The 144,179-nt window shown below is 34.4% G+C and overlaps 1 long non-coding RNA gene and 1 pseudogene across 1 annotated transcript; both read left to right on the forward strand.

Annotated features, from left to right (window-relative positions):
• The first annotated feature begins 13,721 nt into the window (after positions 1-13,721).
• Positions 13,722-87,447, forward strand: LOC134472694 (uncharacterized). The gene is made up of 5 exons (XR_010042622.1): positions 13,722-13,800; positions 44,353-44,441; positions 44,684-44,797; positions 70,522-70,643; positions 85,495-87,447. It is a non-coding gene; the product is annotated as an uncharacterized LOC134472694 (long non-coding RNA).
• A 24,098-nt stretch (positions 87,448-111,545) lies between these two features.
• Positions 111,546-125,568, forward strand: LOC100728831 (large ribosomal subunit protein uL14-like; annotated as a pseudogene).
• The last annotated feature ends 18,611 nt before the right edge of the window (positions 125,569-144,179 follow it).

Here is a 144,179-nt window from a genome sequence, read left to right on the forward strand (position 1 = left end):
GGGAGCCAGGATTCTTCTTTGTAGATATCCTCATCCTGTGCAAGAGAAGGGCACAGAGATTTTGAGTGCTACATTAGGGGTGGGAGGCGTTGATCTGCATACAATATTAAGGGAGAAAAAGAGGTTTGCTTTTCCCGCTTTTTGTGCTGACTGCTTTTGCTGGCTGCTCTCTTAAAGTGTTGCCTCAGTGCCACACCACCCTGCCTTAGAGTCAGCTGATTATGGACTGAAACCTCCAAAAACTGTAAGCTAAATAAACCTATCCTTCCTTAATTTTGGGTGTTGGGTATTTTGCCCCAGGAATGAGAGAAAAGTAACCAAGACAATATATATAGTGGAAATGAACAAATGAGCAATACTGCAAAAATTAAGGCTAGAGAAATTTTTAGGTAAAGCTAGTAAAAATATTGAATAATAACATTAGCATTATTATAACTGTGCTTCTGGAATTTTAGGGTAGAAAAACTCTAAGAGGTTAACATAGCAAAATACATATAACTGAAAAGTAGAGATTTTCCTGTATGATTTTATAAAAAAGCAAAACTTGGTTACTCAGGTTGGGTTTTTTTTTCTTCTCATGATGAAGTTTCTGAAGGTTTTGTAGTAAAATTTATCTCTTCTTTAAAGGTAATAACAAAAAGGAATAAAATTTTCTATACCTAAGGCTAATATAAAATTGCAACTCAGATGGAATTTTTCTCTTGAACCCTTTAACATAAATCTAGATTCATACATTTCATCTTCTTACTTAGTTTTTCTATAAAGTGATAATCTGAGTGGGATGTAGTAGATATCTATTTACATTTAAAAACTCTGTATAACATGTATATACCCTAATGATGATTGAACTTTTATTAACACTTTTCTTTCAATATAACGTGCTTAATTGCAAATTTATATTTAATATTAAATTGAATTCATATAACTGTGATAAAATATACATGACAAAACTTGTCATCTTATCTATTTTGACCTCATAATGCAGTGGTACTAAATATACTCAAAATATTATGTAGTCATCACGACTCTCTATTTCTGGAACTTTCTCATCACCCCAAAGAGAACTTTATACCCAATTCATCCCAAACTATCTACTATTTTTTCATAAAAAAAACTTATTGAACTACAATTTACACATTATGCAATATATAAAAATTTAGCTTATTGACAGAGTTGTAAACCCATGAGTGCAGTCACATTTAGATCATTTTTGTTGTCCCAAAACACCCTGCCTAAATCATCCCAGTTTCTTGCACTTAAATCTAGGCAACCATTAAGCTACTCTCTATCTTCATAGATTTCCTTTTCTGAAATATTTTTAAAATTCAAAATAGCTTCTTAGCAAAAACAAAGACCTTAACATACGCAAAGCAGAAATCCTGTAATATGAGTCCCCATTACACTATTGGAGTGAAATGAGAAACTGACAGTAGAAATAGAATGCAATAACTTTTTTGTGTCTTCTTTTTTTGATTAACTGTTTTATTTTACACTTTAATTATATGTTAGCTTTTTTATATAAGAGAAACCATGTAATTTTCAGGCTTGTGTATCTGAATTACTTCACTTAACATTATGATTTCAAGGTGCATCCATAACCCTATAAATGCCTCAAGTCTATCTTTCTTTATTGCAGAATAGTATTCATTATATGCAAATACCACCTTTATTCTAACCATTTGTCAGTTGATGGGTATTAAGTCTGTTTCCAAGATTTAGCTATTTATGAACTGACCTGATCAAACATGTATATGTAGTATGATGTTTTAACTCTTTTTGAAAGATACTTAAAAGGTAAATAGCTGAGTCAAATGGAATTTATATTTTTAAATATTTTTTTTTCATCTCTTCCATAGTGGTTGTATCTATTCACATTATCATCCTTTTCCCTACAGCCCCACAAGCATTTGCTATTGGTTGATTTCTTGATGAAGCCATTCTTTCTGGGGTGAGATGGAATCTTAAAGATGTTTTCATTCGCATTTCTTGAATGGCTAGCAATGCTGAACTTTTTTCCCACACACTTACTGGTCAATTATATTTCATCATCTGAGAAGTGCCTATTCATTTCAGATGCTCATTGTTTGATTAGATCTTTAACTTTTGGGGTCTAATTTTTTTAGATAGTCTTTATATATTCTAGATTATAGTCTATTGTCTGAGGAGTACCTAAAATATTTTTCTCATTCTGTAAGTTGTCCCCTGATTTGTTGATGATTTTCTTTGTGGTGCAAAACCTTTTTGATATAATGTTATTCCATTTATTGATCGTTGGTATTGTTTCTTGAGCAACAGAGATTTGTTGACACGTATGTCTTCAGGAGTTTTACCTATTTTTTCCCAATAGATTAAGTGTTTCTATTTTAATGTTTAGCTCTTTGATTCATTTTCATTTTAGTGCATGGTAAGAGATATTTGTCTAAGTTCAGTTTTCAGGATATGAGTTGTCAACTTTCCCAGCACCATCTGTTAAAGAAGTTATGTTTTCTCTGGCAAAGGGATTTGGCCCCTTTATCAATGATTGCATAACTGAGTGTGCCTGGAGTGGTTTCTGTATTTTCTATTCTGTTCCATTTATCCATAGTCTATGTTTTTCCTAATACAACTCTGATGCTATCTCTGTAGTTTCTAATCCAAGTTGAGGTCCAGGAATGTGATGCCCCTGTCTTGAACTTGTTGCCATTTTAAGCAATTTTAGGATTCAGTTCTCCAATTCTGTCACAAATGTTATTGGTATTTTCATTGGGATTGTGTTACATAGCAGGTTGGAAAGTACAGCCATTTTAACTATATTGATTCTGCCTATCCAGGAACAGAGAATATCTCTGGTCATTCTTGCCTTTCCTTTTTTTAAAATAACTTCTTTGGTATCCTTTTCCAGAATATAATAGTTTTTGTTGTAGAGTTCTTTCATATCTTTGGCTAGATTAATTTCTAAGTATTTCACTTTTTGATGTTATTGTGAAAGATATTATTTCCCTAATTTCCCTTTCTGTGAATTTGTTATTGTTGTGCAGGAATGCTATTGATTTTTGAATGTTGACTTTATATCCTGCTAAACTATTGAGTTTGGATGTTAGTTCTAGATGTATGTTGGTGGAGGCTGTAGGGTCTTCTATGTAGAAGATCGTATCATCAGCAAGGAATAATAATTTAACTTGCTCTTTCCCTATACATTTCCTTTTATTTCTTTCTCTTTGCTAGTTTCCTTAACTAGTTCTTCAAGAAACATGCTGGACAGACGTCTTGATAGTGGCCATTCTTGCCTTGTTTCTGATTTTTTAGAGTAGGAAGTCAGCTTCACTCCATTATTATTTTGATCATCTGTATATCATAGTTGGCTTTTGTCAGATTAAGCTAAAGACTTTCTATTCCTATTTTTTGAGATTTTTTTAAAAATTATGAACAGATACTGAAGTTTGTTGAATGTTTTTTTCTGCATCTATTGAGATGCTCACATAGTTTTTGTCCTTGCTTTTATTTATGTAATAAATTACATTTATTAATTCTCATGTGTTCAAACTTTCCTGCATCCCTGGAATAAATCCTGTTAGGTTATCTTTTTGATGATTTGCGGCATTCTGTTTGCCAGTATCTTACAGAGGATTTTTGCTCTTATACTGTTTAAGAAGGTTGGTCTGTGATCTTCTTTTTCATTTGGGTCCATTTCTGATTTTGGAATCAGGGTTGTGCTTGCCTCCAGAAATGACTTTGGAAGTACTGCTTTCCTTTCAATTTTATTCAGAGTTTGAGGAATATTTGTGTTAGATCTTCTCTGCAGTTCTTGTGGAATTTGGCAGTGAATTAGTTGAGATCTGAGCTATCCTTAGCATATTTTTAAAATTTTATTTAAGGAGAAAAAGAAAAAAAATAGAAAAAGAGTACAAGTAATACAAAATTTCAAAAAAAAAAAAACAGAAAATCACTAGTTAATAGATTACATATTGTCATCTTAGAAATAGTTGTTCAAGTTACAAAATTAAAGCATACAAAGTGGACGTTCAAACAGTGAGACTACAAACAGTTCTGTTCAATGATCCAACAAAAATCCAGTAATATGGTTATCTATCTTATACACTTAAATATATATGCAGTTATATCCTTTACAGCACTTTCTTTTCCTCTCTTTTTTACAATGACAATTACTCATTTAGGGTTTTATTACCCCCACAATTCCTATTACTTTTTTTTGGAAGATAATAAAACCAAACATGACATGACAAAACAGAATCAGTCAAATCAAAAGGATGGACATAGTACATAATGTAAAAACAGAATACAAGATGATCAACAATGGTTACCATAATGCCTCTTGCTATCTTAAAAAGAATTGCCTATCTCATCAGTTATAATAAAATTGAACAAAATAGTACAGAACAAAACCAATAAAACCAAAACATTGGAGACATTACAGGACTTCAAAAGAAGATAATAGTCAAACCAGAATGGGCATCATAGTGAATCTTTTTGTCTTCAAAGTAGTTGCCTAGACTTCTGGGGGAACATGACAGATAGATAACAGATAGATAACAGCAACTACGGAGACTCTCTGAGATAGCCAGCTTAGATTCCAGGAATGGTGCAGTGGGGGGAGTCCTAAGCAGGGGGAGATATACCTTGCTGACCCAGGAATGACGTAAGCTGAGAGAAACCAACTGGAAATGCAATCCCGGTGCTATGACTGGAACAGCTAAAGTCTCAGGGCTGAAGCTGGAACCTGCATCTCTGGAAACCATGGCTTGAATTTCAGGCCACTGCTGCTGCATCTGAATCGGCACAGCAGGGATAGAGACAGAAAGCTCTGAGAGTGGGAATCTGTGAACTGAATTGAGAGCAGAGATAGCGGGGAGCCCTGCATCGATCTGCAGTGAGTGAGAGGAACCGGGACCTTTTCATAGACTAGGAGGCTCCAACAAAGGACATTCTGGGACTGGGCAGACTGGCCAAAACAGGGCCAGTGCAGTGACTTTAGTCACATATTCCCATCTCAAGCAGAATTGGTGGGGAATGCTTGACCTGGGTGACACTACAGACTAAGACCCAGTAGGCTCACCCAAACCAGGTCCCTGTGCCTGGCGGTGCACCCTAATGCAGTGAAGCCTTCAGCAGGTTGACTGACCTGGAGAGGCAGGCCTAGCATGGGCTGCCCAGGTCTGTATCTCCCTAGTACACTGCAATGGGTGGGAACACCTAGCTGGTGTGATTCAAACAAACTGTAACCGACAAAGAAAGAAACTGGGCCTCCTATATACGCTTGTATGGAAGGATCACAAAGTATGAGAAGAGGAAGCAACAAGAAAGGGTCCTCAGTCCCCAATCCTGAGAACACTGATCCAGGAAAGGTAAATGCAAAAGAGAATGAGGACAGAAAACATGCAATATCAAGCATGACACCAATAGACATAAAGCGATATCTCCGGGACCTCATAGACGAGTTCAAAAGTGAAGTATTTTACCAAGTAAAGCAAGATATAAGTAGAATAGTTAAAGAAATGCTAAGTACTTCCCAAGTAAAAACAAATGGTGGAATGGAAGAACAGACAAAAAGGGGAGAATTGTTTGATGGAGAAAATAGAGAAAACATAGAATACATGAAGCAGGTTCAAAGAGATTACCAGGAAACTAAAAACTCTATTGAAAGCTGGCATAACAGCTTGAAAGAAACTAAGAATAGATTATCTGTCATGGAGGACAGATTTGCAATGTGGGAGTATGAAAGGAAAAACTTCTTAAAAATAACAAGGAAACACGGAGTAATAATACAAAGGCTAGAAGATGATAAGAGGATCTATAATTTAAGAATTAAGAATGTAAAGGAAGAAGCAGGGATACAAACAAATGAACTGCAAAGGCTATTCACAGAAATAATCAAGGAGAACTTCCCTAATATGGGAAAAGGTAAAGATACTCAAATCTATGAGGCATACAGGACCCCAGCCACCTACATCCCAAACAGAACTACACCCAGGGATATAAAAATTAAAATTCCAGAAATCCAATATAAGAACAGAATATTAAAAGCTTTCAGAGACAAGAAACAGATCACTTACCAGGGAGCACCCATCAGAATTACAGCAGACTTCTTGGCACAAACCATCAAATCAGGAAGAACGTGGGGCAAAATAATTCAAGCTTTGAAAGACAATAACCTCCAGCCAAAGATTGATATATCCTGCACAACTGTCCCTAGAAATTAATGGAGAAGCAAGGTGCTTCCAGGATAAAGAGGGACTAGGGGATTTGTAACCATCAATTAAAATCTACTGCAGGACATTCTAAAAGAGAAAAATACTAAGATTCCAGAAATGGTGGCAGAGAGGCCACAATGAATGGAGCAGAAGGCAAAATGAAGAAGACAAACTGACAACTAATGACAGAAAAAGAGCTCAACAGAAATGAGGCAGAGAGGGTTGGATGGTATGAACAGCTATTTTGGAGAAAAGAAGACATCATAATAGCTAGTGCTGATTTAATATCATCTTGTTTTGAAGTCCCATAAAGCTTTTGTTCTTCTGTTTCCATTAGTCTTAACATGTTGCATCTTATTGGATTTTATTATATGTGATAATATAAACAAAAACTTTTATAGACAAGGAGGTAATACAGAAACAATTGTTCATTTTCAGTTAGTTGGTTCTAAATACCCTGTAATACTGTCATTATCTTGAATGGTTTTACTTTGTCTTGATATGTTTGATGCTACAGTATATGAACTTATTTGCTTTATTTGCTTTAATTTTGTAACTTGAACAACTATTTCTAAGATAATATGTAATCTATTAACTAGCGATTTCCTGTTTATTTTTTGAAATTCTGTATAACTTCTACCCTCTTTCTGCTTTTTTTCTTTTTCTCCCTAAATAAAATTAAAAAAAAAAAAAAAAAACAAAGTAGTTGCTTATACTCTCAAACTTGATACTATCAAGGAAAACAGAATAGAGTAACATCAGTCAAAACAAGATGATGAGAGCAATACAGGGTTTCAAATCAAGTTAATAGGAAATCAACGTGGGTCACTATGATATATCCTGCTACTTTTTAATTTATTTTTTTCCTTAATTAAAAAGATAAAATAAAAAATAAATAATGTTGTATTCAGGGGTTGTACACAGAAAACAATTAGGATTGGGACATGGAGTTTATACTATTTTTATAATGGTCACCGGGAATTAACACAGGAAAATGCAGCAAATCTATCCGCAACATCAAAGACACAGGTTATTTAGTCAAGAGCCTAAACCCCACGGCAATGTCCCACATGAGTCCAGATAAAAATCCAGAGCTCAGGACAGTGCCTCCCAAGAGTCCAACTGGAGGTCCAGAGCCCACAAGAAGGACTCACACCAGTCTCTTTTACGGATCCGTGCTGGGAAGACCCAAGGGTCAGTGGTGGAATCCAGAAAGTCTATGCCAGCAGGATGAAGGAGCTGTGCTAGTGGGATGAGGGTTCTATGCTGGAGCCGAGAAGTCACATTCACAACAAAGACTGGGGCTGTCCTGAAAGGCACCACAGCTGTCCTCAGCAACATGGAGGCCCCGAGCTCCTCCGACGACAAGCACAGTCAGGGGTACATGCCAGGAAGCAGCAAGACGAGTTCATCCTGGAGACCAAGCAGCACATGTCTTTCCCTCTGAGCCAGGAGGCAATGCTCAATGTGAGGACCAAAGCTTCTCCAGGAGAACCAACAGCTCAGACAGCAACTCATAGGAGAACCCACAATACCTCCTTAATGCCTCAACCCTCTCCACCTCCCTTCTTCTCCACCTATTTATCCTGGCAACTTTCCTCAGGTGGGGCATCTTCACTCAATGCATGCTGATGTAATCCAGCTGGCATTAAGTTGACCACCAGTTCTCAATCCATAACAAATAATAAAAAAAGGAGATTAAGATAAAAGAGGACATAACAACACAACAGCACAGGTCAGAACATAACAATTTAAACAACATAGTGTTTCACCACAAGATATCCCGACATAACAGTAGTTTCCATAGTGTCTCCTTCCTTCTTAGTATATTTTTTATACCAACTATTTTTTTAATTACTTCAGTTTCACTGAGTTTTATATCTTCTTGTTTCAGCTTTGGTAGTTCATATATGTAATAGTCACTTTGCTCATTGCTAATACAAAATACTTGACATCCAAAGTTAAGGGAGAAATTTTATTTGGGTCACAGTTTGTAAAGGTCCATAGTCAGCTGATTGCAAAGCAGAGTGACATGGCAGACAAGTACCTTAGTGGAGAAATAGTTCATGGTGGGCAAGAAGTAGGAAAGCAAGATTAGTGGAGTACCAAACCAACCAGCAGACTGATTTGGTAATCACACACCTTTAATCCCAGGGTCATACACTTTTGATTCAGCCACCTCTGGAAAAGCCCCACCTTATGACCACATGAGGCCTTGGAAGGACACCTAGAAACAAACCATAACTGTGCATCTAGCAATTTATCCATCTCTTCTGAGTTTTTCATTTTGTCGGATTACAGTTTTTCAAAGTAGTTACCAATACTCATTTGGATTTCTTTAGCATAGGTTGTGATTTCATCTTTTTCATTTCTAATTATGGAGACTTGGGTCTTTTCTTTCTATTTTAAAAACAATGTTGGTGAAGTGTTTGTCTATTTTTCTAAGGCTTTGAGTTACCAACTCTTTGGTTCATTGACAAAATGTATAATATTTGCCATGTTAAACAACTATGAACTCTGAACACACACAAGATACTGGCAGAAATAGTTTCTACCCTTAATGCATATATTTTATGGTTGAAAAACTCTTAAAGGTTGACTTAGCAAAATGCAGAGGTATTTCATGTTTATTAACATAAATCAATAGGATCACATAATGAATATTCAGAAAAACAAATACTGCTGCCATCAAATGATAAACTCAAAAAACAGTAAAGCAAGGTTTGGGTGTGTTTTTGAAGAGACCAGCAAAAGAGTTATAGATTCATATACAAATAAATTTGGAATAACAATTATCTATTCCCATGTTCCTGGGAAAAACTTTATGGAAAATATGAAATTTCAGTAATTGTTGGAAGGGAGGAAATCAAAGAGACTTGAGAGGTAGATGTTGTTGATATCAAATAGATTTCCCATAGTACAGTAATGATTTTCATCCACAGAGAATAATCAAATATTTAAATTGTGTCCAGCAATTGAGGGTTTCATAACTGCATTTGGTACTCAGAAGGAAGCAAGATGAACAAACTCTGTTTTAGTTTAAAACACATTGATGTCAGTATGACTGGGCTACTTGCTGTAGCTTAGTATCTTATCCTACACTTTCTTATTTGCAAAACAGAGATATGAATAGTTCTTGGAAGCCTGCTTTGTTACTCTAGTGACAGCGCTTTAAGATTTGGTTTTAGCATTAAATGCAGGAAATATATTTTAACTAGTATTAAGTCTTTAGGTTTATGAAGTAATAGGAAGGAAATAAGAAAGCATGCATAACAACAACATAGCAGAAGCTCTGTGTTCTGTATAAGTAACATGCATTTGCTTTGATATTCCAATCATTCTGTGCTTGGGAATCAGTTCATGAGTAATGATGATGGATAACTTTGACTTAGAGAACCAATTAGCACTGCAATACCTTCAAATTTTCTAGTGTTTATAATTGTTCCCATCTTTAGAGAAATTGCTTTTTTTCCATATAGATTTTTTATTACATTCTTTGGACAAGAAAGGAGTTTTAACCCCCAGTACCACAAAATAGAGGAAGAAAGAGAAGGAAAAAGAGGAGGAGAAAGACAAAGGGAAAAGAAGGAGAAGAAGAAAGAGAATTGCAAGAAGAAAAGGAAAAAGAAAGAGGACGAGGAGGAGAAGCAGAGGTAGAATAAGAAGAGAGGAGGAGTGGGAGAGAGAGATGGAGATGAAAGAAGGAGAAAGAAAGAATAAGAGGAAGAGGGAGAAGAAGAAGATGAAAAGGAGGAAAAGAAAACAAGGATAAGGAGGAGGAGAGGAGGAGCAGAAGAAGAGGGGACATAGGAGGGAAAAGGGAGAAGGAGAAAGAATGAGAAGAAGAAAGAAAGGGAAAGAGGAGGGAAAGGAAAGGGAACAAGAGGAAGAGAAGGACAGAGAAGGAAGAGGAAGGGGAGGAGGAAGATGCTTGTCCAATACACAATTCTCAGATAGACTGTCATTTATCTTCTGATATCCTATTTTCCCATAAGTTTTGTTGAATATATGCTGTGAAATTTTTCCGAGAGTCAAATACTGAAGCATTCCTACCAAACACTAGAGGAAAACCCACAGATTAAGCTATTAATGCTTTCCTTCCAGAAGCAATTTAAGCTTTTGTGATGAATTAATGACATCAAAACATTAGAATGATTAGTACAATGAACAGTCCACGCTGTTTAATAAATATCAGTTAGCAATTACTCTTATTGATATGGTTCAGCATATAGAATTAGTACTTGGTTTTAAGGTTTTATCCAACTTTATTGCTCTTAGGAAATGATATCTATAATTGTAGCTGTTGTTGGCTTACTACTATTACTGAATTTACATAGCAATACATTTTTTCCTTAGTAGCACATTTAAAAAGCTTTTTACATTGCTTTGTAATCAAGAGCTGAAAACACATATTTTTCCTTTGTTTATACTTCATCAGTAAAGAACATTTATGTATATATTTATGTGTATTTTTTGGTGGTGCTGGGAATTAAAATCAAGCCTGTGACTGCTAGGCAAATGCTCTACCACTGAGCTATCACAGCCCCTGGCTGTAGACCTAAGTAATTATTATGGAGATAGAGTTTTTGTATGATATCAAAACTGTATTTATTTTGCAGAATTCGATTTAATTCCAAGTTAATTCAGGCAAAGTTTCTAAAGATGTTTTTTCCTAGCATCAGCTAATTGCTAGGGTAATTGTCAAAATTTCATAAAATTTATAAACAAAAATGGATATTCCATAGCATTAATTTATGTACATGTTTATTCTTTAGTATTATGACTTTATAAAGATGCAAAGTAGATGAGAATGTTATAACATTTTGCATTAGTAGTCTTTGGAGGAATATGGCAACAAACAAAGTAAGTAAGGAAAGAAAATTTACTCTGCCCTTTTGGGGATGACTCTTCTCTCTAAAAATAGTACATAAATCCATAAAATAGAGAAATTACATATTTTTGGGAATCTTGAGATTTTCTTATTCACAAGCTCTATTAACCACCAGATTTGAAAATATTTTGTAGAAATTTGACATTTCGGAAAGAGATTTATATTCGTTTTGATATTGTTTATTGTCTCTTCCTTTTCTGTATTTCTTCTCTCTGTTATTTTAGTTTCCATTCAGTCTAACGATGTTACAGCTTAAAACAGCTTCACTAAAAGAAAAGTATAAGTAAAAGCTAAAAAATACAAAATGGCAAAAGCCAAAGTCTAAACTACTGTCCTTTATGTTCTACAAGTTCAAGTTGGGTTTTCACTTGGAAATGATGCTTGTGTCATCACATGGACAATCTTTTGTCTATCCTGTGTTTGGGAAAATAATCTATGACTTTCCAAGGGAAAGGAAAAGGATTGTTTTTAATACACAAGTAAAGAGTGCCTTTATCAGTATATGTGCCAAGAGATCAACAAGGGCAGTTCTGGTGTCTTCAGTGGTTCTTTGCTTGAATGATGTGGCAGCTTATTCCCAGCTACAGTTAGAACTTTTAGACTCAGAAAGAGATATTGCTTTAGTTTCCAATTAAGCTCATGACTTAATCAGAACTTAATTACATCCCAGCAAAAACAAACCTAATCACAATATGTGCTGAACCTTTAGCATCTCAAAGTGAGTGAAAAGGAGCTAGCGAAGAGCACCTTGATGGGGACAAGAAAATGAATGCAGCTGCAAAGCCAGATCTTGCAGTGAATACCTATCAGTACATCACGTGAAAGACTTAGAGGAAAACATCATGGTTCAGGCAGCTGAACCCAAAGCATAGAGCACCATGTTTCTCCTGGGTTTAGTAACTTAAAAAAAATCTAGTTGGCACAATGTGAAAGCCAATACTGTTCAGACCCAGGCAAACTGCCCACTAGCAAAGATTTCTGCACAGTGGGCAGCATTTGGGGTTGAGATGGTGATGCATAAGTATCACTGTTCAGTATTTCAAGGGTTAAAGCAAGACAGGACATTAGGGTCAAGCAAAGAAGGTGGAACTCAGTGATGTGTTTTTTCCCTGTTTGAAAAACTGGTAGTAATATCTAAGATGAAATTGGAATCACATATTTGTACACATCAGTGAATTCCAACAGAGATATTTGTGTAGATTATGAGTATATGCGTACTGACACCATACCCACATGCTTATGAGTACTTGATCTGTTACTATTATTCTCTCCATAAGATTGTAGATGGAGGCTGAGGATTTAGTTCAGTGGCATAAGCACATGCTTGTCAAGCATAGGACATGAATTCAACCCCTGGTCTCCCCCACCCCTGCCAAAAAAGAAGATTGTAGATGGAGAAAAACTAGAGATAAACCTACTCAACGTCTTCTGCACTCCATTGCTACTCTTTCATGGAAACTCACCTTAGGAACCCTTGGAAGAAGATTAATTTTAGGAAAAGATCAGCTAAAACACATTAGCACCAGTTGTCTAACTCTTCATTACCCTAAATTGTGTCAATTTGTTGGTGTCCAGTGTATATTTCCTAGCAGCAGTAATCTCTTTCTTTTGAAAGAACAATGACACAGTTTTCTGTACTTGACGCTTCTTTGTGGACTCTTCTCTTTGACTTCTCTTAAACACAGATAATACCAAAATCCTCACCACAGGAACTCTAGAGTTTCTTGGTCTGGCATAGTTGGAGGCTGTAAAGATCACATTAAAGGTGTTCTTCCCTTGTTGAAATGATAAAAGTGTCCTGTTGAAAAGAGATTATAAGTTTATGACCTTGAAAATTGCTCCTCCAGTGGTAAGGACATCACTATAAAAAATAGCATTGCATGCAAATTATACTCGATGAGAATCATAATTCATATGCTTTATTTTCTTAAAATGAAGTAGATTAGACATTTAGTGAAAAATATTTCCAATTTTAGGCATTGCCTCTACTTATTTTGTTTCATTAGGAAATATTTGTCATGCATTTAAATTCTCTTTGTTAGTATTTGTTTGTTCCTTGTTTTGTTTTGTTCCTGAACTCTGGTGTCAACATCACTTGAAATGCTCTTTTAATGGTGCCAGGCACGGTGGTGCATACTTGAAATCTCAACACTTTGAGAGACTAAAGCAGAGAAATAGAAAGTTCAGGTCCTGCCTGGGCAACTTAATGTGACCCTGCCACAATATAAATAAAGAATTTAAATGGATGTGATTGATGTGGCTCATTGCTGATTCAATCCCTAGTACTTTAAAAAATAAAAGAGCACATTCATCTGTCCCACTCTAGAATTGATTCTGAATCAGTAGGTTATTTTGATCTGATTACAAAGATTAGGAATCAACTAAATTTAAAGCTTGGACTCTACAGCTAAGCTACCTGGATTGCCTGCCCCTCAAACCCTTCCTCATCCCTGGGTCTTCTGTGGTCTATTATTGAAGTAATTCATCTGAACAAATTTAAACATTTGTGGATTGCCCTCTAAGTGCTGGGAATACGCCGGTGACCCAAATAAATAAAACATGACTGTTTTCAAGAGGCATATCATACATGAGAGACAGAGCTCAAAAGCACATCATCATGTGATCATACTGTATTAGATAAATGCAAAGGGCCACAGGAACAGAGGAAAAAAAACCACGATCCCTATGGAGAGAGCAGGAGGGGATACTACTTTATTAAAGGTATGACATATGATTTGGGTTGAATTAAGTTTTCAGAGAAGAAGAAGAATACCCCCAAATAGAAAAATAACCCTATCTGTTCAGAAAGGGAGAGCTGTAGTGGATGAAGCTTACTGTGTCTTGACAGAAATCTAAGGAGGGGTCCTGTGCATCACAGTAAGGAGACTTTGTCTGCAGGAGATAAGAAAGATTGCAATATTTTAACAAAAGCAGTGATATAAACAGATGGATGACAGTAGCCACTTAATTCTTAAGAGAAAATAATCCCTTAAAAGGAAGATTATACCCTAAAATCTCTCTCTATGGCACCAAAGTAGCAAAATAACATTACTTACTTTGAATTCATGTACAGTGTAAGATGATCATCTTTGAGCATTCAAATTGAGTTAATTTTAACATTGTGAATGTCTTGCTACAATAAAGATTGTACTTTTCTATTATTTGACATGAACTTTATATTTTTAATGTAAGATTGGAAGCAATATTGTTTGAAAACATTTGAAATGAAAATTTATAAAATTCCTGCATTTTTCTGATGGAACTTTGTGCTGAAGAGACTATTAAAGTATAATTTAGCTGCTGTGACCACCACATGTGCTACAAAATTTCCCATACACACATACCAAAGTGGCCTCTTCCTATGCTTGTCCTTCATTAGCTCTGAGAGTTCTTTTTAATCTTTAGGGACATAGGATAAAGAAAAAAAAGCCTAAGGACAAACCAAGGAAATTCACTGGCTATTTATAGAATAACCTTGTGTTGGCGAAAATCAGCTGTGTGGAGAGAAAGGCTGAAAGATAATAGTGCATGTTTAATATAAACAGCAATGTGAAATATAAGACAAGCCCTAAATCAAAAAACTACCTAGTAATTCTAAAACAGATGTTGGGAATAAATGGAAAATTAACCATGTGCTAAAGCAAAATGATTCTTTAGTGTCACCTATTCTTTCCTTCCATTGTTCTTTGTGATCTATTATCTTGAGACTATTTCTTAGGCAAATTCCATGCCTCCCAAGACCTGCCAAAATAGTAAAATATTATCAAGTTAGTGTAGCTTGCTCATCATGAGTCTAAATTGTGCATCACTGTTGAATCTTTTGTTAGTATAAAGTAGATAAATATTATAGTGGCCTTACAGAAATTATAACTCTAAATAACATTTAAAATATATATTATTTTAAAATTTGACTCTTAGGGATACATAAATCCTCCCTGATTTAAATAGTGGAAATATGAGAGACACTTTATTCCTACTTGGTTTGTAAGCAATTATATGGAGCTGCAGGAATTTTTTTGTAACACTTTGATTATATAACCTTGCTCAGAAGACTCCCCATCCCCCATCTGCTCATTGTTAATATTTTCTTTCCATTTTATTTCAGAAGATGCCAAGACAGCCTCCTGGTGGGTTACCTTGGTAACCCCTTGTGTCATGGCTTTAGAACATCCCATGGCTGCAGTTTTATTTCAATTTGCATGTGCTTCAGTCAGCTAACTGTAGATTAAGAACACCTATTGTATAATCAACCTTTATTTTTTGCAGAATAACAACCAAATATTTAAAATCATTGTTTAATGCCACTCACATTTAACACTGCATATAGGAAGATTTTGTTCAGTTATTTAAAAGTGTCATATAATTTAATACACAGTATAGGATACAGATCATACATAGTGTGACTTCTTGGCTTCATCTTTGAAAAACATGTCACTTTATAATTTCTCAATGACAGGCATGCAAAAATTTTTAATAGAACTTTTGACATGTCAATTTATGTAACATGGCAGCAATTCAAGATTATTTGATTAATTAAATTGCAAATTTTGAACACTATCCAATCAATTATTGAAAAATATTTTAATATTTTACATCTTAAAAGTCATACTTTTAGTAGCTTTTAAAAAGTTAGTGGTTTAATTCTTCTTGCATATTAAGATATTTTAATGTGCATATTTGTGGAAGATAGTGTGCAATATATATTCATCTTCAACACAGACATTTGCAGTGTTCCTAAAAGAAAGAAATAGAGAAAGCAGTGGAGGCAGGAAAACAGAGCAAAGTTGTACATAAAGTTAGCAGAAAAGCTGAAATGAAAAGTAAACTCTCCAGGACACTAATATTTCTTAGGTATCAGAATATGGGTGATGTATCACTTTTCTCAAGAAGGAAATTATCATCATGCATGTTTCAGGCTGCAAAATATTGTTTTTCTCTCTTTAGAGTTTTGGTATCCTTTGATCATTTATAACATTCTGAGGAGAATATTCTGGTATAGATTTGTGACTTTCTTCTGTTTGAGCCAGATTTATTATTGCCTTGAAATTAATTATCTTTTTTTTCTAACAAGACGTCTCTGAAGAGCTGTTACTGAAATCCACCATAAATTGAGCTCCGTTTCCCTCTTCTGTTCCTGAAGGGCACTGGGAGAGTCTATTTCAATATGTGCAGGATAATTCAGCTGCTCTTTTATAGTGTTTTTTTTTTCTAGGTTTAACTATCCTTACTATGACATAGTACAGCTCTGAGTTTGAGAAAAATGATCATTATTTTTATATTTCAAAAATTCTCATCCTGAGAGTATAAAATCTTATAGTATGGTACATTCAGTAATGGTTTCCATATCTGAATATCATCCCTTGATGAATCTTCACAAAGCAATGAGGTTCCTTTAGATGTCTTTGTAATGAACAATTTAATATGAAATAAAGGCCTCTATTATGAGCTGATGTTGTTTAAACTCCAAAGAGTAGTAAAACTAGTTTGATATTTAGTTGCTGATGTAAAAAGCTTGTGGAGTAGATAATAAGAAGTTAAAAGGGCTGGTACCTAGACTAATTTGGTTTGATAGTCTCATTCTGGTGGTTCATGGTTGATAAAGTATTAAAACACAAATTTATCTAATAAAAGTCTTGATCTTAAAACACTAGTAAAGTCTTCTCTGAACTTGAGTTTTTAATGATATCTGCAATTACATCTCATGTATGTTTTACTTTAGCTCTTTCCCATGCTTGCATGTCAAAGATAGATGGCTTCTTTTATTACTACAGTAGGGTTAACTTTCTGCAAATGGTACAATAGAATATGTCTGGTTCTGAAGAACTTTAATTGAGAGTATTTAGCATATTTAATCAAGTATGAGTTTTCGATTGAAATATGCAGATGGATGGATTACTTAAAAACATTTTCTCCAGGTTAGGCTGTATCATTAGCCAATATTATTCCATGCAGATGTCCTCTCACTTTTACTGTTTCATAACTTTATTGTGCCATAATTTACCTACTACAAATTGCATATATTTAAAGTATATGATTTGATAAGTTTGACATATGACTACACTGGTGAGACTTTCAATCAAGTTAAGGAGCATATTTACTCAGCCCAAGTTTCCTCATGTCTCTCTAATTTCACATCTACCTCGCACCTTTATCGATCAGACAGATCTGCTATCTGTCACTAAAGGTTAGTTTGCAACTCCTAGTTTCTAGAAAAGGATTCATACAGTGTATGTTTTGGTTTGTTTCACTTAAGATTATGATTTTGAGATGCATTCATGTACTTAAAATGTTTTAAATTTATTCTTCTTTATGGTGAAGTAACACTCCATTGTATACAAATATCACATTTTTAAATTCATCTGTCGATGGGCATATGGGCTGGTTCCAAGATTTAGCTATTAAAGTTATGCTGCTATTATCATGGATATGTATGTATAATTGTGATATGATGACTTTAATTCTTTTGGGAAAATACCTAAGAGAGAGAAATAGCTGAGTCAAATGGAGCCAGTAGTTTTAATTTTTTGAGGAGAGTTTATGTTGACTTCCATCATGATTGTAGTGCCACTTTACACTCCCATCAACAATGGAGAGGGGGTTCCTTTTTATCCACAGCCTCACTAGCATTTGTTATTGGTGATAGCCATTTTTTCTAGATATGGACTATGTATGTATGTGTGTGTGTGTGTGTGTGTGTGTGTGTGTATATATATATATATATGATATGAGTGTAAGTAAATTCCTAGACATTCTTCTCTCTTCCACTGATGTATTATTCGTATTTAATTGTTTTTTGAGCTAGGAACCCTTTACAAAGGACATATTTTCCCCTTTATTCAATTTTCTTTCCTATTCTCTTTCACCAATATATGTTTGCTATTATGTGTGCATATAGTGAATACAAATGTGGAAATGTACATACATTTTTGTCCATATTTTCCATTATATTATGGAGCACTATAAATATTTTGTTTATAGGCTTTGTTCTGCTTTAAACAGTTGAATATAAATATATACATCAACTAAGTATATTTCCGTGTGTGAATTTACCTATTGAATATGTATAGTTGCTCCATAGTGTTGGACAGTGAGAATCCATCACATTTTGCTTATTTATTCCCATAGGAATGAATAGAAAGTGTGTTCATGCCTTCAACTTTCTAGACCTACATAATACTTTGCAGTATATAGTGTTATATCCATAAGTGTGTTTGTGGAAGTCTGAGAGATCATTTTGAGGGTGGGTTCCCTGGAAGACAAATTATACCTATAATCCATTTGAATGTATACTGATCAACTTCTTCCTAGTAAAACAACAAGAATTTATATTTTAACAGTTATAAAGTAGCATGATTACTTCTTGCCATTTATTGACGGCACTTGGTATTATTGTACGTCAATTTCTTAGTTTTTGGATTTTTTTTTTTTTTTTTTTGTCTTTTTCCTTTTTATTGGTACCGGGGATCGATCTCACGACTGCCTGCTTGCAAAGCAGGCACTTATTGCCGCTGAGCTAAATCCCCAGCCCCAATTTCTTAGTTTTATGAAGAATCTCCATACTGATTTCCACAGTGGTTGTACTACTCTACATTCCCACCAACAATGTAGGAAGGCTCCTTTTTCCTTATAGCCCCACCAGCATTCGTTATTGATTAATTTCTTGATGTTAGTTATTTTTTTCTGGAGTGAGATATCTCAATGTTGTTTCAATTTGAATTTTCTAATGACCAATAATGTTGAACATTTTTATATACTTATTTGCCATTTATATTTTTATCTGAGAATTATGTGTTCATTTTAGATGTCCATTTTGGATTGGATCTTTGAATTTGGGAGGCCTGATTTTTTTCTATTTTTTATATGTTATAGATAAAAGCCCTTTGTCTGAGGGACAGTTGGCAGAAATCTTTTTCCAATATGTGGGTTTTCTTTTCCCTCCATTGATGATTTCTTTTGATGTGCAAAAACATTTTAGTAACATGAGATCCCAATTGTTGAAGCATTTCCTATGCAGTTTAGTTTTTGTTCATGAACTGTTGGACTATTCCTACATCCTCGAGATTTCTACCTACTTTGTCTTTGTAGGTTTAGTGTTTCTGTGTTGACATTTAGATCTTTGATCCATTTTGACTTAAGTGCATGGTGATAAACTACAAAATCAATGAGAAAGAAATTAGGGAAAACATACCCTTCACAATAACATAAAAATGAAATACTTAGGAATCAACCTAACAAAAGAAATAAATGGTTTACACATCGAAAATTACAGTACTATGAAAACAGAAATTGAACACTTATTCAGAAAATGGAAAGATATCTTTTGCTCATGGATAGGAAGAGCTAACATTATGAAAATTGTCATACTCCAAAAACTGTTTTACAGATTTAATGTAATCCCAATCAAAATACCATTAGCATACCTCATAGGTCTAGAGAAAACATCCCTGAAATTCATATGGAACCATAAGATATCTAGAATAGAGAAGGAAATCCTGGGCATCAAAGACAAGGCAGGAGGCATCACAATCCCAGACTTGAAACTATATTTCAAAGCTGCTACAATGAAATCAACATGCTACTCGCAAAACAAAGCAAAAAACCAGACATGAAGATCAACTGATCAAAACCGAAGATACAGACACAACTACTAACATCTTATCTTTGACACAGGGGCCAAAGAAAGTCTTTTTTATTAGTGATGTTGGAAAAACTGGCTTTCTAAACTAGACCAGTGTTTTTAATAAAATTTTCTGAATTGATAGAAATGTTCCATAACTATGCTGCCTAATATAATAGCCACATGTAACTATTAAGCATTTGAACTATGGAAATAATTATAGAGGTCATAAAACATTCACTTTTCTAATTTTAACTAATTTTTATTTAAATATTCACATGTAGTTATTGGCTACCACACTGAAGATTGCAGTCATAAACTTCAGTGGTTTGGCATTGTGACATACTTTGATTTTTTTCTGGATACCTGTCTGCTAATTTTTGTGACTTTGTTTATTGAACAGGAATTTTCTCTGTTGATCTATTGATTTTTTGACTTTGGTTTCACAATTTTCTCCAAACTCTTTCCTGTGTGAAACTCACAGACATTTTCTTGCATTTTTTTATGGTGTCAGTTAAACATTTTTCTTATTTTCTTCTTTGTAGTCAAACAGTTTTTTCTCCACATTTTATTAACATTGTAGTAATTGAAATTTTATCATGTGATTATTTCTGAGCTCTGTATTCTTTCCCTTGGTTCCTCCATTATGTTTATCCTGTAATTTTTCACCGTTCTAGTTATATTTCTTAGATTAACAGCTGACAGAACAAGTACTTGATATTTTAATCTATTTTGGAAATTACCTTTGGTTTCTGTTGATCTTGATATTTTATGTGGACTTTAAAAATCATCTTTATTTATTAAGATGTGATTTATAGACAGCATACACTGAAATTAATATTTATATACATATATAACCATGTAGCCACCACTTATATCAAAACCTAAAATATTTCCATTCCAGCATATCACAAATCTTTCTATGCCTTTTATACTCCACACTTTTTATCCATAGAGGTAGTAAGCCTTAGGAATTCTGTCATTAAACATTGGTTACATAACTGTTTGGTCTCACCTATTCAATTAACATACTATTTCTGAGACTCATATTCATACATTAGAGATTTGCCCTTTTTATTGATGTATCCATTTTGTTAGTATAATGCTTTTTGTTTATACAATTTCCTGTTGCTGGATATTTGTGTGGTTTCTGCCTTGGTGTTATCTAATGGTCAGCTGGTAAACTGGCTCTCTGGGATGTTGGGGGATGCACCAAGAGGTGCATTTATCACCCTGCTGGTGTGTGTACTTACACTCTGCTTGACTTCAAGTTACATAACTTGCAAAACAAGCTCACAAAGTTCCATGTGAGTTTGTACTGGTAACTCCAACACACATCAAGAACTATTATAAATAAAGTTGCTCTGAATATTTACGTATGTTTCTAATAAAAATGTTTTTATACATTATGGAGTGATTTGACATGTATATTTTGTAAAATTTCTGAGTCACTAGGTAGTTATATGTTTAATTAGTACAAAATGAAAAATTTACTAATTTACTGGAAAGTTTACAGTAAGATCAGACATTATCAAATTCCATTCCTTTATATATTGACATAATTTTATGACTTTTTCCACAGTCCAATCATGGGAGAAATTATATAGAAATATGATTTTTGATGTTAAAATTTACATTGATATAACTCATTTGATTAGATTATATTCATTTTTGAACCCGCTGCTGAATTTGGGTGCATACTATTTTGTCTAGATACTTTATATGTATGTTTGCTTTCACTGCTTAAATGAAAGCAACAATATATTCATTTTCAAACCAAGATTAAAATTTAAAGTACATAAATTAGCATTATAAATAAAATATAAAATACATAAATGTAATATAAATTAAAGTGCACAAATATAAAGTACATAAATATAAAAATATAAAATACATAAATTAACATTATAAATGTATGAATGTTTCTCATAAAGTTCCTCTATTATTTATTTTTAACCTATATTCATAAACATTACAAGTCCTTATCCATGCAAATCAGAATCTCTGTGACTGGAACCCAGATACCCTTAATTTTAAATTTGTTTCTATATGCACCTATATTTGAAAGATGCTGAGGTAAGAAATGAGCTCTGTAAATGCTAAAGGGCTGTGGAAAAATCACTTTGATGACACACAACCATCTGTGCTAAAGACTGGCGATTATGAAATTCACACACAGCACACATAAATACCTTGAGACTTTTTTAAAAGGTGAAACTTCAATTTCTAATCATTGCCACATCAGATGTTCAGCACTGAAATACATTAAGTCTCATGTGGCCTGAATTTCCTTGTGGCTCTCTGCATTAATGTATTCTAGTTGTTTGAGCACTGATATCAGTGATCTTCACCTGCTGATTGCAATTTGTCACAATATAGTCCAAGAGCGAATTAGGCGAGACTGCCCTGAATTCTGCTTCTAGCTCCAAGGTTCTAATGATTCTGAGATGTTAATTTTATTACTTAATTCTTCATCAGATCTGCAACTTACCAATCAGCTACCCAATTATTGTGAAATGATTTTTTTCTATCTCCATTTTCTTTTTCTATCCCTTTTTTCTTGTCTGAATATAAATGCAAATTTCCAAATGAGAGACATCAGCATGTCCATAAGTGTCTTCCCACCATAAGCTAAGGTTTTAAATTCTCTCTCCCCCTTTCTTGCAACAAATAGGTTTTCTTGATATTAATTCATCTTGGTCTACTCTTAATTACCTATTTCTGAAAAAAATATTTAAAAATAATTATTTTTGCAATTGAATGGAGCCTTATTCAAAAGAGTAAATTTTTGTATTTCTAAGATAATTTTGGGTGTGCAATTGATGAGATAGTTTATAAAAGCATCAATACATGGGTTTCTCCCTATGTGCATCTTCTCTTTTGACCCTCATAGTTTGGGTTATTGTTATTACCAGATCCAAATCCTGGCATTCCTCATGTGACAGCCTAATGAAACTGAGACACATGGTATTAAGGCAAGGAAGGTGACTTTATTGAAAAAAATCAACTGAAAGAGTTGGGACCTTTTATGTAGGAGATGGATAATCACACACTAGTAGGTGCTTTTTCATAGATGGAGGTTTATGACCAAACAATGCACAACTCCTTAACCACTTACTACTAAATGAAATAAAATCACTTGAGCCATTTCCCACCTTGAAAGTTTGTTTTATCTTGGTTAGGTACTGAAATATATTAAGGGCCAAATGCTAATTTCAGTGTAGTTTATCTGAAATCTCTAATATCCTGAGATGAATCTTTAGTTTGTTGAGTACCTCAGATTTTTATCAATTTTCAACCATGATAAGAAATTATTCTTTACTTATACAGATTGCTTTAGCATGTACTTCTAAATATATGTGAAACTGTCTAGAATACTAAATTCATTCTGCTTGACTATATACCATGAAACTACATCTGTATCATGGTTTTTTGAAGAAAAAGTATGGCTACCCCTTTTTATAGTTGGTATTAGTAATTCGATACAATTTAAATCAAGAGTGTTTAACCCTTTAAGGGGTATTATTTGGTATCATCTATACAGTTTCCAATATTCTTCAACTATTTTCAAGTTTACAGTTAATAAATCTCTCTTTTCTTCTCAAGTCTTTTTCTAAGGTGTCACAACAGGATATTCAAATGAAAGAGTTCCAGCTAAGGAAAACAAGAAAACACTTTGTATCAAGCACATTCTAAAGATGATAGCAAAAATCTAGTTTTCAATTTTCAGCTTATGCATTACTAGGATACCTTAGGGGTCGCCTAAGCTTGATGAGAATATTTAAGAGGATAAAGGATGGTACGAATGGTCCAGATTATCATGCTTACATGGTGGAGGTAGGAAAGAAGCTAGTTGATGAAGAAGGCGAGTGTTTCCCTTCAACTAAAATTAATTTGGACAAGTTTCAAAGTTTCTATTCCTAAGATCTGATAGTGTTACAGATCAGATTTGTAGGATCTGATTAATGCTTGAGCATGCCTGAAAAGAGGAGATATCGAGATCCTCTACTTGATCACAAATGGAATGCCACCTGGGAGTGACCTGTTATGACATATGTGGCACACATGTGAGAGGGAGTGTGCATAAATTTCGATTGTTGATGTTTGGAAAGGCCTAAGAGAGCTGAAGGTAGACCTCTGGATACTCACGGGCAGAGGAAAGCAAGTGGGAGCCAACAGCAGACAGAGGAATGCTCTGTATCATGGGAACTTGTTCACAAAAAGTTTTGAGGCATGCATTTCCTCTCTTCTAAATCAGTAGATGTTTTTCGGTCGCTGAAAACTCCCTGACTTGATATTACAAGGACATCTGTTCCTTCTTTTGACTTCCTACTGAGCCATAAATCGAGGGAAGGAATTAAGGAGAGCACTTAGTCCCGTCACTACCAGGGACAACCATTTCAGCATGCAGTAGACTCAAGGTAGAAAAGGTTACAAATGGTAGAAGGTTGTTTCTTTGAATGAAGTTTGAAGTTTTGATTACTGTATTAAATGAATATTATACTTAGTGAAATGAGATTATTCTTGCAACTCAAGAGAACCACAGAGCTGTGGATACTCTTTCAGATTCTTATCCACGAACAGAAGGAGAAATAGAGAGTAATTGTATAAATATATAATTACTATGGAATAATTATGTCAAAGAAGTTAGAAAGTCCTTCTATCCTTCCATCATAATTCTGTTGATTAACTCAGCGGCATAAGCGCCTGCTTTGCAAGCAGGCAGTCGTGAGTTCGATCCCTGATACCGATAAAAACGAAAAAGACAAAAAAAAAAAAAAAAAAGACCTCAGCAATGACTTTATAAACCTTTAATTTCTATGTCAGTAAGTTATTGTGACGTCACTATATATCTTAAATCTCATTCTAATAGATTATTAACAAAATGCTAGACATGTTGGAAACAAATATTAGTTGTTAATTTTAAACATTGCCTTCTTGCACAAATATCATTTTTCCTTGATGGGGCTCACCATTTAGTTAGATTTTCAAAATGATGAATAATGGAATAAAAACTGAGGTTTCTGAATTTTGGCTAAAAGAACCAAAACATAGTGACCAAAACATAATTTTGAATTCTTGGTTCTGTTTAGTGTTCTCATATAAAGAAGAAAAAGTCTGTAGCTTCCCTGAATGATCTTCAAATGTTTTCAATAGTAAGCACAATAAAACTGTGTCTTCAGATTTCACCTAAATATATAGCTACTAAATGCAAAGCAAACATCGGATTCTATTGACACTTACATAAAATAGTTTCAGGGGAAAAAAAAAAAAAAAGACTCTGAAGGAGTTAAAAGTGAAGTTTAATTCTTGACCTGAGAACAAAACTAACATATCTAGGCAAGATTATGTAACAACCCAAGTCTAAATGTCAGGGAGTGGTTTTCGGTTTCCTCAGCTATCCAAAAACAAATGCCTGTGAACAATATGTAAACATTTGTTAAAGTCTGAGAAACATTACTTTGGCTTTAAATGCCAGGAAAGCTGCTTTTCAAACACTGACTATCTAAGAAGTGCTTAGCTTTTGCTTTTGCTTTCTTTGTCTTTCTCACTTTCCCTTGTATAACTAGGAAGATAAACCCATTATGAAACAAACACTAAGTACTAAATTCCAGAGGATTGATGTGTATCAGGAAGGTACTTAAAATGTCTAATTTGGCTTTTATAGCCCCATAATCACAGAAGCTTAGCTCTAGTCTTTTTATTAACTTGTAGTAAAATCATGCAAGTAATCATCTGCATTTTAGAGAGAATGTACTCGGTTTGTAAAACATTCAAAGGAGAAGACTCAGTAAAAAGTAGTTTACCACGACTTGCTCGATCATACAAACTGAGCTTCAGTTTTGGGAAAGTGTTGGATAGCTACGGTTCATTTTCTGTTAAGAGAGAACTTTTTTTTTTTTTTTTTTTTTTTTTTGTCTTTTTCCTTTTTATCGGTACCGGGTATTGAACTCACAACTGCCTGCTTGCAAGGCAGGCGCTTATGCCGCTGAGCTAAATCCCAATACTTTCAAGACAAGGAGGAACTGTGGGAGTTCATGGCCACCAATCCAACCCTACAGAGAGCGCTGAAGGACATTACAGAGAAAGAGGAAGAAATATCAGGATTACAGCTACAGTGGCAGAGAGGCCTCAGTGTACGGGGCAGACCATGGAATGAGGGAATAAGGTGGACAAATTATAGCAGAAAAGTGGAGTAGCAGACATGAGGCAGAGACGGTAAGCTAGTCTTTGGTAGAGACAGCTCTGAAACTATATTTAAAAAAAAAAAAAAAAAAAAGCAGAGGTCATTGCTAATGGTGTATAACGATTTAAAAGACACAGTAGTCCTAGTGCCATATTTAGATTGAATTAAATTTGTTCTGGTCTGTCCACTCATATCAGATTTGAAGACACAGACCTCTAGAACCAAAAATAGCAGGTTATACCATGGTAACCATCCTTACTTTCCTATTGACTTAAGCTGAAACCCTGTATTACTTACATTGTCTTACTATGACTGATCTTAATTGTATCTGAATCATAAGACTATTGGTTGGCCTTGACTGATCCTATTTGAAATCCGTATGCGTGTTAGAATCAACCCTAAAAGTAGAGGAAACTACTCTGAGCATGACAGGATGTAAAGGATATCCATACTGGTATGAATCAGTAACAGCTCTCAAATACTACAATGCAGTCAAAGATAAGTTTTTATAAAAATAGGTGATAGTATATTTAACTATAATAAGCCAGTGTTGTCGACAAATCTATTGAAAATAACAAGAGAAAACATAGTAGCTACGGAAGATCATTTATATTATAGTTTTGTAAGTCTTATCCATTGCATGTTTATCTAGGAAATTGTTTCGCTGTCTTGTTATGAATTGGTTTTCCTTATAATACAGAGAGGATAGGAACAAATACTCTGAGGAAGAGACCTGAAAAACCCGAGGCTTATTTTGTAGCATTATAATATAAATTCTAGCAATCTATTGCTTGCTGATTAAAATGACTCTGGACTGGTTTCTTCAGCTCAACTTCAGCATATGCAGAGATGGGGACGGCTATCACAAAGGAATGAGAGATGCGATGGTAGTTGGAAATGTCTTCCCTAATTTGGAACTTGAGGACCTAAAAAGACTCCATCATCCTGTAATGATTTGATTAGTTCTATAATATGCAATAAGTATAGAAAGTGGGTGAAGTTAGGGACAACTATCTGTAAGAAGCTAGAGACAGTTAGATAAGGTAGATCTCCAGTGGACTTGCTTTGAAATCTGTATTTCTTTAAATAGTTTTTTATTTTTTTTTAAATGTTCTGTTCTGTTTTGATATGGTTAACCTTATCCTCTTAGAGATGTAAAACAAATAGGTGGGACTGATAATCATATTACGGAGCTTTTGTTCGTCCATAGAGCAGAATGGTTTGTAGGGTCACTTTTTTGAATGTCATTCTAAATACTTTAATTCTATAACCTAAACAGCCATTTCGAAGAAGACAATTTGTAACTTATCAACTGGCAATTTATTACCTTTTGTTTGTCTGTAATTTAGTATTATTTTTCTACCCTTTTATTCTTTAATCTCCATGTATTTTTTTTTCGTTTCCTTTTCTTTAAATAAAAAAAAAAAAAAAAAAAAAAAAAAAGAGAGAACTCACCCAGCCCCTTTGTTTTCTTGTCTCTGGTCTCTCATTTCCTCAGTATGGTCCCAAGGTCACTTATTTCTCTGTAAAGATATAACCACTAGAATCTGACACAGTTACTGTGTATCTTCTTGTTCACCTTCCCTCCACATTTCTTGGCTTCTAAATTGCAGAGATAAACTTTTCCAAATTTGGGAGGTAGAGGATCAGCACAAGTCTGTTTTTATTTTAATTTTCTTGTTTAGATGTACACTATTGTTATTCTTTCATAGTAGAAACTGGTAGTTTGTAAGACAATAAGTTAACATTTTTTTCAAATGCAGAAAGTTTTATATTTAAATTTTTTAATCAGTAGAAAGACATAGAATTTTTATACTTAATTTTTGCATCCATTTTTCGAAAATATGTTAAAATAAAGCTTAAATATAAATCTGAATTTAAAGTATATTTACAGGTTACTATATCCTACGATTTCATTTTATAATTGAATTTTAGGGAGAGCAATATTCTAAATCAACTAGCAAGGGCTGTAGCTGGAAGCTGAAACCTAAGTGTGAGTCTTTTGTTATTCTTTATGCTAAAAAGTTGCTCAGCAAATTTAAGAATCTGTGAAGATATCTTACTTTTGACCTTTATATTTTTGCTTAAAAGTTAGTTTAGACTACTTTAACATAGTAACATAGGTGACTCAGTGGAACAGATCAGTGATTTCATGCATTATTTATTTAATGAGAGATTAGAAATATGGAAAATAATTTGTATAAAATTTTAATTTATTTGGAGTTATAAAACTGGTTCCACATTATGTGAGGGAGCACTTAGAAATTATCTGTAACAGTCTTATAGATGGAGAAGAAAATATTTAATAAATAGTAATGGCAAAATTAGCTATCCATTGGAAAGGAATCAAATGGATTACTGATAAATTAAAATGTTTTAAAAATTAGCTAATATTTTAACTATAATTAGGCTATGTGTAAGCTATAATATTCTTTGAAAGGATACTGATTAAAAATCTTGAGAACCCACAAAATGAGCCTTGTAATTTTTAAGTCGATTTAATTTTGTTAACACTTGCATAACTAAAGTCAATACACTTTGATATAAAATGGTGCATGAAATAAATGTTTTCCTTGAAAGCTTTTGAAAGTTTCAATAAGGTTTGGTATTTCATAAGTTCATCTACTCTGTCAAACTTCTTTAATTATTTATCTCATTTTTCTCAGCTACTGTAGTCACATAAAATATCTTTTTCACTGAGTAAAAAACTTTGTCTTCTAATTTAACAAATCATATCACTGAGTTGACTTGAAAAGATAAATAATGATGAAGCTGCTATAGAGGCAAATATATACTATATTTAATAGCCTCACGGGAATTTTCTTCTGTAAAATGTACAGTGATATTGCAGTCCTTGGGAGTACAGTGTTATTAAGATGTGGCCCATTAAATAAAAGGGGGTAGCGGTTAATAGATGGCAATACTTGAAACTGATTGTAAAATGCACCATGAAATAAAGTTCTCCTATTATCTATTGTATCTTTAGATATTTTGGCATCATTCAACTACCCAACTAAAACTGTGGAAGATAAGCACTTATCTGAGTGACTTAGCATCAGATGCATTGTGAAGTATAAGGAAGAGTCTGAGACATCCATAAACAAACATTTTAAATATTCTAGTACATGTATCATAATAGGTATATATAAGGCAAGATTGAAACTGATTTATATCCCAGTATAGCGCAAGAATCTAAAGTTACTTTTGGTTCTCATCTACCAAATTTATCGTTAGCCCCTACTCAGAAAAAAAAAAAAAAAAGTGTTTCTACTAGCATAAATCAATTAAATTATCAACATATTCTACTTTTAAGTATACACAAACATTTAATATTGTCACACATTGGGAAGATTTTTTAAGTAGTTGCTATTTAGTGCTGTGTAACTTTTCACAAATTACTGAACCAGAGTACTTTAAAATGACCTGAAAAGTGCACACTAAAATTTATGGAAGTATAATTTATATAACATTTGTCATAGTTAAATTTCTAATAAAAGCTATTCATGGATAAGAAGTTATTATAGTTTTAGATGGTGCTATTTATTTTTCAATTTTGTAACAAGTAATCTTATTTATAATTAGTTCAACAGTCATAAAAATCCATCTTTGTCATTAGTTTTACTTTGGTTATGGCAGTAGCCTTCTAAGTACCACCTCCACAGGTATCTAACTGCAACTTGTCTTGCTAAGATCTAACAAACAACAACAGCAAAACAACAGCTAATTTTTATTATAGGATAAACTAAAATGCATGTTCTCCAGTGACAATTTTAACAAATGTTCAGATTTTGAAGGATCTCAATGTGAGAAAGAAAAGAGGAGAATGGTTGATTCAAAGACCTTTATCCTTAAAGTCAATCTCAGCAAACCAAAACCCTATACCAAACTCTAACCCAGAAAGTTTTGTGCCTTTTAATAAAGATTGAGAAAATACAAAATAGTTTTATTCTCCAAATATGCAAGTCCACATTTTATTAGAGTTCTTCAGAACATTAGATAATAGTTCCATATAAAATGAAAGGGAATGTGTTTGTGAGCTAAAAATGAATTCTGAATGTGCAATTACTAAGGCTTTCATTCTTATGACCGAGGACAGCTGCAGGGTTAGAGGCTCTTGCTAAGTCATTCGACATTTATGGAATCGCTAGTATATATGAGGTGAATTCTGAATAATGCATCAACAGTTACTAAATATATTAAATAATCATATTTTTTAAAGCATGCATTGATTTAAATGCTTAAGTCCATTTAAATTTTTTTTATCTTAAAGAGATTAAAAGAAAAACTTAAGTTAATTAAGCATGTGTTAGAAATACTGTATAAAAAGGAAATGTATGTATGGATTCCACTTATAGATGTGACATACATTAATGAGTATCATGACACTCTCTTAAATATGTTACATCCTGTAAAAAGTTATTTTAAGGGATGTAGAGAATATTATACTTTCTTATGGATCCTAATTCCTTTAGAAGTATTTTATAAGGCATCATCTTTTTAGAGCAATGATATTTAAAGATCTTTGCTACAACTGCTGATATTCAGAGAGTTGTAAAGACAGTTACTGTATATGCATTTTAAACCACCTTCTCTTAAGAAAACCTAAGTGAGGAGTGGTATTATTTATTTTCTGAGAGCATAAGAAATAAAGAAAAACAAAGCAAAGCTTTTTTTACTGTCATCATAGATATATCAAAAGTCGGTTTTTCCTCAGTTTTTTTCCTGCATTTTCAGTAAACTGTGGAAAGACAGGACAAGAGCCCGAGAGAAACAAGGTCTTTCTGAAAGATCCATGTCTCCACCTGGGAGCTGCATGAACTATGAAAGATTGCTATCATTCAGGACAAGAATGGAAAATACAGATTAAAATTCTGAGATTAAATATAGATGAGAAGAATGTGTACAGCATCTATTGCTTAGCAAAAGAAAATATAAAATTATGTATATTAAAACAAGAGTGTCCAGCTCCTAGGACTGTGAACCAGTACTGGTCCATCACTTGTTAGAAATCAGCCTACACAGCAGCAGGATATAACCATAGGCTCCTTGTGAGACTCTAATGTCCAGTGATCTAAGGTAGAGCTGAGGCGCTGATGTTAGCGCTGCAGCGTTGGTGCAAATGCAAATTAACATTAGAGAGAAGTTTGCATGGAGACTACGATGGAACATTTGCTTGAAGATGTGTTTCAAAACCCTACAGGGAATGGCAAATGACAAAGTACATCTGGTGACAGGCTTTATAGTGGCAAATGAGTAGATGCACTTTGATTGTATGGCTTCACCTGAAAAGGGTGTTTAAATCAGAATCCAAAACATAGCCTTAGACAAGACCCACTCGTTATATTATTTACCACTTTTGGTCATGCCTCTTTTTGACACTATATATTTGTCTTAATCACAGTTTTTTTAAGCCCACAATTTAACCATAGCCAAAATGATAATAAACAAAACAAATCACTGGGGTAACTTCTTTGAAAAAGGCAAAAGAACCAATGATGAGACAGCAAAATAGTCCAACAGAAAGTTGCATTTAAAAAATACTGAGTCTTACTTAAAGTATGAGGGTTTCTTTTTTGCAAAATGTAAGTCATATTCTGAAGGCTTACTTTGAATAATATGTTGCTATCATCTATCCGACAAAACCATGAAAGTTTCAAATGCTTTGCCATATAAGGATCAAGCATCTTGGATTAAATGATAGGCCATAAAAGTTGCCCTTGAAAGTAAGTCTGTGCACTGTGGCATCCACAGAGAGATACTGGCTAGCAAAAATTGTTACCTGAAGTTACCACTTTACAAGATGTGATTAAAATTACCAATCAAATTAAAGTACACAACCCTAGTTTATACCTACTTGCACAGCTCTTTGAGGAGATGGGCAACAGAGCATGTATCTCCTTTCTTAAACACAGAAGTTACTTGGCTTTCTAAAGGTAAATCAGGAGTCAGAGCTGTTAAATTTTGCAAATCACACCAGAGATTTTCTTTAAAACAAAAATCAATAGTGGCATCCCATTTCAGTGATACAGAGTGTGTTGCGAAACTTGCTTATTCAAATGGTGCAGTCAACTTGCTAAGTGAACTTAATCTGCCCCTCTGGGGAGAACAACTGTGTTCAAGTTAGCAGATAAAGTGGTTGCATCAAAAGCCAAGATGGAATCATGTGGGCAACTACTGGATGTTGGGATTTTGACATGTTTCAAACATCAGGAGAGGTTTTGGAGACTGTGAAAAGCCTTTCTCCCATCTGGGTCATATTCCCTCAGGAGGTTAACCATTGCTTTTCAACTACAAAAACCACAAACTGGGAAAGGATGGATCCTCATCCTAATTTTGAATAAGCCAAGTGAATTAATAACTTTGTTCATGTGAGAAGGGGATCAGCTTCTTGAGATTACAAATGATGACCTTAAAATAGAAACAGAATAAGATATGCCCTATATAAGAACCTAATATCCTCAATGAATGTAAATATTATATGCTATAAATGAGATAGAATTAACAATATCAGCAAGAACAAAAATGGGGAAAATGAGTTTAGAGGAAAGAAGATGTGGGAGGTGGGTGGAAGGGAAGAGGATTTTTAAAAAGCACAAACCTGTATTAAGTATATGTACCCATTCCACAAGATGATTGTAAACTGTATGTGCTGCCACGTAGTAATAAAATATATTAAGTGACAACTTCAAATCTCTATACCTTCCAGATTAAGGTCAAAATGAAATATCCAGAGATTGCTACAAAAACACTAAAAGGCTGCTTCCATTTTCAGCATCCCATCTTGGTGAAGCAGGATTTTCTACAGTGATAGCAAATAAAATAAGAGTATGGAGCAGATCGGACATAAGCAACATACTTCAAGGGTCACTGTCTCCATCACATGCAGATGTGACCATCTAGTTGCAAGAAAATGAGCTCATGGCTACCACTGATTCTGCATCATGGTGTGTTCTATGATTATTTATTGTATACTGAAATGTAATAAACAAAACATCTTTGAATCATCCTGAAACCACCCTCTCCCCAATCTATGGAAAATTGTCTTCTATGAAACTGGTCCATAGTGTCAAAATGTTGGGGAGCTACTCTTTTTTATATTATTATTAATATTATTGGTACTGGGGATTGGACTCACAACCTCATTAGGCACTTGTCCCACTGATCTATATCCTTGGCCCTTCTTTTTTATTTTAAAAATAAAAAGCAACAATAAAAAACATGAAACTGAATTTCAAAATAGCATATTAGGAAATTAACAATATTTAATATACTGTGACTTATCTTCAAATAGTTGTTCAGATTACAGGACATAGGTGTGTAAACGTGATCAAACAATATAACCACAAAACATTTTTTCTAGGAACTAAGAGAAATCAGTAGTAAAACTATTTTAGTAATTTTTGTATATATATTTCTTTTTCTTTTCCCCTTTCACCTATCCCAGTTGATCTTCCCTTTGAGTAGTTTCTTTCCCTTTCACAATATCTATTGCACATTTTGGATCTTATTTTTTCAGTTTCTTATACTAGGGAGACAATACAATGTTTATGCATGTGAGATTGATTTATTTCACTTATGAGTATGGTCTCTAGTTGATTCTATTTACCAACAAATTCTCAAGTTTATCCTTCTTTAGAGTTGAGTTGTACTCCATTGTATAAAAAGCCACATCTTTTTATCGTTCCCTCAATCCAGGGCACTTATGTTGTTTTCAAGATTTAGCTATAGCAAATTGTGCTGCTAGGAATGTGGGTACACATATATTGCTGTAGTATGATGTTTTTATTTTTTTTGGGGGGGGGATACCCAGAAGAGGAATAGCTGAGTCGAATCAGACATCTAATCCTACTTTTTTGAGGCATCTCCACACTGATTTCCACAGTGATTGTACTAGTCTACATTCCCACTGACAGTGGAGAAGGGTTCTTTTTTCCCTTATAGTCCCTCTAGTATTTGTTATTGGTTGATTTCTTGATAGTAGTCATTGTTTCTACAGTGGGGTGACATCTCAGTGTTGTTTTAAGTTGCATTTCTCTAATGACCAATGATGTTGAACATTTTTTCATATATTTATTTTGCATGTGTATTTTCTCATTTGAGAAATGTGTATTCATCTCAGATGCCCATTTTTGGATTGGATCTTTGAATTTGGAGCGTCTGATTTTTTTCAATTCTTATATGTTCTGGATAGAAGTCCTTTGCCTGAGGGATAGTCGCTACATTTTTTCCCACTCTGGGAGTTTTCCTTTCATTCTGTTGTGATTTCTTTCCATGTGTAAAAATTTTTCATAACACGAGATGCCAGTTGTTGATTCTTTGAAGTACTTGTCATGCAGTTTGGATTTTGTTCATGAAATCTATGCCTACCCCTTTGTCTTCAAGATTTTTAACTAATTTCTGTTCAGGTAGATATAGCTTTTCTGTTTTAATATTTAGATCTTTGACCCAATTTTGACTTTAGTTTAATGCATGGTGATAGACATAGGTCTAGTTTTAATTATTGGCTATGGAAAGCCAGTTTTTCCAGTACCACTAATTCAAGAAGTTATCTTTCTTCCAGTGAACATGTTTGGCCCTTTATCGAAGATAAGATAACTGAGTGCTGAGTTTGTTTGTAGTTGTGGCTCATCGCTGCTTCATTGATTCTCAAGTCTGTCTTTTTTTTTTTTTTTTTTTTTTTGCCAGTACCACTCTGATTTTATCACAGTAGCATTGTAATATAATACAAGTCAGGGATTATGAAGCCTCCTACCTTGCCTTTGTTGCCCAGGATTGCCTTTTCTATTCTAGGTATATTCTATTTCCAAATGAATTTTAGGAATGGTTTCACTAGATCTGTGTGGTATGCTAATGGTATTTTGATTGGCATTGTATTAAATATGTATATCAGTTTTGGGAATATGGCCATTTTCACAATGTTGGTTCTTCCGTCCAAGAGTAAAGTACATCTTTCCATTTTCTGATATATTCTTTGATCTTTTTTTTCAGAGTGCTATAATTTTCAATATATAGATCTTTACTTCCTTTGTTAGATTGAACCCTAAGTATTTCATTTTTTTTTGGATGTTATTGTGAAGGGTGTTTTCCCTAATCTCTCTTTCAATGAAAGTTTAGGGAATGCTATTGATTTTTGAGTGTTGACTTTGTATTTGGCTACACTACTGAATTTGATATTAAGTCTAGAAGTCTTTGGTAGAATTTTTGGGTCTTCTATGTAGAGTATCATGTCATCGTGAATAACGGTAGTTTAAATTTTCCCTTTCCTATCCTTTTTCCTTTTATTTCTCTCCCTCTCATCTAATTGCTCTGGCTAATGTTTCCAGAACTATATTGATTAGGAGTAGTGTTAGTGGATATCTTTGTCTTGTTTCTGATTTTAGAGTGAAAGCTTTCAGTTTTCATCCAGTTAGTATGGTGTTGACTGTTGGTTTGTCATAGATGGCCTTCATTGGATTGAGATAAAGACCATGTATTATAATTTTCTGCAGGACTTTGTATCATGAATGAGTGTTGAATTTCACTAAAAGCTTTTTCTGTGTTTATTGTGATGATCATGTGATTTTTGTCTTTGGTTCTGATGATATGTTGTATTACATTTATTGATTTCCTTATGGTGAACTGTTCCTGCATTCCTGGGATGAATCCCACTTGGTTTTGGTGTATAATCTTGATGTTGCATTCTGTTTTTTTAGTACTTTATTGAGGACTACTCTGTCTATGTTCACTAGGAGTCTGGCTTGTAGTTCTCCTTTCTGGTTGGGTTTATCTCTGTCTTTGGTATCAGAGCAATATTTGCCTCCAAAAATGAATTAGGAAGAATTCCTTCCCTTCCAATTTCATTAAAGACTTTGAAGACTATTGGCATTAAACTTTCCTTAAATTTGCAGTAGAATTCAGCCATGAATTCATCAGAATCTATGCTTTTCTTTGTTCATAAGTTTTTAACTACATTTCCAACATTATTAACTCATACTCAGCTATTCAATTTTTAAATCTTTTTGATTCAGCTTTGGTAGTTCATACATTTTCAGGCATCTGACAAATTCTTCTGTGTTTCCTACTATATGCAAGTAAAGATTTTTGAAGTATTGAGAGTCTTCTGAATTTGCACAAGATCTGGAGGGATTCCATCCTTTTTGTGAGTTTGAGTTTTTTCTTTCCTTTTTTGATAAGATTAGCTAGAGATTTATTGATTTTATTTATGCTTTCAAAGAATCAACTCTTTGCTTCATTAATTCTTTGTATTTTTTCTTAGTCTCACTTCTATTAATTTCTGCTCTGATCTTTATAATTTTCTTCCTTGTAGGATTTTAGGCTTGATTTATTTTCTCTCTCTCTCTCTCTCTTTTTTTTTTTTGAGACACTTGAGGTGTGGCATTAGATCATTTATTTGTGCTTATTCTGTTTTCCTGATGTGAATTCACCAATATAAATCGCCCTCGTGGAACTGCTTTCATTTCGTTCCTCAGGTTTAGTAAGTTCTATTCACATTTTCACTGGATTATAGATATTGTTTCATTTCTTCTTTAATTTTGCCTGTGACCTTTGGTTGTTCAAGAGGGTAAGTATTTAATTTCCATGTTTTTAAGGAGTTTTCATGGTTTCTTTTGCCATTAATTTCCCATTTCATTGCAGATAATATGCATAGAATATGGTCAGATAATATGCATAGAATAATTTCAGTTCCTTCGTGTTAAGCAGTTCTATGGACTAGTGTCTGGTCTATTTTAGAGAATGTCTCATGTGCAACTGTGAAGAATGTGTATTCTGATGTTGGGTAGAACATATCTAAATGTCTATTAAGTCCATTACTTCAGAGATTTTGTTCAATTTTGTTATTTCCTTGCTGATTTTTTGTCTAGTTGATGCATCTGTGACAATGGAATATTAAGTTCTGTTACAACCATGTTATTGCTTAATTTTCATGTCTATTAGTATTTCTCTTATATAATTGGGTGCTCTCATATTTGGTGCATACATATTTAAGATTGTTATCTCTTTCTCTTGAATTTTCCCCTAAACAAGTACATAGTGACCTTCTTGTTTCTTTTGCACATTCTTGTCTGCAAACAGAATAACTACCTCCACTTTTTTCTGTCTTCCTGCAGTGGTGGAGATGCAATGGGAGGAGCCTATTTCTCCTCCAATATGGATCACCTGGGTTCTTATGGTGAGAAGAGGTGATGGGGGGCAGTTTCTCTCTTCTAGTATCTTTCAGTTGAATGGGAAACTACAGTTGCAATTCAGTAAGATTCTATGCTTAAAAGATCATTTGTATGCTCAGAAATAATTTAATAATTCAAGGCAAGATATGTTTTAGTTGATCGAACATATCATTACAAATTGCTAATTGGAGATATACTTTTTAATAAAACGTGGATTTACACTAAATATTTAGCACAGAAACAATAAAATGAAAACTCTCAGTCACTTAACATTCTCACTCTTTGTATTCCTTGATTTTAGTAGAACACCACCCCAGACAGAACTTTACTCTGTTGTTCTTAGAAATTATCAACAATAATTTTTGCCTGTTTGTTTCCTTATATTGTTAACTCTGTTTAGAATACTCTCAACTCTTTTCCCTGGCTCTTTTAAATATCTCTACAGAGCCAAAACAAATTTTGTCTCTTTAATAATGTTTTAAAATCTGTGCTGAAGTTCTCACCTTTTTCTACTAACACAATGATGCATTAATCAAAATGACATAATTAAACTATAATTATGGTTTATTATGAAAGTTTTTTTAATCTTTGTAAACCACAAAATTATATCTCCAATGAGAATGCAAAGTCTCTCAACTTTAGAAGTTATAATCTACTCCTTTCTGTTTTTCTCAGTGCCAATAATGGTGACAGATATAGCCTTAGAAATAGAGATTAATGTCTCCAAATGGGAGAATTTTCTTATGGTGAAGTTCTATGCTGTATTTACAGGAACATTAAATAATTACTTCTTTTATTAATTACATATAAAGGTACTCCAGTGTCAACATGGAGTTGACTGTGTTGTCAATATCTTAATAGATGTGCCCCAAGATTTGATCATTGTACAAAATAATTAATTTTTAGTATTTCAGAAATTATGCTGGGCATCAATTAAATACTGAACTTAGTTGACTATACATGGCCTTAATAACCACTCAGGACTGAAGATGTTTAGCGATGACTAACAAAAAAGTGAGACAGTTTATTATGGGGCAGAATTAGTGCAAGGTACATATTATATTATCTTTTCTGTCCTACTTTCTGTAAATTTGTAAACAGAATAGTGTGTTCACAATTATGGGGGTACTGGCAGTGAAAGTCTTACAACTGAAACATGCTAGTGTGATAAAATCCTAGTATAATTAATCTTTAAGGATCATAATATCATAGTAGATAATGGGAAAAATTAGTATTATTTCAGTGTAAAAATGATAAAATTATAACATTATAGAAAATTATTCTTATTCACAACGATTTAGGTTTGTCTCTAAATGTGATTTCACCAAACAAAATAACTGCGGAGTTAGTCCTCATCCTTTTACTTTACATTGGAGTCCAATAACACAATCACCAAGTTGAATCCCTTTAAAAACTTCCTGACAATAGTCAGTGACACTTTGCGAAAGATCCTTCTTAATGTTTTGATATTTTGATTTTCAAGTGTTTTTTGAATCTCAGGCAGGTCATTCTTTTCTTTAATTTTTAACATTTAATTCAGATAGAACCTCATTTGTCTGATGTCATCTAATTCTATCTTGCTCATCACTTTGAGTAACTTGTTGCATTTTTTATTTTACACTGAACTGGAATTCTACCCTTGCGACATTTCAGTGGCCTTCTTGACAGGAAAGTACTAAACAATAAGCAGTATAGCAGTGGACTCCTGCAGCCCCAGATACAAAGGCTGCTGACAGAGGACGGCAAGTTTTAAACTGGCAAAGGCAACTCAGCAAGATTATCTCAAAATAATGCTGTACTTCAAAAGGAAGGTGACCCATGAATACTAACTAACACTAATGAGACTATTCAGTAGTAACAGTTTTTATAGGTGATCAGTTCACTTATGAATATTTTTGAGTGATGATAAGTTTTGCTTTTATATCCTGCCTTATAACTTCTAGATCAAAATGAATGTTTAAATTACTGGGGAAGGTACTTATAAGTTCTTTTAGCTACAAAAAACAATCTCAAACACATGTGTGACTTGGCTACAGTACAAAACTCACTCACAAAGGTTTGTCCCCACTGGTCTTGAAACTTTCTATCAATGCCAAAATGAATCTTTTTTGGTTTTATTTTTTATTGCACTCAATTGTTTATTTTTATTAAGTTTATTGGTACAATTTAGATATTAAGATGGTTAATACATTGTATGAATCTGAGTTTACAAATGTAACTAAGCAACTTGGAAGGGGACCAGGCTCTTCACTCTGTAAACATTCTCATCCTGTGCAAAAGAAGGGCACAAAAATGGTGTGAGTGCTACACCTATAGCACAGCCTGATTACAATATAAGGATTAAAAAGAGGCTTATTCCTCCCTTTTTGCTCATGCTGCTCTGTTGTCTTCTGATACCTTGAAGTGTTGCCCCTGTGCCATGCTAGCCTATCTTGGAGCCAGCTGATTACAGACTGAAACCTCCACAAACTGTGAGCTAAATAAACCTGTCCTTCCTTAATTTAGGGTGTGAAATATTTTGTCCCAACAAAGAGGAAAAAGTAACCAACATAGATATGCATATAATGATCAAATCCATCATAGACAATTTGTACCTGCATATGATATACCTTGATTCCTCTTTTTGTTTTCCTAACCCCTTCCCTCTCTTCAACTCCTCTTCACTTCCTTATTTACAAAGCTTATTTCCATTTTATACTCTCTTACCATTTTTATTTTCCTTTCCTTCCTTTGACCCTGCCCTCTCCCTAGTTCCTCTTTCTTTTGAATAATTTCTTACTATTTCACAATACCTATTATATACTTTTGACCTTATTTACACTTTAGGTTTCTTGCACCAGTGAAGCAATGCAATATTTACAAGTGTGACTGATTTATTTCACTTAAGGGTATGGTCTCAAGGTGCATCCATTTATCTAGAAATACTACAAGTTTGTCCTTCTTTATGGCTGAGTAGTACTCCACTGTATTTAAAAATTACATCTTTTTCATTCATTTTTTGGTTGATGGGCATTTGGGTTGTTTCTAAGATTTAGCTATTACAAACTATGCTGCTATGAACATGGGTATGCATATATCACTATGGTATATGCTTTAATACTTTCATGAAGATCACCAAAAGTGGAATATCTGGGTCAAATGGGACCTTTAATTCTAGGTTTCTGCCACACTGATTTCCTCAGTGGATATATGTGTCTTCTGACCATTTTCTCTGAGTGCAAATGGTCATATTTAAAGTATTTTTATACACTCTTATTCCATCAGAAATACCATACATGCCTATCCTCTTTCCTCTCCCTCTTCCCTTCTTGACTGGTACTAATTTTCTAAATAAATTCTAGGTGCTTTCTTTCCTAGAAATTTCTAAAAAGGAAGTCTGTAGGTTTTTCCTTGTTTAGTTTTACAGAAAAATTTAATAGAACGTACAGAGAGATTCCAGTGCATACCCTCTCCCCACAAACATCTCCTAATATTGACATCTTATATTTCTGTGATATATTTGTGGCAATAAATATGTTTGCATTATTATTGAATAAATGCAATAAAGTTCACTCCACTTTACATTCAATGGATCTGAACAAACACAGTGTCAGATATCGAAGACTGCAGCATCACACGGCGTAGTCTCACTTCCTTGACAGTGTGACCTATTCTGCCTGCTCACCACCCCTTTCTCCTGAATCCATTGAAACCTTTGTTATTTTCAGTCTCTTTGTAGTTTTTCACAATATCACATTATTGGAATCATAAGTTTTGTGTTTTTAAATCTGCTTTTTTGACCTAGCAATGTGCTTTAAAATTCCCTTTATGCTTTCAGGGATTTGGGGTTCATTTTTTATTTTGGGTTGTTGTTGTTTCTCAATAACATTCCATCGTCTGGATACATCTACTGGAGGATATCTTGCTTCTTTTCAAGGTTTGGCAGTTCCAAGTAGAGCTGCTATAAATATTTACATGCTGGTTTTTGTGCTGACAAGTCTTCAGCTCCTCTGAGTAAATGTCAAGATTTGGGAGTATTGAATCATATTGTTGGGGTATTTCTAGTTCTGAAAGAAATGTTAAACTTTTACCCAAAGTGGTTGTTAAAATTTGCATTTGTACCAGCAATGGGTGAGTCCAATCATTCTTCATTCCCTCCAGGATTTGACGGTGTTGAGATTTTGTTGTAATAAGTGTGTAGTAATGTCTTGTTGTTTTGTCTGTATTTCCTTCATGACAAAATATGTTGGGCAAATTTCCATATGTTTATTTACCATATGAACAATCTTCTTTCGATGAGGTCTCTGTTCACATCTTCTGCCTTTTACGTAGGTAGTTTTCTTGTGGAGTTTTGAGAGTTCTTTGTGTATTTTGGCTACCCATCTTTTTCAGATATATGTTTTTAATTTTTCCCTAGTTGATAACTTTTCATTCTCTTAATTTTAAAGACTTTTAATTGACAATCTTTCTTTTTTATGCTAAAGGATTTCACAATGTTTTTGAATCTAGTTCCAAATACCTTTAGTCTAGTCATTCTAATCTTCAGTCCAAATTAGGACATTTATTATTAAACTGGCTTAATTTGCTTTATTAAAAATAAATATAAATCAAATGCATGTATCATGTAAGTCAATCTTTTAATTTATACCTTATTTATATTTCTAGACATTTTTCTTTATGGAGGTAATTGTAAATTATTTACTACAAGTGAGCCATAGTTTATGTTTTGAAACTTTTCATATGGTACTTCTTAAGTTAAAAAATATTTTAACTCTATAATCCTGTAATTTTCCTAGCACAGCTTTATAGAAACTTCAAAGCATGCTGCCAAAAGACAGAAGCCAGTCTGGAAAGGCTGCATATTGTATATAGCCATACATAGCCAGCAGTATGGAATTTTAAACAAGGCAAAACTTATAGAAACTATAAAACAATCAGTATTTGCCAAGAATTTGATAGGGAAGGATGAACTGAAAAGCTCAAGTGAGTTCTAGAGCAGATATTTCATCCTGCTATTTTAATGGTGAATACATGACATTATGCATTTCTCAAATCCTATAGAAATATAGAGCAAAAAAAAAAGAGAGTGAATATTGTTTTAAAAAAATTAAGCAAAAGGGGCTTAGAGGGGTAGCTCAATGCTGAGTGTGTGCTTTTTTGGCATGCATGAGGTCTTGGATTCTATTCAATATAAAAGTGTGCCCTATTTTTCCCCAACTTGTGCTTCAAAGTCCATAACTGTGCTATTCTCTCCATTGTTATTTTTGGCCTGAGTACTCTTGTACAGAAAGTGCCTCCAAAACTGACTGATTAAAAACAGTCATTCTGGGAATCTTAATCAGAGATTCATAGTTTGTATTCATCTTGCTCAAAATTCTGAATTGCCAATTTTTGATGAATTATTTATATATAAAAATAAATATATTTTAACCTTTCTTTAATTGGTAGCATCTATTAATATCTCCTACTTGCTACTTGCTTAGTGGGCTGTGGACTAAGAGAATGGCTCTGAAAATTTATTTGGCATTTTAGAAATCTGGCCTCCATAATCCTTTTTCTGGAAAATTACTACTTTAAGTTGAGCACAATTTTGAACTCTCTTCTGAAATTATATTACTCTTCCCCATCATCTTCAATTCAATCTTTGGGCTCTCTCTACTCTACTTCTGCTTTATAATTGAAAACTGGAAATTTTAAGCAAATGCCAGCCAGGGGAAAGATAACTCAGCAAAAGAAGCTTTATCCAAAAGCTAAGGGCATTGAGCCAAGTGGACCCAAATCTTTTTGTTATTTGTTGGTTGGGTTATGTTAAATAGATTCCTTAAACTGTGGGGCTTAGTTTTTTTAATTCATAAAAACAAATATGGCATACTTTCTAGAATAGAAAAGAAGTTTATGAGTTAATGTACATAAAAAGGTATTCATAGTGCATTGGAACATGGTATGTAGCCAGCAAAATATATGTGCTTTGATATTTATTAAATAATACAAAAGAAAACAAATGCCAAATCTTAGTCTGTGTTTGCAGTAACACAGTGCAGGAATTACGTTAGTCTCAATACTTTTGCATAGAAAAGAAATTTAGTAATTGAACTTTTCTCTTATGTTTATTCATTGAACAACATAGCATACTTTCTTGAGAAACTAAAACATCAAACACAGGACATTAGAATTTAAACTAACAGAATGTTTTATTTTGAGAAGTATTACAAGCACTTGAAGTCATGTGGAGAGAGTTTCAGGAATACTTTTTGCCAATCAAGATGTTCACCACAGGCGATAATTCTGATGTCTTGCTGTGGGACAGCTCCAATTTGAATCCAGTCATTCTGGTTGGCTTGAACCACTATGGAACATGCGTGATTGTCTTATTGGGTGACTTGTACCACTTCTGGGGCGAGGGGTGTCTTTGATCACAATAACTCAGAGAAAGGCATTGATTTAGCAGAGCAGCTGACATCATATTACAGCTCTTTAAGGAAAATAAAAATGGCAAAATAATTTGCAATAAACTAATTTGTATACAGCCATTGTAAATGCCTATCATGTACACCAGCAATGGAGTATCTGTAAAACTTCCATGTTAAAATCTAAAGAATTAATTATTGATAATTTATTCTCAATTATAAATAAATTTCTTATTATTTAGTGACAGAAATGCATTTTTGATCACTGTAATCAATTTGAAATTAATATGACTAGTATTAATATTTATATTTGGGAAGCCATTATTCAAATTCAAGCAACTAACTAAATTCAGTCACTGTGTAGACTTTTGGTAAATTTTATTAGTAAAAAGATTGATAAAAGTGATTCAGCTCATTTGCAACACTAAACAGTTATGGATGTAGCACTGGTCATTCAAGTCAGTGGATATATGTTAGCTCTTTGCCATATAAGAAAAAACCCTTCAGTAAGCACACCCACCATTCCCAAAGAACTTATCCCCTCCTGTAAAAGCATCAGCAGGTTGTACTTCCTGGTGGGGCCCATCTCACAAAGGGGACCTCAATTTTAATCCCTGATAATTAGGAAGTTTTATCTACTTCCCAAATGTATGCTGGCAGTTGCATCTTGTTGTGGCTTGTGTCTAGAGGTCTCCCCAAAGTCTCAGCCACTTATAGCTGGGTGTTTGGGGAGTTGGCTGGATCTAGGGTGTGTAGGTTGGGATTAAGGATGCTGATTCGTTTACCATAGTCCTGGGTGTGGATAATGGAAGGCCCGTCTGGGGTGTGTGTGGCACTACCCAAAAGGCAGGCAGCCCGGAAGGGATGAGAGGGAAAGGCAGGTGCTGCTGTGGCTAACCACTGCTACACTGTGTCCAGCCAGCCTTTCCATGCAGGGGAATGCTTCTCCTTCGCCACGCCACCCTGTCTTGGAGCCAGCCGACTATGGACTGAAACTCCTACCCACTGTAAGTTTAAAGAAGTATTTCCTCTTTTACCTTTTCGTATTGGGTATTAGCACTGAGAAAAGTTACATACAGAGTTCTCAATGCTTTGCTAGTTTAAACTATCTTTTTTGATTTCACAACAAATTATTCAGGAGAATTATTCACATCCTAGTATCCCCTATACCTCTCTGTTTCCTTCTTGCCTTGTTTACTCTTTTCTCATAATTCTACAGATGCAGATCATAGTGTTATTGTGTTCACAGTGCATGCTACAAGGGCAGAGAGACAGAACGCAGTTTCTTAATCTTCTCCGCAGACGTCCTGGAAGACCTGACAATGCCCACACTGCAGAACTTGGAGGAAAAGTTTCCCAGCAGGTAGAGGTTCTCTCTAAAAACCTCTCTGATTTAACTAAGTTGATAGCTTTTTCTTCTTCATCAATGACATAGCTTTTAGATGATAAATGGTTTTTATCCAAATGTATCATTTTCTAGAATTGTGGATTTTTATGTGTAAACCTCCATATTAATAATGTCACACATTTTAAAATAATTGTCTCTCAAGTTCCCATATTCATCACAGTTCTACATCAATCAATATGAATCTTTCATACAGTCTTGACATTGCTAAAACAAAGCTGCTACATGCATTTTACTGAAGAACTACAATATATTTTTATTATTATGATACAATATTTTTTATTATTATTAATTTTAAAAGTGAACAGAAATGTACAACTTTTTATATTACACAATACCTGAAGCTTTCAGACTTAATTCTGGACTGTGGTTTTACTGTTAACAAATTATTTTCATGACTAAGTCACCAGTCTTCTGTCATTAAGCAAATAAAGCATGTAAAATGTCAAGAACTAAGTTGTCACATAAAAGAATTCATTAAATTTATATTCTTACCTTTCAAGTTTGTCTTTCAAAATATAGGTATTAAGAATTTCATCAACAACTACATCATGAAATGAATACTAGACAATTTGACATTAACATCAAAGACTAAATGCTGCTTTGTAGGTTCATTGATTTGGTCTTGAAGTATGGACTGAGGATGGAAATTACAAATAATGAAACATTTTACAAGAGTATTTGAGCAACACGACCAAAAAAAAAATACCCCAAAAACAAAATGGTCATATCCACCTGTGATTCTCCACTCAGGACACTGACAATAAAATCCCTGGGGGAGAATTTTTCTGTTCGAGACTAGAATGTTGAGTTTTCTGTTCAAGACTAGGATGTTTAATTTTCTTATTGGTCTCTGATCCTGCCACCTCTGTCACTCTCCTACATGACACATGCATGTGCACACACAAACACTCACATACACATACATGAAATAATACACTGAGGTCCATTCAGTAATTAAAATCATCTTTATTAAAGCATGAGTAAATCCTGAGATATCAACTGGACATGTTAAATCTTAAGATTATGTTATATTAATCCATGTTTAAGTTAGTAGACAGGGTTGTATGAAGTTGTTGATATTAAATCTGTAGTAGACCTTCAGAAAAATAAATCTAGGATCTTGGTTTCATTCACCTTTCCTGCCAGTTAGCTTCCTCCACCTGTGAGTAGACTGGATAAGCAGTGAGATGCCACTCTTCGTTCTCACGGTTGATCCTGCTCCCCACCTTGCATTGTTTAATGGGGCTCATTCTATGCCATTGAAGGCATTTCTTTCTCTTTTTTGTGATGAAAGACTCACTGCATCTATTTAATTCTATGCTTTTAATGATGGGTCAGAATAAGGACAAATTTACAGATCATGTTGAAGAACAGTTTTACAAGTTTGTGAATAAATGACTTTCTTCTTACAACACTTTCTCTTCATAGTTATACAAATTAAAATTTTATCATTCATAGTTATTGAGAATATTATAAGGACTTATGTCACACTTTTAAAAATGTGCTACTCAAAATTAGTTGTTTTATGTTTTAGATGATCTTAAGCTAATCAAAAATAATTTTCACATTCTTCTATTCTTTATCCCAATAATAATGTTTTTCAAAGAGGACAAACTTCAAAGAGCCTGCCCACTTCTAAACAAAGCCTAATAAAAGGGGAAAGGTAGAAGTTATGAAGTCACATGTGATTGCTCAAAATTTTTGTTTTCTAGTAAGCTCATTGAAACAGGATGAGAAGAATGGTGTGTCTTATTATTTCCAAGCATTTGAGCTTACTATTTTCTTCAAAAATAGTTACTGTTTTTCCAGTTCTCAGTGTTGAGCCTTTCTTTCCTATAGTCTGTCATTGTAGTAAATTTTTCTTTAAGAACTTGGAATAATTCCATCTCAGTTACCTGGACTTCAAGATTGGCATCCAGTGCTTTAAGTTTTTTAAGTAGTCTTGAGATGGACTGGAAACCTGTAGTTCGGTGAATCTTTTTTGTTTTAAAAACAGCCTTTGGGGAAAGTGTGCATCCCCTCCCTTTGCCTCTTCCTCTCCTCCCCAATATGGGCTCAGGACACAGCTTAAGGTTTGGGGTTGATCTTGTGCTCGGCCACCAGCACAGACCTGACCTTTATAATTGCTTCTAAAACATGGATTTTTGGCCTGATTTCAGGATTTTTTTTTTGCTTATTTTGTGGAGAGTCCTTAAATTTCCAAAAACCAAGCAAAAATATCAAAAGCATGTTTATGTTAGATTTGGTTAATTTTACTTTCCTTTGTAATGTTTACACTGAAGATTTGCGACATGCTGTGTGATATAATATTCATAGGTAAAGTAATTATCATAGTCAAGCTAACTAACATAGTCAGTTTTCTCCCATAGTTACTGCTATTGGGTGTGTGGGCACAGCAGTGTGTGGTGGAAAAGTACCTGAGCTCTACGCTTAGGAAATTTCCAAAATGCAATAAAATGTTACTAACAATAATCATATGCTGTAGACTAGCTTGTCAGATTTATTCACTTACACTACAATCTTGTACCCTTTAACTAATGTCTCTCCATTTTCCTACTCTGCTAACCACAATTCTATCTCCTGTTTCTGTGTTCTTTGATATATTTAGATTTTTAGTGCCTACCACAGTATTTATTCTGATGTAAGTAACCCGGGAAATGTTTATTAGATGTAAGTGTAACTGAGTACCTGGCCTTGTACTTGAATTGTAGGTTACATGAGATTTTGAGAACTGAGTGTTTTCTTACTGTTAACATTGTTTCCTTAGTTCATTTAACCCAGTTATGTGAATTGTTTTGAGTACATTTTAAGTGTTAGATTCTTATGCACAAAAGAAAGTTTTTGTTGCAAGTTTGGCCTTGACCTGGTTTCTGTGAAACCAGTCAGCTACAGTACATTTTCTAGCACAGTAGCTAAAAATTCCTTACAGTGATATAAAACTTTATATAAACAAAAGAGAAAGGTTCAAACAGGATTTTGTGCAAACAAACTGATCATATTCTTTGGAGTCTGGAATTTTGCTACAGGTTAGGCAGAGAACCTATATGATCAATGGCCAGTATAAACCTTAACCAATGAATATTTAAGGAGCTACCCTGGTAGGCAACCCTTTCCTTGTGCCAGAATTCCATGCCAGAATTATAAAGTTTATCATGAGTGATTGGCTTAGGAATAGAACTCTTGGAATCTTGGCTCCAACCACATTTGCCTTTGCTGATTCATCTTTGATTCTTGACAGATATGTGCATCAAACAGACAGGACAAATTGAACCAATTGAAAAAGAGTTATTTACTTTTGAGCTAATGGGCTTGTAGGGGAGAAGAAGGAGAAAGTAAAGAAATAGTAGATATTCAAATAGAATTTGATTAGTCATGACAGAATTGTGTGGAGTGATATGAAAATAATTAAAAGGGAAGTTTCTAAGAGTCCAGCATAGGCTTTAAAAATGAGAAAATGTTTTTATGGGTAAAGACAGGTAGGCAATACTTAGCGAGCAAAGGGATCTGAATATGTAACTAAAATAATAATGACAGTAATAGAGGGCAACAAACACTTGGTAAATACCTTATTAAATACCAATATTTTCTTAAACTCTTCCTATATATAAGCTCATACAACCCATCATGGAAATTCTGTCAAAAAGTGAACTATAATTATGCTTTTAAAATGGTGAATCTTGGGTATAGAAATTAAATATATTGCATGGACTCATATAACAAAATGTACAAAACCAGGCAATCTGGTACTTACTCTGTGCTAGCTTTTTAAAGAAGGGAAATGGAATACATTTGTTTAATATTTTATTTTTATTTTTAAATTTCAAATTTCTGATAGAGAAAAGGCTTTTAAAATTATACTACATATAAAATGAAATTTCTAAAATAAACATACTTTTATTAGCTAAATGGGAAAATAAGACTTACCAACATAAATATGTAACACAGCCTAAAAGAGCAACATAAACATTAAGCATCATTTCCTTTGTGCATGTAAAGGCTCAGTCATATCCTCATATTAGCTAGATCAGCGATAAAACCACAGTAGCATATTACTAAATCATTGCTTCATTTATCGAATAAGATCTCATAGGACAACTTTTGGTTCTTAGTTTCTCTACCATTACATTTGACTTAATATTTTCAGTAGGGAGTGACTTTTTAATTCCTTTGCATGTATATGCTTTCGGAATTATTATATAAAAGTGAATATAATTTTTTTTTTTTTGGTACTGAGGACAGAACTCATGACCTTGAGCTTGCCAGGCAGGCGCTTGTGCTGCTGAGCTAATCCCCGGCCCCCATATAATTTGTTTTTAAGAAATATTTTTACTTGAGATTTATATATATATAATTTTAGATAAAGTTAGGAAAAATAAAATGGCTACCTTTAGGTTTTTCTCCCTGAATGATGTAAAAAAGCTTAGCGATACAAGTGAAAAAGGAAAACTTTACTTTTGTCAATAGTTGGAATAATGTTTTTTGGTCCATTTAGGATTTCACTATACTCTGACTAATCTTCATAATACAATGTAATAATGGCATGACTCATTTCTAATGTACTTTGAAAAGTAAGATTTTCAAGTGATCTGACAGATATTCATAAAAGTGATACTTCCATAGAGAATGAAAGTCACATGTGTGAGTTACATATTTGTTCCCTTCCCTTCCCTTCCCTTCCCTCCCCTTCCCTTCCCTTCCCTTCCCTCCCCTCCCCTCCCCTCCCCTCCCCTTCCCTCCCCTCCCCTCCCCTCCCCTCCCTTTTCTTCCCTTCCCTTCCCTTTTTTTTTGTACCAGGAATTGAGCTCACAGCCTCATGCTTGCCAGACAGGCACTGTGCTTCTGAGCTCTATATCCAGCCCCAAGGATTATGATTTGTGATGGAGTATGAAAGTTCCCAGATTTCTCATAACGTTTTGTGAATTATTATTTTTGTTATTTACCTATTTATTTGAATATTCATTCTGACAACCCCAATGTCTATTTCTGGCATAAGTTTGTTTTGTTGTCTTTTGCTTGGTTTTGATGCAGTTGGTCTTTTTCTTAGTATCCTAATAATTGTTTAATGGGACATTGCCCATTGTAGATAAAATATTATAGGACTAGTTGGAGCCTCTAGTACTGTTTCAAGGGAAGATACACTTTTGCCTCCAGCAGAGGAGGAAAATATTATCTTAATTTATTGTATGAGTGAAATGTACAATAAATGTTTAAATTTTTAAAAAACTATAGCTAAAAAACACATCACACCATTAATCTCCTTCAGAGTACCTACCAAGAATACACTTATCCCATTGTTAGTGCTGCATTCTGAAACAGTTGTGGAAGTCCTCTTCTGTGTCATTAAGAGGTGCGATAAAGAAGATGAATACCACTGCAGCACGCCATCTACAGAAAAGCATGCTTGTAAAAACATTACCGTATTATTCACCATGTCTGGCAACATGCCATTCAGGATCTTCCCTGTAATAAAAATCAGATAAATGTTTTCAGTCAGTTCATAACACTGGGGCAGCTATTATAGTGCAACTATGGTACTGGGGAAGCAGGTCTTTCAGAACTCCTTTAGAAAATAGCAAGAATGGTGGGGTAAACGTACTCAAAGAAAAGGGCAGAAATTTGAGGGGACGAATGACAATGTGTCTTTTATGGCAATAATCTTTTAAAAATTAAACATTCACTGTATTTTTAGGTTACACATTATAATTCAACCAGGGATGGACATTTGTTAATTGTTATTCAGTCTTAGTGAAACTTGGTTTGTTTTTTATTTCTCTCCTGAAATAAGTATTTTCATGTGTGTATATACATACATACATGTAAGTACAATGTGAATATACTTGGCAAATGATTTTGTCGGCTAAGTGGATTTGATTGCAGCATTTAGTCCTCAACCAGGATGCTTTTCAGAATTTATTCTTACCGATGTTCCTGTATCATAGTTTCAGGTGCCTCAGTGTCATGAGAAGCTCTGTTGCATTTCTTAGCCTAATATATATTGCTTCTAAATTTGCAAATGCTTTAAGAAAAAAAGAGTAATAAATACTGAGTTTAGTCATGTGAACTTCCTTTCACTCTGTCTTCATGACTTCCCAGTCCAGAACCTTTAAAATCATTTCGTGCCTTCCAAACCAAAAATTTGGATTTTTATAGTTCTCCCATTTTTCTTCGCCGTAGATATTGATCTGTAACAGGTTGTTCTGAGGAAACCTAAGTTTATCAATAAAGATGAACCATTTAATGACCATTAAGTATTTTATTATTGCTTGTTATTTTAGTGTTTGATAACTAGTTTCAAAATATGTGAATATTATAGTTAAATATTCTCATTACATAATGAATAACAGTATTATAAACTAGGAATAAATAACGTAATGTGCTTGAAAGACATTTAAAATACAATGAATAATTAGTTTAGATTTTCCAGTCCGGTGCATAGCCCACATATGCAACTTACTAATATTATGTCACTCAAAAAGTTAACTAACTGTATAACTTGTGCTTCAAGGTCTACACTTTAACTAGAACCAAGTTGGAAATTAATATCTATTATGACTCATGTCTGAACTTAACTGATTTCATGTTTTTAAACATGCAATCATTTTGTTTTAGTCTTATAATGAATAAATTGGTAACAGCTTCAGTATGAGTAAAACTAAAGGTGACAAGTATTCTCAGAAAAGAGTGTCCTCTTAATTTACAAAATCCTTATGACAATTTGAACACTTTCTTTCATTGTGCATTGTATGTTTTTTTTTTTACAACAAACACTTTCCTTTGCTATAATTAAAGAACATAAAGATGTGAAAATATCCTCTGGGGTCTTGTGTAAATTCACTTCTTATAAAAATGTCGTTTCTTTCAGTTCCTAATGAGAACCTTGTTCTTCAGTAGACGCAAGGCAATGCCACTTAATTACTTCACATAACTCAGCATTATGAGTTACTACTGATACACAATAGTATAGTATTTCCCCCAGTAGCCTTGTCTACATAAATTTGTAAGCAAATGAAAGGTACATGAGAGGAATTAGATATTTAGTCACTTATTAGCCATTCTTAGAGTTTGGGCACAACACTTTAGTAGAACAGTGAAATGATTGTTTTGAAAAAAAACAGACTCCAAGCTGTACACGGAAATAGTTCTAAAGCTTCAAATGTGAGTTACTGTTATTATAGTCCATGGCCAGTCATTTGGGTATTGATAACTTTTATAGGTATTGTGTGCAAGTCTCTTTTACAATAATTTTCCTTCTCATTCCCATTTCCAAATTAAAAGTTTCCCTGCATGTTCAGGAAGAGGAATTGTAGAGAAAGTTGACTCTAAATCAACTAGTTATGTACATAACAAAGTTTTCCTTTTAACTTTGCAGTTTTCATATTATTTCAAGAGTCAGTCAAGTTAGTTTTTCACTCGTAATACATGCAATAACTAAAATATTATATATGAGGCAACCTCTTGTCTCTAACATGTAATTCTCATTTTAATGGATTCATGTTTTACTGCAATTTCAAGAATGAAAGCATGAGACTGAGTCTTCACGTGATATAATTTGCTTTTACATTTGTTCATAAATAGTAAATGCTAAAGAATATATTTCTGTCAAAAAGCAATTTTGTTTCTTATAGTGTTGTGTATAAGTTTTAAAGTATGAATTAGTTATAGCCTCGTAGTAATTCTTTGTTACATTTGAACATTGATTACTTAATCAGGCTTCAAACTTGTTCTTCACCCATTCCTACTTACAGAGATACAACGATAATGTATGGATTGCTGAATGAAGAAATATAGAATTGGATACTAGCCACCAAGAGTCTCTACATATAGAAACAAAATGTAGGCCAAATAATAATTAATATTTATTTTGGAAATACAGTTAAGTAATTAAGATATGCAGAATCCTTGTGAAGTGCTGGTATGTTTTCTAAGTGTTTAGAGTTCTTGACATCTTAGCTTCACACAGTTACACATAAGGCAGGAGAAGTAGGGGAAGGGTATCTTCAGGAGGAGAGAGCACATACTAAAGATCAAGTCTGAAAAACAGATGCAGTCTTGCTCCAAATGTGATGCAAGATGTGTGATTCCAAATAATGGTCCTTTGTCATTGAACTCATTTCTCTTCAAACTTTACTTTTTCTTTTCTTTTTGAAATTTTATGGAAAGTAAACATTATGTTACTTAAGTGATACGTTACTCATTCAAATAAACTATTTAACCATATACAGGTTAAAAATGATTTCGTTTTCCATATGAAACATGGCTCTTATTTGTGTATGCCATCTTAGCTTCAGTCATTTTCTTCAACTGACATGGCTTGAGTGTGTTTAAGTGATTTTTTTTACACTGCTCTGATAATAACACACAGCAAATATATTGAGGATTAGGAACTATAAGAAATACAAGCTCAGTAATACGTAATTTCTGTATTCTGGAGCTTCACGACATTAAGGGATTAAATATTAACAACAGGTAAATTAAAATGGACTTGTCTAAATTGCGAGTCAAGAGAACAGAAAAGGTAGAGATTTGCAAAAGGAAGACACTTTTTTTATTGATCTGAGGCTTCGGAATATGAAAAAATATGCTGAATATCAAGAATTTGTGAGATTCGATCTCTGTCCTCAGGCAGTTTTATAAGAGCACGAATGCTGGGTTTCATGTTTCAAGGAGCCCTCCCATGGCTTCTGTGTTTCTTTTACCCTGAACTGCACATTGAGGGTCCCCATCTTTACTGTGGCATGGTTTCCATGCTGCCCAATGAGCAGCTGCCCGATTCTTTATCTCTCGTTTGACAGAATTGTCCTTCTTAAACTACATTTAATACAGGGAACCTCGCACAATAAACCTTTACTGTTTCCAGACTGTTAAAAATAAATGCAGCAAAAACATCCTTTTTTTAGTTCTAGGTGTCCCAGCTCCGTGTGGCACAAAGGAGTTGGTATAGATCTGCATAAATTTACTAAAATTAGATGAAAAAATTAGGTTTTTACACCAAAATTGATTTTTGTGCTAACATATGCTAGTCAGCACAGAATTCATTAATAACCTGATAATTATTATGCTGAGTCAGGATAAAGTATTAGCTTACGAAGCATGCTTATCTTGTCCCATAGCACCAGTGGTGAAAAAGGATTGATTTTCCTGTAACTCTAGTGAATGTGATGAATTTTTTTAAAAGCACGCTATTGTTTTGGTAGAAACACAAATATATTTTAACATGAAAAATAATTGGTAGCAAATAGCTTTGGGGTTTATTTCCATAAGGATAACATAAATAAGGTGAATGAAACAGTAATTAAAGTATGAGGAGGAGGTAAACTCCCTCCAGCACTGTTTTAATGATGGGTACATTCTGAGAGGTCTCTTATTTCCTCAGGGCAAGGCTGGAAGCACCTTTCTGGCTCTCAGACATATGGTGATGGCACCTCATTTTGCTTGTCCAGTGCACAGTTAGATGAAAAATATATTTGGAAACACACAAAACATGTGGCTTTTCAGGCTAGAAAAAAATACAGGAACCGTAAGTTTAAGAGTAGTTTTTTCCTGTGTTTGTTTTGCTGTACATAACATTCTGATTGGACTAAAAGCAAGTTTTATAAACTTAGATCCGTTTGATGAATTTTAGTCAAAAAGAAATGTGTGTTGTGTCAGTTCATAGAATAAAGGTGAAATAATTTGGGATGCCTTTCATTGTATGAGGACACTGGTTAAAGGTATTAAGTCATAGCTGCTTTGAGGTCACTCATTTTAGGCAGTGTGTTCTTGTGGATATCAAGTATGTATGAGTTTTGTTCTTTTCTGCTGAGGGATGCTGGGCCTTGCTTGAACGGGCTTCCTGCCTCACCAGCGCTCTCCCAGTGTGACTGCTGGCAACCACACAGCCCCCAGGACTCTGTCAGTTCCAGTGCACAGTCCTCCAGTCAGGTCTGAATGTAGGAGCTTCATTGTGAGAACACACATTTCTCTGCAGAATGGCCCTCCAGTCAGATAATTCCTTCAATTGCATCATTCATGTGATAGTTTTCAATGCTATCTCTGCATTTCATGCTCAGAGATTCAGATTAAATTGGCCATGGGTGAAACTTAAGTTTACTGTTTTTTAAAACTCCTGTGACAGGTACAGAATCCTGCATCAGAGTGTTCAGGCCCATTGGTTCATGGGAAGACAGAACAACTTTTAGACCTTTAGACTTTTGTCATGAACTTGGCTATTTCATTTCCTTCCTCTGTCTAAAGGGATTCACAAAATCCTGTCTTCTAAACTTTGCTTAATTTGAATTAGTAATTTTTGCTTTGTGCTGTTTCCCCTGCTTTTCATGTAAAAGCTCTTCTGGGTTCCTCTTATGATTGCACAGTGCTCAGACCTTAATTCACTTCATTTTACTTCCTCCAACTCAAGGCCAGACTCTTTTCTCAGCCACACGAGGAGACTAGACTGTAGTCTATAGTACAATAGGCATACAGCCTCACAAAGCATTGTTTAATTTTTTTTTTCTTTTGAAGGTAGTAGATATATAACAGAACAAGACAGAATAAAGCTGTTTGAGATAATGTGGTGCAATTGGTATAGAACTTCACAGCAAGTTACTGGGTTAACAGTAAAAGGTATCATAGCATATCTTGTTATCTTCACAATAGTTGTCTAGCCAATTAGGTATAGTGAAATCAAACCAAAAACAGAACATTATAAAAAACAAATCAAAAGAGAATATTGAATAGAGCAAAACAATCATAGTGAAACAAAACAGTGAAAACATTTGCTTTCAAATGGAAGACAAAAGGAGATCCCCAGATTTTCTATATTGCATATGGTCATTCTCCTAAGAGATGCTCAGACCTCTGTCCCCAGTTGCTAATGCGTCAGAATGGGGGGGGAGCGTGGTTTGGGATGTTTGATTCACACCAGTAGGCTCACAAGAGATGCTGACTGGTTCTCCCACCTGGCTCTAGCTGGAGGGAGGCCCTTAACAAGAGGGCAGGCAAAATGCTTCTTTGCACAGCCACCTTGGTTCCACCAGGGCCGTTGCTGTCTCTCTGGGGCTGCTGACTGGGTCTCTTCCTGGCTCGTGATAGAGAGATGATTGTTTACATTTTATGAATCATACTGCACACCTTTCAGTTAAACATTTTTGAAACCATACTATCTAGTACTTGTTCTGAAGAGCTAGTGATGTAATATAATGCATTAACATTTTAGTTTACAACTTTTTTATATCGAGGATCAAACTCATCACCTCATTTTACAACTTAAAAGACAAGTAGATCTTTGACCAAAAAATTATATAATCACTGAAATCTACACATGGTAAGTCATTTCTCTAATTCTTTGTATTAGTGATTCTTGTTAGGTTGACTGTAACTTTTATCAAAAAATGTAAGTACTTTGAAAGATGTAAAGTACTGTTACAAAAATTCTAATTGTTGTGGATAAAATTGCTATATTAAATATGGTTATTTATATTAATACAATTTTGCAATAATTAGCTCCATATGGTAGTAGAAAAAATAGGAAACAAAGGCAATTTTTAAATAAAATATATAAATAAAAATTTTGCTCAAAAAGAAAAAACTCTTTGTTCTAAGATTTGCATTTTAATGCATTATATGGTGAGTTTCCCATCCTGAGAAGTTTCACTTAAAAACAAATATGTAGCCACTGAAAATGTGTGCCATGGCACTAATAATACTTTTAGATTTTTCCAACTATTATCAAAACAAATATCCAAGCACAAGATTTTTAAAAATGTAAGCAGTATGTTTCTTACTTACCAAACATCTTTGAAATAACAGCAAAATAATATAAATTCTAATAATAACTCACAAAGTTCTAATAATCAGCCTTTTCATTCTACATGGTTGAGTACCGATGACATTACGATTCCTCAGTGTATTTTAGCAGGTTCCTAGTGGGCTTAGATATATTAGTTGGAGTCAGCTACAGTGTCAAATTATCATCTCTATAAAGTAACACTGACACACATGAGATCCTTTAATGTCTTCACAGGATTAGGCAATTGACAGTCTGATGAAGCTTCTGCCCATTACTCACACTACTTAAGAGGAAGCTCCAAAAATATTTCCAAACAGAGCTAGAAGGTAATCACTGAGGCAAAAACCCCTGGCTCAGTTACAGTGGTTTTGTAATTTTATTGCTTGAATTCTTTAAAGTAACAGAAACCAGCTTGAGATATTTCTTGTCACCCAGCAAGTTGGTAATAACGTATGTGGCATAGCCTCATATTCGGGGACCTGAATTCATCTAGTCCTCACTTAACTAACATTTGTAGAGAAAGTCATTAAGATCTTCCATCTTTCTTCTGTTGCTCCAGGCTTGTTTGTTTTACTGTCTGTTTTTTGCAAACACGACCTCTCTCTACTCTCTTTGCTTGTTAGGATATGGCTTCTCCACTTGCTACTCAACCTTTAAGTGGCTCTGAGCAGGAAAATATGGCCATCTCAGCTTTGTTAAGAGACAAGTCACCACAAGCAATTTCTGTTATGATCATTTTAGGAATCTGAGAGACAATAGGGAGAAAGAGGTCTTGTTTTGGATTGAGTGAAGGAAACAGTCAGTGTAGGTCAAATTCTGGTGGAAACATGGGCGCGCCTGGAAACCTGTGTTCGGAAAAAGGCTGAGTAGGTCAGTTGAACTTTTCTTCTGCCGCAAGGACCTCCTGGAAAGCTCATATTGAAGCACTAAACACATCCTGTACAGGAAAGTACCGGGAGAAAGAAAGTCTACAGGAATTGCAAGGTGGTTGGCATTCATGAAACTCGGAGACCCATTTTTATTGGGTAATATTTGAAGTATATTCCTGGAATGATCAGGATTTGGGGGGCTAGTGTTAGAGGCAGACTAACCTAATTTTTATTGGCAAATGAGGATTACATGGAATCAATTTGTGTGTGCATTTTGGGAATTCAACTCATTTACAATTAGACACTCCTTATTAAAGTATGAAATTTAAATAATTAGGTCAGTATTTTGCTGGAAAGTAAAACATTTGTCTCTATAATCATAAGAAATCAAAATATCAGAACATTAAGGCCCTAATGTACACAAACTTGGATTATTTCTGTAGCATAGTGAATAATAATAAAATAAGGAGATGTGAAACAAAGACACACTGCATGTTTTCTATTGGAAAATTTTAGGGAAAGAAAACAAAAGCATCATTTCTAATCCTTAGTAATTCTGGGCAACAAAAGAATAAGAAAAGCTAATACTTTATTGTGGTAAATCTGTCTTCTGATTTGGTAAAACATCAAAGACATCTTTATAGCTACATTAAAATTTCACCAATTGTTATTACAAAGATGAGCAATTTATATGCAAGATAAACTGATTTTGATGTATTTGTTAGGGAAGAAACAAAATTCTCATCAGAACACAATATTTGTTCCATTTAAATTAAAAAGAGGAAGATCTGTTAAAACACTCTTTGGATATTTCCTTCACCCAATCTAGAACAAGACCTCTTTCTACCTATTGTGTCTCAAATTCCTAAAATGATCATCAAACAATTTAATAAAGTGCTAATCTCAACTAATTTTCACATAACCAGCAATAAGTTAAAACTTATAAGCTCAGGTTTCTGTTTATACTAGAAATATTCAAATTATAAATCTTGAAAATAACTATAAAAGCAGGATCCTGGCTTTCAGTCTCATCAAAGCATAGTTTCAGTATAATATATTTTAATTTTTCTTAAGACTAGTAGAGTGTATCTCTGTTGGCAAGGCAATTGGATACATATTTTATTCACAGTAATCAATAAGTATACAGTCAGATCTTTTTACTCTTCCCTTTCAATGGCTGAATGTTAGGCAAAAACTAATCATTCAGACTTTTAAGACTCATTTTGTTTTTATGTTTCACTAATTTCTGATTTCTGCCTGAGGAAATTTAGCAGTAAGTGTAACTTTCTTTTGAGATGACTAAGGCAGCTTAAAACAAAATACTTTTTGGGGAAAAAAAAAAAACTTTTTAAAAAAATGAGGTGAGAAGTTCAAAGATCCAGCTTCAATGGCAAATTATGCTTTGACTTGATGTTATTAAGGTGAGTTCATTCTCTTCGATTCAGTGAAAGGAAGCTATATAGCCTTGGCCCTGCTAATGGACTTAACTGTAGCATGTATTGTAATCATATTGGTTTGGACCATTAATCTGCTTCTATGATGCATTTTATAACAATGATACTGCTACCTTTATGAGAGAGACACACCACAGTTTTAGTTCCTAAAGTGAATAGATATAGGAATGTATATTAGTTTCCTATTGTTACTATAATAAATTAACATGTCTTTAGTGGTTTAAGACAACTAAATTTATTAGCTTATACTTCTATAGGTCAAAAATCCTACACTGATTTCACTGGTTTTGAATCAGTGTGCAACAGGATTGCAGGCCCTCCCAGCAGCTTTTGAGGCAAATCCATGTAATTGGCTTTCCAGCTTCTAGATAGAGGCTGCCCTGGTTTATGATTCCTTTGCTCCATCTTCAAAAGCAGCAAGATTCATCTTCTCACAATTTTTGTTCATTATCAGGTGCCCCTGATAATGAACTCAGCTGTTACCATTGGTGGAGCTCGAGATCTCTTTGCCGAGGATGGCTGTGGTTCACTTAGGGGAGCTTTGGTCCTTATTTTGAGGTTCTTGGTTCCGGAGGGGAAGATGTGTGCTGTTTAATCTCCAGAAATTTGTCATGTTGGCTTCCTGATATGTACTTGGCTGTTCTTGTCCTCAGAGGAGCTTGGGACCTCACTGTCACTGAGGATGATTGTGGTATGTTTTGGAGGAGCCCTGATCCTTATTTTGATTGTTGCTTCTTGGCTCCACTGCAGAAACCTCAACCTACTGGCACAGATCCTTCACCCCACTGTCGTAGACTTTCTTGCTTCCACTACTGACTTTTGGGCCTTCTCAGCATAGATCTGCAAAACAGACTTGCATGAGTCATTGTTGTGGGTTTTAGGCCTCCAGCTGGACTCATGAGTGGCATTCTCATGGGCTCTAGGTCTTCAGCTGGACTCATGCAGGACATTGTTGTGGGATCTAGGCCCTCAGCTGGATTCTCTAGGTCTTTAATATGTAGACATATTTCCTACACTTCTTTATTTGACTCCTTGGATGACTAGTATAAATAATACTATAAATACGTGTCCTGTATGTAATTGTTCTCCTTGCAACCCCTGACTACGACAGATAGAAATTATTCTGCCTACCCAGAAGCCCAGAACTATTAAGTAAAATATGCACATCAATTTTAGGGTAGAAAAATGTTCCCACATAAATGATACCCTCTGGTTCTTACCATGTGAAATAGTTTATTATCATGGTACTTTACTTTTTTATTTTCACTTTAAATATGTGAAATCTGAATCTCAGGCAATTAGCACAAATCATGGCTCTAGCTAGAAGAGAAGCCAAAGGCTCAGTCAGATTCTGAGACAGAAGACTTTCTCCCGTGACCACAGTTCTCCAAATTGTTCACAAGAGAGGAAACGGGAAAAGACACGTGCTGTGGAGTCCAGCACGGGGCATTGGAGAGGAGGTGCTGAAAAACCCTGGGCTGCGTAGTCTCTGAACTGGAAGCCACTGGGAAGGTGGGCTATTTGTTCAGATCCTTAGACATTTCTTCTTAGTGATAGCCATACCGAAGGTTCTCCAAATTAAAACACTGAAGTTTACTTGACAATAAAAATATGTATTTAAAAATAAAAATGATTTAATGTACAAACAGCAGAGAAATTACCATTACCAAGCTAACTGAAACAATTATTTCACTGTCTCGTTTCCACGAGAACACTTAATGTCTACCCTATAAGCAAATTTCTGCGGGTCTTGTTGCTCCATTTTCTGTTAGTATGTGTTTGTGATTCACAGTGGTTCTCTGTATATGTAAACACATCTTAATTATTTTTGCTTCCCCTTCTGTGCTCCCGTCTTCTCCCATACCTAGAACCTGTTGCAATTTCTACAAAATCTGCCTATTTCCTTCGTCTATTTTTATTTTGCTCTTTGAATTATCTGTGTTGGCATTTGCAAACTTTAAATATGCAACCAAGTATTTTAACTATACATATCCATGCATTACTCATCTTGTACAAAGGAAATATTGTAAACCTGATCAACATCTCCTTAGCTCTTAGCAATCACCTTTTTGTTCTCTGCTTTTGGATTCAACTACATATAAATAAAACATGCAATAATTTTCTTTCTGTACCTTTCATTTAGCATAATGATTTCTAGGTTCATCCATATGATTTCAAATGCTAGGATTTCTTCCTTTTTAAGAAGGTCACAGTCTTCCATCACATACATAAACCACTTTCTTTATTAGCTTCTCCATTTGTGGACATTTAGGTTGTTTATATAAGTTGGTTAAAATGAAAGATTCTGCAGAAAGCATGGATGTGTTTATCTCTTGACGATTTTAGTTTTTTTCTTTTAATGCATAATTAGTAATAAAATTGTTGGATCATAATGTAATTCTATTTTTAATTTCTTGAGGAACCATCATACTGCCTGCTGATCCTAAAACAAGTCTTTTCTACATAGTATATCACAAGATTTTTTTTGTCATTCTTATAGTATTTTTATCTATGAAACTAATCTATGCCTTTTGGCATGTTTAATCCCTTTGTTAAGATAATTTTTGATAAACAAGGACAATTTCAGTTTTGTAGTTGTTGGTTTCTATCTTCTTTTGGAATGAATGATTTTTACACTTATTTCAGTTTTCCTTTATCTTTTATAACCTTCTTAAAGGTCTTGTTTCTGTGTTTGCCTCAAGATTACATAAAGATTCTTACAGTTGTTACCTATTTTAGAATGGATTCTTGTAGAATATTTTTCTTTTCTGATCAATTAATTGCACATAACCTATCTTCAGATTTTTAAAGTCTTTCTTTTGCATGATTGCGTCTACTATCAAAGTTTTTATGGTGTATTTTGTTTCATTATTACACCATTCTGCTACAGAATGTCTCACTGCTTTTGTTAATGTTTATGTTTTGTGTTCCTGATTTTGTTTAGCTATCTTTATTTTGTTGTAGCTCACTGAACTTTTAAAAATGTGAGTTGAATTTTTGCAGGCAATTTCATAGATCTTTGTTTCTTTCTGTTGTTACTAGAAAAATTGTTATCTCTTTTTCTTTCTTTCTTTCTTTCTTTCTTTCTTTCTTTCTTTCAGTTTCTTGAAGCACTGTGTCAATCTCTGGACATTTGTAGAAGCAGTCATTCCATCCAAGTTTTATGTACATCAGGGCTTTACTTTCTTATAAGAGATATTTTATAGTTTTGTATAAAAGATCTTGTCTTAGTTACTTTGCTCTGCTTTCTGAGACTAAATATCCAAAACCCAAAATTAAAGAGGAAAAGGTTTGCTTAGTTTGTAGTTGGTACAGGTTTCAGTCCATAATCCACTGGCTCCAGGGAAAGATGGCACCTGGCAGAGGTGCAATATAGTTCATGGTTGCAGAAGACAGCAAAAGCAACATGCAGAAGGGGAGCTTCTTTCTGTTCCTGTTATTTTACCCAGACTACCAGGATTAGGGTGGTACCAAACCAGCCAATGGACTGGTTTAATAATCACATACTCTTAGCCTCACAAACGCTAGGTTCTTCTGCCTCTGAAAAAGCCCTATAACCACACGAGGCTTTGGGAAGACGTCTAGACACAGAGCGTAACAGACCATCTATATATGGATGTGAGGGCCTCAACTGGGAGTTGAAGCAGCTCTGGCTTCATGAGACACAGGGCCCCCTCGGTCCTTGGGAAAGGTACTGCAGCACTGCTTATGTTGAGCTCCCTAAACTGAAATCAGCATCAGTGAAGTTGGAAGTGGTTCTCAGTGGCCAAGATACAGGGTATCTGTGGCACAGTGGGGGATGCTTGAGGTCTTCAGAGGCAAAGACTTCTATAGTCTTCCTGATCTGCTTTTCCCTTAGTGTAAGGTCTACAAGGTGCCAGTGCTTTTATTGTGGGAAGCTTTGCAGGGTCCATGGAAGAGATCCCAGTAGAAGAGAAGGATGGTGAACAGCAGCACCTCTATCCCCAGAGGAAGTGTTGTGCAGTGTGGTGGACTCTTGGTAGCTCTGTCAGGATCAGTGAAGACAGCAAAGGTCCTGAGTGGCAAAATCTGTGACTGACACTGACATCACTCTGGGACAGTCCTGCATTCTTCTTTGGAGGGAATTTACAGTCCTTTTTGGCTTAGACCAAAATATTTCCTACACATTCTAGGGAGCCACCCTTATTTTTTGTTTCAGTTATTTTGAGTTTCTTACTGGATATTAAGCTCTCTCAGAGCTAGTTTTAGTAAAATAGAGTCTTTTAGCCATTTTTTGGTAGTAAAAGAGAGTACTAGGACCTCTTAGACTTGTTAATCAAAGAACCTGCTGCCCAGTATTTCTTTATAAATTCTCAAAGATCTTTCAGTAAAGGTATTTATCTGATAATTAAAATTCAGATGTAGAACCTAATGGCCATGTTGAAATTTTAGTTTTCAGATTTTTTTAATGACAAAATATAATTTCAATGGAGAAACATACATACAATTTTTATTATTTTTGTTCTACAACTGATCTGGATATAATATAAAATAGGTTGTTGTTTTTCCGATGTGATCTTCAACAAGAACAGACAATTTGAGCATAATTACAGAACACTACATGTCTGAATGATAAATTGCCATAGAAGTTTCATTACTGGCTTGAATTCTCACTATCCATTCCATTGGAAAAAGGAGAGAAGCAAACTTTCTGATGCCACAAACTTTGGTAGTTTTCTTGATATAAAAATAATACACTTGCTCCATCCTCCTTTGAGCAATATCTTTGAAATATTACTAACCTCCATTGCAGAGGTTGCTTAATCTGCAAATTTATCAGCTAGCAAACCATTATTATTGCTAATAACCCTTATTCACATTACCCAGAGAATTGCTTCTTCTACCATTTTTCAACAAATGGAGTACAGCATAGTAGGCATACTGAAACCTATTAAATTTTCACACACCATTAGCCCTTACCTCCCTTAAACTTTGAGCTTATATTTTCTCTTTGTGTCATTTTTCTCCACAAAAGCATTTTTCTTTCTACTAGGGAAAAATATAGAGTGGTATCTCACGCAGTTCAGCTTAATTGTCTTGTGTCATTTTGTTTTAAAGCTAGTTAAAGCACTGGCTCAAAGAATTATGTGAAAAAGTGCTCAGTTTACCCACAAACCTGTTTTGATGTATGAATAGTAGCAACTTAACTGCGCGATACATAACTTGCAAATGATCACCGCCAAACAACAGGAACCTGTGGTTTGACATGATTCATCATGACTGCATCACAAGTTTTTTTAGCAGGATTGTTTTTCAAGGTTGAGTTTATTACAAAACATTTATCTTTTAATCCTCTTCTACTCCTTATCTCAACATTATTTCTTAAAATATGTCTATGCAGGGCTTTGATTTTTACTACCAAAGTTTCTGCCAGATTAAGTAAAAATTATTTTTAGAGAAAAGCATCCGAACTAAAAAGTAAGCTTTCTCTCCTGCTTGAATAATTTGTTGTTTTTTTTCATGTATTTCCAGAGAAGGTAATCTGTGAATCAGCAGCATTTTAAGATTTTTATGAGTAGAATTGGTAAATAATTCCCTCATGTAGCACTCTACAAGTCCTGCATGTAAGAGCTTAGAAATTATCATTCCCATCCTCACAGCAAGAAATTCCTTCAACAGACTAAAAATCAAGTGTTTTTTTATACATTCACAGGGGAATTGAGGTCACATGGGGAAGTGCTGCTCCCAAACTAGGGAGAGAGTTAGCTTATAGGATTCAGAAGCCTTTCTTGGAGCCTGATAATATTTAACTGATTCATTTTTTGGAGACAGAATAGATCAACTGAGAAAAACTTCTGGGAGTCTGTCCTTAGGAAGGTTCCCCAAACTTTCCTGACTTTTACCTCCAGCCAGTCCACCAAGGTCCTCAGTGAGATAAATTGAAGAAAAATCTTTTCCCATGTTCATTGAGGGGGAAGGAAAAAGGCAACTTTCTTGAAATAAGCTCTAAACACTGCTGGCTTTAGCAAAATGCTTGTATGCAAAGAAATTGTTTACTAGACTAACCAACTTGTGTCTGGTCAGATCTTGACTGACTTGAAAGGGGACAAATCTAACTCCCATTTCCCTCTAGGCTTCCTTTCACTCTAATGGAATGAGGGCATGAAGCAAAAAACTGAAAATCACTTGTGAAGATTATAGTCCAGAGACAGCCTCAGTAAAAGACTGAAGCCTAATCATAATAGTATACAAAGTATACCTACGTCTTCATCTTGTACAGTACTTCTACAGTAAGCCTACTTCTTCATCAATAGGACTTCTGTAAAATAATAGAGAATCACAGGTGAAAGAACTATAAAGAGAGGAGAAAGGAGCCTAGAGGACTTAAGGGCAACAGAAAACCAATCAAGTGCACTTGTTGAATGCTCTGAGAATTCAAGGAATTGCTCAACATCAAAAACAATAATGTAAAGGAAGAGTATCTTGAATGAGTTTCTTTGTATACTGGAAAATATCAATGATTTTAGACATATGTCAGTAGAAATCTGCAAAGCAAGGAGGAAAAGAATCCAAAAAGGAAAGAAAGAAGAGCAGGACTCTAGCTACAAAATAATGATGTCCATTCGGTGTGTACTCCTAGATTTGTGAAAATTTTTTATACAAGACTTTGGTATCAGTTTTAGAGCTTGCATAATTTTTCAACATGTTTCTTTTTCTGAAAATTTTTAATGTCATTATGTATTATAGTATTCTATTAAAGTCTTCCATCTCTCCACTACCAGCCTTTATATCTCATGAACAACTTTCTCAATATTTTCCCTAACTTGCTCTAGGGAAATTAAACAACTACAAACACCTATTCATCATGCCCTTCATTAAAAAAAAAAAAAAAAAAAAAAAAAAAAAAAGACTCCCCTAGTAGAATGATCCTCCCACTTTAGAAAAATGTAATGACTTCCAAGCAGAAAATCGTGTTTATTTTTCCATTTTCAGTATAGAAAACATCATCATTTAGCAGAGTATCTTTATGAGGTTGCTAGAGAAAAACTATGGATCTTGAAAGAAATATTAAATACTAATGCAGGACTACTAAGGCATTTTGCTTTCCATATTTAATTTTAGTAAAAAATGAATTTAGCAAACATTACTTACAAATTAATGAATATTAATAATTGCAAGTTTCAGAAGCATTCTACTAGGAATAGAAAAAGTAAGAAATTAAAGATGTTGAAAGACATAGAACAATCTACTGCAACAGTTGTGAGGGGTTTTTTTTAGGTTACTCATTTATTGGAAAGTTGTTATATAATTTTTAAAAATTATTTTTTTGGCAGGGGTAGGTTAGGTGTATATCAGGACATTTAAATTTAACTAGTTGTGAACCAATAAAAATAAATCTTTGGTGCATATTATTAACAGAAAAAATCTTTTCAGAATCATGACTTAACTTTCTATAATTTGTATATTCTATCATTATGTTTTAACTGACTACTTGTTAACTTGTTAAAGACAAGAATATTTGTTGAAAATGGTTTTTGTTTCTGTTGCTCTATTTATATAAAAATGTCTCATTTGGTAGAGATAACTTTTACCTTCCTATGACTTTATCTTTTTGACTAGCAAGGCACCTCAAGAGGAAGAAAGCAGAAAGTTTCCAGATCACCTTTTAAAGACAGAGAAGGAAACAAATGAAGAAAAGAAACAAAATATTTGGTTCAGGGGAGTATAGCAGTTTTGGGGGTGAATGATTTAGAGATCAAAAGGTTAAGAAAGATAAAGAAGAAAATTCTTTCTTAAAATTTTCTTTTAAAGAATATGAAACCAAGGAAAATAAAACAGAATAAAACCAATCAAAACAAACCAATGTAAGTGATACAGGACTTCAAAACAATACGAAATCAACCATAATATTTCCTGCTGTCTTCAAAATAGCTGCAGATACTTTCTTTCAGACATAGTAAAAATCAAACAGAACAGAACAAAACATAATAGAACCAATAAAAACAAAACAATGAATGTAATAAAGGACTTCAAAACAAGACATTAATAAATCCAAAGTGAGTACTAGAGTACATCAACTATGACAAAATCAAACAAAACAAAACAGAACAAAACCCAACCCAATAAAACAATGAAAATTATACATGACTTCAAAACAAACACTAGGGAATCAGCAATGGCTACCACCTCCTGAAGGAGATGCCACACTGAGTACCATTATCCTCTGAACAGATGAGCTGACCACTGGCTCTAGACCTGGTCAGTAAGACACCAAAACACCACAAACATCAAACTGCATTTCACTTCAATAGCTACTATCCTACCTGTGTTTCTCTGGATCCCCTGGTCACTTAAGGGTGTGTGGCAGAAGACTGGCTCTTCTTGATTGCCAGCCCACATGTTGGAAGAGGCTGGGGTCTGGGTGTCGCCCCACCAGTGGTGGCCCACGTGTGATACTGGTGTGCACGGAGGGCTTGCATCTTGGTAAATCCTTATTCTTTCCAAAAATTCTTACAAAGAATTTCTTACGTAGACAATAGACTGGTGGTTTCCCCTTAATTACATGGTATCGTTTGTTTGTTTGTTTCACTAGAATAAGCTTGAATGTGGAAAATTAATGGATCAGTTCATGAGACTGTTCCTCAGGTCACTTTCTACTTTTATTGATATTATTTCTGCTTGTTCACTTATAAAACTTGCCTTTCACAAGTGGGAAGGAGTACAGACATAGCTCAGAAGTTACTGTGTTTCATAGTCCTAAAAATAATTTGTTCTCTGAGGTAGTAAAATTTATTCTAGAATAATGGAATGGAGTGCTAAGTTGATCCTAGTGTACTAATTCCTTTTTTTTCCTGGGATCTGTACTTGAGGATATTTTTGTTCATTCTTAAACTGTGTTTTTCTATGATGTCAGAAATTCTATAAAAACCTGTGATTTTGGTGTTTTTAACCTACGTGAGATTTTAAAACCTTGCAACTGATATTCTATCTTAGTAATTTATATTTCTCAGGGTGAATAGTTCCTGCACAGGGTGTTATTCATTAAATCTAATTACTTTATCTCATGATTAACTTTGTGTTCAGAGAAACTCTAACATGAACTTTGGTTATAATGATTTCTCTGTGATGAAATATTAAAATGCAATTCCAAATTACATTTCTTTATATATAAAATGTGTGTTATATACTCAAGTGTACATATTTTACATATTTTATATAGGGCATAGAGAATGACTGTAAATTTTATTATATTCATCCAAATTTATGTCTTGTCTGGTATGCACTTACCCAAATTGAGTAAAATTTTGTAAAACTGCTCACTTTTTAAAATTTCTGAGTCTTATATCAGGTCTCTTTTGTGTCTTATCTACTTCATCTCATTTTCTAGTTTTTAAAACTAATTGCATATTAGAAAATGTGCACTATGCTAACATATCCCATCTAAGAACTATGCCTAGAAGCAATTGGCTCTGGGCAAAATCACTCATAGAATATTATCAGTGCATAAAAATAACGTGTGAGGAGTACAATGGTACTACCTTGGCTTATGAGTGCTTTCATTTGTGAACAATTTGGCTTGCAAACAGAAAACCCTGACACAGTTTTGTTTTTATAGGATAATTTTGCATTGGTGACATGCAGGACTGTGGCCATCTTTCCTGGACAAACACAAACATCACTATCATTTCCAGAATCATGGAATAAATTAGGTTCATGAACAGAGGCACCACTTTATATAAATCTGTAGCCTCCTGAACAGCTGGGGAATTTTACAGTTGAGCTTTACTTTTTCTTTTTCTCATGTATACATTTATGTTTCTTTTCTATTAGTCCTGAACACTTTTTATTCCTTAAGGTTTTTTGTACGATTGTCATTTATCTCATTGTAGATTATCATCCTGTTTTCAAAGTTGTCATTGTGATATCCTGAGGGTTATAGCTAGGAAGAAATTTTTGTAGCAACCTATATTTCACACATCAAGAATTTGATACTCATGCTAGCAATACTTCAAAGAGCAACAGAATTGTGCTTATAAGCCATGTGGAGTGCTTTTCATTTTCTCACTCATCTACACTGCTCTGTTGCCTCCAGACATTTTTAGGAAGACACTGAGGGTGAGCAAGTCTGACAAGGTGTAGCTCTCTTGGCTTCAGGTGTGAACTGATCTCACACTAATGTCAGTGCACCACATCTAGGATGCTGCTCCCACTGCATGTGGCTGTGGCAGGAAATCTTTCTCGACTTTAAAAGCTACTGAGAGTTCCTGGTTCCAAAGTGAGTACAGAGAATAGTAAGTAAACTTTAAGAAATTTACAGTAGGTTTCAAGATAGTTGACCTGTACAAAGGCATAGATGGAGGATGAGGTGGCATAGCTGCCTTTCTTGCATCAGGATGAAAGACTTGGGGTTCCCAGCCCTTTTCTTGCCTATCTTCTGTTGTTTGTTTCCCAATCTTGGAGCATAAAGCATCCTCCAAAGGTGCTCAGCCTCTATTCCACACAGTACGGCTTTTCTGCTGATCTTGTAGTGGGAAGAAGGAATACTTTAGGGATTGTTTCTGTTTCTTCTGGCTGTGTTAAATGAGTATAACTAATTTCCCACTTGGAGAAAAGAAATAGGTAGTGAGGCAGAAGCTTTCACTCCAAGCTGGAACTTACTTTTATCCAAAGTATCTGAAAGCAAACAGACCTCCCACTGTGACAACTCATTTATTTCTAAAGGTCCCCATCTGGTCTCTGTGAGAAATCCATATTCCTTCTATTAATAAAACGTTGACCTTATTTGTAAGAAGCAAATAACTTCAATCTTATTACAGTCTAAGAGCATCTGCCTTTCCCTGTTCTGGGCTGTCTTTAAAACTGTCATATATTACAAGGTGCTATGCCTATTTTCTTTTATCCAATTCCTGGATTTCTTCTTGAATTGTTGGAGAGCTGGGAATGAAATTTAATTCACCAAGTCATGCTTATAATGTAATCTGCTGAGTAGTGTCCTGAGATTATTAATTCAGGAGACAGATAGCCTCCAGGAGTATAGCTTTTTGCATTTCTATTCTAATCAGTGTAGGTAGGTTTTAATGCCCTGTGTCAAGCAGAAATCTTTTTAGGTACCTCAATGAAGCATCCATTTTATTGTTGTTTTTCAAATTTTTAAAATAAAATGAAAGTTTAGAATAAAAATTTCAGATGCTTTATTAATAAAGGAAAGACATATAAGAGGACAATATATAGGATTTAGTTTAAAACCTCTATGCTTTTTTTGAGAATATGAAATTTATATTCACAGTCATCAAATATATGAGTCTTTGGGGATTTTTCTGAATACAGACACACACACACATATATAATTAAAAGTTATGATGAATTAAATTTTTAAACATTTATTACATTAAAAGGCAAATTACCATTAATCCATCTCTAAATATTCCCTCTCGTTTTCAACACACTTATCCTATTATACTTGCCACTTTCTTAAGCAGTTCTGGAAGTCTTTTTTCATGAGTGCTTTAAGTTTTGCTGTTACAGCTGCTTCAGTGTTCTGAATCAGTTCAAAAAATTTCTTTTTAATGGCCATTCTTTTTTTTTTTTTTTTTTTTTTTTTGTCTTTTTCCTTTTTATCGGTACCAGGGATCGAACTCACGACCGCCTGCTTGCAAGGCAGGTACTTATGCCGCTGAGCTAAATCCCCAGCCCCTTAATGGCCATTCTGACTTTGAGGAAGACCCAGAAGTTGCCTGATGCCCAACCTGGTGAGTAAGATAGACGCGGACACTCTATGATGTTTTCATGTGACAGAAATTGCTGTAAAGTTTTGATGAATGAGGGGTGAGCATAAATATAATCAATATTTAAAATTTTTAAAAATTATTACAATAAAGAACACACAGACATTAATCTCTTTCAAAGTACCCAAAATACTTCTGCTTCAAACATACTTTTCCTAGCATTTTGGCAATGGATGTTTCAGTGTAATGGTTTTTAAATTCAATACCCACTATTTTTATTACTGTTGGTATACCCTTTGCTATGCTAATTTTGCAAGATTTTTATAAACACTGTGTATCAGAACTTTGTTTTTTCTTCTTGTATTTTTTCTTTTCATATGTTCTGTAGCCTTATGATTTTTCCTCTGATTTATCTAAAGATTGCTATTTTTAGCTCTTAATCCTTTACCAATCTCTGTTACCAACACTTGCAATTGTCAGTCATCTCTAGTACCTAACATTCATATATTTTTGTTTCATCTCTTCTAGATTTCTTTTTATTCTTTTCTTCTTTGTTTGCCTGGACACTATCATTATCAAATATTCTTCTCATTATTAATTTCTCTTCTAAAATTAATTTTAGATTTTTACCTTCCCTCATGAGTTTTAGTGCACAAAACAAAATGATCTCATGATGTTGTGTGGTGCTAAGAGCCACTGCATCTTATTTCTCCACTTTGCAAAATGAATACCATTGTGTAGTTTATGAATTTATGAATAATGTACAGTGTCACGCACCAGCAATTGTGTTTAGAAGTTCTAGGACTACAAAGATGAGTAAGTTATACTTAATGCAACCAAGAACTTTATAAAGGAAGGTCCCTAAGAAATTTGGGAGCTGTGTAATTGCATAAAATGGCAAGTGATTCAGGGCCTTGAGTTCATTATAGTGATAAATTACTGTGGTTTCCCATATTCCTATGTGAGCAGGTGTTGACATTTGAATCACATATACTAACCACACATTTGACATTGCTAGAGCATGAAGATAGTTAGAAAAGTTAGTATTCTCAAATAATTGATAATGCTGTGAGTTCTTGATATATCTTAAAGATTTTCTTGAATGGAAATCATCCTTACACTATAATATGCCTCTCTTTTTATAAGCTTTTGTGTATTATTTGATTTGAAAAATAGGAAATGAGAAGAAATGGTATTAATCATGATAAAGAGTTTATATTTTCACATTATTTGTAAGAGAAACATGTAATGGTATTTTTTATAGTGCCAGGAAAGACATAGTTGACATGTACTAATTGCCTACTATGTGACAGTTTTTCTGCCTTACATGCATTCTGGAGTTTACTATTCTGACTGAGCTCTGCTTGTCTGTCTGTCTCCCTTCCTTAGCTTCCTCTCCGTTAGCTTCCATTCCCTTTCCTTCCCTCCCTCTTTGTCCCTCCCTTAAGATTCCCTTCCCTTCTCCTTCTCTCTCCCTGTCCTGTCCTCTTCTCTCCCTGCTCCTCTTCCGTCTCCCCTCCATCTCCCTGTCTTTTCTTTTTATTTCTTTCTCTTTTTATTTCTCTCTCTTTCTTTCTCTTCCTCCTTTCTTTTCCTCCTCCTCCTCCTGCTCCTTCTTCCTCTCTCTGTCTCTGTCTCTGTCTGTCTCTCTGTCTCTCTGTCTCTCTCTCTCTCTCTCTCTCTCTCTCTCTCTCTCTCTCTATATATATATATATATATATATATATATATATATATATATATATATATATATATCTGGATTGAGATCAGGACCTTCACACTGAGTTATACTCCCACACTCCCACACATACCCTTTTTTTCTTATTCTGAGACAGGCCTTAGTAAATTGCGTAGTCTATGCCCAAATGTGTAATACGTCTGTTTTAACCTCCTATAATGCTGAGATTACAGGTGTGAGATTACATATATTTTGAAGTCAAGTGCTTATCTAGTTTATTCTGTATTCTATGTAATAGTAACTTTTATGTCAGAAACATGTAAAGCCAATTAAAATGTGTACTATTTCCTAAGTTTGTATGTATAAGTAATCTCTTCTTTGTGATTACCTATGCATAAAAATCTGACTCCTCTTTAAGTTAGCTTTATGTCACTATGGCAAAAGTATCTGAGTAAAACTATTTTAAAGGACTGTATGACTACTTGATCACATTACTTTAGGACCATGATGACACAGCACTGTCCTGGAGGAGCAGATGGTAGAGAAGGACTATAACCTCATCCCTCTGATGATTTAATATCGTCCCCCTGAGCCCCACCTCTTCAGACGTCTGCCTCCTTCCAACAGCCTTACACTGGAGAAAGGCTTCAATAGCAGGCCTTTGAGGGTATTCAGGATCCAAACTTCAATATGTACTACCTGAAAAACAATGCATCTTTTAGAAAAAACTCTTTCTCAAAGTTTAGTCCCCATTTTGAGTCTTTGCCAATGTCAGTACCTAGTGACATGTGCAGTATTAGGACTACAAATCATAGGAATTCATCAGAGGGAGGGAACACTTCCATCCCACAGTTTGTGCAGGGTGTTTTCCTCTATGCTGTCCCTCTGCTTTTGTTCATGTACCTCACATTCTTGTTCTCTTAAGAGCCTAACAAATACAGGGATTCTAAAATGAGGTTCATGTTTACTCCAGTATTTATGTACACAAATATCCTTCACAATTCCCTGTGCCAGCGAATATATTTCCCTTGTAAATGAGTTGCACTCAAAGTTTCAAGTGAATTGAATAACATTTCCCTTGATGGTAACCAATCTTAGAAAAAGTGCATAAAATTTCAATTTAGAAAAAACTCTGGGTGAAGGGAGAGAAGAGCTAAAAAACTATGGTTTCCCAGGGGACTGAGAAAGAAACCCTTAATTTAAAATACAGTGCAATCACTGGACTAGGCTTGTCCAATTCCTATGATACCCAGGCGAGGGTGATAAATAGCTAGCAAAGTTAGATGGGTTCTATGTTTCTTATTTTTAAAAAAATTCCACCCAAGCTCTTGAAAACATACTCCTTTTCATTCAGGTTACTTTCTCCTACCATTCCTGAACTGGTTCCCTGGACTTCCTTGGAAATAAACATGAAATTGATAAAGTTCTCCTTTCAGGAGGCTTGAACAGTTCAACTTTAGAAGTGCATCAGAAGGCTCCAGAGTGTGTTAATCTGTTTTATGATATAGGGACAGCAATGATAATTTAAATACACATTGAAAAAAGAAATATGCATACATCTGCATATAAGTATAAAATGCCACTTTCAGTGACTTTCAAGACATAACATTGTAAGGTAACAAGAAATCTTAACACTAAAGGTACATTAATATTTGTGAAATATTTTAAGCGTCCTTCAGAAGTATCTTTGGTTGAGTGTATTTCTTTGCAATGATGAATATATGACATTATATTACAGACTTTTTATCTGATTTATTGTGATAATCTTGACCTGCCATATCTATAAAGCAGGGCAGACCTTAAATCAAAATCTGTCATGCGAGTGTCAATCCTTCATACCTCAGAGGTCAGGAAATGTAGAGGTGAGCACAGTCTCTGGATCAGTAAAGTGATTTTCTCTAAAGATTGCTGAGACAGTTGAAAGGGAGTCATGGATGGGAAAACCGAATAATGTGGAAGTTACCCATTTTCCAATTTTAGATCCAGTTTCTTTGTTGTTTATTCTTGGATGTTTTGGTCATATAAAGAGTTGAATGCTCTATATAAAAGTTGAAGTAGTGCTGAAGTAAAAGAAATATTTTAATAACCTCAGATAAATCTTAATTGTGTGCCCTCATTTTTTTCAATGTGAGAATTTAAAACATCTAAATAAGTTTTATAAGTAACATCAAATTTTAGAAGAATTTTTGTATTCATATGAGGAGGATTCATATGTATTTTTTATTTTATTCAGTCATTTGGGTTATTTTTCTCCTCAAGGTGGTGGGGATAGAATCCAGGGTCTCAAGTCTGCTAAGAAAACGCTTATTCAGGATCTGAATCTACTTCTGTCCTGAGTCTAAAACGTATGCTCAAAGCACTAATCTTTATTAATTCTGCAAGATTAATATCTGTAGTTTTGGGCTCAATTTTCTTAACATTGTTTATTCTTATCATTCATGTTCTTAGGTTTTTGTTCACATAAGGGAAACAAATTTCACCAAATGACTTATATTGTTGCTAAGCTCTCATACATTTAACTTTGCTCCTTTAACTCCTCTTTCAATAATTTGAAATCAACGAACCAGAAGAGGCTGGATTGAAATGTGACCTGCTCAGACCTTTTTTCCCCCTTTCAAATAATAAAAAATAGAATCTTTAAAGAACTTTCTTTGGCTCCTTTGGTCCTGCTTGGGTGACTTCGGTGTGAATCAGTACGATTTCTTTGAGTTTGATTTAACTATCTTATTCTTAAGCAGTTTAGGCATTTAAATATTTCTTATAGTTTCACTGGAGGTGAACACAGAGAAATCTCTAACTTTTCTCATCTAGCTCAGTAGTTGTAAATATCATGCACAGGCTTGAGTCTCATAATATATACTCTAACCCAGAAAATTTTTGCAACTAGTGACTTGACTCCCTCATTTAGATATTTTGTATCAAAATACTATCCTTTTAAACTTTTTAATATGAAGTAAACTTTTTATATGTAAAAAATGCCCCACACTCTGGTATCACTTTAATATTAGTGCAGCTATCAGCATTTTAAATATATATTTTTGATGTTCTTATTATGTTAGTGCCTATTTATATTAGCTGTATGATCCATCAGTACATGACTTTATTTGTCATATATCATACCATCTAACTGAATCTCTATTTTGGAATAACTTTATAATATCATTGAATAATGAAGAGTAATACACACAAGGTAAAATATAACCAATTTTATTTTACACCCATTTCAGCTTGTTGGGATCTACAATATTTGCTAGTGAACCTAAGGTATGAGGAGAAGGACGAAGTTGATTTCTGCAAGGAATTGGGCCACTATTCTAAGACAAGAATAAATGTTTACATTTTTATGGCTTTTCTGATATTATTTAGATTAACACAAAATATCCTCTCTTCATGTATAACAGCTTCAGAGTTTGAATATACAAACTGCAGCAGCATTTTAATTTACTTTCTTTTAAATAAAAAGTGAAAAGCTAAGGATCATGTATTTCTAGTCCATGTAACAGCCAGCATAAATGGTCTCACCAAATGGTATTAGTCTGGAATTGGAAGGGCATTTTTGATAAGTTTTGCAGTTTATCTTTTCCTAGTTACTCTGCTCTTCTTATTTCTCTCTTAAGGTTTTTCTTTTTAGCTCCTCTCCCTCCTCTTTCCGTTTTTGTTTCTACTGTCTCTCAAATCTCTAGACATATTGGTGGCTCCTGAGATGCTTGCTCAGCCCCTGATAACCCTAGAGCCGATAAGGTCTGAATTCTTAGCAGATATCTTATGGCATAATAATGTAATGGCATGCATTTGGATGCCAAGCCTCATGTGACCATGGGAGGGTAGTTTCCAGAGTGGCTGGATTAGCCTATATGGTGTTGGAATTAAGGATATGATGTTGGGATTACGGTGCGCTGCTGGGATTAACAGTGTCCCACCCTGGGTGTGAGTGTTACCACTCAAAAGGTGGGTAGCCTGAATAAATATAAAAAGACAGAAAGTAATTGCTTTGTTATCCTGCTGCTTTGTAGTCTTTCGCCTGTCCTACTTTGCCATGGACTATTTCTCCTCTATGATGCTCCTCTACCATGTGGCCTTTGAGCCAACCTACTATGGACTGAATCCTCTAACTAAACTAAAATAAATTTTTCCTCCTTTAACTCTTTGTTGGGTATTTTGGCTCACTAAGAAGAAAAGTAACTAAGTTACAGTCTTTGGAGTTATTTGCTCTTTCATATTTCAAATGAATAGTTTGCTTTTATTAGTTTCTTATTTGAATGCTTATGCAAGTAAAACTTTAGAACTCAGAAAATAATCATCACATGTGCATAAATTTGTAGTGTCCTAAATGTGAAGACTTCTACGAAAAAGCTTGTTATTGAGTGGGTCTCTGAAGAGACTACTGCTCAGACTAAATGCCAGTAGGACTCATGAAAATGAAAACAATAACAATTCAAAGCTTTGTTCTTTTTCTCCACAATGCATTCATACTGAAGAATAACATGTTTTATAGGTTCTATATTACTCTTACAATATATTTGTGGTTAATCAATGAATGAACAATAATTGTATCAAGATTATAAAAGTTAAAAAGATTTATTTTTCACAATAATCTTGATATAATTTGTCAAGAAAATCAATGATAAATATGTTTTATAAATCAACTGTTAGATTTCATCACCAGTTTTCTCTTTACCAGAACACACACGTACATACACTTACCTAAAAAAACATACCTATACAAAATATTTGGTGGCAATGGCAGCCTTTAATCTCCCCAGTCAGTATGTCAAAAATATTACATTTTATGGGTTTCAACATTGTCATAAGAATGAATGTAAAATGAAGAAACAATAAATATTTTGATGCTTTGGTGCATATATTAAAAATTCTAAAGAATCAATAACATTGTTTTAGCTGTAACCAACTACAGTCAAATCTTTATATTTAGTAAAATAGCAAATAGTCTAATATAAATCAATATCTTTAAGGTATGCAATAATTTTGATAATATATTTGTATGTGTATAAATATGTCTATGTATGTAAATGTATGTACATATTCTCATATCTTAAGGAGCTTAGGTTTTGCTTCTGATCATTCTAATTTAAATACTCAAGATGGTTAAAGTACACCGTCATAATCTATTGATGGGTTTTGTTTATATTATTTGTCTTGGTACTTCAGTGATGTTTATAAAAGTGGAAGGTCATTTTCAAAGAGGACAGCCTGCAGTCATGTTACTCCTGACCTAGTAACATTGCTACAGTACCTGTTAATCAAAGTTAACCTCAGATTTTGAGACTGTGAAAATATCAAATACAAAAGTGGCATAATGATGAAAATGTACAATAAGGATTACTACCTTCGGTTTTGGTTAAGGGATTACAATATTTTCTAGTCAAATTAGGCAGTTTTCTGGGCTGTGTGTGGCTTTTAATTATTTTAAAAAATAATTTTGACCTGAGCTAAAAAAAAAAAGTAAAAGAAGAAGTATCAGAATAGAAAAATACAATCTTCTATTCAGATGTAAAACAGAGGCATTTTGTGTTCTGTATTATTGATCAAAATGTTTCTGTCAGTGTGTAGCGATATTGGTAGGAAATTCTACCAAAGTATATCCTGAAAGGTGGCAATGCCACTCAGTTTAGAGGAGGACATTTTTAGTTCTTTAAAAGAATACTCTGAAAAGTCTTTGGTATTAAAATCTGCTAAATTATTGTTTTTTGAACGTCCATATATGGTTTTACACAAATATAGGGTGAACTCATGCCAAGTGTTTATTAAGCTAATTAATGAGGAAGCAGAAAAATGGTGCAGCTGCTGTTAGGAGAATTATGGAAGAGACATATAAAAGCATTGGAGAAAGATTTTTGGGAAAAGATGATTAAATTAGGTACACAACTGGTTAATGTCCTATACATCAGTGGTCCATAACACTTTAGAATTGCCTGTCCTACTAAAATGATATCATTTACAACCATTAACTTGTAATTTTGCCTTCTTTTAATAGTTTTAATTAGTAGTCAATCAAAGGCACATTTTTATATAATTAAACAATCCTTAGATGGACTGATTAAACAGTGCTCTAGTAGAAAATTAAATGTCCTACTTTTACTTAGCTTTATTTTTAAGTTTTGAAGTTATTTTTGGTCTGGGGAAATAGCTCAGCAGCAGAGTCTGTCTGGCAAGTGTGAGGTCATGAGTTCAATTCCTGGTACCAAAAAATCAAATTCCTTTAATATATCTGAGAACTATTGGAACACATTCTAATGCAGACACAACTAACAACATGCTTAGCCACCTTATCTTTGACACAGGGTCAAACATGTTCACTGAAAAAGATAGGCTCTTCAATAAATGGTGCTGGGAAAACGGGCTCTACAAGTCAAAGGCTAAAGCTAGACCCGTGCCTATCACCATGCACTCAACTAAAGTCAAAATGGATCAAAGACCTAAATATTAAAACAGAAACACTAAATCTACAGGAAGAGAAGACAGATAGAAATCTTGAAAACATAAGGCTACATAGATAACTGGGATCTCATTTTATTAATGTTTTTCATATCAAAAATATCACCAGCAGTGTAAAAGGACAACCCAGACTGGAAAAGAATTAATCAACTGTCCCTCAGACAAAGGACTTTTATGTCGAACATATAAAGAACTGAAGAAAATTGAACTCCCCAAATTCAAAGACCCAATCCAAAAATGAGCATCTGAGATGAATACACACTTTTCAAAAATACAAATGGCAAATAAATAGATGAAAAAAATGTTTGACATCACTGGTCATTCAAGAGGTGCAAATAGAAACATCAGTGAGATTCCATCTCACCTCAGGAAAAATGGCTATCCTCTAGAAATCAACCAGTAACAAATGCCAAAGGGACTGCAGGAAAAGGAATCTTTCTCCAATGTTGTTGTGCGTATACTGGAGTAACCACTGTGGAAATACTCAAAAACTAGGATCAGAGGTCCCATTTGATCTAGCTATTTTACGTTTGAGTATTTTCCCTTAAGAATTAAAAACATCATACCACAGTGATATATGTTCACTCATGTTTTCAGCAGCACAATGTGTAATAGCTAAATCTTGGAAACAACCCAAATGCTTATTAATTGAGGAATGGATGGAAAAGATGTGGTATGTTTATACAATGGAGTACTATTCAGCTATAAAGAATGATAAATGAGATATTTATAGGGAAATTGATGCAATTGGAGGCCATACCCATAAGTAAAATGAATCAAACTTGCACATGTAAACATTGTGTTGTCTCCTTAGTATAAGAAGCTGAAAAAGTAAATACGATTCAGAATGTACAATAGATACTGTAAAGCAGAAAGAAGCTGTTCAAAAGGAAAGAGAAACTGGAATGGGGAAAGGAGAAAAGAAGGAAGAGAATAGGAAAAAATAGGGATATGCACACACAAACAATGTGTTTTGTTATACTAGTAACTGACATTGGTTCACTGAAATAAAAGATGTGTGTCTGCATTGTTTGATCAATTTTCCATGTCTATAGCTTGAAATAGGAGCAACTACTTTGAAAATAGCAATACACAATGTACTAACAATTGTTTCTCTCCTACAATCTTATTTTGAAATTTTGTACCATTGTTTTTGGTTTTTTTCTTCAAAATAAAAAAATTGTTTTCAACGAAATTGTCACTATTGTGTAAGAAGCACTCTGTAAATGTGTAAAACACAGGAGAAAATCGCTTAGGAGGTGATACTTGAGGGGCTTATGTTTGGGGTTAAAATTAGTGAATTAAACTTTTTAACAAAAGATGTATTTTTTTATTTAAGAGGAAGGAGAGATGAGATAATAGAGTGCAAAGAATAAACCAGAGACAACATGATGTTGAGTGTTACTTAGAAAAGATTGAGAAACGTATAGTTGTGGCTTGACTAAATGGAATTGTGAGAACATAAATATCTTAGCATTTGGAGTGTGTGTGTGTGTGTGTGTGTGTGTGTGTGCATGTGTGCACATGCATGTGCTGCAGCAAATGATATAATGTATCTCTTTTACCTGCCTTTCCATAATAAATTGACCTATACTTTCTAGTGTTCTAAGGCTGCTTAAATTTTTAGGTTTTTAGAAGCTAGTGAGTGGGATGAATCTCTTAAATAGATAATTTATGCATTAATACACTATGTATTCAGCAATTTTGGAACCCACTTATGTATCTAACAGGTATGATTTGATGGATGGATGCTTTAATCAAACAAAAGAAACAGACAAAAAGCCCTTTAAAGAGTTTATATTAAAGTCCTTTAAGAAGTCAGGTAATAAATACATATGCAAGTGTAATGTGTGGTGAATGCAATGAAGTTGAACATAATTCAGTGATAGAGTACTAGGTCTAGGTACAGTCAAGTATTGGTATATTCAAATAAGGCACTTTTTGAGGAAAAGGCTTTTAGGAGACTAAAGCAAAAATCATTCATAAAAGGTGGTAGAAATACTCCCATATGTTAATTTCTTTTGGCTGCTGTTACCAGGATAAACTTTTTTTTTTTTTTTGGTCTTTTTGAGACAGTCTTGTTATACAGTTCATGCTGGGCTTGAGCTCACTGTGTAGCTCAGGCTGGTCTTGAATTTGCAGTGATTCTCCTGCCTCAGCCTCCTGAGTGCTGAGATTATAGGCATGCGCCACCACACCAGGCTTACCAGTGCAAACGTCATTATTCACAGCAGTTGAAATTTATTCTGTCACAGTTCTGGGCTTCAGACACTCATTGTCAAAGTGTCATCAAGACTTGTTCCTTCTAAGTTATTGTTAGTTTATCAAACAAAATAGTTTCTGCTGTCATTGTTTGTCTGTTCATTTTTTATGCTTTGATTTTGTAACTCGAATAACTACTTCTAAGTTATCAACTAGTGATTTCTCACTCTTTTTTTTTGAAATTCTGTATTGTTTCTACCCTTTTTTCTGGTTTGCTTTTTTTCTCTAAAAAACAGGCTGTTTCCTTGTGGAGACTGGAATAGAGAATCTGGTCCATGCCTTTCTCGTAGATGCTGGTGGAAACCAGAAATTCTTGACATCCCTTGGTTTGTGGGTAAATCACTCCTGTCTTGCCTTCTATTTTCACAGTTTTTTTTCTATTCTGGGTGTCTTTAAGCCTTTTCTTCCTCTGTTTCTTTTTTTTAAATTTATTTAGAGAAAAATAAAACAGAATAGAAAATGGGCAGAAATATTGCACACTTTCAAAGAAAAGAAATAAACAGTAATAACTCACTAGTTGATGTATACATATTGTCCCCCGACAAATAATTGCTCAAGATATAAAAGTGGAACTTATAAATGGAAATTCAACCGGGGAGACTGCAAACCATTCTGCTCAACTGTCCTTCAAAAACTAAGTAATATGAGTATCAATCCTGTACACTTAGACATGTATACATTTATCCATATCTTCATTTATGTTGAGAGCTAAAAAAAAGTTATTAGATTAAAATCCTTCTGAACAAAGATTAATAATATTGCTGTATTTCACATCATAACACTCCGGAATCAGCACTGGGTACTGCAGTGCCCCTTTCTTTCCTTCAAAGTATTTGTTCATTTCGTCATATGTCATAAGATCAGTTCTCATAAACTATTTATAGGTTTTACACAAGCATGAGTCCTAACATGTATTTCTATCCTTTCTATATTAGAGGGAGAAACAGAATAAAGCAGGACAGAACTAAATATATTCCCATAGACACATACAACTAAAAAGACATAAAACTGCTGTATAAGGAGTTCTACCATGGTTACTATGCTGCTTCTTGTTATCATCAACCAAATTGGCTATATCATCAGATAAAGTATAATTGAACATAAAAGTACATAACAGAATTAACAGAAATACAACTTTGTAGATAGTGTAGAGCTACAAAAACAGGTAATCAAATCAGAATGGATACCGTGGTGAATCACTGTCATTTTCAGTATAGTTGTCTATACTCCTCAACTTGATACCAGCAACCTAACAGTTTTGATTAAAATCTGTCAATAATAAGCAGTATTCAAACCAGTCAGATTTAACTAAGATCAGTCATGATACAACAGTATAAGTCATACAGGGATCCTGATTGAGTTAATAGAAAACTAAAGATAACCACTGTGCTATGTCCTGATATCTTTGGGTTAGCTGTCTGTGTCCTCAGACCCAGTGCTCGTATGCAAACTAGGATGGAACAAGCTCCAACCAAGCAGAGTGGTGTGAGTAATAAGGGTTTTAATTCCTGATACACTATTAGCTATATCTTCTGCTTTTTTTTTTTTTTTGAAGACTATTCCTCCCCTTTACTCCCCCAGAATGACCTGTGTATTTTCGGGTCTCCCCATCACTCATGGTTTTATATGGGGGGTGGGACAACCTGCTATTTACCTAAGTGTTTTTGAACTTTCTCAATCCTAGACTGGATTTCTAGTTATATTTTTTCATTTATTAAAACCTGTCTGTTCCAATACTGGCCCAGTTACCCCTATTACTCTCTGGTTCCATATCACTTCAAGTTCCATTTTCTCATATTGATTTTGGTCTATATAACCTTCTTCAAGCTAATTATATTTCCTATAAAGAGTCTCTTGGTGGACCTTCCCTCTTGATCCACACTGCCTGTAATTCTCTCTTTTATTCCTTAAGTTAGTGTATTTAGGCCATCTATATTATAAATTATATTCAACCTTCTTTGCCTTGTTTCTGTTGTGCTCTTTTTCTGTCATTAGTTGTCTGTTTGTTTTTTTCATTTTGTTTTCTGCTCCATTCATTGAGGCCTCTCTGCCACTGTTTCTGGTATCCTGAGAGTTTTCTCTTTCTTTAGAATGTCCTGCAATATTTTCTGTAGAGTTGGGTTGGTGGTTGTGAATTCCCCCAGTTCCTCTTTATCTTGGAAGCACCTTGTTTCTCTATTAATTTCTAGGGACAATTGTGCAGGATGTATCAGTCTTGGCTAGATGTTATTGTCTTTCATTGGATTATTGGATTATTTTGTCTCACACTCTTCAGGATTTGATGGTTTGTGTCGAGAAGTCTGCTGTAATTCTGATGGGTGTTCCCTTGTAAGTGATGTCTCTGACAGCTTTTAATATGCTGTTCTTATATCAGATTTCTGGAATCTTGATTATTATATGCCTGGGTGTAGTTCTGTTTTGATTGTAGGTGGCTGGAGTTCTGTATGCCTCATACATCTGAGTATCTTACCCTTTTCCTATGTGTGGGAAGTTTTCCCTCATTATTTCTGTGAATAGCTTTTGCAGTTCCTTTGTTTGTACCCCTGCTTCTTCTCTCACATTCTTTATTCTTAACTTATAAATTCTTTTGTCATCTTCTAGCCTTTGTATTGTTACTGCTTGTTTCCTTGTTATTTTTAAGAAATTTTTCCTTTTATGCTCCCACATTACAAACTTGTCCTCTAGTTCAGATAATTTATCATTGGTTTCTTTCAAGCTGTTATGCCAGCTTTCAATAGAGGTTTTAGTATCCTGGTAACCTCTTTGAACCTGCTTCTCGTTCTCTATGTTTTCTCTATTTTCTCCATCAAACAATTCTCCTCTTTTTTTCTGTTCTTCCATTCCACCATCTGTTTTTGCTTGGGAGGTGCTTAGCATTTCTTTAGCTATTCTACTTATATCTTGCTTTACTTGGTTAAATACTTCACTTTTGAAATTTTCTGTGAGGTCCCAGAGATATCGCTTTATGTCTATTGGTGCCATGCTGATATCACATGTTTTCTGTCCTCATTCTCTTTTGCATTTACCTTTCCTGAATTAGTGTTCTCAGTATTGCAGACCAAGGAACCTTTCTTATTGCCTCCTCTTCTCATATTTTTTGTTCCTTCCATTCAGGCATATATAGGAGGCCCAGTCTCTTTCTTTGTCAGCTACAGCACCAGCTAGGTGTTCCCACCCACTGCATTGTACTAGGGAGACACTGACTGGGGCAGCCTATGCTGGGCCCACCCCTCCAGGTCAGTCAACCTGGTGAAGGCTTCACTGCATTAGGATGCACTGCCAGGCACAGGGACCTGGTTTGGTCTAGCCTATTGGGTCTTAGTCTGCGGCGTCACCCAGGTCAAGTGCTCCGCACCAATCCCGCATGAGAGGGGAATATGTGACTGAAGTCACTGCAGCACCCTGTTCTGTCCAGTCTGCTCAGTCCCAGAATATCCTTCATTGGAGCTCCTAATCTATGGAAGGGTCCTCTCACTCACCGCAGGTGGATGCAGGGCTCCCCGCCATCTCTGCTATCAATTCAGTTTGCCAATTCCTACTCTCAGAGTGTTCACATCTCTATCCTTGCTATGCTGACTCAGATGCAGCAGTGGCAGGGAACTCAAGCTGTGGGTTCCAGGGACGTGGGTTCCAGTAGTGGCACCGAGACTTTAGCTGTTCCATTTGTAGCATTGGGATTGCATTTCTGATCGTTTTCTTTCAGCTTAGTTCATTCTTGGGTCAGCAGGGTATATCTACCTCTGCTGAGGATCCCACACTGCACCATTCCTGGAATCTAAGCTGGCTATCTCAGAGAGCCTCTGTAGCTGCTGTTATCTATCAGCCATCTTCTCTGCTCTCCTCTACCTCTGTTTCTTATAAACAACCTGTAACTTAGGCCCGTGTTCAATGCTGTGTGAAACTCATTTGAGATCCTTTGTTATGTATGCAATCTCCTTTGTCAAAAAGAAAGCTACAACCAGGTGTGTCGGTCCCTGCCCATCATCCCAGTATTGGGAGGCAGAGGCAGGAGGATTGCTGTGAGTTCGAGGCTAGCCTTGGCTATAAAATGAGTTCAATGCCAGTCTATTTGGGCCCCTGGCCAAGAATCCCAATTACCTGTGTTAAGGATATGGTGAGGGGGTTAAAATAAGAAACAGAGATAAATTATTAACATGATGAGTGACTGAGAAGTCAAAGTCTTAGACGGGCCAAGAGAATGACACAGTGTTTTCAGTCATAGTTGGGGTTAGTGAAAGATTCAAAGTTGGCTGAAGACTTAGAGGTCTACAACTCAACAGACAAGTATAATCTTGGAGTAAACCAAGAGGGTGGAGATGATTTTATACTAAGAAAGATTTTGCCCTAGAGTGTTTTTTTAGACTTAGTGATTTTATTTTTACTCTCAGTGGTGGGGAGAGGATGACCCACTCCTAAAGTTAATGTGGGAATCTCAAATGGGTGGTACTAATAATCCCAACTTTCCATTTTATCCCTTAGAAAAGTGTACAAAATTAGTCATTGTGAATTTGTGGTCACCAGCACAGCCTGAACTGCATAGCAAAATCCTTTATCAAAAGAAAATGAGAAGAGAAGAGAAGAGAAGAGAAGAGAAGAGAAGAGAAGAGAAGAGAAGAGAAGGCTACACTTATAAGTCCCACAGGTCAGGGAGTGGATGTATTTATATAGGTAAGGGAGTGTGCAATTCAATCCATCACACCAGGGAGAAGGACTTGTATATTTAAAAGCAAATATGTAGTTAAAAGAATGCGTATATCAACAGAATGAAAGAACATTTTGTTGAAAAACAGGTAATAATTCAGTTGATCTGGTAGGTAATGTTGTCACACTGCCAGCTATGTTAACAAATAAAATTATGGGATAAGCCTCATATGACTTTTCAAAAATATAGGGCCTGTAAAGAAAGTTGAAGTTCTGGAATCCATTTGATACTTGGATGATCAGTTAAGAGTAATCCCAATTACCTTATAATTCAGATATTTCACTCTTTATGAAAGTGCAGTAAACATATAGGTAAATTTTAATCCAACTTCATTTTTTATATTTTACTTATTAATCCTAAAAGAGTTATTTTTCAATGTCCTTGAATCTTTTGTGGTGGAATTGTACCGTATTTCTAAAGCTGATGCTTAAAATTTTCCATGACACCTCTGTGAGAAAGAAAAACCATAAGTCATAGTGCAACAGTGTCTCTGGGTGTGTAGACCAATCAAACCTGGTATAGTTAATGTGCTTTATAGTCTATTTTGATTCAGAAAAAAATCCTGTCGAAGTAAACCAAACTCTTAGCATACATTTTATTTAGCATTAATATAGAATACTTTCCTCCATCAGAACGATACCACTGAGTTATAGCTAACAGCATCGTTAAGCACAAATAATGAGGAGATCTGTATTAATCTCTGAAATGTGACTTTTCTATTTGCTTACCTGATAAGACAATACTGAGATTACAGTTTATTCCAGTAACAAGTCTGCCTTCAGGTAGGTTTATAATCATTGCCAAGCATTACCAAGAACTTCATTCAAAAGTTCTCAGTGCTGAAATATTGGCGATGTTAATAAACATACTTTAGGAACTTTTCTGATCAATTGTCTTGTTTTGTGCTTTTTATTAGTTTCTATCATTTTCACTGTTCTTTATTACCTTGGAAGATAATTTTTTGAATAATGGCATCCCTATGAAGAAAATAGGTTAGTTACCCAAATCCTGAAAATTTGATGCTGATAAAATAATTGTAGAGTCAGAACAAAGTTAACTTAAACATAGACTGAGCACCTTTCTTCTTCAAAACAAAATGGAAATAAAATATTGAAACATAAAACTGACCTTTATAGAAAGTAAGTCTTAATTTCTAGAAAGATAATTCATCAGAAACAGAAATCCATAATTTTATAAGAATTGCTTTTAAATGTGCATTTGTCCAACTGTGAAACACACACATTGACGAACTGATGAGACACATAATAAGTTTTAATAATTTAATTAGGAAACTATGCCAAATAACAATTTAAAAATTAGAAGCAGAGTCAATAAATTAACTCATTTGTTCATCTACAAAGGCTTATAGATAAAAGAGCTAAAATACAGCTTACTGTAAAGAAGCAAATGAGATATATCTTACTGCTAAAATGAAACCTGACAAAAAAGGCTTTTTGGATAATAGGATTGTTTCTTGAAGTGGTATTTGAATATGCTTAAGCAAATCGCCATGCCTTGTGATGAATGTGAGGTTGGATGGAATAATTTACTGAATAGCGTGTTGCAAAAACAATTTGTAAATCATGTTCATGTTAGATTTATTTTTTCCATTAAAATATAAAATGCTTCTCAGCAATTTTTATTCTTCATGAGAATTATAATGTATTGTGCTTTGTTGCATTTTTTATATTTAACTTGAATCTTATTTGCCTGTTGTATTTGACCTTGAAAGATGGAAAATAAACTTAAAGTCATAAAATATTAGTTTAATCTTATCTATGTTTTATTACTTTCATTTTTCCCTTGTTAGATAAATATATGTATGTTTCTGGCGTGGAGACAAAATATAGAGCAGAAAAAAATAAATCGAGAAGCAAAAGCATTTACCCATTTGTATCATAAATCCCTTTTAAAACATATAATATTACAGTAATAAGAAAGTCTAATTACTTTTTGACAGGAGGATCAGAAAGTAAATTCCTGAAGTCTTCATTTTGTGAATATCTTTCATGAAAAAGTTCAGAACATTTCTTTTTATAAGTAATTTCATTTAAACTCACTTAGTGTTAAAGATAGCACTCTTTGTTACAGTTAATAGATCATATAAAGAACTATGTCCTAGAAAACAGTTCTTTTCTGGTATAATTAATTAATTCAGCATGCTCCTGAAAGTGAAGGGTAAAAGTTCAATTCAATGGCATCTTGCCTGTCATGTGTCCCATTTCTGTCCTTTAGCCTGACTTTCCTCTTCATGTTTTAAAATAAGTTAACATTTTTGTGTTTCTGAGAGTTTTAAATTGTTCTGTTCAACAATATAAGTGAGTATAGTTATCTGATCTCTTCTGGTCCAAGATGACTTTTCTTACAGTAGGATTGATCTGGATTCTGTTTCTGGCTTGTATGTAGTAGATAGTACACATTTTTTTTTATATCACCTCATGCCAGGGGATGCATTAAGAGTAACAATAAAAGCAGCTAACAGCCTTCGATCTATCACTGGCATCATTAGAAATCCATTTTTCCTTCTCCAGTCCCTTCTGATTGTGTATGGGATATGTCATAGCTGCTTCTGAATTCCTCTATCTTGATCATCGTGCAACATATCTTCTCCCTCCTCCTATCCCACTCTTTCTTAAGTTTCCCATAAACGTATGCCACATGTTGTAGGATCATTTCATCAGCATGTACAAGCAAAAAGCCAAAAGTATTCTCTGAGCTTTTTCTGCTAGCCATGATTAAGTGCTTGGTGGGGAAATGAGACTACTTCTCATGTATGTAGTTTTTTCTAGGAATAGATCATTTTTCATTACATTGTAATCCCACTGAATGACCTTGCTTTTCTTATTCATTCTAAATACATAATATAAAAAACATTTACTGAGGCATAATAAGCATGCCATTGGAAATTCCTTAATGAGGTAGCAATAATGAATAGAGGAAGTGCAGACGGGAAACACAGATGAAGGACATTTTATGTATGTAGTTTTTAGAATCATTAAAGCAGATAAGGTATTCCCTATAGGTAGTAGAATTATGTTTCTCAGGTTAAATATGATAAGGAATTTCCAGATTAAGCATAAATTTTGAGACATTATTTTGTTGTAAAGTAAGCATATTTTTTCAAACAGTTACACATTTTTATAGATGCTATAAGATTTAATTAATAAAAATCATTACTGTAAGTTCATCTTAATTTGAAATCATTTAAACCAATAGTGTATTTTTAAGGCTGGCATTATTAACAAAGCTGTAGTTTACTTTATACAGAAGTAACAAAACAATAAGGCAAAAAAGGACAAAAATTGAATTAAAAAGATACAAAAATTCTATATAACATAATATCAATCAAGTAATTTGAAAATATATTTAAAAACTTACAAACAAAGAAAAGCCCACGTCCTAATGGATTCACTGTTAAATTCTACAAGACATTTAGAGAATATCTAATGACACTAATGATGAAACTGTTTAATGAAATCAAAAGGGAAGCAATCAAAGTCATTCCTAGAAGCAAGTATTACCAAAATCAGAGAAGGATCCCAAAAAAGAAAACTGCAGGCCAGTGTCCCTAATGAATATATATGCAAAAGTCATCAGTAAGATGCTGGCAAGTAGAAAGCAGAAAATCTTAAAAGAAAACTAGACACCATGACCAGGTAGGATTCAACCAGGGAATACAGGGATGGTTTCACATATGGAAATCAATAAATATAGTATACCATATTAACAGAGTCAAAGACAAAAGTCACATGACAATCTCAAAAGATGCAAAAAAAAGCATTTGACAAAGTTCATTCAGTACCCATTCATAATAAATGGGAAAATTGGAATAGCTGGTCTTTATCTCAAACCAATATAACCTATCTATGATAAACGAATAGTCAACATCATACTAAATTGTCAAAAACTGAAAACTTCAACTATAAAATCAGGAACAGGGCAACAATATCCACTGTCACTACTCCTATTCAATATATTTCTGGAATCACTGGACAGAGAAATTAGACTAGATAAAGAAATAAAAGGGAAAAAGGATAGAAAAAGATGCAATTAAATTGTCATTATTTGCAAATGACACAGTACTGTACATGGAAGACCCCCAAAGCTCCACCAAAAGATTTACACATTCAATGACCAAATTCATTAGGGTAGCTGGATACAAATAAACACTCAAAAATCAATAGCATTCCTGGACACAAACAACAAACTCACTGAGAGAGAAGTTATGTAATCTATGCCATTCATAATAGCATCTTCCAGAAATGAAAAATGGCCATACCCCAAAAATCATTATACAAATTTAACGCAATACCAATCAAGATAGTGTTAACACACCCAACAGAACAAGAGAAAATAATTTTAAAATTCATTTGGAACCAGAGGAGATCTATAAAAGCAGAATTCTCAGAAACAAAGGCAAGGCATCACAATCCCTTCCTTAAAATTATACCACAAGGGTACTATGATAAAAAAATAGTATAGTACTGGCAATAAAACAGACCTAAGGATCAGTGGAACAAAATGAAAGATGTAGAAACTACTTCAAACACATTCAGCCACCTTATCTTTAAACATGAGCCAAATATATTCACTGGAAGAAAGATAGCCTCTTTAAAAAATGGTGCTGAAAAAACTGGCTTTCCACATACTAAAGACTAAAACTATACCCATGTCCATCATCATGCACTAAATTAAAATTGATACTGATCAAAGTTATAAATATTAAAACAAACACTAACTCTGTGGAAGAGAATAGGCAGAACTCTTGAAGACATAGGTGTAGGCAAAAATTTTATGAATAAAAGCCTGATCACGCAGGAAATAATATAAAGAATAAATAACTGGAATCTTATCATATTTTAAAAAACTTGCACATCAAAAGAAATCACCAATGGAGTGAAAACTTTTTAGCTAGTTGTCCTTCAGGCAAGGGAGCTATATCTAAAACGTACAAAGAATTCAAAAAATATCAGACCCACTCAATTTAAATACCAAATCCAAAAATGGACATCTAAGATGAATACGCACTTCTGAGATGAGGAAGTATAAATGGCAAATAAATATATGAAAAGATGTTCATCATCACTGGTTATTAGAGAGATGCAGATTAGAATAATTGAGAAACTATTAATTATTAAGAAATAAACTAATAACAGATGTCAGTGGGGCTGTGTGGAAAAAGTCTCACTTCCCCACTGTTGATGGGAGTGTAGAGTGGTGCCACCACTGTGGAAATCTGTATGGAGAGTACTCAAGAAACTAGGATTAGAGGGTCCTTTTTACCCAGCAGTTCCTCTTCTGGGTACCTTACCAGAAGAATTAAAAATATCATATCACAGCAATATATGTGCACCCATGTTTATAGAAGCACAGTTTTAATAACTAATTCTTGCAAACAATCCAAATGCTCATCAACCAAGGAATGGATAAAGAAGATGTGTTTTTTTTTTTTTTTTTTGCACGATGGAGTACTATTCTGCGATAATGAAAGATAAACTTTAGACATTTCAAGGTAAATGGATGCAATTTGAAGCCATCCTTTTTAAGTGAAATAAATCACACACATGCTATCAGTTAGATGATTGTCATATAGTTCTATACCATAATCAGTTAGATGATTTTATCCCATTTGACAGTTTATCATCCTGCCTTCACCACATGGTTCTAATTATTAGAGTTTTTGATGAGTCTTGCTGTTTGGTCATGGTAATACAAGACATTTTTTTCCATGATTTTCATGGTCCTTTGCATTTCTGTATTAACACTGAAATCCAATTTTGTTTCCAAAGTTGATATTTTGATTGGAATTATAGTGTTATGGCATGACAAATCATCCAAAACTAGCAGCTTAAAACAACGAACTATTTCAAACACTGAAGCATTTAGTTGTTCTAGGACAGAAGCTTTCACGAAGTCATAGTCAAGTTCTACGGAGCATTTGTGTTGAAGCTTGACTGAGTGTAGTCTGCTCAGTTCAGTGAGGCTTGCTGACGACTCCGTTCTTCACCGACCAAGCAGTACCCTCTGGAGAGTTGCCAGGGTGCACTCAGATCTGAAGCTTGCTTCTGTCAGAGTGAGTGACCCAAGGTAAAGTGACAAAGATTGAAGTTCCAGAGTCTTTGTACTCTAATCCCTGATATACAATCACTGCTCTTTTATTCTCTTGCTCACCTAAATCATATCTAGTGTACTGTGATAGGTGGTAATCAAAAAGTGTGAATGCCAGGAGGGTGAGAGTCATCAGAAAGCATTTTAAAGACAGGCTGGCAAACAGCTTAAGTCTAAGACAAATTTTTACAGAAATGATGTTCAAATAGTGTTACAACGGGAAACCCAAATAGCATAGTTTATAGATATGCTCATTTAGTTCTTCTTTGATATTTCTCAATAATATCATTTAGTTTTTAAAATTTTCACATAGCTTCTGTTAGATTTATTCTTAAATAATTTCATATACTGGAAATTATTTTATCTTAATTTTCTATTATTGCTGCAATAAAAAAAATCACTGTTTTATTACCGGTTTCCATTTAAATTTGCTTATTTGTTCTAAGTTTTTATGAACATTGTTTAGGTATTGCACAATTGTGTGTTGACAAAATAGTTTATTTATCTCTCCTGATCATTAACATTTATTTTGACTAGATTCTATGGATGGAAATTTCCAAAAGAAATTGAATAGAAGTCATGGTAAAGGTGTCATCGTCCCATTTCTGTCTCCTGATTATTGGAGAACCATGTACTTACACAACAATGCACACATTATAAAGTGCACAATTTGATTAATTACCACAAATTGAACATATCAACCTAAAATAACCGGATTGGCAACTCAGAAACTCCCATCTTCCAAAAGAAATTAGTATCCTGACTAGTAAGGGCATAGATTAGTTTTAACTTTTTGTTTACATGAAAGAAAATACACAGTACATATTATCTTGTGTCTAGAAGTTTTATTTCATAATTCATCTGTAATAGGGTTATAAATAGTCTTTAAGAGATGAAATATTGCCTATATAACAAATACGGGGCAATTTCCTATCTTCTGTTTGAAAGCAAATGTTTTCACTGTTTTGTTTCATTATGATTAAGTTTTACTCTATTCAACATTCTCTTTCGATTGGTTTTATAATGTTCTGCTTTGGTTTGATTTCACTATACCTAACTGACTAGACAACTATTGTGAAGATAACGAGATATACTATGGTGCCTATTACTGTTATCCTGGTAACCTGCTCTGAAGTTCTATACCGATTTTACTGCATTGTCTTGATTGGCTTTGTTCTGTCTTGTTCTGTTGTATTTCTACTACCTTCAAAATAAAAATTTTAAAAAATGAAATCAATTATTAATTCTTAAAAATCAGAAATTGGTGGTGATTTTGAGAAATTCTTTTTATACCATGTATTAAAATGCTTATAAAATTTCACTTTACCTTTCCATTAATAATATCACAGCTTTCCATTCATGAGACAAATCCTTTTATTCATGATGTCAATTTTCTGTTTTTCCAATTCCACTGGATTTGCTTGTATTGTCATTTAACTGGTTTCAGAATATTTTCAGAATAATTTAACTTTTTTGAATTTTGCTAAGGTATATTTTGACATAGTGGCAGTTTCATTGTATATTCACTCTGTACTTACATGAACATTTTTCATTGTGGGGTGTAATGTTGTAAATGATTATTGGAACTTTGGACTTACCCTAAAATTATACTGCCATATTTTCCTGAGTTTCTTGTTTACAAATGATAGCTCATTTGACTTCTCAACCTCCATAATCAATTGTGCCAATTTCTAATAGTGTGTGAGTGTGTGTGTGTGTGTGTGTGTGTGTGTGTGTGTGTGTGTGTGTCTGTACCTATCTGTCTCCCCTTCCTATCTTGATGTTTTATTGTTTGTTTCTTTAAAGAATCTAATATAGTGGAGTGTGGTTTTAAAAATAATGAGGAGTGCTTTAGTCATCATTTTTCCTGTGGCCAAATTTGGTCGTTGTTTAGATTCTGCAGTACAGCATAGTTTTCAAAATGATGGCCTGCTTGGAAAAACAAATGGGGCCTAAGAAAGGAAAAAGATCACAAGAAGTAGGTTTTAAATCAGCAGTCATCCAGAAGGAAAAACTGTTTTTATTTCATACTGAAAGCTTCTTCAGTGCCTGTGTGCTTCTTAGGAAATGGTCAGAAAAATTTCAAACCACAGAAGTGAAATGAAGCTGGAGTAAACCTTTCCTGTAGGGTTACATTTGCCCCCAGAAAGCATTCTGACGGGGTTATAATGTGGGGAAAATTACTCTTAAGAATGAATCTACTATAGCACTTGACAAAAAATGGAGTAGTACCAATGTGAATTAGCTTTTCTTGTAAAAAATATCTTTGGAAAGATGCTCTTTTATGATCTTTTGGACATTATTTTTTAATTCAGTAATTCTATGTCATCTAATACTTGTGTCATAGAACGGTAGTTGCTTCATTTCCTAATCTCATCTAGGTCTCAGGAATTCTTTAATATATCTTACAGATTTTTCAAAGCAAGCAATGGAAAGGTGATAAATTTCAGAAATGAACATTATAGCGTTCTATTCTCCACTGCCAATTCAAGTTCATTAATCTTAAATGCAATTAAATTACAGTATTATGTTTACAGCATTGTTTTTCATAAGCCAGACTACTTAGGCTTCTGAGAATGTTACCCACTAATTAAACATTCTTGTAGAGATCATGTGTTCCTCCCTAAGCATTGCAAAACAAAATCCTCTGTGATATACGCTAATAAATCACACATCTTTTGGGAGGAAGATACTCTCAAATGTAACATTATCCATGTAATGGGTCATCTTAACTTCCTAAAAATATTACTTAAGGCTTCCATTAGACCTATATCCTAAATTGTGGGAAAAGGAGTATAATTTTGTGATTCTCCTAAATTACTTTTGAGGATAAAAAAGGTGACAGTGATTTTAAAGTTAACAATTAATCTGTTTTAAACTAAAGGCTAATGATAAATTATAGTTTTTACATCTTTGCTTCTACATTCCTATATACATAGCATGCACATATACACACATGCATTTTTAAATAGTTGTTAGCTTGAGTCTTAGTTTATTTGGAAGTAAATGGTCATACTGAACATTGTTTAATGTCAGCTGTTAAGAGACTTCTGTAGTGAAGCTGAAATTCTATGCAATTCTGTGTGATTTCTTGACTTCTAAAAGCATTTTTGATCACTGTGTAAGCTAACACAGTTTTTTCTACAGAATTATCTGTTTGATGAATTTCCTGGCCAAAAAAATAGAGAAAATGACTTGTCTCTTATTTTTATAATTCATTGAGTAGAAGCATAATGATGGTGACAATAAACAATACTGGTTTAGCCACCTGATTATACAAAAAATTTATTTGCCTGAGGGCACACAGAAAACTAGTGACAAAACCAGAGCTAAACCTTGGGCTTCCTTAATACAATCAAGGGCAATTTTCTTTATAAAGCTATTCCCTATAAATAAAAAGAAGACAGGTATACATATGGAACTTATACTTTTTTCAGATTTAGTTTTCTTTATCTTAATTCTTTTTTGAAAAGCAAACTATCACTAACTAGTTAACACTTGCATTTCTGATAAGTAAATCAGAATTACTGCTTCATGAATGAATTTGAGGTTTAGTTCTTTGCTACTATTGTTTTAGAAAAATATTTTAGGCAGATGGGACTTCATTATGTTGAAAAATATCCATGAAATTCTTAATTTGGAAATTGCAATAATTCATAAATTCTTTAATATAGCTTTGAGGAATATGATTATGTTTGGATAAAATTCTCCAAATAAAATGTCTGAATATATTTTTGCAAAAATTCTGAGATGAATATTTTCATATATACCTACTCTTTTAACCATTCCCAAGTCCTGTTTGTTACGAGATAGCTGCTAAATTACTAAATTCAGAATTTTATTTATTCATTTTTTTCACTAAAAAATGAACAACTTTTTGTTTTATGGACAATACTTTCTATCTGAAGATCCTGTTGTATTTAAAATTTAAGAGAAATTAGAAAACAGTTTTATTTGTCTTTTAAAATATCAAACTATTTCTATAAACAATAATAGAACATTATGTTTAAGGTCAGTACAAATATTTGATACTCATAAATTATTTGACCTAATGTGAATTGTAGTTGAATTTAATGGTGATAAGTTTTGAAAATCAAATTAGAATTTGTTCTTTTCATATATTTATCTGATGAAATTAAACTGCAATTCAAATGCTTTTAAACTAACTGGTTTTCGAGCCAGTCATAATAGCCATAAAGCACAAAGACTTGTCCTCAAAACTATGCTCATTAAAAATGTCACCCATGACATTTTGGTTTGAATTCCATTTTAGTTTGTTTTTCTAACCACCCTACCTAAACAAAGAGCTTGCTTAATCCTGTAATTGGATAGTTTAAAGACTTGCTGGCAGTGTCTGTGTTGATATGTTTTTAAAATTTTCAGTGCTAACTAAATCGAAATATGTACCGCATACATATCTGAATGTTTTCCTGTGTTTCTCTCTCTGAGTATTTTCTCGGCTTTTTAACATTTAGATCTGGAAGCACTTAGCAGGATCCAGAGGAGGGCTGCAATCCCCAGGACACATTTTTTCCTCCTTGCCACTCTTGAGGAGGAGGAGGTGTGTTAGAGACAGGCCCTTTCTTCAGCCACCCTGTGCCATCCTCTGCTGCTGTTGTGCCCTCCTCTCTTGCTTCCACACACAGCAAAAGAGAAGTTTAATTTAGAAGAAAAACTACATTAAATTCACCATTAGCACTATTACAGTCTCTGAGTCTTTTGTTTCTTTCTTACATTTATAATGTGAATTCCCCTTTTGTCAGCAAAACTAGGACAGTTTAAAAGCTAGATATTTTGAAGCAAGCATTCTTCCAAAACAAAGGCTGACTTTAATGTGGTTTATGTGCACACAGTAGAAAGATCCTTGTTATAAACCATATTTGCCCACATGCTTCTCTCACTTCTAGGTATGTAACTTTCAGTTTTGTAGAGGACAGAAAATTTCTAATGTATGCCCAAATAGTAACCACTATAGAATATTTAGTTAAGTTTGTTTTTTAAATATGTCAGTATTTTCACATTTTTGTGTTTGACAGTTGAAAATTAGTTAATTGAGTAATTAAGTGCCTGAGTGCAGTCCTCTCCAACAAACACTAAGGAAAATAAATGAAATAAAGCTGAAATAAGCAAAGGAGAGGAAATAAATGTTTTATGAATACAAGTGCAGGATTTTAATACAATAAATATGTAATACATAATAAAACAATAGTTGCTAGAAACAGATTCATCACTGATATTTTTGTGTTATGGTTGCCTTGTTTTATAAGAGATCTAGGGAAAAAGAAACTAATTCATTTTATGTAATGCTTACTTTGTGTCTAGCAAAGGATCTTTCCTGGTTGTTCCTGTTTTTGATTTTAGGGAGACAAACTGTCTGTATGCTATGTCTGCATAAAAAAGTAAATTATTAACATGCTGCTTTTGGAGATGTTCAGATATCATTTAGTTGTGAAATTGTTTTGACTCAAAATTTTGATTATTCTTTGCCAATTTCTTTTCACATATGTGCTTTTAACTGATTAAATCCTGCTTATTTTCTCACTCTTTATTCTGTCCAGTGACAACATGAAATGCTGAAGGAGGGGATGTTAATATCTTTTTACAAATGTTTGCCCCAAGTCAAATATTTTATTCCTTACTTCTCTTGATTCATTTTAGTTAAATTTGGGAACTATTTTGAAATGATTATATACTACATTATACTAGAGATTATTTGAGTCAATTCATTTTTTCAAGCTGATTTAAATGTAGGTTACTGTTTAATTTTGGCATGTGTTAGCATATAAGTTATGAATGAACTAGTTAGGAAAATACCAAAACCATGGAATATTGAAAAGTCAATAGCAGAATTGCATTGGAATTCTATTTTTAAAATTTATATTTCATTGTCTGTTTATATCTGATATATGAAATCTCAGGTAGAGTTGTTTATATACATTATACTACAAAAGATTTTTATATCATACTAAAATGGGGACATAGGGAAAGGAAGGAAACAAGAAAGAAAGAAAGAGAATTAAAAAAATAATTTTGCTCTCAATTGTTCTTCAAGTTTGTCTGGTGTTCCACCCAAAATTAATTTATTAGTATTCACTTGAAATATTAAAGACGGTACCTTAAAATTTAAAAACAAATTCCAAATGTTTTATATATAAATTTTTTAAAAAGCAAGTTTTTGATTTTAAGGAGAATTCTACAAGTTATATTAATTTGGAAAAATTGAATGAAGAATATTGATTATCAGATAGATATAATTATAAATCTATGTGCAAAATTAAAATTCCATTTGAGACTCAAGAATCAATTATTTATTTTTTACAAATTCCATATCAAGGGTCATTTTTCACTTAATACACATCATAAAAATAGGTATATCAGTTTTCACACTGTAATTCATTTAGAGAATTCAAAAAAATCACCCATCCTATAGTTTTAAAATTACAAAGACTAATATTTTACCTTTTGCTTTTACATATCCTAAGAGAAAAGATCAGACCAGAACCATTAACTAGGTTTACTATAAAATAATTGTTGGTAAGATCAACTTTCCTCAAACAAGTATTAAAAATCTGGGCCTTCGCATGATGGCACAAAACGGTCCTTGTGTTAGAAATTGCTTTGCAATACTGTAGAATAGTGGCAGAGCACTTATCTAACATGAGTGAAGTCGTGGATTTCATCACCAACACTGTGAAAAAGAAAGAGAATGAAAGAACTATCTTTACTCAGGCTGTAGTGTCCCTGCAGTGCCACCTTGAAAATTCTAGTTTACTATATACTAGTGATAAAAGAATATAAGTGAAGAATAATGGTATGACAGGAACAGGAGAGTATGTGGAAATGTTACAAAATCTCCTGTGTTGTCTCTAGGTTTCTACTTAACCTATTGCTTAAAACTGTGAGGATTTTTTGTGTGAGTGTGATTCAGCATATAATAATTGGACCGCTACTATGTACTCACTCTTGCCTTAGATATTGGAGATATAACTCTTTGACAGAATGAAGTATTACTTATTCTTCTATTTTAAAAAATAACAAGCACACACAAACAAAACAAAATAAAAGTGCTACGTAAGAGCCAAAGTGTTCAAGTCTGGGCAGGTACTGTGTGGAAATAGAATGTAAGTTTTATCAGAGTGACATTAAAACAGAATTCTAAACTCATCAGTTTTTTGAGGAATCTTAATATTGATTTTCATAGTGATTGTAGTACTTTCTATTCCCAGCCCCTCTCCAGTATTTGTTAGATTTTGTGATGATAGCCATTCTTTTTAGAGTAATATGGAATCTTTGGGGAAGGCCCTCACTATACAGTTTAGGCTGGCCTTGAACTCATTTTATAGCCCAAGCAACCCTTCTGTTTCAGCCTCCCAAGTGCTAAGATTACAGGCCTGCACCACTATGCCAGGTATAAGATTTCCATCTTACTGTGTTTTGATATGCCTTTCTCTGATGCCCAGAGAAGCTGAATTTTTAAAAAATGTATTTATATGCTATTTGTACCATCTCTTCTGAGAAGTATCTATTTATTTCTATTTATTTTTGTTGCCCAGTTTTTGATTGCTTTGAGGAATTATTTTTTTTGAGTTCTTTATATGTTCAAGGTAGTAATTGTCTGTTTGAAGAGTGGCTGGCAAGAACATTTTCGTATTGTGTAGGCTGTTTCTTCATGGTTGGTTATTTTCTTTGCTATATATAAAGAAAATTTTAATTTGATATAATTATAGTTTTTTATTATTGATTTTATTTCTTGTGTGATTGAGGTTTTGTTTGGATATTCCTTTCCTGTACCTATGTCTTTAAGACACTTATCCATTTTATGTTCCAGCAGATAAAGTGTTTCTGTTTTAATATATATGTCTTCAACTCGTCTTGATTTTATTTGGTACATGGTGCTATGTATGGAACTAGATACAATCTTCTGTGTGCACATAACCAATATTCCAAGAACCACTCTTTGCAGAAGCTGTCTTTCCGCTGGTGTATGGTTTCAGTATTCAATATGAACTTTGTATGAGAGTCTAACCTCTCAAAATTCGGCACTCATTAGACCACCTGTGGCAAATTATTCAGATGTGGATACCACACTGAAGTAAAGAAATTTATATTGAAAAGTCTAATACAGAAGCAACTGACTAAGGGTAAAGGTGACCAAAAATCTACAGTATGTGAAATATAGTTGAAGAATTTCTCATAATAACACTTACAATTGGGTTCAACATTGACTCATCTGGTTTCCCAGCCACTAAGATAGTAGCTACTAAAATGCCTGGATTTTTACAAACATCTGTATTTCTTGAGAGAATCAAAGACTAACACGCACATAGATTATAGGTCTAACTGAAGCCATACCCTGTGACTTGGTTTTGTGAAGAGAGCTGGACCCTGGATTAGAACTTGGGTTGTAAGACTCCCATTCTGCTACATTCCTATGTTTGCTACAGCCGCACTCCCTGGCTCCCAACCCCGAGAAAGCTAAAACAAACAAAGAAAATATTTGAGGGCATTATAGCAATTACAAATATTTGAGCAGCAGGTTAATTAGGTTATTGTAAGTAATCCTAGCCATAGAGACCTTGTGGGATTCCGAGGAAATGTGAGAGAGCGCGTATCAGCCAGTCCAGCTGCTCCACCACAAAATGGGAATTATAGCTCAGTAAAAGGCCAGGCAAGCATGTATCAGAGGCTTTGCAGAGAGAACTTAAGTACTGGTGATTTTCAAATTCCCTACTGCTGCAGGGCTCTGTTATTCCAAAAATTAATCACCAGTGTCGTCGTCCGATAACTGCTCTCTAACTGAAGTTGGAACATTGCCTCTGTCAGAGACTGGGCTCTGCCTGGAGTGCCTCTGCCATCAGCTCTGGGGGTGTGAACAGCGGTTAATGACATGGGCTTTATTTCTTCCAGGGCCCAAGGCTGTGAGAAGCACCATCTCTTTTCCTATCAAAATGATGGAACAATGAAGATGATTATGTGAGCAAATAGAGAACACAACTTTACCAACTTTCTGTTATCATACACATAGCGCTCTCCCCTTCAGTTTCACTCTGATGTTTATTACATACACTCTGATTACTAAAACAGCCCCTTGTCTGGCTTCTGTCTGATCTCTCTTCTAATTCAACATTTGGCTGCATTTATTTTTTCTTAATGATTCATTATATTATTTGTCCTAAGTTTCCTGGCTGCTCCTTTCTTTATGATCCATACCACAATTTTATAGTTTAATATTTAAAGTTCCTAAGATTGATTTCTTAGTGAGTAACAAGTTGCTTCTTATCAGGAATGATACATCTCCTACAACAAATCGTGTAAACTTCAAGGCAGACAAGTCTAGGTGGCATGTGACCTTAAGCAATTCTCTAAAATGAAAATAATGAAATCTAACTTGCAGAGTTATTAATAATAAATAAAAACCTTGCACATCCTTGGTATATGGTAAAGTTTTTCCCAATATCAATTCCTTTCCTTCACCCCTGTATTCCCTTCTGTCTGTTATACCCATAGCATTATTTTAATTGTGCCCGCCACTCATTGTTGTGTCTAATACATAACTCTGTTGCTTTTTTAAAGGTTCAACAATGAGGCAAGTGAGTTAAGCTAAGGTTAGCATGCTTTTTATTAAATATGTTGCAACTTGAAAATAAAAACACTATCATGTGCTGAATATATTTAGAGAAGCAAGAAAAAATGGAATCCCTGCCTTCTTTTTAAATGGACTCATTATAAAAAGCGATATGTTCCATAGTGATAAAGGGAGAAATGCCACGAGGCACACTGTGTCCCACTTGAGGCCATGATAGCAGACAGCAGTTTAAACACTGGCTCTTTGATAGCTATTGAGTTATCACTGCGTTTCAGCTGTACCTATAGTAATTTTCTCTGTGTCAGTTAAGAGCAAAGCTTTATTACCTTTACAGTGCACTTCTCTTTTGCTGTTCTTGCTCTGCCTTAGCTCCTTATTTCTCCTGGTGCCACTCTTTAAGGTGAGCTGCATATAAAAATTTCCACAAAACCAGGAAAAATGATCAGGCGATCTATACCTTAGAAGTGTTTCCTAGCCACCAACTTGTCGATGTTTTAAATAATCCAAATTCAAGTGACATTTTTATTCTAGAGTTAAGAAATTTTCAGAAAAGAAAACTTTTTTAAGACCACAGCATGGGAGCTTTATGCTACTACTTTGTCTATTCCTGATGCTTTTTAAAAATTGTCTCCCTTTAGTGCTTACACTGGCGAGTTATGTTTTCTAGTAAAGCTAAGTTAATTTCATTTCATCATTAGAGACAGCCATTCATTTAGACCTCAAGCTGTTTGATGAGATTTTATATAAATATTTGATTAAAATAATGGCTTCCTAGCCCTCTAGAGAAGATTCATAAAAATCTTAGTCCCATTTATAAAGCATTCTGAGTCAGTCTTATAAAACAGCAGTGGCTATAAGAGCCTGACACGGTAACAGCAAGTTCAGGAAATCTGACTGACTTTGACTCTAATTGCAGTTTATTTCTGCTCTTACTTTTCATGTATTTTAGGTAAAAAAATTTTCTGCATTCACCTAATTATTAGATGGCTATCATGTTCACAACCAATTGCTTTAGGGAATAAAAATTATTTTTTGTTAGGTTGAGGTATACTGAGTTTTCGGTTTAGCTAAAAATGAGTAAATAAATAAATAAATATTGGATTCTAAAATTAAACCATTAAAAGCAGTAGCTTTGTAGCCTTACCTTAAAGGATTTATGAAGACAAAACAAACAAAAGGACTAATACAACATGGAAGACATTTCCACTTATTGATACTGTGTTGTAACTAGACTAAAGACATAATCCAGTTCTACTTATGGTATACAGCCTGAAATAAAACTTACAACTTAGAATGAAGGAAGATTGCATGGTTTTCTCCAGCCATTTTGTAAAAGCATCTGTGCTTCATTGGTGCTGCTTTTGGAAACAGTTTTGAGTGATATGCTTGTCACTGTGCCTTACCTTCATTCCTTCTTTTTGTAATCAGAGCAATTAATACGAGGTAACCAGGGAAAGCAGTAGAAATTTTATGACTCATCAATATTCTTACATAACATAGGAATAGAAACAGGAAAAACAGTAGGTTGTAGGATTTATTTTTCTTATATTATTTAAAAATGTTGCTGTAAAGCAGGAGATTAGTTGAACAGATCTTTATATTCTCATGTAAAGCTAACACAAATCTCTAGACTCAGAGATTTGGTTCAGGAAAGTAGATTCTGTTGCTTGAAATGAAGAAAGAATAGGACCAAAGGTAATCCACACACCCTACTTACTACTAATGGCTGAGCATGAATAGAGCTCTTATCTCATATTTGATGAAATGGACAGAAAATGTCAATAATAGGTAAACTTTGAATAGTCAACTTAAAAGTGCAAAGTTTGGAAATTATTTTGACAGAATTTGAAAAATTAAGAAACTTTTGATCATTCCAGTAGCACCAAAATAGTCAAAACATTCTTGAACCCAAAACATATAAAAATTGAAGGCATTAGCTAAAAAGACATCCATTTCCAAATAGGCATACTAGCAGTTGTTTAGCTGAATCCTGAAGAAGCCAGAGAATTATGAGTTGAAGCTATTATGTACAAGTGTGAATCTGTCAAAATGAAACTCAGTCATCTGTATAACCAATGGAAACATAATGACAACTGGAGAAACAGTTGAAGCAACATAGAAATATTAAATTTAGGAGAAACTTATAGGAAGATAACAGTTTTATGGTTCCTGATAAAGGGGAACCAAATGCCAAGAGTAGAAGATAGGCAGTCTGTTCACTCACACATAATCAAGGAATGTGCTGGGAAAGGGAAGTGTTAATTGTGATTGTTTTCTCTCTCTCACATTAAACATGCAAATATAGTATCACCTTTATCATCGTCATAAGAGACGCCTCATTGCCACCCTATGCCAGAACAGAAGACATGGTAATACTTCCAGGTTGCATCTTGAGTCAGTTTCTTCTGGGAAACATATAGATGTATGAAAATGGATCCAATTTTGCGCATCCTTAATTTTTCTTTTAAAATGAGAATAAAAAACTGTATACTACTTTGCTACTGAAGAGTTTCTTTTTGTGGTTATTAACATTTTAAAATTTTATTTTACCAGTACATGTTTGCAGTACCTGAAGTTTTCATTCATCTTGGAAAGTAGATATATATGCACAATACTGTTTGTTTCTATTGCATGCCCTTCCCCTTCCCACCTATCTCCTCTTCCACCTGTAAATTCCCTTTCTCGTTTTCAGTCTTGCTATTATTTTTAGCTCATGTTTAAATGTTTACATTTGTTGAGGGCCGAGTCCAGCGTAGCTCTTGAAGTTCCCAAGGAAAGGATGGTGGGAAGATAGAGAAATAAAGATGTCAGAATATAGAAAACCAAGGTCAGGTGAAGCCCTCTTTTCAAATGGGAATAAAGGAACTGCTCAATGACTGCAGCACATTTATTTATACACTCAGCAGGTGGATGTGACATCCCTCTGCCTAGAATGTTGTGTGCCTGGGTATTGTCTGGAACAGTTTGTTTACGTGGCTCGCCTCAGGCGCTCTTTGTTCTTAGGACTGGTCTTGCCCCAGCTCCACACACGTGATCCATCTCCAGCTTCAGCCGCTGCCCACAGTAGAGGTTATTAGACTCATGTTTATGACATACCTTAATTCTTATTTCCTCTCCCCCTGCTGGTTTCCGCTTGCCTTAGGTCTTGTGGATTTGCAAAAGATTTACACCCTTGTTTATTTTTACCTACCTTTTAATATGCTCTTTATACTTTGCCTTACTCAAATAAGAGATACCGTCTGTCTGATCTATTTCACTGAGCATTTTATATAGCAGAAGTATTACATTTCCTACAAAAGTCTTGAATTTATCCTTCCTTTGTAGCTGAGTAATGTTTCATTTTGTTTTGGTAGCACATTTTTTTTCATCCATTTTTACATTGATGGACTTTTCCAATCTCTCTTCTACCACAGTAACTGGCTGGCAGCAAAAGTTGACCTATCAAACTCTGCAGACCCCAACTTCCTGGACAGAAATGTGGACAGAAATGTCCACTTATTTCTGACTTTATTCTTTCTGACTCTTATCAAAGATTTTCTCTTTCTCGTAGAACCATGCTGAGAGCTGGATGGAAAAGCTAACAACATCGTCACTTTATATAGTGTTATTTCAAGTTACCCAATACTCAGTTTAACTGTCCCTCTTCCTCTGTTTAACCTAGAATCCTTTTTTTATTCCCCAAATGAGCACTAATATAAAATATAGTCATGTTTCTTGGATGTAAGAATTTTATTCTTATTAAATTATATATCAGCTGAGTAACACATGCAGAAGTCAACTACATGAGAAATTTAAAGTCCCACTTCCAGACTTGGCTGATAAAAAAATAGAAGAAAACCAGTGAAATAACCTGTATTTTTCTATCCTATTAATGTCAAAATAAGCCTTTTTCCTTACAATGCAATCCTGGCTTCCACTTTTGCTGTTGAAGAAAAGTTCTGAGAGAACCTGCAGCTTCTCTCAGCCGTGACTTGATTCTGCATGCAGTGGCCAAGAACTGGATAGTTGGTATTTGTTGAAACACACATGTTGCTTTGCCAAGGCCTAACAAGGTCTATAGAAATAGAAATTAGCTGTAGAAAAAGCCGTCATAAGCTTCAGTTAATCACCACATTCACTAACTGTGGCCAGTTAGTGTATGTAGTTAAAACATGTTATGTTAATATGAGCCACCAGAAAACAATAAAATCCTGCCTGTATAACATAAGTCACTAAAAATCGCCGAAAGGACCATGTTAACCTCTTAATGGTCCAGTCTGATCCCAGTGGAAAGCTCCCTTGTGTTGCTTCTGTTTGAAATTCCCCTCTCTGTTTCATTTCTCAGTGTTCTATGGTCATACACCAAAAATTACTGGTTTGGAAAGGAAATCAATAAACAGAAAATTCTCACTCAATCAAGTTCTAAGAAATAAGACAAAAAGTCATTGAACAGAGGCTAGCATTCCTGAAGGCATGTCTTCTGAATGATAACGTTGGTCAAGTTGAGGATGAGGGCAGGCAGCAGTACACCACTTGCTCTCTGCAACTCTTTCCATATAGGAAAGAGAAAGAGTTGTGCCAGCCCCAGCTGATTTATTTCCTAGCCCCAGTTGGGTAAACTGGAATAGCAAAACAAAAATGCCATCTCCACACGCATGTCAAAAGGATAGGAAAAGTGTCTTCTAATAGTAAAGGCATTCTTATTTCTAGGTTAATTTTCAGGTTAAATGGAATTCAAATATAATTCTGGCAAGTTTAATTAAAGAACCTGAGAAACTCTTCCTAAACTATATATGAAAGCTCAGGTCTTGAAAATGATGATCACGGTAGTTAGTGTCTTACCAAACACTATGATAGGCTACAAAGCTCTAATAATATAAACCATACAGTTGCTTGTGTGCTGCTAGCATTGATACAGGTCAGTGGACGAGAATAGAGTACTAAAAAACACGTCCAAATATAAATAAGGGCTTGATATGCAATAAAACGACTGAAAATACTCCTGGGCCACAGATGGATAGCTTAGTAGATGTATTTGAAAAACTGGCTCACAATAAGGAGAAAGTTAAGCATACTGTGCCACATACTATATAAAGGTGCTATCCAGATGGACTTAAAGACCTAAATGAGAAAAATATAACTTAAAATCAGGAAGATGTAGATTATCTTTGTGACTTCTGAGTGGGGAAGCTGTTCCTCAATATAACTATAAAAATATAAACTTCAATATGAAAAGATAACAATATATTTGACTACTTTAAATGTCATGGATTTTTTTCAGGTGCCATAACAGTTAACAGATTCAGGAAAAGTATCTGAAATATCCAACATAATAAGAAATAAACATCAAAAAGTATTAAAGAAGTCAACTTCTATTGGCAAGAAAAAATAACTGTTCTCCTAAAGGAGTAAAGATATAAATAAGTAATACACAGACATAAAATAATTAACAAATATGTGGTTAAGGTAGTAAAAGTTCATCAATAGTGAAAGAATTACACATGAAAATAAATGTTATCTTTCTTTGTAGAGATTTTCTTTAAAAATAAAAAATGACTGTTAAGTTATTTAGAAAATAATACAAAATTCTAACACATGTGTGATTGGTAGATAAGGTAGATAAGATCATTTAACTAAGTGCTGAAATTCTAAACATAAATCAAACCAAAAAAAGAAGGGAAGGATGATCAAATAGGTGGAAAAAATTGAACTACCATGGAAGGGTTGACAATACTGTTACTTGATCAGTAACCAATGATTTTTAAATGCCCTTGCATAAACGAAACAGTACAGGAAAAGAACAATTCAGTATCTCAAAACAGATACAAAGAACAGAGAATTTCTGAAACATGAACCAAAACAAATGGACCAAAACAAAATAAATAACATGAGCTTGGGAAAGATTTAGAAGGCTGAATATCTAATTAAAATGCAACTACCGTACTCCAACTAAATAAATTGAATTAATATAATCAAACCACTTAAGAGATAGTATATAGACACATCATTTTAAGGTTTTTGTTGTTTTCAAATTACTAGAATATGGGAGGTACAGTGAATTTGTATTATTATTGGAGTAATTTATGCTTGTGAAGAAATTACCATAATCTAACAAAAAGCTTAGTGTTTAAATCGAGCAAAAAGAATGATGTAACCTTCTTTTGTTGAAAAGGGAAGCAGAAATTGGACTTGCTTATAAAAGCAGAAAACCTAATTGATCTCAACTGTGTGATAAAGTTTTCTAACTAATGTTATTTAAGATTTGATACTGTATTGATAAACCATAACATCATCTCTAGTCCATAAATTCATACAATTAAAGTTTGTCAATTTACAATTTTATAAATTATTTATTAAAACTTGCAAATGTACATACATTTTCTCTGTAAAGTACAATATAGCATATACAAAATCATTTTCTCTGGGTGGTTATTTGTAATGTATTTTTCTATTTTTCAAAATTCCACAATATGCATATAGTTATTTTAAAACCAGAAATATATGTATCAAATTTTCAAAATGAAATACTAGACATAACCTAAATAGCAGTTTAAGAGACGTCATTGCTCAGTATGTTAAGCTAGTATAAGTAGAAAAGAAAGAAAACCATGTCGATTCACTCAATTAAGAAGAATTCACTAATTTGGACTCCCAAGAGTGTATCATTATCTCGAGATACTGTTGCCTATAACCAGTGTTCATTTTGCATTTAATCTATAGTAAACATGGTTTCTTCATCTGTGTTACTACAGCTGGAGCAGCTGGCATTACAAGCAGCCCGGAGGCCTGGGATTTTCCTGACTTCCCTGCAGTTGCCTCGGGGCTGTGTGATGGACTGCGGTGTCCCTAAGGAGAGTTAGAGTAGATGAATACATCTGGATAGACAAAGTGTTTAATAACTATTTAGAAATGCTTGAGTTCCTCCTAATTATTCTTCTTTTGTTCCTTTTTACTTTGTGTTTTTGACATTAAGAAAATTAGAGATATCAAAAGAAAAATGTGATGATGATGATGATGATGATTTAGAAGTACAATAAAGAAAAAGTAAAAGGGTCAAATTCAGTGTAGTCAGATGATCTGCTGGGTTAACTAGGATTATCAAATGAGAGATACAGACAATAAATCTCAGCCATGTGGAAGCCAAATATGAAACAGAGAAGGAGCGAATCCTAACATATAGATGGTCACTATGAAGATTGTCCTTCTCACCCAGTAATCTGCACTTTTCTCTCCAAAGTTCAATGGCTGCAGTTTTCACAGTGGCTTCTGTCCTATCTCCAGTTATTTCTGTTCTTTCACATTCTGAATTTTTGGGAAATTTTATTATTGCCTTGATATACCACTTTTTTGTCTAAAAGTCTGTGTAACATATTTGTTTCACTTAGGAAGGGTACCTGAAACAATCTGACCCATGGATTCAGATTGACAGTAAATTGCCACCAGTTTAGAGTGAGATAAATCACAAATTGATGATGTTTAGATACCTACTTGTATACAGTGATTTGACATTGCCAGGATGACTTACTCATGATGACTGGTCTGCTTGAATGAGTAATGAGCCACTTCAGGTGTTGTTGAACTTGAGTTCTAAGCTTCAGAAGTCACAAATTCTGCCCCAAATTATAATGTAGAATATTTTAGGATTATTTTGAGAACTCTATCCCAATATTGTATAAAATTTGGAATATGGAGTATACTCATTTAATTCAAAGTTATAACCTTAATTGTAAATACAGGGTTAATTGTCAACACTTGTCACTGATGACGTTTTAAAAGTCCATATTGGAGATAAAGAATTGCCTGCTTCATTTTGAAATTAAGTATCTTTTGCTTAAGAAATTATTGCTTGTGATTAATACTGCTATTAGTCCAATAAAAATTACATAAATTAGCAAGTAATCATTAAGTTTGTCACAAATTAATCATAATATTTATATATGTATTCAGTATTGGAAATTACTAATAGGTTTTTAGCATTGGACTTTGCTATTTTGCTCTGAACTTTTCATATAATTGCTAAAAGGAAAAGTAGAGTCAATGTGATTTTCTATATTAATCAACAATTTTCATGCTTTCACCAAGTTTCTAAAGTTGCTTTAACTTTTTTCTTTTAACCTGTCTATGTTTATTTTGATTTTATTTGATGAAACATGATTTGAATGCAATAATAAAAATTGGAGTTCACATTTTTCTTTTGTTCAAATATAGTATTGTGTTCTATTTCATTTTATATACATATTAGCCTGAAACTATTTAGAAATAAATAAAAATTTACCTGTTATTGGATGCCTCAGTAAGCACTACACTAAAAGGATTAAATATAATGGAATATTAGAACAGCATAATTGGGGAGATCAAAACCCACTGAAAGTCTTGAAATATTACAGAGTTTGACTATACGACACAATACAAGGCTACAAGAAAGGTTAGCCTCTGTAAAACAATGATAAGGCATATAAAGTATACTGTACTGGACTTATTTGCTTGTTTTTGTTTTCTCTCTGCCCAGCAGCTGCTTATTCTGGGAACTTCTTACCCTGCTCCCACACATCTAAGCAGATTCTTTGATATCCAAGGCTATTTCACAGATGCACAACCTAGAAGGCTACACAGGACCCCTCTCAGGAGAACTCTGTGCCTGCTACTTTAATACCTTGAGGGGCTCTAAAAATTCTCAGTAATTTTTGAAAATGGTCCTTGTATTTTCAAATTGAATTACGTCTCACAAAATTATGCAGCAGCCCTGGGTAGTAACTATATCAGTATGATGCAAACACACTCCTCTGCCATACTGACTAGCTCAAGGCTAGAAGCCAGAATAAAGACAATCACAAGGCTTCCCTGTGAACTTGAAACTTGGGGATAAAAGGCTCAGAGACAATACGTAGGTCACGTCTCAGTTGTAGTAGCCAAACTAAAGATCCAACTAATACAGAACTAAATTTATTCTTTTCTTTCTGAGGCTAGATGGTTCAGCTATGCTTAAAATCTTGTGAAAAGCACTATCATGCTATCTTCCTTCTTATTTTGAACAGTTTTTCTCCTTGTAACTAAAAAATATAACTGAGATGTAATTTTCAGTCTTAAACTTTGCTCCTCTATTTTCCTCCCCTCATAGAGGGAGAAAATAAACTAGGGGACATCAAGAATTGAGACAACTTCAGGGTCACACGCTGAGTTTAGGAAAAGCCATCTGAGATTTGGTGGTCTCCCATGAGAATGCATAACCCTCCAAGAATATAATGGAACAGGGAGTGTCACAAAATTTTTTGAATGCACAACTGATTTCAAACATCTGCATTTGTTATGATTTGACACTGCATTCGGGATTCTCCTATGTTCTTAGCCTTCTTGCTTTATTCTTTCAAACCTCATAAAAATGGGTAGAAAGAACATACATACCAAGTTATCCAATCTGAAGCCACATATAAACATGGAAACATTCCTGCCTCAGATGTAGAAGATACTAAGGCCGACCTTACTCTATTGTTGAAAGAGCTGGAAATTAGGACTATGGTGAGAAACCATAACATGGTGTTCACCCAAACATGAGAAAGCAAAAATTTTTCAAAAGTGATAGTAAACCAGCATGAATAACCAGAAACTCTAACCAGATATACAACCCCCAAGTACAACAAATTTTCTGAAATCACTTCTTCCTATAGGAAAGTATTAAGCAAATTTGAACTTACTGGACAAAGTATTCAAATCTGAGATATTAAAAAAGGATGAAATGCGCATAAAATATGAAACAATGAAGCAAGTGACAAATAAAAATTAAGATTATGAAGAAACATAAATACTGCTGCACAGTATTTATGACTATCACAAGTGATATTAGTTACATTGTTCTAATATTTGTCATAACAATATAAATTTCTCTGACTTTTTAATTTTCTGTACATAGAGGGATGCTTATAGTAACATCATTTATTTTTTCCATCATAAGCAAGTGACAAAATCATTTGTAGTAGGTTATTATATTCATTTGTTCATGGTTTTTTGGTCTGGAAAACTTGAAACTTAAGGATAAAAGACTCAAGTACAATACTTTCAAATCGCCTTAAATTTAAAAAGAAATCATTTTTTCAATAGTATGTTTAGTAGTAGGGTTTAGCTCTCAAACAGCCTCCAACATCCTCAAATGTACGTAGGATGACTGGACCGTGGGCTTCCACAGTCATCACCGGACTCCTCCATGAAGGAGTCCAGCAGCTGAGAAGGCTGTTAGGAGGAGACCCCTGGATGGAGATGGGTCACTGGGGTGTCACCGGGAAGGCATATTCTCAGGCCAGGCTCGTCCCTTTTCTCTCTGCTCCTGGGCTGCCAAGGCTCAGGCCTTTTTTCCATGATCCCGCTCTGCCATCCTGTTTCTGCTTTGATTCCAGCTGACCCAAGGTCATGAAAAAATGAAAAAAAAAACTTAGGTAATATTACATTCAAGGTCTTGGAAGAGACGCTGAAATGAACAACCCTAAAATTTGCGGTGCACTGGTCGAGTGGTATATCAGCTTCTGCTGAGATTTATTTTTATCTCCTTTTTCTTTGGAGAGTTTTGTTGATGATTTATCTTTCAGGCATATTAATTGTCATATAGAAATCTGTTTTCCTTTTTTTTTTCCCTTGGTGCCAGGGATCGAACTACAGTCTTGTGTTTGCCAAACAGGCACTTACATCGCTGAGCTAAACCCCCAGCCCCAATCTGTTTTCCTTTAAAACAGTGTTTGTTATATTATGGTCTCTATTTTTATGGGAGTTTGAGAATTTCAAAGCGAGGGTGAAATTTAGATCTTATCAGTGTTATGTAGAATGTAGGTGCACTAATCACTGAATTTTCAGGGAATTATAACCTATGTCCCACTTATTGTGTGATGATTATTACAGTATATTACATTATGTTGTGCAGAATTACTTTTGTTTCTTAGGAATTTCCCCTGAGAAGGTGAATTTTTAAAAAAATTTCTATATTCTTTCTTGAAATTACTAAATAGTTATCATTCTAGCACAACACAATTCAGCTACAAAGTTTGAGGTGGTCTCTCTGACATATGAAATATATATTAGGATTAATATTAAATATAAATCTAGGATTACTAATCTTATCATAGCCAAAAGATGAAGACTGAACGATTTATGTTACAGCTGTGTACGGACAAAAATTGTGCTATAACACAATCATCCTAGAATAGCGTTGCACTTAGGAAGCATCTGATCTAAGTGGTTGTCAGGTTGTAATCTGGGTTGCAGATTTTAAAAAATGAAAAATTTATTTCGTCACAGGTTAAACTAATTTTGCTAAGATCCTGTTGATTCTATTGTGTCTTTTTAAATGGTTCTCCTCAATCAGTATGTATACTTGATTCCCATTATCCTAATAGCCATTTGTAAAGTGATACAAAACAAACTTAAGTATTTTCTTCTGTTATTTCATTAGATCACATTCAGTATTGTTTCTGAGTGAAATAAAATATTTAGGATAGCTTCCAAATAGAAAACTAAATTATGTTTTTTTCTGGATTTTAATGATTTTATGAAAATGATGGGTTCATAAAATGCCCCAGAAAATATATTCTTTTGAATATATTTCTAAGTTAAATTTAACTGTGTATAAAATAAAATTAAAATAAATAATCTTTTATAATTTTTCTTTGTAAAAATACTAGATAGTTATGTTATAAACAGTGTCATTACTTTGACAGTTACCAAAAAAAAGACCTTGGTGCTTGCTATAGAGGATTTGATTCATTAAGTGAAATGATAATCAGAAGATGTCATCTTGGATGAATTTTATCTCAGAGGGGTCAAAAGGAGTGCACACCACTCTCAATTTTTTGTTTTGTTTTTTGGATACGGGGTCTTGCTCTGTCATTCAGGCTGACTTGAATACACTTTGTAGGCCAGGCTGGTCTCAAACTTGCAGTGATCTTCTTGTCTCAGCGTCCTGAGTGCTGGCATTACAGGCATGCATCACTGTGCCTGGCTTACACAACTCTTGATTTTGTTGGAATTTTAGTCTTGGCTAGAACAGATGTTGGAGTTTCAAGTTTGGCTAGAACAGAATTCTAAAAGGTAGAATTTTGTTGTCAGAGCACAATTGGGAAATGGAGGATGGACTCACACAAAGATGAACAAAGCAGAAAACCTTCTCATTGTGCAGAGAAGCCAGGGTTGTAGACAGGAAATTATGAATTGCATAAATATGAGTAAATTGAGAATAAAAATATGAATGAGGACAATGCAGAATACCATGGTTAATTTGATATGTAATCTGGCCCTGAAATGTTAATCTCATATACGATTTTTATAAGTACTGTGCACTTGCCAATTGTACCATTGGAATTCGTTACACATGATTTTTAATTTCCTGATATCTGATTTTAAATGTAAAAAGAAATAGGTCCAATTCATTTTTTTTATTTAAGGCAAAAAAGAAAAAAAAAACAGAAAAAGGGTACAAGTAATACAAAATTTAAAAAATAAAGAGTAAGAAATCACTAGTTAGATTACATATTCTCATCTTAGAAATAGTTGTTCAAGTTACAAAATTGAAGCATATAAAGTGGACTTTCAAACAGTGAGAGTGCAAATAGTTTTGTTCAATGATCCAAAAACACTCAATAATATGGTTATCTATCTTATACACTTAAACATATATGCAATTATAACCTTTAGAGCACTTTCTTTTCTTCTCTTTTGTACAAAGACAATTACACATTTTGGGTTTTATTACTCCCACAGTTCTTATTACTTTTTTTGAAGAGAGTAAAACCAAATGCAACATATCAGAACAGAGTCAGCCAAATCAAAAGGATGGACATAATAGATAATGTAAAAACAAAATATAAGGTGATCAACAATGGTTACCATACTGTCTCTTGCTATTTTAAGAAGAATTGGCAGTTATAATAAAATTGAACTAAACAGTAAAGAATAAAACCAAATCATTGGAGACATTACAGGATTTTAAAAGAAAATAATAGTCAACCAGAATAGGCATCATAATGATTCTTATTGTCTTCACAGTTATGCCTATACTTTCAAACTTGGTACTATCAAGCAAAGCAGAATAGAGGAAAATCAGTCAAAACAAGATGGTGAGGGCAATACAGGATTTCAAATTAAGTTAATAGGAAATCAAAGTAGGTTACTATAATGTATCCTGCTATTTTTTATTAATTTTTCCCTTAATTAAAAAGATAAAAAGAAAAAAGTAAATAATTAAAAGGGGGGGGATTGAGATAAAAGAGGGCATAACAGAACAGCGCAAGTCAAAACATAAACATTTAAGCAAAACAGTGTTTCACCATAAGATATCCTGACATAAAAATAGTTACCATAGTGTCTCTTTCCTTGAAATCTTTGAGTATAACTTCTTATACTGTAGCACCAAACATATCAAGACACTATAAAACCATTCAAGAGAATGACATTATTACAGTGTATTTAGAACCAATTGATAGAAAATGAACAATGGTTTCTATATAAACTCCTTGTCTATAAAAGTTTTTGCTTATATTATCATATATAATAACATCCAATAAGATACAACCTTTTAAGATTGATGGAGACAGAAGAATACAAGTTTGATGGGACTTTAAAACAAGATGATACTAAATCAGCACTAGCTATTATGATGTCTTGTTTTCTCCAAAAAAGCTGTTTCTACCTTCCGATCTTCTCTGCCTCATTTCTGTTGAGCTGTTTTTCTTTCGTTTGTTGTCAGTTTGTCTTCTTCATTTTGTTTTCTGCTCCATTCATTGTGGCCTCTCTACCACTATTTCTGAAATCTTGGTATTTTCCTTTTTTAGACTATCCTGCAGTATTCTCTGTAGTGTTGAATTGGTGGTTGCAAATTCCCCTAGTTCCTCTTTATCCTGGAAGCACCTTGTTTTTCCATCAATTTCTAGGGAGAGTTGTGCAAGATATCTCAATCTTGGCTGGAGATTATTATCTTTCAAAGCTTGAATTATTTCCCCCCACACTCTTCGTGATTTGATGGTTTGTGCCAAGAAGTCTGCTGTAATTCTGATGGGTGTTCCCTTGTAAGTGATCTGTTTCTTGTCTCTGATGGCTTTAATATTCTGTTCTTATATTGGATTTCTGCAATTTTGATTATTATATGCCTGGGTGTAGCTCTGTTTGGGTTGTAGGTGGCTGGAGTCCTGTATGCCTCATATATCTGAGTATCTTTACCATTTGCTAAATTAGGGAAATTCTCTTGGATTATTTCTGTGAATAGCTTTTGTAGTCCATTTGTTTGTGTCCCCACTTCTTCTCTTTTGTTCTTAATTCTTAAGTTATAGATCCTCTTATCATCTTCTAGCTTTTGTATTGTTGCTGTTGGTTTTTTTGTTATTTTTAAGAAGTTTTTCATTTCATGCTCCCATATTACAAATCTGCCCTCTAGTTTAGATAATCTATCCTTAGTTTCTTTCAAGCTGTTATGCCAGTTTTTGATAGAGTTTTTAGTTTCCTGGTAATCTCTTTGAACCTGCTTCACGTATTCTGTTTTCTCTATTTTCTCCATCAACAATGCTCCCCTTTTTTTCTGTTCTTGCATTCCACCATCTGTTTTTTCTTGGGTAGTGCTTAACATTTCTCTAACTATTCTGCTTATGTCTTGCTTCAGGTATTAATAACTTCATTCTTGAACTTATCTATGAGGCTCTGGAGGTAGCGCTTTATGTCTATTGGTGCTGTGTCTGCTATTACATGTTTCCCAGGATTGGGAGCCAAGGACCCTTTCTTGTTGCTCCCTCTTCCCATATTCTTTGTTCCTTATATATAAGCGTATATAGGAGGCCCAGCTTCCTTCCCTGTCGGCCACAGTCTGTTTGAATTGCACTGGCTAGGTGTTCCCACTCACCACAGTGCACCCGGGAGACACAGACCTGGGCAGTCTATGCCGGGCCCACCCCTCCAGGTCAACCTACTGCAGGCTTCACTGCTAGGGTGCACCTCCAGGCACTGGGACCTGGGTTGGGCTAGCCTACTGGGTCTCAGCCAGTGGCATCTCACAGGCCAGGCACTCCCCACCAATTCCACTTGAGAGGGGGATATGTGACTGAAGTCACTGCAACATCTTGTTCCAGAAAGTTGGCCCGGTCCAAGTATGTCCTCCGCTGAAGCCTCCTTTTCTATTGAAGGGTCCCCGATCAGCTCACTCACCGTAGGTGGATGCAGGGCACCTGGCCAGTCCCACTTCCAATTCCATTCAACGCTTCCTCCTCTCAGAGCCTTCACACCTCTCTCCCCACCGTGCTGACCGGAAAGCAGCAGCGGCTGCAGGAAATTCAAATCGCAGTTTCCAGTTGCGCAGGGTCCAGCTTCCGTGCTGAGACCTTATCTGTTCCTGCTGTATCACCGGGATTGCATTTCCAGTTGGTTTCTCTTAATTTAGTTTGTTCCTGGGTTGGCAAAGAATATCCCCCCCTTGCCTAGGACTTCCTGCCCAGCACCATTCCTGGATTTCAAGTTTCATGGCTATCTATCCGCCATGTTCTTCCGGAACTGAAGTCTTCACTTGCTGTTTCCTTCATCTGCCAAATAAATTACTTTCATATGCATTCTTGTCTCAAGGGCTGCTGTGAATCAGAAGTTTGAGTATTTCAGGACATATTCTCTTTCTAAGTCATTTCTTGAGGTATGGTTCAGTTCACTGTGATTCTACAAAAGCCATTGTTGAGCCAGGGATTTAGCTCAGTGGCATAAGCACCTGCCTGGCAAGGGTGAGGTCATGAGTTCAATCCTCTGCAGACTTCGGGCGCTGGCCAGGTACAAGGCGAGGAGCCCCAGGGAGAAGCCGTGAGTCTTCCTTCCCTGTGTGGCTGAGGCCTCATGAGCGAGCCCCGGGTGGCGTGGGCCCCGTGTGGATGGGCTGGCACTCGCCGTGCACTGTTGCAGCTCCTCCCGGAGCCCTGATGCTGCGCCTATAGCTGCGCAGTTCTCCAGGGCCAGCTGTGCATCAGTCTAATTCATTTTAATAAATGTTTTATTTTACCCTCTATATAACTCTATATGCCAATATGTAGTCAATACAGAAGTTGTAAGATATATGTGTATTTCTATTCTAAGACTTCACAATCCAGTAACATTTTTTCACAGCATATCTTATTTCGAAGTAGTCACAATTTAAGTGCCACATGTGGTTACTTGTTGTTGCATCAGAGAGTAGAGGCCTAGAGCTATGGTAGTGATCGATAGTTTCATGTGTGAGACTCTAGGATTAATTCATCAATAGCAAACTATATCAGGGACCATTTCACTGAAGAATACAAAATAGAAAATTTTAAATTCTAGACATTCTGTAGTCTCAATTGTATTCTTAGTTGCTCATTTATTTTTTGAACCTCAGAGTTATTGACTATGTAGTAAGAGAAACACTTATATGCTTGATGTATCAAAGTCTGAGATATTCTATGAGTAGTTTGAATAGAGTTGTTATTCAAAATATAAAAATTTTAGCCTATTACTCATAAAATTGAGAGAAAAAGAGAGCATAGAAATTGAAAGTACCTATCTAGTCAACAGGAACTACAATTTCTATTTTGACTGATTATTTTTATTTTTGTAGGGAATTTCTATTAGTTAGCTTTTGGATTATATAAAACAGCTAAGCAAATATGTTTCATTTTTCTGGAATTAAAAGCAAAAATAAAAATTTTAAGTCTTAAAATATTATCCATGGTACTTAAACATAGCATTTATTACTTTAACTACAAAAAAAGAAACAAAATAAAATTCCAGGGAAAATGTGATTAATACAGCAAAACAAGCTGGAATCATCCTAGCAGGAGGAATATATAGAAAAATCAGTGAACCCAGGCTTCCTCTGCTTCTTTAACAAACTAAACGTACACTCTTGCCGAGCTTTATTAAAAGATTTGTGTTTTAATCATGTGTAATTACCAATGAGGGAAATCTAATAATGTGTTCATCAGCCATCTGTTTATTTGAAGTTGTAAATCAGTATTAGAAAAACATCTTCAAGCAAGATGAAAATATGCAATGAAGATTAACATCATAAATGCTTAATATTAACTTTTTACCTTCTTTATGTATGCTCATATTTGTCTAATTTCAAAGATTACATTTTGTAATTGGCTAATAAAGTTGTTTAATGTGTATTTTAACAGTCATGTCTGGGTTAATCATTTCATCATTTCTTCATGTGTTTATTTTCCAAACCCAAAGGTTTTGTTATTCTTTTCATAAATTTGTTGTTTCTTACATTTTTAATTTTAGTCTTATCATTATTATTTTCTTTTTCTTGTTTGTTCAGGTTCAATTTAAATTTCTCACTCAAGGTTTTCATACTCAAAATCACTGATGTTCTTTGGTTGAACAGACTGGGGATGGATCAGTCACAGCTTTTCAGCTTTGTATTTTTTGTTCTTTTAATTTTTGACATAGGTTCTCACTATATTGCCCAAACTGGGCTCAGATTTACCGTTTTCCTACTCCAGCACCCAGGTGCACCACCATGCCCACCTTATATTTTTCTTATGCGCATTTATGAAGCTGTACATTTCCCACTAAGTCTTACTTTGTTTTAAGACATGCTTGAATGTATATTTTTACTGCAACATAGATATATTTTCATTTATTTTTAAGAAATGTATATTTTAAAAATTCCTTTTTAATTGCTCCTTTTGTCAAAATGTAATTTGTAAATACATGTATTGAGTTCCAAATATATTCTAATTCAAAACATTCTTCATAAATTTCTAGTTCTATTTCCTTGCGGTCCAAGATCAGATTCTTTATTATTCTATATTATACTAATACAATAAAATTCACTGTTTTGTGTCTAGCATATGATGAATATAAATTTTCCATATTCTTTGAAGATAAAATACACTTATTTTGATTATTCTTTGTTTTCTGCATATATAGTGACTCCAATACACAAACACACACATGTGCACAAGTAAATAGTCCCAAATTACTTAAGTAATCTTTTGTATACTTACCACCGTTTGTCTTCTAGATTTCCCAGTGTGTCACAGTGGTATACTTTCAGATTTATTCATTTTTTCATGTATTTCTGTCAATATTTCTTTATAAACATTGTAGACATAATTTTGTGTTTAAAATACAAATGAACTGATAATCATTTTTGAGTACTGAAACTTTTATCATTATGAAATATGCTTCTGTATCTCTAGAACTTTCTTAATACCTGCAAAAATTTGTTCTATTTAGTCTAATAACTTTTGTTTTTTTCAGATTTTAATATTAATGCAAATAATGGTTTATTTTGGTTTTAATCTATCATCTTTTTACTGATCTACTTGCTTGATATCACCTACTATTTTACATTCTTTTATTTGTTTTCAGCCTAATTGTTCATCAATCTACTTGGGAGTTACAAGTTTTATTATTTATTTAGTTGAGTTATTTTAAAAATAAACACATAAATTATTAAAATCAAATGTTATTACCTTAAAATCATTTTTGCAAACAAAATACTAAGAACATTCTAACTCCATTTAAACGTTTCCAACAAAAAGCCATTATGAATTTAATTCTATAATTTTTAAAATTCTAAGAAGATATTTTGAATTTTGCTTGAATTTTTAAAATTCAAACAAAATCATTTGAATTTACCCACATATTTACTTTGTATTGCTTGTCTGCATTTTCAAGGTTGTCAGTTGTTTTCAACATTTTAAGAAACTTAGGGCGCAATAATTTCTATTGTTCTGTGTGAGAATTTACTTGTTAGACCAGTTGCTGTTCTTTTAAATGAATCTTTCTCATGACTGCTTTTAAGTTTCGATTTCTTTGCTATTTAGCAATCTAATATCTTAATTAATATAATTCTTTTTTATTTCTTTTTCTTATGCTTACAGATGTGATTTAAACCTTTCTTTTGATGGCTACAGTAACTTTTGAAAAATAGTAGTGTAAAATTCTTCTTCATCCCTTCCTTTTTCTATTAGATTTTAAAGAAATAAAATTTAGATCTTATCATTGTATGATTTATATTTATAGCCCTTTTTTTGTCTTTTGTCTTTTTATTTATGTTTCAGTATAGATAATTTCATCCATCCTGTCTTTTATTAATTATCCCTCAACTTTTAATTATAATTGAATGTGTGAATTCAATTGTTTGAAGAGTTTATTGCTTGATTTTTTAGGAATCATTAGATTTATTTATTTTACCTCCTTAATATTTCTTGGCACTTACCTCTGATGAGAAAAATTTCCTCATTTTGCATTTGAATCACTGTGCCTTCAGAGTGGTAGTGAACTGGCCAGATGCATTATCAAAAAATGAAAGATTTAGGATTGGAATTGAAGCTGAGCCAACTCCACAACTACAGTACCTGTGTATATAATCAATTTTCCAGTGGGCTTCGGCTGGATACCAACAGAAAGCTACATATGGTTAAACAAATTAAGCTTATTCTTTCTTGCAAGAATAGAGAATGCAATTCACAGGGAAATATAAAGTGCCTAAGTGATAGTATACATTTACTTATTAACAATTTGGGGATTCAGTTGGGTGCTTTACAAGGCGGACCTAAGGATGGGCTTTTCTTTACATTTGCCATTAAAATTCTGTCAGAAGTGGCTATATAACAAATTTGCAGTTATACCAGTGTTTTTTTTTTTTTTCCCCACTGAGCATGATTTATTGAGCAATGTGATGTGGTGACAGTTGCAGAAACATTTCGGACTCTACACTGGAAAAATTGGCCACTTTTAATTTGTTTTTGATATAAATTATATCAAAATAAATGGCTAGTGTTCCCTTGGGTAGGTTTGAAGTCAAGCGCTTAGATTACAAAACCCATGTAATAGCAATATGCACCAGAATTAGTTATCCTTAAGACAGTGAAGTTTTTTCTTTTTGTTTTTTAACATATAGTGTTCTCTTTGACCCGTATTAGGTGTAGCAAGAAATATTACCTATAGCATAAACTTACCTTCACAGAGAAAGAGAAAACTAGGGACTGAACATTGCTCATGAGAATTGCAGTAAATGTATTTAGAGATGTCTGGCTTTCAGAGCAGAAGTGGTATCATTCATTACTTTTGTTATAGACAGGCACAAGTTTTGAATATCTTCTCTAGTTTTTTTTATTTGTATAAAAATCATAAGTTGAAGAATATTCTAAAAAGGCAATATATTTTATTTATTGGAAAATTTTATTTTTTTAAATACATGTGCTTATTTTATTTTAAAGGCTTCTGTGTTACAATTAAGGAAATATGACTTACTAGTGAGACAATTATTTTTGTGTCTGAAAATCTCTAATTATTCCAATTAGCCAGCATAAGTAAGGCTATGGAATATAGATAATGTCTAGTATATAGCTGAACATAACTTTTATTTATGAATATAGATAAAAGTCTATATAGTTGAGCATAAAAATTTGGGGGAAGATAAGTATCATATATTGAATAGAATTGTCATTTTTTGTACCTTGAGTTGGATAAATTCATGGAGTTATATTTCATAGTCTCATAAACTGGATTGACATAGCTTTAGAGAAAACAATTATAGGTTAGTCCTAATCCTTGTTGAGAGGATTGTAAGGTCCAGGCAAAAGCATTTTGTTAATGTAAGGTTAATATTCAAGACAATGTGAAAATCCAGAAGTGTCCTGTTGAAGAGAATTTGTCTTTTGAAGTGTTGAACTGCTATTGATTTTTAACAGCAAGGCTAATAAAAGGGTGACAAATTCAGGAATTCATTAGCTTCAGAGTAGGTAGCTATCATCCAGGAAAAATGTGTAAGTGTTGTTTTGTGATGAGTAGTAGAAGGTCAAGTATAAAGATTCAGCAAAATAAGATTAATGTCAAGATAATTATATTAGTGTTTTAGAGAACAGGAAATTTGAGTAATAGGCAAGCTTACTAGCAGAAAGGCAGAAAATAGTGTTGACAAATTAGAAATCAGCAGCTTCTAAAGATTCCTAAAAACAATTGGTTTAAGATTTCTAGATGGAGTGGATGCCCAGTAGAGAAAAGAAAGTGTTTTTTCTATGTGTGGAGCCTAATCCCCTTTGTGACTTCATTTGGACAAAGTTATTAGTAGGTAATTAAAGTTAAATGAGGTCATAGGGTTAAGGACTAATCTTATAGTATTGGTGGCCTTCTAAGAAGAGGGATAGCAAGTGATCAATGTGCAGATACAAGCAAAGGTGACATTTTGTTATGACAACACAAATTACTGCATAAAACAACATCTTTGAGATAGGAATATATAAATCTAATTCACAGGAACTCATACATCATTGATACTTTGGAGTTTCAGTCTTGTGTTAGTTGATAATAATATCTGATAAGATTCTTTTTATTAAGTCTTAAAGGCTTGTTTTCTAATGTCTTTTCCAAGGAAATAAGTCTTCAAATTATTAGTCACGTAGGTAGGTATTTTGGAAATATGTATCATGTCTATTGAACTAGAACTGAAGACACTGTGTAAGTCCTTGCAGTTATCAACCATATTTGCTTCTATAATAGAATGTAGTACTGTTGGTAAGCTTCTGAACGCCTGAGACAGTGTGGTACTGGTTCTTAAGGGGATTATATATAGGTTCCTAAGAGTTAGAATACTCTTCATTCTTACAGACATTAAAACTAATGATAATGTTTTAGACCATGAGAATTCAAAAGCTTCAGAAGACTTTAACAGTTTCACTTTGTGATTCCATAGTTCTATTCTTCTTCAATATTGTTGATAATAAGGATAAAGTTGGACAAAAGGAAAAAATAACATTCAGCATTCTTTAATAAGAGTACTAGTAATGTAATTGTGTGTATCAGTGGAGAGAAATGCAAAAGTTCTTCAGGTTGAAAAGCAAAATCAGAAACTTTTTTTATAACAGAGGGCTCAGTAACAATATTGCATGCACATATAGCATTTTTCAATTGGTTGACATTTCGTTTGCTTCCACATTTTTGCTACTGTGAATAATGCAAGTAATGATGTTAATGTACAAGTTTTTTAAACATAAAACTTAATAAAAATTACTAAATATGAGGAAGACAGTTGGATCATATAGTTACTCTGCTTAACACATTTAATGATTTTCTAACTTGTCCAAGTATTTGTACCATTTTACAATCTCATTAATGGTACGTGAGGGTTCCAGTTTTTCTATTTTCTTCAATAACACTTCTTCATATTTACCCTTCAATTTTAGTCATTTTACTATAAAATGACATAGTATCTCATACTACGCTTGATTTTATTTCTCTTGTGCATAACGGTAATCGATTGTATGCTTACTTGTCATTAGTCAACATTCTTTAAAATTATTATTGGTTTGTTTTTAATAGAGATATTTGCCTTTTTCAATTGTTACAGAGCTTTAGTCTAAGAAAAAGTGTCTTCAAATACTCAGCTTACAAATATTTTCCCATTCATTTGAACTGTCTTTAGTTTTAAACTTTGATATTCCATGTATTTATTTTTTGCGACTTGTGGTTTTGTTGTCATATTCAAGAAACCAGTACTGATTGAAGGATAAAATGTACTCATTTTCTTATAAGATATTTACACTTCTAACTCATACATTTAAGTCTGTGATGCATGAGTAAGTATTTTTATGATAAGAAGTACTCTCACTGTATTCTGATGCTACAGTAAAATCTTTCTTACTCATTTTGTCATCTTTAGTTCAAATTCATAGTTACATTAGTTTGATCCAGAGATGTATTAGATGCATTTAAAATAAATATTGTAGGAAACATAAACCAACATGGATATTTGCAAGGACATTAGATCTGTCCATTTATGATCTATTCATTTAAAACCATGACTAGTTTTCTTTGGAAATTCTGTGTATTTGAGCATGGTGGGAAAATAACAGTGATATCTTACAGTCATTAAGAAAACCTTTGACGCTGTAGACTTTCTGAAAGGTCTCTGGTATATCTTTCTTTGGGGGAAGGAGAAGGTTGCTAGAGCGCAAACCCAGGGCTACACTCTTATTTCTTATTTTCTTAATAAATGAGCCCACATGAGTGGCTTCTTGAACTCATTTTAAATTTCACTGGGCCACGTCTGTGCTACTGCCTGTCACTGATTAAGTTTAGTATCTGTAATAACACAAGAATTTATTTATCTAACCAATTGTTAGATGATTCCAACATATTTAATCTTACAATGGTCATTTATTTCTATTTAAATGGCCAGCTTTAAAAAGCAGACAAATGTATCCAAATATTTTCCACACATTCTCAAACCCTGCATTCCAAAATGTTTTTAATTGTTTACTAATTCTCTCTGTTAATTAAAGAACCCCAAGTCAATTAGGTCAATAGCCAGAAGGGATTATAGTTCCTCTTCTCTCCTCCTATTAGAATATCTTATATGGGTCTAATGTGTCAAAGCAAAGACGCAGTGGGTCCTCGGGTGCGAAATTTTGGATCTTCTTGGGTCTTCCAGTGGGAGCCGTGATCAACTGTGCTGACAACACAGGGGCCAAAAATCCGCGTATCATCTCTGTGAAGGAGATCAAGGGGGCTGAACAGACTTCCCTCTGCTGGTGTAGGGGACATGGTGATGGCCACAGTCAAGAAGGGCAAACCAGAGCTCAGAAAGAAGGTGCGTGCGGCAGTGGTTATCTGACAGTGGAAATTGTACCCGAGAAAAGATTGAATGTTCCTTTATTTCAAGGACAACTCAGGGATCATAGTGAACAACAAAGGTGAGATGAAGTGTTCTGCCATCACAGGACCAGTAGCAAAGGAGTGCACAGATCTGTGGCCAAGGATTGCATCCAACGCGGCAGCATCCCGTGACTTGCATGTGCCTACAGAATAAATGGCCCCATAACAACAACAGCAACAACAACAACAACAACAACAACAGAATTACACTTATGGAATCATGAATGAATTCAAAGTGAATCAGAAGTAAGCAGTAACCTTTCTCCAAAAGCCTTCAATTTCTTTTTGACATAGTTCATTGCTTATATGTAGACATACAAGAAATCTTGCATATTAGTCTTATAACCTATGACATTGCTGAAGCAATTTATTATTTCTAATGCATTTTGAGAAAGTGTAATTTTCTTAGGATTTGCCATGTAGAGTATCCAGTCATCTGCCAGTAGAGATAGTTTTAGTATTTGTTTTCAATCTGCAAGGCTTTTAGTCCTTTTTAGATAGTAATTTGCATATTTTGAGTGGTTTGAATAATTTGAGTCTTCCCTATTTTTGCTTCATTGGTCTGTTTAAAAATTTACCTACCTTTGTTAATTTTTATACTGAACCAATTTTTGATTTATCTAATTTTTTCTATTCTCTAATTTTAATTCTTTCCAGTTTGATCAATATTATTTCCTTCTTTGTTTGCAGTAGCTTTAACTTACTCTTTTGTAGTTTACTTGATGAAAAGTTAGGTTATTGATGATAGATCTTTTTTCATTCATTTCTAAGTGTTGTCTAATTCCGCTGTTTATTTTTTTTTGTTGACTCAATGATTGCTTAGTGGTGAAAGAGTTTTACCCTAGTATAAATTACTGTACAGTTATGGCAATGGTGCAACATGGTGGGAGGCCAAAGCGGGAATTCTTACTACTTTCTGATTCTCCTTCAACCCTAATTGCAACTCCCCTTCCTGTTTGCAAGCACAGAGAATTCTAATCAGTTCCTCACATATCATCAATATCTACCCCATACACTTCAATCAGAGGTCATATAACCCCTCTGCCTCTCTGTATTGGTTCGAAGGAGACATCCCAGCCATCATGGGTTGTGTGCTCCTTTCCACGTCCTCAACTCAATAAACCTGTTCACTTTTGTACTTTTGCTTCTCTATTGCACCAGAATACTCTAACATTATGGTGCCTTTAGACTCAGACAGCAGAGTGCATTAGCTCCTGGGAGTCATTCCCAGTTCGAGCTACTCTTCCTATGAACCACCTTTTATTCTCTCTGGGACTGTTTCCGATGCCACTAATCCTTATCTAACAGTGACCTTCCTCACTCATCACAGGTGTTTTCTGTTTCAGCCTCTAAAATTCGCAAGCTTGTGTCAGAAGAGCTATATGTTGCTGTTCCTGGACAGAGATAGCAGTTTTCTTTACCCTTAGGCCATACAGCCTGAGGCATAACTGTTGTTTTTATTCCCTGGGGCCCCACCCCCACACTCTTTTGGTGACAGCTGATGAAAACAGGTGTTGGGACCTTCCACGTCACACTTTCAAAACAGATGAGAACTTCTTTTGATAGGTGTGATCCAGGACAGCTTCCACATTCCTTGGGGGAGAGCTAAAGCAAGAGCTTTAGCTCCCAAGGCAAAACTGTTCTCTCAGCTTATAATTTGATCATGGGGACCATTTCCTGTCCCCCAAAAAACACACCACTGGGGTGCCTGGTTCATAACTTTGGTGCTCTTGGCCTCAAGAAGGCTATAAAAACCAAAAAGCAGATATTTTATTTATAGTTTTGTCACAATGGTGGCAAGTTAGCAGAAACCCTTCATTTTTAGGCCTTTTTCACTTTGAGGATGTGTCCTTCTCTCACTGTCTTATATGATGGCCCAAATACTTCTAGCTCACTCTGCTCCATCAAGAACTCTCTCTCCCTCCCCACTAGACTCCTTAGATGATGCATCTCGTCTTTATGGCTCCTCCCCCATATCTCCAATACCAAACCCCTTAGAAAGCTATGGTTTCTGAGGTTCCTGTGCCCCTGCACTGTGCTCTCCCCTTTCTTCACCTCCAGTGGCCTCTATGCTTCCCTTAATTTCTCTCTCCAGTCTCAAATTCCCTATCACCTCCACCTGAGCCATCTATTACGTGGGATGGTTCTTCTTTATCCCCTACTCCTGCATCGCCATTTTCCCCACTGGCTCACCATACTCGGTCTTGTGTGTTTCAGCCATCTAGCAGATCACACAATATTTGATCACAATCTCATGATCCCATACCACATGGTCTTCAGCAGCCATCTTGCTGCAGCTCACATGTAAGACAGCCACCATCTTGCAGTCTTCCTCCATGTGACACTGCACCACCATCTTGTAACAGGTCACAGGGTAAATGATCACCATCTTGTGGTCCCTCATCAGGGGGCCAGCAGCAGCCATCTAGTTGTGGGTCTCATGGCAATCAGTTGTCGTTTTGTGCTTCCCTGTCTCATAGTGGTCAATCACCTGGTCATTGCTCACAGACACCTGCTGAGCAGTTGGCTGCTTGGTGGACATTCACACCTCCCACTCCACAGCCTTCTCAGGCTCAGTCACTATTCCCCTTTCAGGATGATCCTGAGTAACTAGTTCATATTCATGTTCTTTTTCCTCTGACTGACCTATCTCAGAGTGACCATAAGTTAGGTTCCTTTCTGCTATTTTTATTTCAAGAGATCTCTATTAATTAATTTACAAAATGGTTCACACTAGTCTATTCAATATAGTTCAATTAGTCAAATATATTTGAGTGCACTCTGATTTTATAAGATGTTTCTCAATCTATATATCTGTTTTCCGTTTGTCTAGTCTGTTTATACTGTACAGATTGTCTGTCCATATTTGTCCATTTGTCTGCTCTGTAAACAGCTATTCTTTTTTATTTGAGCTAAAGAATCTTTGTTTCTCTTCTTTTACATTTTCAGATCAAAGTTTGTTTGGGTTATTTAATCCATTTAATCAAGGTTTGTTTGGGTTATAGATTTTAAAAGCAATCTTCTACCTAGGTTGCCAGTTGGTCAAAATGATGCTAAAACTGGTTAAACAAAATCCCTTGAGGTGAGGAGACATTGGACAAGACTTCAATTGATGAATAAGGAAGTCGCCACCTAGAAACTTTAACCAGCTCTTATTCATTAATCAGAGGCCCCAAGAATCTCCATAGCCTTATGGGAGACACCTTGACTAAAGTTCATATGGCTAAGATAATTCATTGCTGCTGATCTGATGGCATATTCATGCCTTCAAATATAAAATTGGAATTATTTATAATGGCAAATATTTTCTTTCAGATCCAGACATCTGCCGTTCTCTTGTGCTCCAGCCAGGAAATCCAAGTCAAACCAACATGATAAGTCAAATAATAATTTTTAAACAAAAAATTTATGAATATATATATATATATGTTATACTTAGAGATGCTTAAATAGTGAACAGTCCAAATAATGTCACAAATTTCTTCAGTGCTTAAATGTTAAAACATGGTTAATAGAAAATAGTAGTTCCATTTAATTTTCTATGTTAAGCTTACTGAATTTACTACACTGTACTGTTATCAATCTTTTCTTATGGATGTTCAACAACTAAAATAAGACATAATTATAAATTCCTTTTAGATTCCTTTTACTGGGATCCACTAGATCTTTTCCAGAAAATGGTTACATGATGCATATTGGGGCCATAATTAACTATATTCAACTGGCCTTAAATGACACTGCAGCTGATTTCTTTCCTAAATAAAAAGGTAAAATTAATAAAACAGAGTATCCTCCAAAATCAGATGATAGTAGACATTCTAACAACACAAGAGGTACTTATACAACATAAAATCTAAATGTGTGTATGACAAATGAATGACATGCCATTTTCTAAAATTCCTTGGACCTTATCCTTATCCTCTTTATGGGAAGCCATTGCTAAAATTATACGTATAAATATCCGTATTGATTCTATTATTTGATTCCTGAATACTTAATTGATTCTTTGCCTTTGTCCCCTTTAGACTTAAAGCTATACATCTACCCAAGATAAAAATGCCTATTATCTTCTAAGAGCCACTAGTTAAAAGTTCTGTAGAATATCCCTGACTGCTGTTCAATGACTTCAACCCCCTTCAGCCTGAAGAAGGCAGATTGGTCATTACCCATAATCCCTCACAGCAGTTTGGGTTACTTCTTCAGAGGAACAATGCTACAGGCAGGTAAGTCAGTTAAAAATATTACAGGCATTCAGACAAGGCTGGGGCCTCAAAGGAGCTGGCACAGAGGACCAGATGTCTTGTGACCATGGAGGATACAGATACCTCCCACTGTGGGCCACATCCAAAGACAAAAGGCTGAACTTGGCCCTCAAATCCCACAGGGAGGCTTTTCTTGTGTTTTCAACAACAGAAATAAAGCTCAAAAGGAAAAAAAATAACAATCTGATCTTTTAGCAGTGACACTTGGAGCTCTGAGACAGGTAAACTGCGACAAGGTGGAGCTGCCCAAACCCCTCCTGGACCATGCTTCAAGTGTGACAAAAAGGATATTGGGCAAGAAAGTGCCCCCTCTACAATCTCAAGGGCCATTAGAAGAGTGACTGTCCTAGACACCATAGAGCAGGTAAGACACCCTCTAAATCCTTGCCCTTACAGGAGATCTCATCACCTACATTCATCACTGGCTGATCTACTTGGACTCACTGCTGAAGATCGATGCAGCTTGGGGCTCACAGCCCCCATTAAGATATCCTTCTCAGAACTCCAAGTCTCACTGGAGGTCTCAAGTAAGACATTCTCTGTACTTTTGGGCATTGAGGCCACTATATAAATATAGCGTTCTTCCTGAATTTTCAGGCTATTGTATTAAGTCCTCAGTCTCCATAGTGGGTGTTGACGACCAACCTACACAGCGTCTGCAAACAGGGATTATTCCATTCAGGTTCCTTCTTTACCCATAGGTTTCTAGTAATTCCAACATGTCCCATACCCTTTTAGGTAAGGATCTTCTCCAAAAGCTTAACTTCCTCTTTACCTTCTCCCTCCTCACAGCTCTACTCCTCCAATACCCTCACAATGTGCCACAAAGCCATCCCTTTCTTTCCCTTCTTCTCTGGTTGATCCAATAGTTTGGGATACCTGCAACCCTACCCACACTACCCATGCCATGCTTATTTTAATTCATCTCAGGAATCCTTCAATTTTTCCTTGTCCTCCTCAATATCCTACAGCTCCCAAACATTTATGGGGACTTAAAACTGTAATCAAGCATCTTTAAGACAATGGTTTTCTTAAACTTACCCTTTCACCCTACAATTCTCCCATTTTCCTAATGTGTCCTATAGTTGTATACAAGACCTTAAGGTAATTAGTGATACTGTTACCCCAATTCGCCCATTGGTGCCAAACCCTTGAACTATGTTCTTTCATATCTCTCCCTCCACCATTCACTTCATAGTCCTAGACCTTAAAAATGCCCTTTCTTATCATCCCCCCCCTACACCTTGATTGTCAGGATTCCTTTGTGTTTACATAGACTGACCCAGACACTTTCAGGTCTCAACAACTTACACCTGTCATCTCTGTATTAAAACCTCTCCTCAGGAACACATACCAACCCTTTACCTTCCCATTCATCAGTTTCACAGATACACCCCTGGTCAGGACTGGCAGGTAGATTTTACATTCATACCCTGCCACAAAACTCAAATATCTTCTCACCTTTGTTAGTACTTTTTCAGGATGTATATAAGCCTTTCCTACAACCAGGGAGACTGCTGATGTAGTTACTAAAGTTCTGTTAAAGGAAATCATACTAAGGTTTGGTTTACCTTGGAATATTCAGTCAGATAATGGCCCAGCCTTTATTTCTCAGATCTCTCAACAGGATTACAACTAAGACGAAGTGACCCCTACCTTGTCTTCCTTGGAACTTCAACAGTGGTCAGAGTCGCTGGACTGCCATCCTGGTTCCACATCACTCAAGCTAAGCAGTGCCCTCCTAGCCCTAACTCTCCTGAGTCTAAACATTCTGAGTGGTCATCCCATCTCCTGTCTCCTGTCTCCATCTCACCATTTCAGCACTTTGAGTACCTCATTGTAATGCCTTCTGGTCTCTAGACTTTCTTTTGAGAATTCAGCTATCAATTTTATTAAAGATTGCTCATATGTGATGGGTTGTTTTCAACATATTCAAGATTGGTTCAATAGTTTGACTAAAATATTTCCAGTCACTGATTTTGAGGGTTTTCCTATTTATTTTGGGATTATTGAACTTCCAAGATGTGTGGATTCACAATTTTCATCAAATTTGGGAAATGCTTTATATATATTTATTTTGTAAATAAAATGTATTAGATAAGCTCCAGTGTGTTTAAGAGTCTTTTCAGTTTCATTTTTTCCTTTTCATGCATCAGTTTGGTAACCCTAATTTGACTGTATTCAAAGTCATTAATTCTTGCTTTTATCAGATGAATCGGTTGGTTAGCTCCTCTAGAGAATATTTTTAGTTATTGTATTTCTCAATTTTATAAGTTTTATTTGACTGTAATATATGTTTGAATGAGCTGATTATTGATATTCTCTGAGACAATGCTGTCACAGTTCCCTTCAATTCTTTAGAATTTGATTCCATTTCATAAAACCATGTTTACAATAATAATAACATCTGGACATCTGTCTTATAATAATAACATCTGGACTTCTCAGTGACAGTTTATCTTCCTTTTTTAATACTGTATGTGAATCATATTTTGCTATTTTTTGTGTGCCTTCATTTACAGGTTTCTTTGTTATTGTTTTTGTAGGTTATTATTGCAGCTGGCATTTATTTGTTTAGTGATCATCCCCAAGCTAATGCTATCAAATCCATAGCACGTATTATGTGTGGTCAACAAAATCTCTACCAGATTATTTTAGTGATCATCTAATGATTAGATAGGGATTTTCCTTATATACTTTCAACCAGTAAGTCCAGAATTTTCTGCATTGTTCTGCGTGCCATCTCTTCTAAACTTTGTCAGGGGGTTACAGTTGTGTCATAGTATTTACTTCCTTCTTGCATAGATCCTCAGAGGTCAATCAGAGATTGGAATTGAGAGTATCTCCAATCTCTGAAAGGCATGCATAGAACTCTACATATGTGCATGTCATTCTATATTTGTAGGGGATTGGTCCGAGTCCTGTTAGTCTCAACTGATATTTAGCTCCCCTTCTTTCCTCCTAAATCACTTACTTCTAACATTAAACATGGCCAAAATTTGCTCTGATAAAACTTCCTTGGAAAAGATCTTTTCACACAGAGTGAAGTCTACATCAGGTCAATTAGAGACAGACTGTGAGCTGTCGGACAGATCAAGTGATGGTGTTCAAGATGTGAAGCTTTGTGGAGCCCCACACTCATCCTGCTCCCTCCAGTATTGCTTTGTTGCTAGTTTTCATAGCTCAGGTAGCTGCAAAACTGTCAGTTTCCAAGGGCACCAAAGAATGAAGAAAAAGGACTGGGGCAAATTGAAATACTACAAAACTTACTGTTATTTTAGAAATGCTACACTTTTATTGATGTTTTAAGAATATAGTTAATTGTTGATATTTGTAATGTTATTCTTCATTAGGAATAGTTATTATAACTATTTGAAGCTTGTATCTAATAACTTTGTTATGTATGAGCTCCTGGTGGTATGTTTTGTTTATCCCATTTGTACCTGTTTTTTGTATGGTTTGCTTTTGTTGTCAGTGTTGTGTTTGCAGATTTTTTTTTTTTGGTAGCAATACTGAGTCTTTGGATGAAGTTATCTTTCTCCAGAGGGAAGTTATGATTTATTCTACAAAGTATGTTTGCAATTTCAGGTCACATTATTTCAAGTACAAGAATTGAAATGACTTGAAGTTATATTGCATCATTTCCACAATTTTTAGCTCCAGTAAAAACAACCATCAGCATGGAACCTAATGTGGGCACTGGACTGATTTCTGCTCATTTTTCTCAATAGGACTGCAAAAAGCACTTCTCAGTCATTTCCCCAGCTGTGCCTCATGAAATCCACATGCAAAACTTTCTCTTGGCATCTACCCTCTTCTAATTTCTACTCATTATCTTCATTATCTTATTATTCATTAAGAAAATTTTTCATTATCCTATTGCTCTGATTACTTCAAGTGGAAAAGTTTTATAAGTTTTTATTATCTTGACTAGAAAGATAAGTGTTTCAGTCATTTTTGATACAGAAAACAAGTTTGTTGGTCTTTGTTCAAATTTCCCATGGCAAAATATAGCCTTTCACCAACCCTAATAAGTTGAATGATACACATGCCAGACATTTATCTTCTTTCCAATCAGTTTTTCTTAAACAATGACAATTTTTAGTTAATTTATCTCCACAACATTTACTTGTTTAATGACTTGTCCTTTAGATAACATTTAGTATTTGTTTTCCTCAAAAATAAGCAAGTTACATGAGGACATTATGTAAGTATAACCATAAGTTTCTATTTGACTTCCCAAGACAGCAACTCCAGCAACTTCTTATAAAATGTTGTTTTTACCTCTATTTACTTCACACTGTGCTTTCCAATTTACTTGTGAGGATCTCTTTTTTATTAGACTAGTGAAGGAATGTTACATTAGTTTTTATAGATTTTCTGGTTTTCAAGAAAAATGTGAAAAGAAAATAAATACTTTAGAATTATGTCTCATTTCAATATTTTCTGCTGTGTCAAGTATGAATACATAAAATGAAAAACTGGAATTTAATACATCTAATGTGACCAATTTTTTATTAATAAGAGAAAACCATATTAACAGATATCTATATGTGTTTAAGTATATACAGAGACGCCAAATAATGAATATAAGACACTGATTTCTTCACGAAAGTAAGGTTTCAGTGTGGCAGAAAACAGAGGCTATTTTCCTCTGTGCATTTTTGGATTATGTATTTGAGTTAATAATAATAGGTTATGAATGGTTATAGATGCCTCACATACTTTTCTGTGTCCTTAAATTATCCTAATTAATCTGAACCTTAAAGTAATTCTCAGGCAGGTTCTACTATTCCTCTACTTTATAAATTGGAAATTTAAGCACAAAATGTTAGGAACTTTTTTCAGATTGCACAATAATTTTAAAAGACGGGTTACAAATAGCTTACTGCTTTTCTTCTTTTATCTCGTTATTTCTTTAAAGAAGACATTGAATAAACAATTAGTATTTTTGTAATGGACTCAACTTGATTGATTTGGTCATTTTAAACCATGCATTTGTAAGATCAATCTTAATTCTGGTACGCATAAAAATAAATTTTCTTCTTTGATAACATCAAAAACCAGTGAGAATGAACTCAAGCAAATTTTCCATGAAACTCTTTGCCAATGAGTAAGGTGCCAACCAAAGTCAAGCCCATTAATTCTTTGTTACTTGAGACTATCTTTCAATATATTGTATTTCTTCACTTCTAATGTCATGCATACCTTTTTTGTTTTGTCAAAAAATGTTTTCTTTTGATTAATTTTGTTGGTACATTTTAAATAAACATGATTATCACATTCATTAGTGGGAGCTTATGCCTGGACATGACTTCTTGATTCTTCTTTTTTTCCTACTCCACCTTCTTCCCTTAAACCCCCCTTTCCCTCTTTATTTATAAAATCTTTGTTTCCATTTCCTTCCTTCTAGTCTTTATTCCATTCCCTTTTTCCCTTTTCCCATCCCCATCCCTTGTTTCGATTCCTATTTGAATATTATTTTACTACTTCCTAGTCTCTGTTATACATTTTTATCCTTAAATACCTTTTCACTTTCTCCTGCCCGAAAACAACATGATATTTAAACATGAATGTCCAATTTATTTCACTCAAGAATATGTCCTTTTTTTTCTTTCTTTTCCCTTCCTAACTTTCTCACTCCCTCCACTCTAGTTTCCCATTTTATTCTTATTTCACAAAACATTTTATACACTTTGGTCCTTGTTTGCACATTTGGTTTTCCAAACCAGAGAAATGATGCTATATTTGTATTTGAACTTCTTTTGAAGATAAGAGCCATCCTCATCCTTGTGAAATAAAATAGTAGCCTCTCCTGCCCACCTCTGTTCCCAGTGTCTGCCTGTCAAAAGCCCTGGTTTACCTCACTCACCAGCAGCTGGCTTTGTTGACCACTCAATATACCATGTGCTTCCACTGCTCTGGCAGTGGCGGTGCGCAGCTTGCCAGAGCCTGATCCCTGTCATGCATACTTAATGTACCTCCTTAGTCTGTGGAACTTTTAGGAAGAATAAATACATCTTCCCACTTTTTATATCTCAGTACATTCTTTAAGGTCCTTGAATAAAGTCTATTTTACAAATGCTGAAGAATTCGTGTAATCAGTGTCTGTGGTCTGGAGTTAAAGGTCTGTGATGAGTTCTGCTGTCTACCATACCATACAAGAAAATGTCCTTTATTTACCAACCTTGACAGATACTAATTTTAACCAAGCAAGGCAGGTTATTCTCAGAGGTACTAAATGAGTAACAATGTCTTGAATTTGATAGTTTGAATTTTTCATCATTTAGTGTTGCTTTTCCCTATAATTACTTGTGATTTGCATTCATCTCTATGTTAATTGCTTCATTAATTCTTTAGAAATTAAGATATTGTTATGCTCTCCAATTGTTAGGTCACTTAAAGAAGAATAAATTTTATGTGTGTGTGTGTGTATATATATATATATATATATATATGCACAAGATAAATATCTATACTACTAACCACTGTTAGTTCATCAAAAAGAACAGTTTGTGCTCTCATTGTTTGATTGTTTGATCATTTTTTATACCTAAATTTGTAACTTGAACAACTACTGCTAAGATAATGATATGCATTATATTAACTAGTGCTAATTTCCTACTATTTTTGAAATTCTGTATCATTTCTACCCTTGTTTCTGTTTTGCTTTTTAAAATGAAAAAAATTTAAACATTACTGTTGATATTCCTCCTTTTATGCTTTATATATGTCACTGGGATTTAATATTAAGTGAAATAAATCAGGCACTCAAGCATAAATATAACATGGTTTATCTTATATCAGAAACCCAAAATATAAGTAAAAAACAAAATAAAATGCTAAAAAGTAGAAAAATAGATCCTTTTTCAGATTGGAAGTGGATCAAGAGATTGAGAAAGGGGAGAGAACAGGGAGAGAAAAAACGATGATTAAAAAAAATTGATTTGTTATATATGTGAACCAACTCCTGACAGGGAATGCAATCTTCATGCATTGTAAACATTTCCACTAAAAAAATAAATATTCAAACAAAAAGAGGGAAAGGAGCTTATTTACAGTTTGCCCAAATTAAGAAGGCAATAGCCCCCTTCTCCAACCCAGAAATGCTACACTTTATAGAAAGCCTGGAACAGAAGGCATGAAATGTGCATGTATACATTTACCAAGATGTTGGCCCACAAGAAGATCCAGAACAAATGTTAAAAATTTGGTTCCATTGAAACTTTTCTGGCCCAGGACTAGGGGTGGCAGCCATTCAGCCTAAGGAAGACAAAGAAGCCACTTTACTCTAAAATTTCTGTATTTTAAAGATTCATTTTACCTGTTGTTTTCTTATTTCTTTCACATTATATTTTAGTAAAAATTTAAAGTTCAGTCATTTTAGGTCTTCGGTGAAGATACTCTGTATATCAGAAATGCCCAAAAAATAAGTAACTATGAGAGAGATGAGTTAGAATTATATAACATCTTCAGCTAAAACAATAAAAACTATGGATGGGTACAAGATAGGAGAAAGTAGCAAAAGTATAGTTACAAGAACAAAGTTGATCATACACACTTAAATTGGGAGACTCTCTGTATAAATAAAACATTCCATTACAAAGTACCTTCTCTATTCTCAAAACTTTCCTCATATTTGATAAAAGTTTTATAAAATAATAATGTAAAAATAATATTTATGCCAAAACAGACATATTTTGGGGTACTATATTCTGATTTTCCACAGTCATATTTTGAGGTTATATATTATACAATTTAAATAGTGAACAAAATTCCAAATATACTCAATTATTTTATTGAGAGATAAATTGATCTTTAAAGCAATTCCTTGAAAATAAAATAAATATATGATGATAAACACTGGAGTGATGAAGAGATACAGTGGCAGAGAATTTAAATGATTTTTTAAAGCCTGGAATAAGTATTAAAGTGTTTTCTGCATGAATTCCCTTTGCAGTATATCAGTTATATGAAAGGTTCTTGCCCTAGTATGAGTTACTGTACAGTTATGGCGGTAGCAGAACACCTACCATTTCCTGCTTCTTCTTCAGCCCCAAATGCAGCTCCCCTTCTTCTTTGCATGCACAGAGAATTCCAATCAGTTCCTCACACATCTTCAGTATCTCCCCATGTCAGAGGTCATATTACTCTCTGCCTCTACCTGGTAGAAGGAGACAGCCCAACCGCCATGGATTGTTTGCTCCTTTCCACTTCCTCAATAAACCTGCTCGCTTTGTACTTTTTACTTCTCTGTTGCACTAGAATACTCTAACATTATAAAAGTGTCTTAGTCACTTTCTTGTCACTGAGACACAAGACACAACATCTCTCCAAATTAAAAGAAAAGAAACATTTTGTCTCACATTTTCAACCTGTAATTGAGTGGCTCCAAGCAAAAAAAAAAAAAGCACAGCAGAGGGACATAGAGGAAGAGCTGCTCACAGCCTGGCAGTCAGAAGTAATCAGGAAAGGGAGGAGCCGGAAGAGAAGACAGGGCCTTCTGGGTCATGCCATCCCCAAAATGCCTCTCTCAAACAGAGCCGTCTCTTTACACCACATGTAGCTCTGACTCTTCTGTAGATTAATCCATGGGTGAGGACAATGCCCCATTGTCCATCATTTTCCAAATGACCTGCCTCTGAGTAGATGAGGCCTTGGAGGGACATTCTGTACCCAAACCACAGTAAAAGGGTTAGTCAAACGAATTATTGTAAGTTTAAAACGGGCAATCCTTATCCTTGTAATGAAATATACTTTTACATGCCCAAATATTTTTCCTAATAATGCAAGAATTTTAGGGTGCCTAAAATGAAGGAGACATTGATGCAAAGATAATTGATATATTTGAATTAATGCAATAGGCTTTGGTAAATTAAATGGTAGTAAAAAGAACTTTTAACAAAATAATTATGTTCCAATCTATATATCTAGTAGTATGGAATTGCACATAGAAACTAATTCATTCATCCTTTCATATCACAAGTGTCATCAAGGAGCCAGGGCTTAATATCTCAAGGAATAGTCTCTCATGCCTGGGACTTTTGAGTCTTTGATGAAAGAATTAAACAAGACAGATAGATGGCCATGCAAAAGTTTAGGCAGAGCTTATCACAAAACACCTGTAGAGAGGATTATATGTTTAAGTGAGGAGATTTGCAATGCCATGTGGGTATCTACTCTGAGTGGGTGTTTGCATAGTTTTTATGCACTGAAGACTTACTCTAGGGATCTGGGTAACTACAGAGATTTTCCTTGTTCTATCTGCATGATTTATTTATGCTTATGGACATTTTCTTTGAAGGTTAATTTAGAATGTCACTGCTGCAAATTGTCATTCTTATCTTTTTCAGGCTGTCAGTGTTTCCTCTGGGGCCCTGTGTACGGAACTTATAAAAGAAATTTATGAAAAAGAAATGTTCTTATCTAGATCAAGTACCTGCCCAGTGTAGGAGGGTCCTTAAAGAATGTTCCTCTTTCTGGTAAGAGGGCAAGAAGACCATGAATACTGTATGTCTTTTTCTATAGAAGGCCTAGTGTCACAGTGAATATGTACAGTATATTGTTAAATTGAGTATTGTGCTCTTTGGGGTCATTATTTGAGTCTGAGATGTAATAAAATGATTATATAAGTGTTATAAACTGAGGTCTTTGTTTCTTCTTCTAGTCATAACTGGCAAAGCACTGCTATTTTGGACTCTTTTTGTGCCTTACACCCATTAGTATCTAACTACCTGCCAGACAACTAATATTTATTAAATGTCCGTGAAATTTCAGGCCCCATTTTAAGAGCTAGAAGTGCTAGTATGAATGCCTTTAGAAAGTCTTCATTTCTCTTGTCTTTTATTATGCCTCATGAATACTATACAGTACTGATAACTGATTTTCAACATAATGTAAATTTGTATTACAAACACTGTCATGGTAATGATTGCAAGCTGCCATCATTTAAAATAAAGCCAACTGAGTTTTGTGGAATAAAATGAAAGGAGGAAAAGAAACACTGTCATAACAAAGAACAAACTTGCAAATAATCTAAGAGGTGATAAAGAAAGAGAAATTAGAACGAAGGTACTTTGTCAGTTCTAATTATCCTAATTTGAAAAAGCAAATAAGCCCACCAGATGTTGCTCCATGAGTTAATTGTGTCTCCAACATTAAAGGTAATTAACTTACATGCTTACACTTGTACAATTTCTTAGACTGGGATTAAATTCACGTGTTATGATTTTATTCAACTTTCTCTACAGATGAAACCCTCCAGTAGAGTGATACAAAAGGATAAGCAGGCATATCCTGGGTTCTATCATTTTCTATTTTGGAAAACTTCTGGGCTGCACTCAGCATTTTGCTTGGGTTTGGGGTTTTCTATCTTATTGTCATCTACACTGTTACACTGCTGCCTGGTTACTTCTCACTGACATATTTCCTTTCCTATTCAGCTCACACAGAGGAAGTAAACTAGGCAGGGATGCTCTGGATAGATTCTCCACTGCTGGTCCTTTAGTGACTATAACCAGGCTAGACATAATTTATAGAACATCACACAGTCATGGTAATGCAAGTATCCAACTATTTAATCTTTACACTGAGTCTTTAAGGTAAGTTTTGTGAGGTTCTGAATTGAACAACTAAATATTCCAAGGCCAAAAACAGTTCAAGAGTCAGAAAATACAGATCTAAGACTGGAAATCAGGAAGTGCAAATCAGAATTTGGGCTTGTAACAATTCATAACTTCAGAGCAAAAATACTCTACAGTTTAGATATACCCACATTTCATGTACTTCCCTATGGCCTTTTAATTCTCTCTTTAACCTTGATTATTTTCCTGAAATCAATAAATATTAACCTCTGTCTTACTCCCAGAATAGAACTTTCAGTGAGTATAGGAAAAAATTTAGAAAATGTAAAACACTGTACAAGTATGAAAATGATCACAATTACTTTTCACTTGGCACTATTGATAAGTTCCCAAACTCTTTTGTTGCTACCTCTATGACAGCAACATAACCTATTTTTCTCCTAGATTTTCTAATATTTATTTTCCTTGTGGGAGGGTCCACTTCTTTTCTTTTTAGGAAAGAACTGTTTAAAAAATATTACTTTTCTTTTTTTTTTTTTTTTTGTACCAGGAATTGAACTCATGAACTTGCACTTGCCTGGCAGGCACATAGGCCTCTAAGCCAAACCCCAGCTCTAAAACATATTTCATGTACATGAACTTTGTACAAAGCATGGGGTGAGTGCTGCAGGGGATCAACCTAGTCTTGTGTCTCACAGAAATAAATTAAAGCCAGAGTCTCAAACTTAGCTCTGAAGACCTAACTTTACTTAGAGATGAAAACACACATTTTATGGAGTTATCTGTTGCTATAAGGTTAATTTTGTCAGAGATTGTTTGTTGACAGATTCTACTTCCCAGTTTTAAGCCTTCATTGCAAATACTTGGTTAAACTGAATAGGGTGCATTTTTGCATCTTCTTGCACATCAAGGAATATCAGATCTGAATGTAATAATGTGTAAAACAAAAAAAAGATGGCAGAAGGAAATGTCTTAAGATCACGTTTTGCAAGATTGCAATTGGTAGTATCAGTTAAAAGCAGAAGAAAAGTGATTAAGCAAATTGATTCCATAATAAAAAGATATTCAGTATCACGGCAGAGTAACAAAAACATCTGTTTTTCCATCTTTTGAGAAGGGGAAAAACTAATTAGCTGCGGACTGATTCAGAAAGATGTCATTGTAAATTACCTTTGTCTCCTGCTTACCAAAATAATGCAATTAGATGGAATAAGTACAATAAAGAAGATAGGTTTAAAACAGATGTTTGGTAACAGACATTTCCACCATTAAAAACCATGTATAGAACTGCCTGCTAGGCAGATTCACACGGAATTAAGAATTGGGTCATTTTCAAGAACAATGAGCCTGATCAAAGTGCATAGATTTAACCATTGATTTTGTTTTCAGTCAATAGAGAACGTCACTTGGTCAAGACAGGCAGAACAATGTGGTTAGTGGGGAGAGGTGAGCAGCAAAGAAAACTTTTTTAAAAAGTTGGCACAGCATGTGCTAATGTGTGATGTGTTTTGTTTTCTCAATAGTGTCTGTTGAATTCAGGCTTGCCTTGAACTCCTGCCTCCATATTCCAAGTTCTATGATCACAGTTATGTGCCATTATGCCCAGCTTTTTGTTGGTTTCTCATTTTAAATTTTCATCTTATTTTCTTTATGTTGTTTCTAGTTTGGTTATTGATACATCTATCTATATACTTATATACCTATATATTTTTTCTAAACTAGTTAAATAATAGAGCACTACTGAATTTAATAAAATTTTCTCTTACACATAACTGATCTTTTTTCCATATTGTTTTGAGGAGGAGAAGAAAATGAAGGGTTCATCTATAGCAACTGATTTTGCCCAAAGCATAAAGGGAAATTTTATGGTAGAATATTTATACTCAAAGCAAAGTAAAACTTAAACTTCACTAGCTATCTAAGAATCTTAATGGCACACAACTTTCTCCCCATGGTATAAAAGAAAAAAAATGTTAGATAAATAATAATTTTCATAACTAATAACTAATTTTTTCCTTTTAGAAGTTGTAGTACTCCTTAGTCATTCATCTGTTTATTAAAAACATTTCATACACATCAGCTGTGTACAAAAGATGGTGTCGGTACTGCATAATATTGACACACGATTGCATCTCACAGACTGATTCTTTAGGGGATGTAGATTCATGGCTTACACTTTGGGATGACTAGCACTATAGGACTGAAATGTTTTACTGCATCTTATAAGAACACACAGAGCCAGCCAGATACTAGGTCTATCATAGATATCAGGGGACCCTGCGGGAGAACAGCAGAAGGACGCATGGCTGAAGTTTGTGAAGTGTAGTATGTTTGTATGGCAAGTGACAAATTGCCTAGTAAACTCTTCTCCAATTTTTGAAATTCATTCCACAGACAGTGGGAAACTACCTAATGAGTTTTGAGGAAGAAAGGAGTGAGATTTATATTTTGGAAAGATCATTGTTAAAATGATGTTCCAATTAAGATTATTTTCAAGCAGGATTTATTCCAACTCTTGATACAGTTCTGTCCATAAAGGAACATTATACACTGCAATAAAAAAAAAAGGAGAGAGTGACCTTCTTTCAATCTGGGGAGCAGAGCCACGAAGTGAGTTGCAGCGTGTGGCATTGGTCAGGGGAGAGTTTAAGACCATCACTCCCAGTGGTTAAGTGCGCACCCAGCTTCCAAACACATTGGATTAGGTGCAGGAAGTTTCTTGGGCCTGACTAGACCACACTCAGCGATCCTCTTTGAATCTGGGAAGCTGATGCCATGCAAGGCATATTACAACAAGACAGCACTGACCCAGGGAGAGTTAAAAACAATCACTCCCAGTGGTTAAGTGTTCTCCCAGCTTCCAGACACAGTAGACTAGGCTCCAGAGGCTTTGCGGGCCTGACTGGACCATGCCCAGCATACTTCTTACAACCAGGGGAGCTGAGGCCACATGAGGCATGTTCCAGTGCACCAGTGATGGCCTAGGGAGAGTTTAAGACCATTGCTCCCAGTAGTTAAATACCCAGCCAGCTTTTTGAAACACTGGACTAGGCTCTGGAGGTTTCACTGGCCTAACTAGACCACTCCCAGCTACCTTCCTTCAATCTGAGGAGCTAAGGGGACTTGAGGTGAGTTCCAGCAGAGCAGCACTAGCCCAGGGAGACCTTTGGACCCTCACCCCCAGTGGTTAACAGCCCACCCAGCTTCCTGGAACACAGAGGTGGCATGGGAGGACCTGTGAGCCTGAATGGGCCACACTCAGCAACCTCCAATCAGTCTCAAGAGATAAGGCCATAGGCGGCGATTTCCAACATGCATGGGGGAAGCTTCAGAACATTGCTGGAAACAGAAATATAGGAAAATGACAAGATAAAAGACCAAAATGCAATCTCAAACCTCCAGTCCATCTCAAGAAAGCCTAGGCACCCTGTATATAAGAAAATATAAGCCATACACCTGAAATGCCTGAAATGATAGCAACTGAAATAAAGAAGCAACTCCAAGAAGCTACAAAGGAACTCAAATTAGAAATAATCTCCCTGGGAAGAAGGTAAGAACAAAAATGATATCAAGAGGCTATTTACAGAAGTAATAGCTGAAAATTTCTGAAACAAGAATGAAAATTGACATATGGATTAGTGAAGCACATAGAATTCCAAATAGTCATAACCAAAATAAAACTACACCCAGAAATATGATAATCATCATGCCAGAAATCCAATATAAGAACAGGATATTAAAAGCTGCTAGAGAGAAGAGACAGATCACCTGTACAGGAAAACCTATCGAAATCACAGCAGACTTCTCAACAAAAACAATGAAGTCAAAAGTATTTCAGATCCTAAATGAAAACAACTTCCAACCCAGACTGATGTACCCTGCAAAACTGTCCTTCAAAATGAATGGAGAAATAACATACTCCCATGACAAAAAACAGCTGGAGAACTTCATGATCACCAAACCAACCCTGCAAAAAATACTGAAAGACATGCTACACAGACATAGGCAAAAACCACAAGCAAGACAGACAATTAAACAGAATGGAAAGGTAAAGAAAGATAATATGTCAACAATAAACCAATATATAACAGTTATAGCCATTTGAATGGTCTCAATGCACCAATTAAAAGAAACAAACTAGCCGAATGGATCAAGAAACAACATCCAACCATATGCTGTCTACAAGAAACCCATCCAACACAAAGGAAACTCATAGACTGAAAGTCAAAGGATGGAAAACGATACTTCATGCAACAGGAATCCCCCCAAAAAGCAAAAATAGCTGTTCTGTATGCAGACAATGTGAACTTCAA

The sequence above is a fragment of the Cavia porcellus genome, unplaced genomic scaffold (assembly GCF_034190915.1).
Source record: "Cavia porcellus strain 051 isolate PalLab524CR breed Dunkin Hartley unplaced genomic scaffold, mCavPor4.1 scaffold_2, whole genome shotgun sequence".
Classification (NCBI taxonomy): Eukaryota; Metazoa; Chordata; class Mammalia; order Rodentia; family Caviidae; genus Cavia; species Cavia porcellus.